This window comes from Rhododendron vialii, chromosome 11a, assembly GCF_030253575.1.
Source record: "Rhododendron vialii isolate Sample 1 chromosome 11a, ASM3025357v1".
Lineage (NCBI taxonomy): Eukaryota > Viridiplantae > Streptophyta > Magnoliopsida > Ericales > Ericaceae > Rhododendron > Rhododendron vialii.
Window position 1 is genome coordinate 35555544 of NC_080567.1, and position 142547 is coordinate 35698090.

The following is a 142547-nucleotide window of genomic DNA, read 5'->3' on the forward strand; positions in this document are numbered from 1 at the left end:
TTGAAGACATTAAAAAGGTCGTATTCCTTAATGGAGATCGAAACGTCAGAACTGGATATCCGAACCCAAATCTGTCCTGGTGACCTTGCGAGCGACTCAAATATGTTATCCAAGATGTTTCAAAAGATATCGACTTCACTTTTGTGGCAGAAGTCTTGTATTAGTGGTGATACTCTTCTCTATAGCCCTGAAATTTGCAAGTCCTTGTTGGATTACTGTAAACGCGGGGCCGATGCATCACTGGCAATGGGGTACATTGTAATCAATTGATATACGAAACTCATTGCTTCTGAATTTGTTTGATGAGAGTGAGTCTTTCGTTGTGGGAAAACATGATTGTATCGCTGTGCACAAACTGTCTAATAGGTGCAAGGAAAGTTCATGTTGTAGAAAGATGACAGAATCATTACCAATAGCTTGTACTTTTGTTGCATTAATCATTACCAAATTGATCATTACCAACTTGTCTAATAAGTGCAAGGAAAGTTCCCGTCTTTCTCAATTCTGAATAACCGATAGCTAGTACTTTTGTTGCATTAATCATTACCAAATTGAATCCAGGGTCTGCCAAGGGGTGTCAAGCTTTTGATCTAGACTAGAATTCGTACGTGTAAAAGACGTGGATTGGTAGAACGGATTGTGTAAGTGCTCCATGGGATTGCGGTTGAGGGCCTTGAAAAGCAAAAGGACAAGGCAAGACAAATGGTTAGACTTGTGCACTTGACAGAAGAAATTGGGTTGTGTCATTGTGATAAAACCCGAAATCCCCAGATGTATTGCTAAACCATAGCTTCTAATGATGCATTTGGCAGAAACCCTTGCACTGTTGTTTTTATCAAAGGAGGTTTGGCCATTCTGTTTGGTAGAAGGGAGGTTAGCTTGTAATGCCAGAATTTACCATTAACCAATCTATAGAACAATTCCGAACAGCGTGGATCCTACAAAAATACATACATGTGAAAATGACCGAGAGTGTTTTGATCCAACGATTATGTTTGTAGCATCTAGGTACTGGTTATTGCCGGTTCAAAGTACATGGTAGTTCACTAAATGTTGTTCCTATTAGGTGCTATTAAGTTCACCATTTCAAAATTAATGTTTGAGCAAAGCTACCAACACAACTTTAAAACATGACTCCGGAACAGATACAGTTAGGTCCGGAGCCGTTCGATGCACATGGGTCCACATGCATCAAACGGTTCTGGACGCGATTGTGCCTGAAGTCGTGTTTATACACTTTTTGTTACTAATGTTTAGAGGGACTACATGTAGTTGCTTAGTCACTATCATCCTTGTGCATGTTCCTTACTAATTTAGGTGGATATTTTTGTTTCATGTATTTGGCTCTTTTATGTGCCCTGCATGCTAAGATTTGGCTCTTTTACAAACTACTATATCAATATGTAATGTGTCCAAACTTGCTGTACCTTATCAAATACTGTCTCAGACCTATCAAACGAGTTGGCAGCTGAAACCATCTTTATTATTGTAGTGGTACAAATGTAAATTTGTTGTACCGTTTGATATATATCGAAATGCATTAATCTTCAGATAATCGTGGCAAATGGGCTGCAATTCAATGTTGCACACTTTTTTTTGTACAAGCTTAATATCAAACCGTATCCAATCAATGTGTCTTTCGACGGTCGATTTTCTTGGTGAGCTCTAAAAATGAATGATTCTGATAATTGTGTGGGCCCAAAAAGGCCTACAAATAGCTCAAATTGGACAAGGGAAGGAGACTGGGCAGGAGCTCCATCCTGTTACCAAACACCCCTTTCCTATTAAGTCTACAATCCATATCATAGAGTAGGTTTGCTCACTCTAATCTGTCACGTAAAACATGCCACGTGGTACTCCAGGAGTATTGAATAATTTTCCCAAAAGGAAACTTCTCTGTCAAAAGATACCCAAATCTTTGTCTGAGGAAGCAGACATGCTAGACAGGATGGCAACCAAGTTTTTCGGATGAGGGACACACATAGCTGACCCATCTAAATGGGGCTCTTGTGGCCTTAGGCAACCCCATTTAGTAGCCACAAGTTTTCACTCTTGGGTGAAAATTTTAGGCTAATGTTTTTTTGCACTTTCTTCTCATCTATTTTTACTTCTTCTTTTTTCAACATTATTGATGTAAAATAACAAAATTCACCTTCTGATTGTGAAAAAGAAGTTCTGAATAAGTAGAAAAAGCCAGTTTGAAATATCACATGAATAAGAACAAAAAAGAAGAAGAGTAAAAGCGAATAAAAGAGAAGGCAAAATAAATCACCTCGTGGGTGTATGCAAGTATGATGGTTACTATATTATATTATTATGTTAGACGTGATGGTTACTCTTGAATAACGTTGTGATAACACGTGACACTGATAACAAGTTATGATCTATTGTAATGCGTTTTTACTCGAAGAAAAAAAACACCCAGATAGATTGAATGTTATGAGCCCCATTCACCAACCACCTCATGCACCCATGGCAATGCTCTTACCATTATTTCCGTGTTCAATGTCTTTCTTACCCTTCTTCAACATGCATCCCTTTTGATATAGGAAAATAACATGAATGGAAAGGTATACAATTTTGGGTACATTAAATATATTTTATGTGCTCAAAGCTTGCCCATGGGTGGTCCAGATTGGACACACAAAGGCTGTAGCTTAGACCCATCCCAACAATAATTTTTGCAGAAGGTTGGAATTTGAGGAACTTTACGCACCCATTGAGGCCAAACATTTGGGGTGCATGGCTGGCTTGCTTTAACATTGCAATACTTGGTGGAAAATTATTTCACATCCTTATAACCAAGGCCCAAAAGTTCAAACAACTGGTATAAATGCCTTTTGCTGAAAAGTTGTACTACCATTTACCACTTCTACATATATACATACCTATGCATGCGCGCATGTATCTCTTCAAATCACTTCAAATAAGCTAGTAAGTAAATTCATACACAACTCTTATCGATCAAGATGAATCAATGCGGTACTTCTTTCGTTAGCTAGTTTCACGGTCTCGCAATATGACAATTTTAATTAAATTGATGAAAATAGTGAGTTTGTCGGCGCATGCTATCGTTTGATTGGAAAAAAACACGTACTGGAAAAAAACATTGTACGTGCATGTAGCTGTAACTTTGGCAAATCGATGCGGCAATATGATTGAAAATCTTGGCAATATTTGCAGGAGACAGCTGACAACAAATTGAATATGCGTCCAATATTTCCAAAACAAACTTAGGATACTCATTGAGTGGGTATGTATGGAGAAGAAGTAAGTGACACACAAAGGCATGATGAGACTATGGGGGTACAATACAATTATTTGACTCACGCGGAGAGTGTGCAATGCAATGCAAGGCCAAGGACAGGTATCTGAGAGTATTATATATATATAGAGTTAGGTTCCGGTGAGGGATCCCTCATTTTATAAAATGCTGGACTCTCCTTTCCAATTGAATTTCGATGATCCGAGCCGCTCAAAGTGATCAGAACGTGATTTTAAGGGTCCCTGTGAGAAATGAGCAAAAAAAAATGACCGGGAAGGGCTTTATCTGAGTAGTTTTCATTGAACGGTTCAAAAAAAAACTGCTCGGATGACGCTCTTCCCGGTCATTTTTTTTGCTGATTTCTCACGGGGACTCTTAAAATTACGTTCTGCACACATTGAACGGTTCGGATTTTCAAAATTTGATCGGGAAATGAAAGTCCCTCATTTTAACAAAATAAGGGATCCCTCACTTGAAAATTTCTATATATATATATATATATTCTTATACATTCTTGTTTATACTTGTACTCCGTCCCAAAAATAAGTGTTCGGTCCGCGAAACGAGAACTGAGTAGTCACATGTTGGCGGGTTTTGCAGACGGAGGGAGTAATGTATATGTATACATGTAATGAGTACGGGGGCCACTGTTGTGATCAGTTTGAGGGCCATTGTCTCAGAGAAGGGTGGTGGTACTGCTAATTTAGTGGATCCCCTTGGGGCCATTTGGGATTCTGGGTATGGTCATTCGACCTGTACGAGCTAGCCAAGAAAATTATATGATCAGCTTTACTTTAATAAAAGGTTAGTTATGATCTAGTAGTCACATATTGCAAAGCGAAGACTATTGTTCTTAATTAGCACCAGATAGCAATCTGCAGAAGAGTGCCCTACCGTCGAGGTTGAAGTAAAGGTCTCTACCGCATGCTACGGGCACGTAAGAATATGTTTAGTTCAACCAAATAACTATTGAGACTTGAACCCAAGTATTGAGCGAGAAATTGATTATCCAGTGAAATGACCCCCTGTCGGTCAATGAGCATATATATGTTAGAATATGGGGATGTTTGGTTATCTCCTTGTTACATTTATTTTGCGTTTTGCATTTTCACATTTTAGCTATTTGGATGGTAAATGCAGAATTCTTTCTGTAGAATGCATTTCCAAAATTGAAGGATACAATAATATGAGAATCGCTCCATAGGAGCTTTTTGGATTCTCATTTTGTATTTTCTAACCACCTTTAACTCAAAAGACTAATTTAGCCCCTTATATATATATTATTTGTTAAAATGCGGGACTCTCATTTTCCCAACATAGTCAAAATGCATCATTCTTTGTTATGAGAATCGCCACTGTTGTGATCACTAATTTAGCAACATAGTCAAACAACACATCATAATCTATTCTTCGGATTAAACTCCAAACACTTTCCCAAATTTATTACTATTTATTCTGCATATATTATTCAAACACTATTATAAATGCATCATCTAATTACAATTCAAACTATAATTTATTTGAAAAGCAGCTCGTTAAAAATAGCTGATGCTATTGTTCCGTTAACTATTGAGCCAACACACATGTCACATTGTTCAAATACAAACCCCTTGCAATATTAACAAAATGAATCCAGGTTCTGTGCAATCTATTTTTTACCGGGCAACCGGTGTAATCGGATTCGTCCAAAAATGTTGTTCATTATCCAATTTTTTCCTAAAGATTTCTTATATATATAAAAATAGTATTAACCATCTTATCGATAAAATTATTTCACAAATCTAAGCTACTCCATTTAGATATCGAGATGAGCAGTGCAGATGCAATTGCTTTATGTAATTGAAATCCAAACGACAAAAAATTAGGAGAAGTTTTTGGGTGCAAATAGGGTATAATCCACGTGGTATTTGAGTGCGCATCTGAGTCGTCCAAACGTGTTTTGAATGCACGCTAGGTACCGCCACGTGGTACCCAATTTGCACCCAAAATTACATGCACTAAAGCCAAATAGAAGACATGGCTAATCAGGCTACCGAAGTAGTGACAAAGGTATTGAATGGATGGATGTTTTTACTTCCCATCTAGAATCCCCTGGCTCTGGCTCTGGGGGTGCAGGTCCACTGAGTTTTTTTTTTTTTTTTTTGTATTTGTGAGAGTGTAGGCTTTAACTTTACTTTCTTCACTTTTGCTGTCCATTCCAGCTTTACAGCTGTGAGCAAGAAAATAGAAGGAAGAAAAATAACATCATGCAAGGTGTTTTTTTTTAAATACAAAGTGTTTCGGGTTAGCCTATGAGCACATCGGCTTCGTTTGTACAGATCCTCCTCAGTCCTTGTCCCGTTTACATGTCAGGCGAGGTGATCTTAAGAATTACTTGCAAAAAAAATCAAACGGAATTCTTAAAATAGAGGCAGCCCATAAATCTCTAACCGTCCCAAGCCAAGACTACCAAGCGAATCCCGTATTGATTCATCTATACTTCGAAACTTTGTTTTAATGAATCAATAACAAACACAAGAGAAAGAGAGAGAGAGACACCAGGTCAAAAGGAAAGGAAAGGAAAGTTGAAGATCATTAACCATCATAATATTAGTATTCTACAATTATTGGCGTGGGGTAACACGCTCTGGCTCTGCTGAGGTTTTCATCTCTCTCTCTCTCTCTCTCTCTCTCTCTCTCTCTCATAGGTATGGACTATGGAGAACTATGAATTATGATCACGAGCACTCATCTACTCCTACCATATATAGACATTAATCTGTATATAAATACTACCAGAACCTTAAAGCAAAAGAACAAAAGTAGGACCATGGACATCTTCCACACTACCAAAGATTTTTTGTCTCCCAAATTCAAATACTCCCTCCCACCTTTTTCCTTCCCACCTTTTTATGGATTGATTGTTTGTGGTGGATGGAGGATTGCTTCATCAAACCCCATTCCAACACCTCTCTCTCTCTCTCTCTCTCTCTCTCTCTCTCTCTCTTGTATTCTACTAGTACTACTTGTTTGAAGGGTTTATGGGACAGAATTTGATTTTAATTCCGTTCATTGGAAAGTTCATTTAACATTAAGGAAAATTTATTCAGTGTTCTCAAAACAATGCTAAGGCCTTCCCCACAACATAGTGGTGTGGAATCCATCACAAACTAATATTGCACGCGTACACCAACGTACGGTGAAGAAATGTTGGATTTTGCGAAACTTGATTCGGTCTTGGTTTGCCACTTCTCTGCCATTGTCATGTTTTGACCTAGCTAGTAACAAGAGTCTAGAGAGAGCGCTCCCGAAACTAGATAGTAGTATTACAGTAATTACCGACACAACTTTAGGACATGAACTTATATTGTGTTCTTGCTTGATTTGTTCCCAGTGCGCCTATGTATGTGTGTGTTAGTAGACTCAAGCAACAAGGGGAGAAGAGGTCCCTTCCAGTTTTCCTTGTGTCCAGTCCGGTTGTTTGTACCATATTTCACCGCTTGTCGACAATCGATCGAAAGATAGCAATTATGGAAATGCTTCCTATTTTATTATTTCGTATTAATAATATAACTAGTTTTATTTGTTTGTATTTTAATAAAGTGCAGGACACTTGGCATTCTCCTATACATTTGGAAGTTAAAAAGACACTTGTCATTGTCCTACACACTTTGAGGTTGAAGAGAAGTTATTTGGACAAGTGGCATGCTCCTACACACTTTGGAGTTTGTGGGAAGTTATTTGAACACTTGGAAGATGATGAAGAGTAGTGAGAAGTTAGGAAGTTATTTCCTACACATTGTATTTTCTATAAATAGCCTCTTTTGGCTTCATTGTAAACCCCTTCAACAAATCAACTTTGTTATAAATTTTTGTCTACCAACCCATTCGGGTTATAACTAGGAGTAGGAGCAGAATTAACTTAATTTTCTTACTTTCGATGGGGATCCGTCCTTTTTGATTGTAAATCTACTTTGAAAAAATAACAAAGTCCATTTGTTATTTTTCTTCCACTCCACCCCACTTCACTAAACCATTAATCCACTCCACCCAATCGATGGGTCGATTCCGTTCTTGAAGATTGGCGGGTGACGGTCTTCTTTTACGAGTCAATTCATCACCACCAAAAAATAGCATTTGATTCATTCGCCATTTCTTTTCCGGTGAAATCCTGAAATACGGCAAGGAACCTCAAATCCGTTTGTGGAGACAAGCCGCATTCGCCTTTACTTTTGTTGTTGGCTTTGTTTCCCGAAATCTCCGTCGATTTCGATCGAGGGAAAAATTGGTAAACACCTGTTCGGTTTTTGGGTTATTATTTCTCGTTTTTTTCTTTCACAAATTCGTTTTGTTCGCATAGTTATCAACGTTCGATCAAGTTAATTTTTGACCTTCACGTCTTATTATCTTACTTGACGAGTTCTACAAAAATTTTGAATTCCGATTACTTTTGTGGGACAAGTAGGGGCCCACAACAGTCCAAACTAGACCGGACCGCCTTAGAAGTATGGAACAATGTCTCGGTCTCAACCAGATAAAAAAAAAAAAGTCTTGGTCTAAGGGGGTGGATACAGAATTCAAGATATCTTTTATTTTTTATTTTTTATTATAGATCTCAAGATATCATGGACGGTAGATGATTATTTACATAAATTGGCAGGTGGGCACGCATGCAAATAGTTAATTCCTTGGCTAACCCAACAATAAAAAAAGCATAAGTACTATTAACTTGCGAAAAAAAAGCTAGAAAACTTCCCAAGAGGATATGGCATGCTCTAATTAAGAATCCACTAATATGCTTATCATGAGTTTTTTATTTGGATAAACAGGTGTCCGGATTAGCTTGTGCGCACCTCGACTAATTCTGAAACTTTGAAGGTAACGACCGGGTACAACCCCCTGTGCCCACAAGGTTTGGAATGGTTGACTTCCATAAAATTCGAACATGCGACTTTATGTGCAAGCACTTATTGCATTCTCATGCCCATTTTACGAATCCCTTGGAGTCTTTGCACAGTTGCTAAGGGGAGAAAAAAGCAAGCAAAGGGGCACGAGATCTGAGAGAGATGATTGAAAAAAGTGGACATTGGCAGTTGAAAATAAATACAGTAAAACTCAGAGCCCGTTCCAAAAATCTTCTTATTTTATAAATACTTATTTTGGAGCTTTGTTTCACAAAATCAAAATAAGCAGCTTATTTTTACATTTTTAAACTCAAAAATAATGTAAATAAAAAATAATTTTTCAATTTTTTTTGCACCGTATTAAAGATCTCAGTGAGATCTATCAAACAAGATCTATAGTGATAGAAAAATTATTTGCATAAGCACATGATTTTTGAGCTTGAAATTACCTTTTTAAAAAATAAGTACTTATTCAACCCTTTTGTGGAACACACCTTATTATTAGACAAAAAATAAGTTCTTATTCCGGTTTTGGAACGGGCCCTCAGTCTCTATAATTACTGAGAACTAAATATTAGAGGATGAAGTAATTTTGCGTTATAACCTGACCGTTAACACAAACTTAAGATTGTTTAAGTGATTCATCGAGTTATTTAAGTAATTAAGAAGAAAACTTTTGGAAGGCATTTTGTGGGTTTTTTTTTTTTTGTTTTTGAAGAGTGAGCACTGAGTAGCACTCGTAGTAATAAGTATTATAGGAAGATAATTATCTAAATCGAACCCTAACACCTTCAAGAACTACAAGAACAAAGATAACTTATTGAGTAACACTCTATCCGCTAGAGAAATAAATAGTTATTTTTCAAATAAGTAATTATTTTTTAAATTAAATATAATTTATTGTGAGAGAATGACTTGTCTCGTAAATTAAAAAATAAATATTTAAAAAATAAGAACTTTAACGAAATATCCACTCTTTCGAAAGCAGTAAATAAATTAAATTATCAAAATAGATGAGGAAAAGAAATCCAAAGTGAGGTCAATAACAAGATCCAATGCTCCAAAAAATAAACAATTTAAGTTCATCCAAATGGCTCCGCGGCCTTGATCCGCTGCAGCATGGAGGGAAGCCACTGCAACAGTTCATGCAAGTGGCGCGAAAAAAAGAAAAGAGGACACATTTCTATGTACGAACCACTACATGGGTTGCCAACAAATGTTTCAGAGAGAGAGAGAGAGAGGGGGAGGATTTCGGTCGTCTCACTCTGGAGACTCTGACACCAAAGATAGAGTCACTGGCAATTTGATCCAGACATCTTGATTTTGGAATTTGACAATTTTTTGGAATTAAATTGCAAGATAAATATCTTTAAACAATCTCTAATTCCGGGGTGTGGAAATCTTGTTTTTGACTGAATCAAAAAACATGATAGAATTACGCATAAATTGATCCAAACAATCCTGACATTGCATGGTGGGGGCTCTTGTACCGAAGTCAAAACCCACAAAATCAAACCAAAGGTCTCTCTCCCTCCCTATAGAGAATAGGGAACCACTAATAAAACCCCAATGGCCGACAATCTGTTTCTTCCCTTCACATGCAAACAAATCTCTCTCTCTCTCTCTCTCTCTCTCTCTCGTTATACTGGGTATTAAATTATCAACGACTAGACTATAAGAACATTGGTCCGAACATTGGTCAATACATTTTAATGACCCATGTGTATCTATCTCCATCCAGCCAACTGTCTATTGCTAACCAGCTCAGAGAATTTCGATAAGAAAATCAATAATTCTAACACCACACCCACTCACACACCCATTCACACACCTACACTCACAATAATGGTAGGGCCCACATACACTGAATGTGTAGTGTGTACGGGCTCCACTCTTATTGTGAGTGTAGGTGTGTGATTGGGTGTGTGATTGGGTGTGGTAGTAGAAGGACTCTAAGAAAATATGCATTCAGACAGGGAGAGCAACAAAAATGCATGTCTCGAATTTACGGTAGAGGAGAATAAATATGTCCATAATAAATATTCTAGAAAGTGACTCGAGATGAAGAGACAGACACAGCCATAACATATATAGAGAAAGCAGATGGCAGATATTCTTCATTGCTTCTCTCTCTCTCTCTCTCTCCCTCTCCCTCTGTCTTTACTCTCTTTCCACTTTCTCTCTCCTAAACTGCCAGCCATTCATGCACCCTGCCTTTTCGTCTTCTCATGTTATATTGGAAATGAATAAGAGAGCAGAGATGAATGCCAACTTAATTCTCAACATAATTAACAGGAGTAATAATTATAGAGTTCTGAGAGAGAGAGAGAGAGAGAGAGAGAGAGAGAGAGAGAGAGAGAGAGAGAGAGAGAGAGAGAGAGAGAGAGAGATTAATGAGGGCTGCCGAGGACATCAACAAACACCCTGCTGAGTGATGGCAAACGCATCTGCTGCTCTTGGGCTGATCTGGTCTTCTTCAACAGTGGCTCTGGTGAAGAAGAAACCGAGGACCCCACCACAGCCCAGGAGTCATTTGAGCTATCAGAGCTGAAATATGCATCAATCACTCCACTTGGGCTGCTTGGAATTTGCTCATACTTTCTCTTGCGAGGATTGGTTTGTTGGCCATTGAAGAAGCAAGTAGTGGTTGATAGCTCTGTTATGAGTTGATGGCAATCATTCACATCCTCCTGTATCAGAGCATTATTGGCTTCGTTTTAAACACTAATGCACGATGAAGACGAACAAAGATGACAAAAACAATTATGGGGGTTAATGGCACTTTGCTCCTCGAAATATCTTAAAAGATGCAGTTTACCCCCTTTTAAAGTACAGTTCGCACGCTGCACCCCATATATTTGTAGAAACCGTTTGGAATGTTCCCAAAAATGAGTTTTGGCACTGGGAATTCATAGATAAAGAACATAGAAGAAACAACTTTTGGAGTTCAAGATTAGTTCAATTTTTGCGATGTTCCACAAATTTTTGATTCCTTATGCTCTATATCGAATCACAGCTCGGCTATAGAGGCTGCATTTCGCACCTGCTTATGAGGCTCGCACATGCGAGTAAGATAGTATGTTGTGCGCATGCGGTGGCCAAGATGAGATGCTATCTTTGTTTACTGAACCATAGCGGCACTAGGAATGTAATCTACTCAGGGTAAAGTAAGTTGGTGGGTGAAAAGGGTTTGGTTAAAATTATTTGGCCTAAATTTTACACATAAAATTTTGGTTTTTTTCCAAAACTGACCTGGGCTATAGAGCCCACCCCATTCTTTATATAGTTCCGCCCTGCATAGCCCGAGTAAGAATGCAAACTTGGAATATTGCAACTAGTTGAAAACTTCAGGTTTCAGTGTGTCACTTTCAATTCTGTAGGGGTAAGCTGAAAACTTCACAAGAACTTCAGGGGACAGAGTGCCATTATCCCATAACTAGTACTACTACTAGTAAGAACAAAGAACCCATTAATAAAGGACAAATAACACGCACCCTGCTGAGATTGAGAACGCCCAGAAGCTGGTTTTGGTAATCCATGGCATCCACAGGTTCTATCTGATGTATAACGTGAAGCATTGTTGCAGTGGCCAACACAGATGGCAGATACCGCACAAATCTTGAATCTATACAAATCATGAACAAAACGCATATGTGTAATGATGATTATTATTATAAGTAACAAAAGCTTTTGTTTCTTTGTTGGTTGTTGTTATCGAAAAGATCTGACAAGATTATGGTCAACGGGATTCGAGGAAGAACGAGGTTTATGATAATGGGTTTTGCTCACCGGCGACGGCGGAGAGGAGGAGGCGCTCGGATCGCCGGAGAAACTCCCAGTGGAGATGGTTGTTCAGTCCAAGCCTCCTTATAATGTGGTCGAGAAATGAGATTGGGGTCACCGGATTCATTCTCCATCGGAGTGTTGACAGCACCAATAGCTCCATTCTCTGGATTGTTTTGGCCTCGAAAACAAACTTCGTGTCTTCCACCTAATCAAGAAGCAAAAAACAAAGTACTCCACTGTATTATTTACAACTCAATCCAAATCCAAGAAAAATTGGAAACAAGCAAGAAATTGAAGATCTTATTCAACATCATTATAACCCATCTCAGGATTTTGCAACTCCAAATGCCAACATCAACCGATGGCGTAAATTTACTTAGAATGTGTCAAGACTCTTAAGAGATAAGAGCGGTACGAGTTTTCTGTGGACCCACACATGCGAGATGGCTCCAGCAACTGGTCGAGACACACCGATTATCGTATCATCAATATTCACACGCACGCACCCCAATGCCGCAACTAAAATTAAGATGCAAAATCCGGTAACTAACGAGAAACAAATCGATGCAGAATGTGACCTTCAAAAGAAAAATTAAGGGTTGTGAATTTTTTCCACATACTTGAAGGTCTAAGAGGAGAGGGACTTGGGTTTCTTCAACTTTAGCAGCTAAAGAGAGACAGGTCACAGCAGCAAGCTGGATCATCCATGGCTTCTCTCTCTGGAAATGAAGGCCAGACAGAAACCTATCCAGATAATTAATGGCAAGAATTGCAGTGAGAGCCGTGAATCCGTAGTAGGCATGGACTTTTAGAATCCATTCCACAGACTCTTTTCGGGCCAGACGGAGTGCATAGTACTGATCTGGATCTCTGCTCTCAAGATCAAGATGAACCTTCATCTCTTTCTCTTTGGAGAAGAGAGAGAGAAGCTCTTCATCTTCCCAAAACAGGTCATGTTCCAGTGAAAGCAGAGGAAAAAGAGATGGGTTTGTTGTCCTCCCATTATTGCTAATGCTCTTACTAATCCCATCTCTCTCCTCTTCTCCTACTTCTTCTTCATCCCATTGCTCTTCCTCGCAGTACAGAGCATCTAACAGAGGTGAGTGGTTTTGCTGTATAGCCATCTTCTTCCGGGAAGAAGAGATTTTAGTCTGTTGTTGCTCATTACACAAAAGAGAAAAGGAAAGTGGACCTCATTCTAACACTGGACGGTCCACTCTCTCTCTCCTCTGTCCTCTGGCGTTTAAGAGAGAGAGACAGACTCAGTTCTCAAAAAAAGAAAGAAAAGGAAGAGATTTCATCAGAGTGGGTTTCACGCTTGTCCTTTCTTTATATATCGGGGATGGTATTGATTTTTTTTTGTGGGGTGCGGTTTTTTTCTCTTTCTTTTGGGTTTCTTTTCTTTCTTGGTTTTTGAATTTCTATGCGCCTATCCTATGCTTTCGGTGTCTTTCGTTGGCGGGTAGAAATGTAACGGCACACACACCAATCCGGACCCCCCCATGAAAGCAACCCTTAATGGAAGCAGAATTAAAGAGACACTGTTCTCCAGATACGTATATATCTGTATCAAAAGTGCACTGAATATATAGACCCAAATACAAGGCGCCATCCCAAAGCGTAGCTCATTTGCCAACAGTTCTGAGACGTAAACTCATAAACTCAAACATTCTGAGCTCAAAACTTGACAATCTTTTAGGATTAGATCACATGAGAGAGATTTTTTGTGAATCCTTTAATTTTGGCGTAAATGACCTGCCTTTAATTGGACTGTGGAGGAAAATAGTCGAGGTGTGACCCAAACAGCTATATAAGCACCGTCAATCACTCATATAATCCAAGCTTGCTCAATATTATGATTTAGATTACATCGATCTATTGTCAATTGTTTATATGTTGGATCTTTTCGAAAAATCTCACGTAATATTAAAGTTAGATTTTTGGTAGCCTCATCGCATGTGATCAAATTTCCACCCTAATCAATTCTCTCATCTCCATTTTTTTTCGATAACTCAGGTATTCGAACTAGCTTTCGTTCACCTTGACTAATCCTGACTTAATAAAATGTACCTCAACATACTATTAGACTGCACGTGAAGAAGAGTGTTAGACATTATCTCCTCACATAAAGCCATCCTTGCTTAATACAATGTAGAAGGTACTCCATCAATTACCAATTAGATTTTAAACTGAGAATTAGGGTGACATTTCATGTTGCTATTCTCAACCAATAATAATAAAATATTAAAATCATAATAATTGAGATTACATGTTTTGGGATAATGACAGACCCAGAGCCTATTCATAAATTTTTCCACAACTCTGCCCAACAATAAATGTTTAGACCAAATCAAATTTAAGTATGGCTCGAACTACACTGTATTTAATTCTACACCATTGCACTTTCTAGGCAAAGTTCTAACTAAAATTTACATTTAAAAAAAAAAAAAAACGATGGACACAAATGGAAGGACACAGATGTATCTATATGTGTGGACACCAAGTGCATCGGACGGTTCTGAACATAATGTCCATATATGCGTGTCCCCTATCCATGTATGTAGCAGTGCTCAATATTTCGGGTACTTCAAAAGAGTTTGTTTCTGCTGTTTCGAGATGCATGAAACCGGAAATATATGTTGCATTAGGACTATATGTAAAATATCATTTATATTACCTTAACCTAATGCAGTCCCCTAATTGGTTAGGCAAAATCTGAGTACAAGTTTACTCAGCTAAACAATACACATTAATGAGTTAAGGTGGAATAAATTCCTCTGAATCACGTATGGCCTATTTCGGTGAGGTATTAAGGTTAACACGTGACATAAAGTCTTTTTGATTTGTTCAGAAAGGAAAAGTTCAAAAACTAGGCTGTCTAACCTACAGTTTAAGGCATGACTGAAGAAATAAACCTACAGTTTAGGAGACATGCAATGAAAGCAGAATGTCCAATTAAAATTTATCTGATGGCGAAGTCCTACCTAATTCCTGGATCTACTTGATTCAATGTTTGCTTTGCTCTGTCTGTCTCCCATTAACATTAGTTGTTGGGGATCACAATTTCTTTTGCATTTGTTAAGAAGTGACTTTACATATATCCGTGATAGGTACAAACCGACGACAGATCATAGTGTCTCGGCTCGGTCTAATCCCTCCCGATTGGGCAAGGACTCCTTGCAACCACCTCCTGTCCCTGCGGGACAAGCTTATCTCTGTGGAGATAGTGGCCAACAGTCCAAGACCCACAGGTGTTCCTAATCCTAACGGGGTTAGGAAATCCAAGGCTATTGGGCCGACTGGTGCCATTTAGGCTCCGCTCTAAAAAACTTGTGGTCTTGTTCGTTTTTGGGTTTTGGATTTTGAATTCAAATTATTATCCTATTTTTTTTCAATCATTACTCTTATTTTTCTCTCTATCTTTATCTAATCATGATCCATATTTTCAATTATTACTTTATTTCTATCTACACTCATTACCTACAAATCCAAATCTAAAATCCCAAAATAAGTTTGAAACTTATTTTGGTATTTTTTACTTTTTGCAACTTGTTGTTTAGCTTTTCATAGTAATTTTTGGAGGTAATCGGAAAAGTATAAAATTATGGACCGATGTCAAAAAAATTCGCCTTTAGTAAGTTTTTTTTTTATATCATAATTTTGTAATTTTTAGATTCCTCTCGTCGAGATGGATGATTAATCTAAAAAGTATCACGCGAATCTAACAAAAATTCATAAAAAAAAAAGAAAAAAACGCACAACATGAAGAAAATTAAGTTTACAAGAATGAAGTGCATCCAAGGGTCCCAATCCCAGAGGAATCCTACCTTCTAAACGCCTATAAAATCACTCCCTTGAAGATGCAAGGGTCAGCTACGCAACTCTTGCTATCAAAACATGCCTAAGTTCTCTCCCTTTCTATCACAAATTTATCGTATATAATTGAAATATTCAAGTAAATTAATATAATTCTACAAAATCGAGTGGGGGCCTGTATCCGTCCTTGGCTGCTACGGGAACCAATTCATCAGTTTGTATCACCATAAAACGTGTGGGAGTCTCATATATGTCTGCGCAAAATTTTATATCAATTGATTGTGTGTTAAAATATGAGTAACTTCAAGAGAACAATAAAAGAGTAGATTAAACTTATTTGCAGAAGAGGCAAAATGCAAGTAACCTCCTGCACCACGTTGCTAGTAAGTTTTCTACATATAAGCCAAGCCAATGACCAAATCTAATTTTGCTTGAGTCCAAAGTTTCCACAACTTAATCTATTGGGGAATTAAACAACAATATGCTACTCCCACTTATAATTAACAACAAAAGAGAGAATATGGAAAAAGTGAAGCAAAAAGGTTAGAAAAGACAAGCACACACATACAAACATAATCTATTTGCCAGTTGGACGTAGACAATTTGGAAACATACAAAAATTGAGAAAATGACAAGAACCCCGGGACCCGATGCACTACAGGGTGCAGTGTGTGATTTGAGTTGTTTATCTCTACAATCACTGGTCCAGATTTTAAAAGGTATACCACAGGTACCTTCAGGATACTTTTAACAAATTTGGAGCATTAAAAATACCTCTGGACGGCTTAGATTGTGCAATACACCCCAATCGTACACCCTTGCACTATAGGGTCCCCAAGTTTGAATGGCGAACCACATTACACCAAGAGAGGAAAATTCCAGACGAGCTTATGCATGAACTCCAGAAAATCCTCCCCTGAACTTTAAGATTACTGTGATAAAATTCAGAATTTGCATGAGTTTCTTTGAGAAATTCTTGGGTGCCGGGTGCCGTTCAACACACTTTTGAATGGCCCAGATGGGCTGCTTGGGCACCACGTGGGCACAGCTATGTGGTACCCACCTGGTACCAAAAAATTTCACAGTTTCTTGTATATGCAATTAACTGTTTACCTGCTAATTAATTAGCTCTGATGCTGAGGGAAGCTTCCTTGACTGCTTCCTTTCCTTCCCCTCATTGTACTTGGGCGTAATTTGTTCGTGTAAAAAGCTCAAAAGCCCCTTTCTGTTGCTCTCCTTACTCCACAGCTACATCAAAGTATAAAAAGGGTAGGGTCAAATCACACTAGAGTTTAATCAGAGTCAAAAAAATTCAATCTAATCTTTATACAAAATCAAACTTAAATCCAAAAACAAAGAAACGAGGAAAATACAACGTATTAGATTGCAATCATACATAAAACTCCCCTTTTATGATGTCACGATTTTAACATAAGAGAGTTTGAGCTAGGCTAAAAGCAAAGAAGTAACTGAATCTAAAACCCAAGGGGTTGGCCGTGTGATCTTGGACTGAGACTTAGGTGTTTGTTCCATCCTAAGGTTTTAGGTTCGATTTTCCTTATCAACAACTCTTGGGGCCACCTCACCCCCACGCGTAAGCGTATGAAACAGCTGTGGGAGAAGTTGTAAGGATTAGTCTGAGGTGCGTGCAAGCAAGCTCGGGACACTCTGCATTACAACAAAAAAAAAAAGTAACTGAATCTGACATATTATCACTACTACAACATAAAAGAGTTTCGTCTCCTGTTTTTTTTCCTGTTCTTATTGGCAATAAATTTATTAATAAAAACTTGACAAAATGTACATCAAGTTGGGGGGAAGACAAAGCCCAAAACACCTAGGGGCCAAGCCCGGAACACCTAAATGAGTAGGGCCCATACACAAATGGGCCGAGCCCAACCCAAGAAGCCCCAAAACCTAACCCAAGGGAAGCTGTTCGGCCGCCACAGCCGCCACCCCAAGCGCCGCCCACCTTCAACCTACAAGCAGAAAACCACCACCAAAACGCCACCGTCACCTGGACGGAGCATCCATCAGAATGGAAACAAATGGTTGCCCTCGCCACTGTGAAACCCGCAATTGGCCGGTCCCCATGAATGACCGCCGAGAAATTGCTATTTTGGCCCCCATAAACGGTCTGAGAAACCAACCACGGAGCTTCCAAGCCGCCGAAGTTTTGAACTCAACAGTAGTGACACGAATGTAACATTTCCCGTTTTCTCAATTGCATGGCAGAATTTTACCATCTTCACGACAGGACTACTTCAATTTCGTGATGCAATTGCCTGTAGTGTCTAAACTCCTAGATATAGCTCAGATGCAAGCCCTTCATACAGAGCCTAGAAACCAAAATCAATAGGCATGTTAAGGGAAGGCCCATAGTTCTTTTTCCGAACACTTAAGTTATAAAAAATAGGAATATTCGAAAGATAAGCCCAGGAGTCCAAAGAAATCGGTATATGAATACATCCATGATCAGAGCCAGCCATGAGCTAAAAATTGCGTTGCGGTCGCTTTAGGGCTCCAAAATTATTGGTATTGGAAGAGTCCTTCCTACTTTTTTACCCTTTATAATATTACAATAAAAGAGCCCCATTTTCACTTTTCGATTTAAGTCTTTAGAAAGTCAGGACCAACTCTGTCCACGATGAAAACACAAAAGCAGCTACTGGGAAAATTCGATGACATGGAAAGGGTCTCCATTAATTTGCTGTGGAGGTTGCAAGTGGTGGCCAGCCCATTAAGAGAAGGATTACTAGTTAGTTACCACAGTAATTACACTTTTAAAACCAGCTATTATCTCGTTATAATGGATTCTTAACTCCACACTCGAACACAACGGACAGCTGTTGAACTATTATTGGTCGAAAAAGTCAGAGCAACCCTACTTGCTGTCTCCTGTTACCTTTAAGATTTAGTTGCATTCCATGACTACGACCAAATCCCCTTTTTGTATCGCTAATCATTTCTCCCAATATATATCAAATCATATACAAACTGTTTCATAGATGTTTAATTAAGACCCTTCCACAGGACAATGTAAGTTGGTCCGGACTCCTAAATTATAAGTAAAAAAAAATTATCTTTCCAACGAACAAAAAAAATGACATCTCGATTGGTTCAATGTGCTCGCATATACACACACCCCCAAAAAGCGGCAGATAACAGGAGAGAGGGAGTCAATCGTTGATCAAGACTCGAGCCATAATAGCAATGTGCCAAAGTCCCAAACTAGTTGTGGAAATTAACAAAAAAAAGATCTGGAATCAAGGTTACGAAAGTTCTAACGATTTGTACAGTATGCATCCAGCTTGTTGATCTCAGCAATCAATGGTCCAGATTGACGAACGGTGAGACGATTGAGATTATGCACATCACCGTACAATCGGGACCGTTGATTTCCGAGATCAACGGTCCGGATGTGCATAGCATGGCGCACAACATGCCCCCCGGTACAGTATTTATGACTACTTAAATTACTTTTTTGGCTTAGCCAGGTACTCGAGATTACCAGTTGTTCCAGCGGTTGATGTTAGCAATTTAAATTCCACAAATTCACAGCACTAGTTGACTTCTCAAGAGCACGAGGAAGAGAAAATTTCGGACATCACCAAACCTGAAGATGACTTTTCTTGGATGAAAGAAAATTGGATTCATGTAACAGGAATAAGATTTCCCATTGCTTAACCGGTATAAAGCAGAACTGATACTAGTGCAATATAGAGAGATGCATAGAGGGTAGCGATACTAGCGAACGTGTGGGACCAAGAAATGGGGGTGATGGTGATACATGTGAAACTAACATGCCATTGCGCCATTGCAGGGGAAAAAACAGATCAAACCCTTCAATTTCCATGAATTGAATACCATGTAAAGATCCTAGCAGCACTGAGGGTTGTTCTTGTAGCGGCCAAGGTGTCGGTAAAGCCTCAGTCTAGTCTAGTCACCCATCAATAAGTTTTTCTCTACTCAAGTATCAACAATAGAGCAAAAATAAAGTGAACAGGTTATAAAAGAGCCCTCCAACTTCCCCTACTGCTAATTGTGGCCAGTCCATGATTATCTTCTTTTCACATAAGGCGCACAAAGGTCATCATCCACTAGAGCAAAAACCTTTCAAACTTGCCAATAATAACTCACATGGGTATGACAAAAGGAGCAAAAAAGGGGGTTACCAGGAACCAGCTCCATACAGTGACCAAACAGAGCTTGACCCTTCGTATGCAATATGCATCCACATCTAGACTCAACCACTCACCAGAAAAAGGTGCTAAGGATGGAAGTGGGAAACCTAATTTCCAAAGGTTCCCACCGAAAGTCATCTCAGTTGCTAGCTATTAACCTCAAATGTGATACTACAATGCAATCCATGATGCTATGAATGGTCAAAGAAAGTGGTGGTGGTTGAAAGTTCCACCAATAGGAAAACTCATCATTACAACAAAATCCATTGTGATGTGATGAAACCTTCGCATGCAGTCGTCTTTATGCTAAGAGCATGTTAAATACATATTTATAGAACCACGACACAGTAGATTTCTAGCAGCAATAAACGATTAGCTAAGATATTCCTACAAACACCAACCAACTTAAAATACATACACACCAAGTCAAGATGTTTGTGGAAAACTCATACCAATTGTGATTTTCCACAACGGCTAACTTACGCTAAAGCCGCCGATAAAAAAAAAAAAACTTATGCTAAAGCCTATTAGTTGCCGACAACACCGGATGGGCAGAGAGATCTACTTGCTGCCAAACTACAACCATGGATCATGTGCAAGTCACTGCATCAGACATAAGGCTCATTTGGTTTGGTTTGGTTCGAGTATCATTTGGTTTGGCTAATTACCCAGTAACCCCCATGGCATTCCACAAACCTACAGATGCAAAATCCTTTAGTATTAGACCTGACACCTACAGATGCCTTTGCTAAACAACTTCCTGTTGCATCACGTACCTATCCATTTAATAAGCTTGGGTACGAAGAAATAAGGAAAAAGGCAAGACACAGATAATGCATGCCAATTGTCCAACCAATTACTTTAACTTTGAAATTATGACTATACATCAACCAATTTAAATATCCATCATCATATTATTACGTCGGGAAAAGACTATGCGAAGTGTGCCTGAAGGGAGCTCAGCCAGAGGTACAGTATCTAATTGATATCCAAAGGAGGGCTGCAATATCTCTGTCTTCCACACAAATATCCAACTTATAAGAACCACCGATATAACTTGTTTCCAAACTCTAACTTTAGCAGGTAATGGTTAGACCATAGCGATCAGAAAGGCTGAAATGATACAAGTTCCATGACTTGAATGTTTTGCAACATAAGCAAACATATATAACGCATATGAGTGCCCATCCATAACAAAAAAATGTATCAGCTGGCTACTTACCAGATTTTTATGTTGTAGAGGATAACAGAAATTATTGGACTACAGCCTCGATCTGTCCTCATCAGTTTGCACAGCAATAGGAAGCATACTGAATCCGGTATGCCCCTGACAAATGAATTAGTTTACCTTCCTTTTTTGCAATGGATGGAAACAAAATTATAAGAAACAACTTGTTAAGTTTCTTCCAGTAGGAGCCAACAAGAAATCAAATCAAGAAGGCCTAAACATCCCAGGAAAGATCGAGCAGTAATTTACAGATTCTATACGAATTCAGAAATGAAAAGATTGTTTACAGTTGAAGCATATAAACCTTCTTGGAATGCTTTAATCTCATTAACTTAATGTTCTCTCTTCGACAAACTAATGTAAATAGCATTAGGTTATCCAATACTTCCATAACTGTGTGTACATTTGCATTTATCTAAATATTTCTGTTGACAAGACCAAATGGGGTAAGATGAGTACTGTCATAATAGCTTTGATAAGTGGCATCACATTTTTACTGGTGATAAAGAGGCAAGGCAACATCTATGAACTTACTTCAACAGGTTATAGGCTAAGGATTCTCCTGTGATCGCACTAGAATCGCAAGAACAATACAAGCTTTTTACTACCATTACTGCGTCACCTGTGGAACGACAAGGTGACAAGTGAATTTGATCTAAACATATTCCAACCTTTGTTTCTGTACTTCAAATTTGTACAATAACCAAGGTGCAAAAAAATAAACAGGCACTGTACTTGTGTCTTTGTAGTTTACCCTGAAAAGTCAATATTACGGTAAAAGAAAATTTCCGGATAAGACAGAACCATATAAAGTCTTGAGAGTTTCCATTCTCCTTTCCTGTTGCCCTCTATTTTCTCAACATCCAAACTGAATAATGACAACTGAAATTGGAAACTTCAACCTGAGCTAAATCACGGAATTAGATCCACTTCTTCTTTAAAGGATGCCATAGTTTCAAGCAGAAGCAACAGAACACGTAACAGAAAACGTTTAGGCTCAGAATACACGTTAAGGAGATTAAATTTAATTATCGTTCAGATTTTTTAGCTCTGGAAAATCTTGCTTTTGATCAAGATCAATAGCTGAATCTCCCCATTTTTTTTACATCCTTCCTACCGTCAACCTAATACCCAACATCCGTGTTATAGAGGCACTTATGCAGGAAAAGGAGCAGATGAAGGCAAAGATAAATTCATCATTTGGTTTCCCAATCATTGCTTCTGGACTGGTACTGATTTTCCTTACTTATGTCAAACCATTCTGTAAATTCAGGATCCATTCAACAAAATGTAGAGGGAAAGTCTTCTCTTAAGACACATACACACATAAAATTCAACGATGCTGTAATGTAACCATAAAATCTTAATTTCTAAATCATGAGTCTCCCTGATGTCCAATACTTTAGTTGAACCACAAGGTAACATGTCGTTCCACTGTCTGTTTTTTTTCACAATTAGGTAGGAGAGGACAGGGGAAGGGAAGCTTTAGTTCGCAACAGTAAGACTCGAACTAAGGCATCACGCCAAGTAAATGAGCGCCTCAACATTCTAATAGCAACTTTCCTCCGCCACTGAATTACCCTCAATGTGGAGTCGGGACTGTTACACCCAAAAGTAGTTTCATCATCTAATTGCAAGCACAGTGGCACCCATGTCAACTTCAACATACAAGGGTCCGAGAGAATCAAAGGCATGAGTGCACAAATAGTTTTATCACATATTTCCTCAAATAAAATAACAGTGCTTGCTTATTACAATGAGTCCAACACTCAATATTAACACACCTTAAGAGTAAAGTCCACATAGAACGACTTCTGACCAAAGAACAAATAAAACAACCAATGAACAAGCACTCGTGTTAGAAGAACATATTGATATACAACATATCAACAGTTTCATCTAACTAACAGCATAGAAAATTGCCATGAACAGAACTGAAATACTGATGTTAGGGCGGAAGGATGCAATGTCATCATAACAAAACCTACGACAAAAGTCATGTCAATTGCAAATCCTATTTCTTGAATTCGGCCATGTAGAAGCTTTATTGGTCTCAGTATGGTGGTGGACGATAGATGCCAGGGAACGGACCTGATAGAAAAGAAAAACAGAACTTCAGAAAATTATTGATAACTGCTGTTATAAAGCAGAAAGAAGTAGGGAGGAGAAATATGAATCACCTGGACTATTATACGAGGAAGACTCCGGATATGGTGATGGGGGATATGCCGGAGGTGGTGGGTATGGTGGAGGGGGATATGCCGAAGGTGGAGGGTAAGCAGTTGACTGATGGTTAGGGTATGGGGCTGCTGAATTTGGCTGGTGTGAAGGGTACGGCGATGGTGCTGGGTAGCCAGAGCCTGGCAATGGATAAGAGGCTACATGTGGCGGCTGTGGTGTAGAGTACGGAGCGGCTTGGGAAAGATATGGTGGAGCTAAAGGAGCATAGCTTGCTGCTGGTTTCTGCAAGAATACGACAACAATCTTATAGGCTAGCCACCATAGATACTTAAATGAAGTAAAAAAAAGAAAAGAAAACATTACAGTGAAACATAATGAATTACTCGTAACTCAGGGCATTTCTTACATTTCTTCTAAGCAATAAAGCACAGAACATGGAGCTTACCTTGGCATTAGCGTAATGCAGTATGAGTCTAATTTCTCCGGAAGACCTGTAAGAAGAAAACAAAAAGGTGCATTAGAAGTTTTGATAAGGTCATGTTTTCAGAATACTTATGAACTAGCCAAGTAATTTAATAATTAACAACATGCAACAAAAGCAGGAAACCAATTTAAAGGAAATCGAGTTAACATCATCGAATGTTTGGTTCGATTATTTTAATTCAAGTCAGTTGCCATGGCATACAGTTCATTGTAGACCAATCTTGAATTAGAGTAAGATTACAATCGAATCATATGCCCAATACTCCACCAATACTCATCTGAAGTTTGCCAACCAAATCATACACACAATGTGCTGAACCAACTACAAATGCAATATATTACTAGTTTGGAATTGCACAAGTCAAAATCCAACCCCTAAATGTGCTGCGAAAGGCTATTTCATGCGGAAGCATAGTTGTCAAGGGCGAAAGGCGCACCGAGGCGCAAAGTTCTATTGGACCTGAGGCAAGAGGCGTAAGGCGAGGCGCGCACCTTTTTGAAGAGAGGCACATCTATGTGAAAAAATAATTATTTCTGAAAATAATTGTGTTATGTGCACTTTTTTTTTTTAAAAAGCTTGCTTTTTTGTGCATTTTCTTGAAAAAAACGCGTTTTTTTGAAAGAAAGCACGTTTTTTTGATCGATTTGAAAGAAGCGCACTTTTTTGCGCCTGGTCGCTTTTCTCGCCTTGTCAGCAAGGCACTGGGGGTGCGCCTCGCCTAGACTTGGGTCTAGGCGTGCCTTTGACAAGTATGTGTGGAAGCATGTGGTGTTCACACAAAAATTGGAAAACGCATATCTACACTACTCTTATTGTTGATACCGACAAGTTTACATTGCACCAATGACAATTGGGCAATTATTTCAGCATTTTATGTAGTTATGCATTTTGTGTAGTTGCAGTCTATTGTGCCCTGAGTGGATCAAACCAAAGCCAAAATACACACAGACACGTATACAGAGAATTACGTGGTTCTCCAAACTCGGGTACTCCACGGAGGAAATGGAGCTATTTTCAGATAGGTAGAGCTTTACAAATGAGGCCTCTCACTTCACCACACTCTGCTACATAGCTAACCTCACAGGTCTCACTCAAGAGAGATACAATTATAGAGGCCAAAGGGCTTCTATTATAGACTAAGCTTGGAGCCCTATTCCTTCATCACGCCAAACATGGCATTCACTCCTTGGCTGGCTGAGAAGGACTGAGAATAGAGAAGTGGCCACACCAGTCTTCTCTGGTGTGCTAGCAAAAGTGAGGATGGGAGCCACCCAAAGTCAACATCGTGCAACCCTTAGATTGATGCAATCCGTACTATTGAAGAATCAATTTCCCAGAACCAGCTTCTCTTTTACTCTCCATCATAGCTCAGATTACCCTATCTATATTGTTAGCCCACCCTGATTTGCAATACAAACAAATAACCCAAACCTTTTCCAAGTGTAGATGGTTAAAAAACCCTGAGTATTCACATTACATTCAGGTTACAGCTCAGAATCATTAAGGCAATTACGTACAATAACGGAGAATAAAAACTTTACCTTCCGGATTTACTCTGAAGTGGCCAAGAGCTGTCGTCGTACCCCTCGGAAAGAACCTTCTGCAACCGAACACTACGTATAATAACGCCACCAGAAGAAAATGAGACAATCTGATATTGAAACTAAGCAAAAACAGCAATACCTCGTTCCTTCAATAAAAAGTAGTAGTCCAAAGAAATATAAGAAAGAAAGAAAGAGTGACTCTTACTTCCCGGTGCCGATGAAGTCGTCAAAATTGATGGTGTTGCTGTTCCAAACCACGATCTTCAGTTCCCGTAGCCCTTCAATCAGCGAGATCGTGAACTTCTCTTGGAACGTAGGGTTTTTGCCCCCGTCTGTGTTTCAGAAACCAATTCAAATTTTCACTTTTTTTTTTATACCAAATTATTAAAAAGAAAAAGATGAATCTGACAATTACCATACAGTATATAGTTAAATACTAAACATTTAAATATATACATATTATATACACCGTACCTGTGCATGTACGGGTACGGAACTTGGTGCTGCCGTACTCGAGGCAAACGTAGGGATCTTGCCTTGAAATCCATTCGGTGTTCTTCAATTTCGTACCACTAACCACTGTATTACATAGTATTTTTTACCAGTTACTACTACTACTACTACTACAAAATCCACTACTGAAAACACGAAAAAAAGAAGATATTCTGATTCTAATATAGAGACGGGGTAAAGATTAATATGTATGTAACCCATGGAAAGGAAAGGAACATAAAAGAGAGGAAGATGAGAGAAAAATGGGAGGTCCAATTTATTATCAGAGCATCTCCAGTTTTGACCCATTTTAATACTCAAATTTAAAAATGAGGCAAAAATAACAAAATTTCTTTTCACTCTTTGACCTAAACCCTTCCCATTTTGGGTTTTACCCAAATTTGAGACAACTTTTGCCTTTTTCTCCGACGGCTGGTTAGAGAGAGAAAGAGGAAAATGTGTAAAATTTGGGTTTGATGGTTGGTGATGTGTCTACCAAAATGGATTTTTACCCAAAATTTGACTCAAATTTAAAAAAAAATACGGTGAAGGCTGGAGATGCTATTAACCATCCTTGAAATTCTAATTTTCTTTTGCTCTTTCTCTTCCAACAAAACAATCGTTTTCCTTTCCTTTCCATGAGTTCTAAACAGAGCATAAAGAAGGTAGGGGCGTACGTACCTGTGACTTCAAGAAGCTGGCCCTGAATACCACTAATCGACGACGTTGAAGGATAAGCAACTGCCGGTGGAGCTGACGAATGGTACATCCTCTCTCTCTCTCTCTCTCTCTCTGTGAAAAGTAGAGTAGCTTCCAAATTGCCTTTGCGTTTCCTAAACCGTTCGCGATGAGTAACAGTTTTTTCTGATTCAACTCCTCTTTGGGAAAACACTGCGCAACTGTTCTCCTTCTTTCTTCTTCTTCTCTGTATATAATATACTACTCCGTACACGGAAGGAAGAGCTGAGTCGCGGTTGAGAGGCGGTTCAATTTAATATCCGCGTGCCACGTGCGTTTTCTTTTGAGAAAAGATCTCCTCAGCCCGTTGAAAAGTTCCGCAAATAGGAAAATTCAAACATATCCAGATATCCTCGTCATTCACTTTTTTAGTATTTTATTTATTTTTTTACAAAAGTGAAAGGTATTGTATTGATAAAATTCAACGGACACTTACACAACGAAATTCATTACAAATAATTTGGACAAATTCAAACTAATCATCTAACTGATACATAACAAGAAGGGGAAATTTCTAGCCGGCCCTACTTTTTTTATGGATTTCATGCAAACCCTATTTTGTAAGTGTTATTTCATTCAGACCCTTTTTAAATATGTTTTTACTATTTTGCCTTTTTCACTTTTCAACACCCACAAAATTCACACCACTTTGAAGAATTTACACCCCAAAAATTCACACCCTAAAGAATTCACACCTCTCAGAAGAATTCACACCCCTTTACAGAAATTCACAACCCCCGAATTTACATCCCTTTGCAGAATTTACACCCTCCAAATTCACACCCCTTTGCAAGAATTCACACCTTCAAATTCACATCTTTTTGCAGAATTTATACCCCCTTTACAAGATTTCACACACCAAAAATTCACACTCTTGTCATTATTCACACCATCAGAATTCATATTTTTGAAAAAAGACACAATTTGCACGCAAATGAGGAATTCACACTTTCAAAAAAAACACAATTCACATCCAAATGAAGAATTCACACTTCAAAAAAAGACTTAATTCATATTATCAAATTAAGAATTCACACTCCCAAATTAACAATTCACAGCTCCTTAAAATCCACCTATTGTACGTCGTAGTTTTAAAGGGATAGATTGTAAAAAATCAGTATTCACATTCCAATTACACTTTTCACACCCAATTTTTTTTTTTGCTTTCAGTAGTCAACATTAAGATAACCTCAAATCACCTTTTTGTTGCAATTGAGCACAAAACACCTGGGTTAGGGTTTTGTTTTGCACATCTGGAAGGAACGACGTTGGAGTGTGATATCATGCTTGATTGGTTCTGCCATGGGTATTAAGGTTTTGGTTTGATGGAGGTAGGTTTGTGAACAAGGGGGAGGTAGGTGGGTGAGAAAGGGTGGCAATAGCTTTAATGTTTTAGTAGGTTCAAAGTTCTACAAAATACAAAATTTGTAAACGACAACACTGCACTCGTTTCATTAGAAAAATTTCCTGTAATGTTATTATTATTATTATTTTATATAAAGTACTGCACAAAACTTGTATTCGATCGATTGGTGGATTTTATGCAAAACTAATACAATGAAGCTAACATAATAAAGTCCATTTAGTGGTCCAACTGTTTTTGTTTGTTTCAAAGTGTACCCTCTTAATTATAGTACAAGTAGTTGATTACATATATAGGATCATACTAATATTTAGCTATATAAGTAACCTCGCATAAGTAGGTAACGTATAACATAAAAGTCAAGCAAGTAAGACCTATGTTTTCTCACAATATGCTCTTGAAGTCTAAGTTGGACAACGGTTAAATAGTACGTATAGTTTAGATTTAAAATAAGTAATAACCACAGTTAGTAACTTAGATTTACGCTCTCGGAAAGTGATCTACCCAATCTATCTAAGGCCGAGAGTTGATCCTATGCTCTGATACTATGTTGTAACGCCCTGATTTTTCAAATAATTTCGGGCGCATTACTCTTAAAATATGCTGAATTTTACAAACTTCTAGGCCCCCATTTATCCTTATACAAAAATTACAATTTCAAAATAATACAAAAATCTATGTACATTTATTTAACAAAAGCAACTCCAGAGCAACTCTAGTTTTGACATGAATTCCAAGCAACGTTGACCTAGACTTCGTTCCAGGGGTCCCACCTTTATCAACTGCTCTACGGTGGAATCCTGCACGCTCTGACAAATTGAACGCCGAAGCAAACGATTTGTCATGATACAAACGTATCCGAAGTGATAATTCACCAAGTAGAAATCCTAAAACCCAATACCACAATATGCATGCAGATCAACAATATAATAACTCATAATACATGGAAGGTACAGAATAATAACACATCGTCTTTTCTTTACTATCCATCATCTTACATGTAATCTAAGAATCCTCTCCACGAGATCCTTTCCTCCCACATCTACTAATTACAACCGTCTCATAGGTCCACCATTCCTCTTGCTTATCCTGTACCAGGGTCTCAGGTGAGCGCAACTAAATTATGTATCTAGTATGTTCTCACTTAAGACCATAACAGGAGGATCGAGTCATCCCATGACGCATCGTACATTAGGGTCGGACTTCCACTACCCCATGCTAACTATAACCGTCTCATGTGACTCATTCTCTTTCCCAAGAGAAACTTTCCATGACGTATCATACATTAACGTCATGACATTTCTCAACACTGGGCCCCATTGATTACCCATTTCAACACAGGGCCCCATTGGTTGCCCTTGCCATCGCCATGGCTCAAAACACAATTCACAACTCACACTTTTAACATTTTACCATTTTCCATTTATTTATCATCGTCTACATGATTCACTACTCGTAACCACCCCGTGAACCTATTTGTCCAATCTACAACCACAATAAAATATCACATAGTTTAATATTTCAACGAAAGTACTAACATGCATGCTAACAACACATAACCATGCGATAAAATTTATTATGCGATAAAATTAATCCTGTCATAGAATTAATCATGCGAGTAACAAAATAAATATTCAGTCAAACAATTAATTACTACACTTAAAATTAAGTCTATTTCTCTCATTTTAGAAATTTTATAAAACATTTCTATTATTTAAACATTATCTTTAACTCTCATATTATTCATAGATTTTGCAAACTAATTTTATATTAGAAAATACTTATTGCTAAATTTAGTATTTACTAACTATATTAAATATTAATATGAGATTTTCATAACAACAAAATTATGCGAGGCTATTTTAGTCAATATTTATTAGGGTTAAAGATTAACTAATATATAATCTAAAATATTTCTTGTTTACAATCTAAATAAATTTTTACTAGTAAAATATTCTTGTTAATATTTCATAAACATTTATCTACCCCAATAATTTATTAAGCACGTAAACGTTCACTCAAATACAAATCAACAATGCATCATCAATAGTAATTTCACAATCAAACACTTGTTAAACGATCATAAATTTTCATAGGGTATAACACTAATCATTCCAGCACAACCGGACTGAATTTTAATATAAACAAGACTAAAAATAAATTGACAATTTAACAGTAGGTTATCATCTTCAATAAACTTTAAATCTAAGTCCTAACTCCATTAAAATGGAGATTAAGGTTTCGGGTTTCCAAAAAACTACCTCAAATGCGATTCTAAATCTGGATAAGTATTGTACGGTGTTCGTAGATCGCCGTGGTGGTTTCGAAATCTCGAGGCGGCGTCCGGCAATACTTCGTCGGGGCCCGCGGTGCGGCGTACATAGGAAACAATTTGAGTGTGCACTGTGCACACACCCACCGCTGAAAATGGCGGGTCACGGAAGGCGGGGTGGTGGTGGGTGCGGGCCGGAGGGGGTGGAGGAGTCCGATGGTGGGGAGAGGAGGTGGCTGCCAGAGTGGGTTAACCAAATGATGGTGGGGGCCGAGAGGTGGCTCGGTGGTGACGGGCCGGAAGAGTTGTCCGAAAGAGGAGGTGCTGCGGGGCTGGCTGTCCTCTCTCTCTTTTTTTTTTCCTACTAATTTACAGTGGTGACGTTGTTAAATTTTTTGTGAATCTTCGGAGTGAGGGAGGGTTTTATAGGAGAGAGGGGAGAGATGGAATGTGGACGTGGGTGCAAGAATGGAGGGAGGTGATGAATGATTGCTGCTGAAATTAAGGAGTAGAGAGGTAGAGGTGGTTCGGCATTGGGAACAAGGAGGGAGAGAGAGAGAGAGAGAGAGAGAGAGAGAGAGAGAGAGAGAGAGTCGGCAGAGAGATGAGGGAGTGAGGGAACATGGTTCCTAAAATTTTGGGATGGGTACGTAGTGCTAGGTTTGGGTAGGGAAAAAAATTATTTATATGTATGTGTATGTATATATGTTGAATAAAAAGTAGTTACTGATTTTTATGAAATTTAAATAAATAATGAAACTAATTATAGAATAAATAATCGAGTAAACTTGTTAGTTTAATTAATTAATAATATTTTTTTTATTAAAAAAAATTAGGGCCAAAATTATGGTCGTCACAATTTTGGTGAATTCTTAGTGTGTGAATTCAACCCAGGTACACCTCTAATAGGTGTGAATTCTGAATTCTAAATTCACAATTCACACTCCCAAATTATACAATTTACATCTAAATTCAGAATTCACACCACAATTCACGCCCCTCATCGTTCTGAAATTTTTGGTGATTTGATCACACGCAACTGAGAATCTTTTAGGTTCTTGTGTTTTGTTTCTGTTACAACAACATAAATACACACATTCTTCATATCTATATCAGTATATATACATACAAATCTTTTTATCCCAAATGTAAATTAGTTTCATCAACCCACGACTCGGCATGCATTAGTGCAATGTCTTTCAAAACATTACAGTGCAACTCATAAGAGAGCCAGACAAAAAATCAAACCATTCGTTCCTTTCAAAAATCAGTAGAGCTTACTGATTCTTCGAAGCATTTAGATCTGCCACCTGTTTGAGCAAACTCTCGTCGTCGTCGTCTTCGAGAGCCATCTGGAAGGGCGACGATTCGAGCCCCTACACGATCGCGAGCATGATCTTCCTCATCTCTAACCAGAATTCCTCCAGATCTACCAACTCGCTCCCGTTGTAGTCGGACTTCCTGAAGATGTAGAGTCGGAGAGCCGTGCCAACTCCTTCGGCGCCGTCGCCACGTTGTTGCCGAAGTGCATTTCGAGGAGCCAGAACGACTCGAACGCCTTGCGTAGCTCATATCGAGACAGGACGCCGTCATGGTTGAGGTCAAGTTGTTGCTGCTTACTCTCGTCCATGGCTGATTTGGAGGAGAGAGAGAGGGGTTATCTCGGTCTGGCATGTAATAAAGGTGGAGAGAGAGGTTTTTGGCAAATAGTAGTAAAGGAGAGGTATTTTGGATAGTTCACTAAAAACGGGACTCATGTGAATAGGTTTTGACATGGGGTGGACCTAGACAGCTAAAAGGAAACAAAACTGGGCCGGCCAGTAAGAACCCAGAATGAGGCGATTGATGTCTTTCATCCCCAGCCCAGACATCGCCTGACACACCTTCTGCTGAGCGAAAAATTCTTATATCCTATAGCAGTCTAAAAAAGAGATACATTGCTAGCCAAGAAAAAAGAAGAGCCCAGACGATCAAATGAACTTCGGCCAGAAATGAACACACTAATGAATTTCTAGCAAACCACTAATAGATACATATTAATCTACTCGAGCCCGAACATTAAACAAAACGTCCAAAGGCGAACTTTATTACTCTTACAAGGAGAGACAAAACTCCCACAGTAAGAGATAAAACTTCCAGATCTTGCTCTAAATCCAGCCACCCAAAAACCGCTGAATGGATCACAATCCTCACTGCCTCCACCACTACTGTCACAAGGGCTACGGCGACGGATTACATATGGACAAACGACTCTGGTGACAGCGAAGCCTACGGAACCAAGAGGGTCAAATGTAAGGGAGGAGAAAACGAAAAGTTGTGATTTTTAAATTTTAAGTTGATCGTGATTCCGTGATCAAAGCCAATGGACTCTAGCCCAAATGACAATTCCTTGACACTACCAATTGGGAGCCTTGGGTTCAAAGCCTCACTATAGGCGAGGTGGTGGTTTTTACTCCACGTTTCTTTCCCATTTTCTCTAGATATAGAGTAGTGTAAGTTCTCTCAACATCACGGGGAAAAATCGATCCAAAATTTTTAGTATTATATTTTCAAAATTGAAGTTGTTGTTCATTTTTTCAAAAAAGAAGTAATTCGTGTAATAGATTCCTGGCGTCCAATCAATTTTAGTTTTTTTCCCAAATTTCTGCACGTTGAGGTCTAACAAGTGATCTAACGAGGTCACTTGCGAGCTCAAGACGAGAACCGTATAGAAGGCACGACAAGCCCTCGTGTTCATGAATAGAACCCCACAAACTCTGTTGTGGAGCTCCCAATTCATGTTATCTCTTGAATCGGTCATTGTTGTCATCTTCAACTATCATGTTACAATTTACTGCATCTTGAAGCTAAATCTGAAAGTGTCAACTCACTCGGTACAGCTGAGTGCGGAGTAACGTTCGAAGGGTTCTCTACATGTATGAAGAGTTCTCCTCAAACAGTGAATCATCTCTTGTGCTGTAAACTGTGACATTACAGCTACCACACGTCAGTATAGTGTCGTAGCATCCCTGTATTAAGTAGTGGGAGAGTATGGGAAAGAAAGAATAGCACGATATTGAGCATGAATGACATCCGTAAACGTAATTCATCGCAATGTACTAACCATTAGAGATGGGAAAAAAAGACATTAGAGATGAATGACCACATCACAGTGCTTGCTTGGCTTTTATTCATAAACATTGAATATCCTCCATTGTCAATGCAAAATACTCCGTAATTAAAAACAAAAACAAATTGGCAATTTCTGGCGAACAATGCAAGAGTGGTAGCTCCAGTACTAGTAGCCAAGACAACCAAGAAGATAACAGGTTTTAAGCCAATCCACATTTGATAAAAGACAAATACAGTTGAACAATCATCACAACAATTGTTTGTGCAAGTAAGTAATTCTCAACCAGGCTTGGGAACTTTTACAATGAAATGAATGAAATCATCTGTTCTGGGAAAGGGGGCACTTTCAAACTGCTTATTGACTATTTATGTACAGATCTCATTCCTACACCACATATGCAACAGCCCCATGTTGGTTCACTCACTTTCGTAATCTTCATCATCTCCAAATGTGAAAACAGATGCATCAGCAGCCATTGCCTTGAAATCACTTACCTCTCCTACCGGAGTAGGAACCTCAGGACCGGATGCGGTTCCTCCGATGGGCACATTTCTTGGTTCAATAGTTGAGCTTGTTTTACCCAGAGAGATTTGTTGGGTCTCATTGGTTAAACTTGCTATTTGGGTTGAATTACTAGTTTCAGAAGTGGGGGATTTTGTATTGGCGGTCCCACCAGCTTCAGAAGTTGCTTTAGATTGCCTGCTTTTTGAAGAGGGTTCCTCGGCCTCACTGTCTGAGAATACATCATCTTTATTGTTGCTTTCTGGGTCTTTATTTAGATTTGTAGTGTCGGAATTTCCATCATCCGGGATAGGAGTGGCACCTGAACTTTCAACCGATTTATCAGTGGGAGTTCCAGTTTGAGGACTTGTTGGAACTGTCCCATTATAGTCCACAAGTACAACCTCAATCTGAAATCCAGGAGATGGGAGTTTCCTCTGCATAAAATCCAGAGCAGAAAATATAGAATCAGAAACATGCCTCAAAGCATGGAAGAATAAAAATCATAAGATTGACAAAAGCAAGGGAGCTGCTGTTTTATTTTGGTAGTCTTTTTTAAGGGAAGAAAATACTTAATTCCATAGAATTGGATAAGCAACTTCTAAAGTTACTTCCCAGGCGAACAATCTACATCATCATATTCATGGAATGAAAAGAAGAAGGTGATGTTACCTTGTCAAATCCATCAAGATCACTAGTGTTTAGGATTTTTCTGTTCTCGATCATTGTGGTGTTTAACCAACTGTAAGCGCATCAAGAGAAGACATACATTATACACCCAAGAAAGAGAAATGGAAATGTTTACGAGGGTAGTGCTTTCATTTCGTTTTGTTTGTGTTTAGGGCAAGGGGAAAGAGAGGTTCTAGTCAGCCTACCAGTAAAAATCTCCTTGGCGATCGTGGAAATGAATTTTGAAATCACCAGCCAATTCTGTCAGACCAGGCTCTCCAGGCAGAGCAAAAACCATGATCCCTTTCTTTGGGGCACTAAACCAAAAATCTTCAGGCTGCATAAATATGGAAGTGTGAAACAACTAAACTAAAACTACGGAATAGAAGAACAAAGTCGTCATTCCGAACCCAGACTTGGATAACACCAAAAAATAAAAATAAAAAAGAAGCAAAAAAAAAACCTACCGACAGATCCTTGGTTCTTGGATGCTTCTTTGTGGAGAAGAGAACACCTGGAAGTCAAGAAAGAAAGGGAAGGATCACCACTAGAGAGGCTTAATGTATAGACTATATGTGGTTTCACGTCCAAGGACCTTGGATTCACTTCTCCAAACAAAACAAAAAAAATTGTCCAAGGACCTTGACTGATACATGGTCATTGGATGCTGTCAAAGCTAGGAATGTAATTAAGAGGAATATGACCAAGCATAGTCGAAAGAAAAAGGATTCATAACCAAACTCAAGAATAGAATGGAGTATCATCAGATGCAAAGAAGAAACTGTCAGAAAGAGGCTTACCATTGTGATCGGAGACCATAATGGAGGGCCTAATCCAATATGGGCACCGGTGAAGCCGAAACCCCCTAAGCATGCATCTGCCCAAGTTTGATGTGGTACAAGTCAACAAATATAGGTGGATTTCATAATTAAGCTCTATTTATGACCTGATGCTCTGATAGAAGAGAACCTCCAAGAATGATACTTTAATATTGTTAAGGGTTCATAACGATAGGGAAAACTTACGTGTGTCACACTGAAAAGAAAAAAATGACATTCAATACACGCAGGACCAGAAATATACCTTCTCCCAGGCTGGTTTTCTCCATTGAAGTAGGTTAGGACTCGCTCAAAATATTTTACATACCTCTACAAGCACGCAAGAAAGAATGCCACCTCGTCAGATGAGATTTTAGGAAGGTAGCTAGAAAAATGCAACACTACTTTTGCAGAAAATCATATAGAAAGAGACTGACAATCTGACTTGGAAGCACAAGCCCCTTTCCATCAATACATCTTTTTTGGTTGTAGTAATCAATTGACTCCTCAGCTGTGGGAAAGAACTGCACAATGATGCAAATGTAGTGATGCAATTAGCAAATCAGAAAGCGGACAAACCTCACAAGATACAAGAGAACTATACATTTCCGACACACCCACAGAACACGTCGCATAAAACATACTATACAACAACCCACCTTCAAATATAGGAGGAGGCTAGATATCATTAGCCCTGTCCTTGCCATTCCAGCCTTACAATGCACAACCACGACATTTTCTATATCCTCCTTCAGCCATGAGTAAGCACTTTGACAAAATGACTTGATTAGATGAATTGGGGGGCAGTTGTGATCATCAAATGGAAAACTAGCCACCTGCAGATACAGTAAGATATATCACATTAGAAAAACGTCATCAAACTCTTTTACATGTATGATGAGAGCAGCCTTCTTAAAACAAAGCACTCATAGTAATGAATACCTACGAGTAATAACTGAATAAAAGTGATCTATGCGAATATTCCATGACCATCATTCATGTGCAGGGCAATCAAATTTGGTGCAGCAGAATCACTCAAAGGTACAACTCAAAAAACAACATGAAATAGCACACCTTTCCTTCAAACAATGATGCATCATAGAGCCTCTCAGAACAAAGGTTGTATACTTTGTATTTATCCTGCATACAGTAACAGGAATCAGACAAATGTGAACACCAACAATAGGGTTAGAAAATTATACAATCTATTTTCCCCTTTATCTCTTTTTGAAAAGGTTAGCTTCTATTGAAAAGTATCAACAATAAGAAATGGGCCTTTTATTAGACAGACTTTAACCCAATCAACATTAATGTTAACAACAAAATGCAGATACGCATATTTATAGTAACTTCAGCGCAGAATCCACGTGGGCCCCATTGGTTTTCTGCTGGCATGGACAGAGATTTGCCAGTCAATGTCAAAAGTTCAGGTTTATCGCTCTGAAGATATCTTCAAGCTTGGGACTTTGGAAATTAAGTGCTCAATATTTCCAGTACTGGATTTCTAGTGCCTAAAAATGATCTATTGACAGCAAATTAACAACAACAGACATGATCTAACCTAAACAAAACAGCAGAAACAACCCACATAAATCAGGAAAGACAACATAGCGGAGTTCTATTGGACAAACAAGTTAGGCAACAGAAATGATAGTCTGTTACTATCTTTCTCGAAACAGAAGGCCCCCCTACTTTCAAGAGAGTAATATCCCTATAAAGACCATCACTCAAAAGAAAATATTATAGCAGCTCAAGAGGCTTGCAGATAAATGCTGATCTGGCCATCCTCTCTTACCAACCAGAACTTGAATTATTCATGATAACACAAAGTGGCCATGAAATTACAAATCCACTACACTAGTGACTACACAAGTACATCTAATCCACCACAACTTTGTAGACATAAGAAGAAAAAGAAAGGCCCAGCACCAGCAAGCAAACTAGAAAATGTTGCATAGTGCCATTCTAAAAGAGCCTTGAAAAGCCAGTGCCTACAATATTTCACACCAGAAGTAAGTTTTTAGCACTGATATCATGCATTTTCAGATAATTATCTCCACAAATTTGAAGGCGCAATATTTTTGTAATAATGCTACACAGCTTTACAGTATTGAGCATCATAATTGAATGTCCTTACCTTGTGATGAGTTTCAAAGAACTTGATCACTTCTTCCATGTGGTTCCGGTAAAAACCCTGCAACACATTTTCAAAAAGTCCAGATGTCAATAACATAAGTGAGCCATGGTAAATAATTGGTTCCTGCAGAGAACTTTCTAGTTTACTTACCTCAACATACCCAAAAAAGCCAGAGCTCATATCACCAGCGGGAAACCCCATAGCAATAATATTTTCTGTGATGTACGTCATATCTAAATCGAACCCTCCTTCCTAAGAAACAAGAAGAGTCACTTTGACACAGCAACATATAATGGTACTCTTATTAGACATAAACATGACATAAAAAACCAAGCAAGATAGACAATATCTTCATATAAAGTATCACATAGCCATGCGTTCTTTGCAGTCATGCATCAAGAATTCTATATCACTAACGGACGGGGCCTTACTATCTTATTTAGTTCGGATCATCGTGCCATTCAAAAGAAGATGTCCAATATGTTGGCAATCTAGGTGAGAAACATATAATGAGCTTCTTACGAATCTTATCTATGATGTTCATCACAGGTGGGGAAAAATTAAAGCACACAAAGACCAAAAACATTACTCCTGTCTCCCGCAATCCAAGCAAAAAGCTTGGGGAAGGGTTGGTAGGGCAGTCCAATACCTGGACACATACCCACACCAGATACTCAATTACTCATGCCATAGACCATGAGAAATAGTGTGGGGTTTGAGGAATGCCCAATGTTGTTAAGCTAGCAATAGATAATCCTCGATACCAGTTGCAAGGCAACGATTTAATAAGTTAAAGGGGGGCTCAAAATATCATGCTAAAATACACAAAATGAAAAGAAAATCACAGCAGACAGCAGTAATGATATTAGTAATCTACCTGGTATCTTCGTTTGTTCTGAGAGACAACATGTCGAGCTTTGACCTGCACAGCCTTCACGGCACTCTTAGACGAGTCAACTAACCCTTTAGTAAGGGTTCCAAATAAACCAGGTTGTGCTGTTGTTGAAGCTACATCAGAATTCTCATCTGGTTGAGAAGCTTTGGGAGACAAGCGAGATGCCAACCCACCAGTGAAACGAGCAAATGTCGATTTTCCAGCATTTCCTGATGGTGATTCATCCTGAGAGCCCATCAATGGCTGAGGAATTTTTAAACTTTTGGCCCATGTGGATATGCCAGAAGCAGAGAGCTTAGATGGAGCATCACGCGGAGAATTTTCTGGTCCAGAATCTGAAGCAGTAGGAGCTTGTACATCTGGAGGTTTAACAGGTTGTGGAGTTGATAAATCAGCAGAACCCAAATCCATACTGCCACCCCAAGAGACCTCAACAGAAGGAGTTAACTCAGCATGTAACGTGTTTCTAGTTTACTCCATAACCACAGCTGCACCATAACAAAATAGCCAAAAAAAGAGAGGAAAAAAAGACATGAGAACGTAGGTATAAGGGGGGAAAAGGTACATATTTAAAGTTAGTAAAAGAAGCATTAAACAATATAATAGAAAGACAACTGTTCGATTTGTCCAAAAATAAGCATGATATCGCTTGAGAAGTAGGACGTATGGGCAGGCTAATACTTTTGCAACTAGAGCCCTGCTTTTCCACGGCAGTTCAATCTATATATACACATGTTGAAGAAGGTAATCATGTAAATGAACTGAAAGTGTTATTTTTGGAAAATGTCCTTTGCTTCAGACCATATATGTTATTAGTATGACAATTGACATAAATTAGAGATAACAGGTAAGTTCCTTTAGCCTTTAGCCAAATTTTTACATAACAAAAAATGGTAGCCAAGAAGCTAGAACATGGTAGCTAACCTTATCTCATATAACAATCAAATCAAAATACAGTTCAAGATTATTATTATCTTCGGTGTTGTAGCAATACTTTCCATCTGCGCCGTTCAAAAAAAAAATACTTTCCTTCTGCCAGGAAGGGACCTCCTTATTCCTAGTCCCATTATCTTCAGTTAAAGTTCATCATCATTTTAAACTGATTACTTAAAATGTAAAAAACCATTTTAGTTACCAACTATCTTAGCGAGCAAAAAACCAAACAAACCTCCACGCAACGCATGACGACTCTGGTTGCACTCGAGTTACCACGGCATAAAACACGATAAATCACTTTGCTTAGTTACCTAATTGGCTATTTTCTAACCCGTGGTTTAAACTTGGAAAAATTCCTCATTCTCTTTCATCATCTACAGCATAGACACAGAGGCGGAAGAATCGCACATCATACAAACACAATATTGACAAATTTCGAAAAAAGTCAAAGACGGAAAGATCGTTGTTTCCATCTAACTGCAACAAAAAAAACGCCTCAAGAAATAAATGAAAGGAAAAATAGAGAGAATTTATTTTCATCGAGTAATAGTTGCCAGTACAGACTAAAGACTTGTCAATTGGCCGAACTGGATAAATAGGAGCCTCAATTCATGAACTCAAAGCGATGAATCCGCTTTATTTCACTCATTCCTTTTCCGATCTCCAATCCGTCGAGTTTTCTCAACGAACGAGCACGCGTCTTTACTAACAAGCGAATACCTGTGTACGTATATGCTGGTAGCGTGATAGTATGTAGCAAGGAGATAGAAAGAGAGAGGAGAGCTAGAAGTCACCGGAAAGGAGGAAACGACGGAGGCGGTGATTGCGGAGGTTTTGGTCCGTCCTTGTCGTCGTCGCGGTGGTTTTCGTTCTTCTTCGTCCCTATCCGTGTGCCATGGAGATGAAGTGACAGATTAAAGAAACAAACCCTTGATCCGGTTTTTACTGCATTTGTCCCACTCTTCTTTTCTTATTCTCAATTGGACCTCTCGAGTCCTGATGGATTTTATGGCCTGGGGGGCCTAATGAAATAAACCAAACCAACAGTCATAACAGCTTACACGAGTTTCGACTAATTTTGAGAGACCTAGAGCGAATGCATAATTAATGTCACGGCGAAGCCTCTTACAGACTACACGTAAAAGAGTTGCTAGAACATAGGAGGCGAACCTTACACATGTCTAATAGTAGCATTTGATACTAATTTTGGTGTGTACCAATTATGGACGTTAACAGATTTTTCATATAACATACAGTAGTTACGAACTACTGTGTATGTGTTGGCTCGATACCACGAAGATGCGAATGAGTTTTTTCAAAAAAAAAAAAAATTATATGAACCAAATAAACACGCTATAGATCACTAAGGTCCTGTTCTGCTAAGGTTATCATTTTTTAAATATTTATTTCACGCTGTGCGAGACATGTCATTCTTTCACAATATATCACATTTTATTCTAATAAATAAGTATTTCCCTCAAGGAATGGGGCCAAAAAAAGCACTTAAATTTTCAAATCCCTTGCTATTACTATTTGAGATTCTAGTGGTCGGTGCACTACAGCATTCCGGATCCAATAGGTTGTGCAACCCCATATATAAAAAATTAGCTTACAAAATTAGAAGTTAGGCCCCGTTTCAGAAACCTTCTTAAAAAATAAACAAACTTATTTTACATTTTCAAACAAAAAAATAATGTAAATAAAAAATAATTTTTCAAAATTTTTTGCACCGTATTAAATATCTCAATGAGATCTATCAAACAAGATCCATAGTGATAGAAAAATTATTTACATAAGCACATGATTTTTGAGCTTGAAATTGCTTTATTAAAAAATAAGTACCTATTTATCGTTCCTAAGCAGTAGTAATGAAGTTTCAAAAATCAAACCCTTGATCCGGATTTTACTGCATTTGTCCCACTTTTCTTTTCTTAATTCTTGTTCTCACGTGGGCCTCTCGTGTCCTCATAATTATGGGGGCCTTATAAAATTTATACTCCATTTCTTTATTAAACCAAGCAATCGGCCATGTTTTTTTCCCCCTTTTTTTCCATCACTCATGTATCCAGATCATTTTCTGTGAATTTCGACTAATTTTAAGATATCAATCTCACTGGCCACCAACTAATACCCAATTTAAGTTGAGACAAAGCTTCGTATGAATTGGGCGTAAAAGAGTTGATGGCACCTTGGAGGTTTCGGATCCTAATCATGTTTGATAGCATTTGATACTAATTTGGGTGTTTACTTGATTACCAATTGTGCGCGTTAACAAAAATTCCAGATAACCTATGGAGTAGTTATGAACTAGAAGATAAAGAGTGTGTTTTTTTTTTTTGGGTAAAGAGAAGATAAAGAGTGTTAGTTCGTATTCTTTGTCAAGATTCCATTCAATTATTATAATCTTTCAATGTTCGCGCAGTTATTCTATAATAGTAGTCATATTTGAGATTAAAAAAAAAAGTTGTGTAAGCTTGTGTAGATCTTTAGTTAATTTTTTTAATATGTAAACAAACTTTTTCATTTTTGAATAAAGGTACGCAATATATATCCAAAAAATTAAAAAATTTGATAAAGACAAAAAAATACGAATGATCAAACAATAAATTTTTTAAAGATAATTTATTAAGAGGAGAAAAGAGCAAAGCAAGTAATTTGGCATTTCGAGTTAATGTGTACTTGTCGGCTCGATACTAAGGAGATACGAATGATTTTCTTTAAAAAAAAATGTGAAGTATTTTTCAAACCACACTTTAGAAAGAAAAAGAAACCGCGGTTAAATTTTATCACTGGCCATTTTTGGAGATACTAGTTGCAGCAGTGCGCCCCACATATGAAAATTCGCTTGAAAATTAAGTTACTGCTAGTAATGAAGTTTCAAAAATCACCAAAATGAATGCCACATTATTGATGGGTATAATTGTCCAAACAAGGTGATCGAATTTCAAAAGAATGATAATTTGTTGCCACTCACAAAAAGGTTTATTTTATAGCTTCAAAACCCATGAAACTCGGAATAGAGAACAGAAAGTCTACACCCACCGGTGAGATTGAGCACTATGGTGGGGGAAGCGGCGAAACGGAGCAGTGGGCGTAGCACCGCGAGTGTATAGCTTTCAAAGCTAACCAAACAGATGAGCATTCAACTCAACTAGCTTGATTGACAAAGCAACATGTCATCAACCTGCAAGTACTCTGCAATAACAAATGGTTCTTCCTTTCTCATAATTCACAGATATAATCGTTTGTACACAAACCACATTTTTCCTCTTCCTGTTCTTCTGTTTGAGAAAATTCAAAAAAGTAACTTAGGAAAAATGAAGTTATCTACAGAAGGCTCTAACTTGGGGAAAAAAGTTAAAGAAATAGGATGGGGAGAGGGGTGTGCACTGCAATCAACCGATGTCTTGACAAAACAAAGCATTTTTCCCCACAACAAGAACCACTTCTTCAAAGAAAACCCTTGCTTTTTTCTCCCTCTCTGCAAACCCCAGGGTGAACTGCGGATACTCAATAACTGTCAACTTGTCTGTTACCCCGGGTTCGTATGGCAGGACCCCGCCTCAACGCTTTCACTCCCACTGGATTGTCCTTGCTCTGTTGCATGAAATAAAATCATCAGTGATCTTTTCCTTTACTTCTGTTCAAATTAAACTGAGGAAGAAGAGATATATTATAGGTTATAGGCTTAGTTCCCAGGTTTGGGTCACAAACATTAGTACTTTCCAGATTGGGCTCATAAAACCTTTTAACGAAAAACTCACCAAAGACGAAAATAGGCCAAAAAGCGAGATTTTTTCCCTTCCTAATTTGGTTCAAAATGTTCTACTTTCCTGATTGATCTCGACCAATAAAGAAAGTAGAGTACCCTAACGGGCGTTTGTAAGTTAAAAGTATATACAAGCCGATTCTGGAAATTAGATTTCAAAAGCATCAAAAGTGATACTTCGGTGCTTACTCCTTTCGCCTATTGAAGTTCTGTTCAAAATCTGTTTTTAGCACAGAAGTTGGAGCAAAAGCAAATGCCATAATCTAAGCTCATTAAGCTAGAAGCTAAGTTGAGAAATGATTACCATTAGGCAGGTTCCAGCATTTAGGTCGCATACAGGATAATCGGGTGGGCAGCAGCTAGAGTGGTCATCGCAGCAGGTAGCAGAGGGAAGGGGGCAGCATCCCCAGCCAAAGCAGTAGTCACCATACTGGAAGACACAACAGCATGTGGTTCCCTCGGGGCAACTGTAGTATTCATCACAAACTGCTTGGGGTTTTACAGGGGTTGGAGGGGATGGACCGGGGTTAGGTGGGTTTGAACCAGACTTGATAGGGTACGAAGCCATTTGTGCAATCCCACACTTGCCACTAGAGGTGTTGACATTGCGCTCTAACCTGATGTACCCGCTCTCTCCCCATGTTGGTCCCCATGAGTTCCTCACTACCCAGTAATCTACGCCGTTTTCTGTACCGTATCCAACGGCAACAACACCGTGGTCGAGGTTGGTTCCACATTGTCCAGTGAATACACCCTGGAAAGGATTAAAAAAGCCCAGTGATCAGAATCAGAATAATGTCGTAATTGTTTGTTTAGCTCGTTGAAGAAGTAAGCATCTGCCCGATTCCCATCAATTACACAAAAAAATAGAAAAAGACTTGGGAATAGTTTGCAGGCTGCCAAACCACAAAGTTTAGAAGGGCATTGTTAGTGGCCTTGGCATTGAATGCTAATTGTCTTTATTTTGGGAATATGAACTTATTGAATCTGAGTGAACATAAAGCCCTTGATGGCGCAGAACAATGCTTCCGAACTATAAGCATAAGGATAGTGTTTCTTGAAGGTTGAGATGAATTTCAAACCGTTTCTTGCTGTGAGAATTACTATAGAAACCAAAATTTCCAAGAGGGTCATTACCGATTCATAAAGTTGGAAAGCCCTGCCCCCAGCTTCAATGGCAACACTAACTGGTTGATGGGCCACAGCCTTCTGCAACGACTTCTCATCATTTTCTGGAACATCTTCATATCCATCAATGGTAACAACTCGTGCATTTTTCTGAAGTGCAAAAAGGATTAAAGCATTAACATACACAATGCTAATTCAATTAAGGGAAAATTTCAGTTTGACCCCTTATGGTTTGGGCCGGGTGCAGACACACCCCTCCTGCTTTGAATATCACCACATAACACCCTGTGGTTTGTGGACTAATGTGCACAGTTAGAGTTTCTGTCCAATTTAACGGGAGGTGTGCTTCACTCGCCAATGTGCTTCACTCGCCGGTGAAAGGGTGGGGATGGCAGTGACAAGCAGGGTAAAGAGGGCATTGGCGCTGAAGATGTTACGACGGTCGCAGTGGCGGACGAGCTCGTTGGTGTTGGGCAGCCATGGTGGAATTGACTGAGGCTGCCGATTCGAATTTAGGGGCTACCGGAATTTATTTTGTGTGGTGGGGTGCAACGGTTATGGCCGGGTGGTGGCGGGTATGTGTATGGTGGTGGTGGTGGTGGTGTGAAATTTAGGGTTTTGATAGGAGTTTTGGGGAAGAAGACCTGGTGTTAAATTTCACAAGGGCATTAGAGTCATTTCGCAAGTTCTGTTAACAGAGTTGGATGTGCACATTAGTCCACAAACCACAGGGTGTTATGTGGTGATATTCAAAGCAGGAGGGGTGTGTCTGCACCCGGCCCAAACCATAAGGGGTCAAACTGAAATTTGCCCTTCAATTAATATACAAAAGGCTAGTATTTTTCTCTTCTTTCCATGAGTATGATTTGAGACAAACCCGGTTCTGGTCGCATGTGCCATCAACAGCTCGGTAAGGATAATCTTCCTCAGTATCAATGCCACCATTGTCAATGATGAACTGAAAGCCATAGTCCATGAGACCTCCATTGCAACCCTGATTGTAAGCTTTGTCACAATCCACCAACTCCTGCTCTGATAAAGACACTAACTGTCCTGTGACAATCTGGTTTATCCCTTCCACAGCACCAATTGTTGAAAACGCCCAGCAACTCCCTTCAATTTCGAAATTAATGAGTTAATCTCCAAAAAAAATAATAAAGACGAGAATAAGAAGTCATTTCGTGCAATTAAATATGGGACGCTTTCATTGAAACAAATCTTATCTCATCACCTTACCCCAAAAACTGGCCTTATGAAAACTGAAAACATTCATAACAAAAAGGTCCATGTAACTATGTAAGCCAAAAATCAAGTCAAACCGCCCGAACTTACTCCTAAATTGCTTGCATCATGATCTACAACCATTACACGGGTATTTCTTCAAGAAGGAAACCCAATCATGCCGGAAAGGTACATAACATAACACACATAATGGTCCAGTTTCAGAGCTGTTTTGTGTGTTTTTTTATGGAAATTACTTTACGAATAGCATAGGGAATACCCAAAAACTTTACAAAAAAGCCCAATGATGGATTACTCATTTTTTTGGAGTGGTTTTGGTTTTCATTAGAAGCCACCCCGTCCTCGTCGTTGTCATCATCATCATCATCATCATCAAAAACATTAAAAAAAAAAGATGTGTTTTTCAAGCACAATAACAGGCAAAATACACAAAAATTACCTCAAACTGACAAACCATAGAAGACAATTTAAATCTATTCACAATAAATCTTCCTTTTCCAACTCTCTTCCAACAAAGGACAATTATCCATCAGAAAAAACAAACCACTCTCATGGGACCGGTCTTGGGAATCCAAACAGATTTGAGTCTCCCCTCCCGTCAATGAAAACCCTCATATTCTACTTAAAATTCATAAAGTAAACATGAAAACTAAAGTCTAAATATTGCTATGAATTTATTAATAGGACTCATTGATATTACAAGTCAAATAATCCTCAAGTAGAACCTTCGCTACAAAATTTTAGTTTGACACTTTCATTTATACCTCCACTCATATACGCGCATTATGTGACTTAGGTCCCAATCCATCCCCATAAACAACCACAGCAACAACAAAGAACATTTGGGAGTCGTTCTTCCTACATTATTATGCTGGTATTTTGTTTGCTATGATTCGGCTCAATAAGAAGAATCAGAGAAATATAAAAAAGAACCGAATTCCAAAAAAATAGGTAGGAGGACATTAAAAACAAAAAAAGCCAGTTGTTTTAAACTTCTTTTTTTTTTTTTTTTTTGTTTTTGTTGCTTTCGATCGCAATTTTTATCTCGTCAGGACTAATAATGATTTTAATCCAACAAAATGAACATGAATTTCAAAAAAATTCCAAAAAAAAAAAAAAAATAGGAAGAAGGAGCCAAAACTAAAATTCCACATGCATCATACAATCAAAGCCAAATAAATTACCGCATTGTCCTTGATCCTTGACGGAAGCAACAGCCCCTTCCCCCCTCCAATCCACCGCCTCCGCCACCTCATCCCCAACCCTAAACTTGTACCTATAGCTCTCCGCCATCCCGGCCCTCCCCTTCATCTCCGCCTTCCCGCCCAAAAACCTCGATCGGAACTCCTCGTTGGTCAGGTCCGCAAACCGGTTCAGCCCCACCTTATAACTCCGGGCCGCGGCATTCTCCGCCTCGACGAACCTCATGTTGTCCTTGAATATCTCGAACCGCCTCTCCTTCTCGCCCACCCCGTTGTACGCCTTCCCGTGCCTGGCCAGCCACCTCTCGTACACCGCCTCGACCTCGGCCTCCGTCCGCGCGTTGGGACGGTCGAAGACGTGGGTTTTGTCGTAGTTGACTATGGACATGTCGAGGGCGGATGCGGAAGCGAAGAGGAGGAAGAGGAGGAAGGCCATGGGGGAAGATTTGGAGGTCGCCATTGTTGTGTGTTTTTTCTGGTTTGGTTTGATGATGATGATGGGGAGGAGGAGGAGGATATATAGGGGGAAGAGGAGGAGTCCGAAAAGGGCGGGGGAATATATATAGTATATAGATAGGGGAGGAGTTTTGATGGGTGAAGGAAAGGAATAAGGGGGGACTGAAGGTTGAAAAGGAATGGGATTGGTCCAATGGAATGGAGAGAGAAGCTTAGCCCCGAGGAAACAGGAGGTTTGCGCAGGGGAGGTTACGTTTTGAACTGTTCGGATTTAGAGTGGAAAAAAAAGAGAAAAAAAGGAAAGAGATTGTGGAGGTAATATAAGATAAAGTGTTTTAATTTAAATAGTTCAAAGCACTTTTAGATGATTAAGATGTATCTGTTCGAGGCGGGTGATATGGTACGCACCCGGGAAGGAAAAATTTCTCGCAGGGGAGACGGCCGGTGTGGTGACCCACCTAATTACGGAAAAGTCGGTTACAAAAGTCTCATACCTGTTTCTCTTTAGTTTTTGAGCTTTTTCTTTTTTATTTTTATTAAAAGTCACAAATTTTTATTTTTTTAAATTCGTCTCGAGACGAATCAATAATTTATAAAAGTTTGACCAAAGAATAACAACTGCAAATTTTTTTAATTATAGACAAAATTCAAAAATCCCAAATAGATCAAAACAACTAAGGAGAACAACTCAACATTTTTATTTTTTTAATTTAATTTTCTTTTTTCGTTTTGAAAATCAAGATGTTTAATTCATCTTAATCAATAGAATAAATAACAACAAATTTATGAAAAGAAACGCAAATTATAATAAACTATTTTTGTCTTTTCTGATTTTTTCTAGAACCTATTTTACTTTTTGGGAACTTTTTTGATGTATCTCATAAAAAAAATAAAAATAAAAAGATGCAACCCGGGGACATACTTTGTAATCTTAACCGTCTAAAAGTGCTTTGGATGGTTCAGATTTAAAAAAAATTCCAATAAAAAACTCTTCACTGGAAAAGTTTTTTTAAAAATTTGAACCCTAATTACCGAGAGGGACGGTCTGAATGGTACACAGGATGCCCCGGTTCCAGTTGTCAGTATTGTTCTTATTGGATTCTCGGTTACTTTTTCAAAACTTTACCTTCAATATCTTAAATTCCTCGTTTATCTTGACAAAGAAAAATTAAAAATAAAAAACAAATCCGTTCGTTTAAGGTTTTGATTTTGGATTCTAATTATTAGTGGAGTATTCTATTTATTTCCAATGAGTACTTTTATTTATTTATTTTTATCTCTTTCCGATCATCAATCATATTTTCAATTATTAATTTATTTTTCTTTGTACTCATTATCCACAAATTCAAATCCAAAATCTCAAAACTGGGCTGTATCTCGAAAAATTCTCGAAAACGTATTTTTCTTGAAAAAATCATTTTCAATGTCTTTATGGTTCGTATTGTCCAGAGTCCAAACTCGGTTGCTCAGTAGGAGATGGACGCTTCACGCTTCATACACAGACACAGTGAACCAACCACTAGTGCAATTTTGTTCAGCTACGGAGCTCACACCGATTACCAGTTCGATGATCGAGCTATTTAGCCAATCCTGTACAATCTCAGATGGGTGAGTATTTGATAACACTTGTTTTGGTTTAGAAATTCAGACTGAGAATTGAATGCTAGGATTAAGCGCATACCCATCTTATTCAATTGAGTTGATTTTTTGTTCTCTATGGATTCTAATGTCTACTCGAATTTTAGGTGGTGAACAAAATTGCTCTCCGCGCCAGTTGCACAAATTTGCATGATTAGTTAGCAATATTCTTTTTCCATGCAACTTGCATGGGTTGCCAATCATCATATAAGATGTAGTTATTGCGACGTGGCATCATATCTCTGACATTTTTGGAAGCTAGAGCTGTTAGATGCGCATGAACTGATTTGATAGTGGTATGGTGCTTATAAGTTGTTTGTTGAAATTCCAATGTGATTTCGCTAGCCATCATAGCTATTGCCTGTTTGTGTTAGACATATTCTGTGTGATAAAAGCAGTCTGCTATGGGTTTCTTTAAAGCTGTAATTTATCTCAGCAATTGCTCATGTTTTATGCTCAATCAGCCTCTAACAATGTGTACTTGATTTAATTCTTTGGTTTCTCTCACACGCATCCTGCGTTTATTTTTCTTTTATTAATTTTTTTTTTTGAAGAAGTGGTATATTAACCACCCGAAAAAGAGAACAAGAGATCAAGGGAATGAATAGCCTTGAAATCCTAAGAACAAACACAGAAAACTAAGAGGCAAGTTCCAATTCTCACATAGCTAACAGCCTCAATCGTCGGTAACTGCCTTCCAGAAACACAAACAGGCCCTAACATCCTCAGCAACTCTGCGAACCAGTATATCTTCTGAAGAAGAACCCTTTAGATTGGAAGATACGCCAATTCCTTTCTCTCCACAGATGATAAATGGTAGTAGCAGCTAAGCCCGGTCTAAGGACAACAGCAGACAAGGGAGCTTTAACCCCAAAAGCTGAAACCACCCCACCCCCCACCCACAAACATACACACACACGACCAAAAAATCTGACTCCTATGAAGCACAGACACCTCTAGAGGTCGAGGTATCGCAGTGTCAGACACGGGGACACCACGGGGACACGTATGGGACACGCCACGTGGCGTGTCCCATACTTTAATTTGAATTTTTCAGGGGGACACGGATGGGGACACGGCAGGGGCCAAACTGCAATTTTTTTTAAAAATTTGGGAGCCAAACTGTAATTTTTGAAAAAATTAGAGGCCAAACTGTAATTTTTTTTAAAAAAATTGGGGCCAAATTATAATATTTTTTAAATTTTTGGCTACCAAACTATAATTAATTAATTATTTATATATATAAATAAATAAATATACACTTGGCGTGTCCCCCGTCGTGTCCGTGTCCCCATTTTTTTAAAATTCTCGTGTCTCGGTGTCGATTTCGGTGTCCGTGTCCGTGTCGGTGCATTATAGTCCGAGTCCAAACTGCAGTGGAAAAAGGCAGCCAAAGAAAAGATGCAAGTGAGATTCCTTACCCCATGACAAAGCAAACAATTATCATCCACAAGAAGGCCCCACTGCATGAGTCTATCTTTTGTGCTTAGCCTACCATGCCATACCAACCATTCAATAAAGGCCCACTTAGGGATATGGTCTTTAAACCAGACAACTTTATGCTAATCAACCAAAGCGAGATCTTGCTTTATTGCCAGCCAAACAGATGAGTGCTGTTAATCACTCCCGTGTCAGGGGGGTCTGACACCGGACGTGGGGAATTTCCCATTTTATCCCATCTACTTGCACTCTCTCTCTCACCTATTTTTCTATCTCACTTATTTTATTTTTTATAAAATTGTAAATATTAATAACTTTTTTTTCACTTATTTTTTTTAATAAATTTTATATTTTTGAAATATACTAAACGAAACCTATCAAACGAGCCTAATATTGACGGTGAAATAATGTAAAACGGAAAAAAAATATTTTTATGATAGTTTAAACTGTCTAAAAAAGTTGAAAAATTAAGTATTGTAAATTTCAATCCGTTTGAACCGGTGAAAAAATTTTAGTTTTCTGATCATTTTATATTAGATGGTCATAATTAAATTTTGACTATAGTGCTCTCGTTGATTAATTTTAAGAAAGTCGTAGAATTAAATATCTCTTAGGGTTAATCAACGAGAGTTCTAGAGTCAAAATTTAATTATGACTATTTAGGATAAAATGATCAGAAAAATAAAATCTTTCCATCAGTTCAAACGGATTGAAATTTGAAACACTTAATTTTTTAACCATACTTTTTAATATATAAACTGTTCGAAGATGTTGAAATCACGTATTTTTTTAAATAAATTTTATATATTTAAAATCTATTCAACGAAACCTATCAAACAAGTCTAATATTGAATATGAAATAATGTGTTTAAATTAAATGATTTTTTGGGCCCAGTATAATATCTCTTTATTTTTATTTTTTGTCCTTTATTTTTTTTCGTCCCGACGGTTCTATCCGCATTACTTCATACCACAATTGGAGGCGTGCTTCATAAGGATGAGTCCATCCGTGTGCTTCATTTGATGCATTTCGCCTCCATCATATGAAAATGGGTGGTACAAGAGGATAATAAGGATATAGGAAAACTTGCACGAAGTGATTTCCATTAACATGGCCAATAGCTATATGTTTGCGCGCTGCGAATGAAACTGGATGGGAGCTCAACGGCAAGTGAGTGAGACAACTCGAAGCCAATCATATTGAATGTATGTAGTACAACGTTGTACCTTGATGCGGACAAGTCCCAACGTTATAAAATCCATTCAATGATCCTCTGGTGCCGATGGTTAGAAGCAAATTTTTTATTTTATTTTAATGTCCTTATTCAAATTTTTTTCGCATTTGTTAGTTTTTGGTCAATTTTTTGGGGATTATTGCTTTTTCATAACAAGAGGAATCTAAAAAGTAAAAAACTACAATCAAAATCCATTTTTTTAAAATAAAGACGAAAAAATTGGCTTATTAACTTATTTTTGTCTTTATTCAAAAAAATTAGGTTTGGATCTTAATTTTTTACTTTTTAGATTCCTCTCATCATGACGAAGCAATAATTCTCAAAAAATTGACTATAAACTAACAAATGCAAAAAAAAATTTGAATAAATACATAAAAATAAGCCAAGTGACTTAATTAGCCGACCGCCCCCTTAATATTAAACTATCACAAAAATATAATTTTTTCGTTTTACATTATTACACTATCAATATTAGGCTCGTTTGATAGGTTTCGTTGAGTAGATTTCAAAAATATATAATTTATTAAAAAAATACGTGAAAAAAAATTATTAGTATTTAATATTTTACAAAAAAAAGAGAGAAAGAGAGAGAGGGGGTGCAGTGAGAGAGAGAGAGAGGGGTAGGGGTAAAAGAGGAAAAGGGGAGCCGTGTCAGGAGGGGGGCCTGACACGGAGGGGGCGATTAGTAATCTCCCAAACACAAGATTTAGTAGAGAAAGTACCTCAGAGAGTAGCAGACCATATATCTCTATCCTCTCTCTCCTGATGGGCACAAGAGAGGCAGGGGTAGCATGCATGATTTATTGAGTAGCAGAACTTCTAACTCTAGGTCTTCTCCCGCCTTCGGAGTCAATTATAGAACTCACCTTAGACTGGAAATTTCTAATTTTCTACCCGTGTTAACTCAATTCTATCACCAAACACCACATGATTTCTTGCATTTTGTTTGTTTATGGAACCAAACTTTCAGTTATTTTTAGATGGCTTAATATGCTTTTTCTTTTGGTCTGTTTTTTACTGGTGTTCGTTTTCCATTCCAACTAGTCTCTGACAAATAGGACTATCCATAAAAGAATTAAGTTCCTCTACCGGATAAGTGTATCTATAACTCTTTATTCATATCCTCCATTTTGCTTTTGGTTGAGTTTGATGTCCTTAGAATTGAGAAAGTATAAGATGTTAGCTTATGAAGATGCTCATAGTTTTGCAATCTATAATATCTCGCAAAGTATGATTCCTTTCAAACATTCCATGATCCCTTTGTAGTTTGTGTCTGTGTAATTTTTTAAGATGGGAATGTGTTGTTTAGATTGTCCATTTTGCGTTTCCTTAACTGCTGTAGGTGTTCAATTTGATCATTTTCCTGGTGGCGCTTCTCTGAATTATTGTTAGAACATAAAATTTCTTGAGCCTTGCCTCAAGTGGTAAAGGAGTCAGTGATAGGTAGGTGGTGTGTCCAATTTTTGAAAAGCATATGACAATCACGATAACTCATAATTTCGTAGAGAACAAAGGATACAGTACTTAAAAAACTCTTAGTGTAAACATAAGTGAAATATACAAAGTTTATTTAAGGGCCAAAGAAACATAGGTAACTTGTGTCAGTTGGTATTGAGCTCTAGTTCTTCAAGTAAAGCACTCAGGTAATTGTAAGAGGATCCACCCTTTTCAACAGCCTTCTTTGCTGCCTCTCCCAGTGCCCTTGCTCTGCTCCTAATTCCCTCAGCTTCTTCACAAACCATTAGTTGAACCACTGCCTTCTCTATATCTTCCCTCTTGACATAAATCTTGCCCTCCTCCGGCCATCTACACCATTCCTGAGCCCCTACTCCGATTCCAACCCTCAGAATGTCAGTCACTAGCTTTTCATTATAAAACTGCTCAGCAAACAACGGCCACGCAATCAAGGGAACTCCAGCAGTCACTCCCTCCAGCAATGAGTTCCATCCACAGTGAGTCATAAACCCTCCAACTGCTTTGTGATCGAGTATAAGCACTTGTGGGGCCCACCCCCTTATTATGAAGCCCTTCCCCTCTAACCTCTTCTCAAACCCATCTGGTAACCACTCTTCCCTATCTTCTTCTTCCTTCTTTTTCTCCTTCCGCACAACCCATATGAATTCCTGTCCAGAATTTTCCAGACCCATTGCTATCTCAAGTAGCTGAACATTCGAAAAGTAGGACAAGCTTCCAAAGCACACATATAGAACTGAGTTTGGTTCCTTTGAGTCAAGCCAAGTCAAGCACTCCTGCTCGTTGATAGAGATTTTGCTTCCTCTACGAATTTTATCGTCGTTGTCTCTGTTGCAGAGTGAGACGGGACCCACATGCCACACCCTTTTTCCAATTACCTTACTGTAGAGTTCTGAGTAAGTCGGTTCCAGCTCATGGAAGCTGTTTATTACAACACCATAGCTTGTCACCTCCGATTCCATAACTTTCTCCATCAACTTGGTAACCTGGTTTTCAGTTCCATCTCTTATGAAATCAGGGAGTTGACGTCTTGTCATCATAATTTTGTTTGGAAGGCCAGGCACAACGAAAACTTCTGAGTCTGATTTGATGTTCTTGTAAGGTTCTTGTTGGGTTAATACATGATGAACACAAAGAGCGTATGCACTAGATCCGTGGAAAGCCAACCTTGGAATCCCATGCTTAGTTGCAACATCACTAGCCCATGGAAAGAACACATCAGCGACTAGGCAATCTGGGGAGTCCTCTTCTAAGAGGTTTTCAAATGGCTGTTGAAGAAGCTCCGCGGCGTTGCGGATCTTTTGGGACATTTCTCGGGCAGTGATGGAACTGTGGCTCTCAATGCCTTCAGGCAGTCCAACTTCTGCTGAAGGGAAGTTAATAAGACGAATAGTGGTTTCCAAGCCAAGTTCTCTGTCTCTGTCAATTGTTTTGGAGACGAGAGTGGCATTGAGGGGTGTTAGAATTAAGGTTGCTTTGACGCCGCGCCTGGCAAATATTCTGGCCATTTCTACCATTGGGATCATGTGGCCATGAGACATCATTGGAAGGAAGTAGATATGAAGCTTATAATGAGGTTTTGAATCCATGGAGCCTTCTAGGAGGAATGAGAGTTCTAATTCTAAAAAAGACGACGAAAGTGGCTGAAAAGAGACCTTAAGGCAATGTGCTCAAGTTGAAACTGTATAAGGGATGGATCTTTTTCTAGTTTCTTATAAAATTTGCATGTTGACATTTAAACCCAATGAAGTGTGGAGGTTAAGCATCGACATGACCTTTCTTTTCTTTTTGAAAGGGAAATGACCTTTTTTTCAACTTAGCACATAAAGACTTCTGGTGTAATTAATTTTTTAGTCAAAAAAAACTTCCTAAATTTTCCAACTGACAATGGACTGCAGCCGACTTGGGTGACTTTGGGCTAATCAAACAAAGTGAGGAAGCAAGGAAGAAGATGCTTCCAAAGCATGGTATGCGTTTGTCTCTCTCTCTCTCTCTCTCTCTCTCTCTCTCATATATATATACATACACACACACATACGGAGCGGTTCCGGGACACTTAAAAAACCCTTTAAAAAACCCCCCCAAGTTTCCGATCGAATTTTGATGATTCGAGCCGCTCAATGTAATTAGAACGTGATTTTAAGGGTGCCCTTAAGAAATCAGCAAAAAAAATAATCGGGAAGAGCTTCATCCAAACAGTTTTTTATTGAACTTTATTGAACGGTTCAATAAAAAACTGCTCAAATCAAGCCCTTCCCGGTTAGTTTTTTTGCCGGTTTTCTAGCAAGTACTTTTAAAATCACGTTTTGAACACATTGAGCGGCTCAGATCATCAAAATTTGATCGAAAACTATGAGATTAAGATTTGGAGGGTTTTTTTAAGTGTTCCCGGAACCGCCCCGATATATATAATTTTATTGGTCTAGGTTATTTTTTTCTATGAACGTGATTTTTAATACTTTGGTTTCTCACACATATCTTGTGTTTTGTATTTTTGTGGAACCAAACTTCGGTTATTTTTAGTTGGCTTTATGATATGCTTTCCTAGTTAATTTGTTTTTGCCTTTTGTCTGTTTTCTTTTATTGGTGTTCTTTTTCCATCCCAGCTATGAAAGACTATTTTCCTGTCTCTGACATACAGGACTATCCATAATGAATTAAGTTTCTGGATAAGCGTTTCTATGACTCTTAATTAATATCCTCCTTTTTGCCTTTGTTTCATTTTAATGTCCTTAAAAAGTTAAACAACAAGTTTAGGTACACTATATTTAACCACTACATCATCCACTACATATTTTGTAGGGCTCACCCTATGTCCCAAAAAAATACAGAAAAATATTCATAAATTTTAAAATAATATATTATGGGGCCTTGTAAAAAATCAGCTCCAACAAATATCGGTAAATATTATTTCTTGATTTGTAGGGGCGAAACGGTGCAGTTAAACAGTTTCATCCCTACAAATCAAGAACTAATACTCACCGATATTCTTTGGAGCTGATTTTTTACAGGGTCCCATAAAATATTATTCTAAAATTTATGGACATTTTCTGTATTTTTTTGAGAGCCGGGGTGAGCCGTATAAAAAATGTAGTGGATGAATAATAGTGTATGTAGCATCTCTCAAAGTTAAACGAGAGAAAGACAAGAGATGATAGCGTCCGAAGATTCTCACATTTTATTGCAATCTATAATCAGAGTGTGATCCCTTTCAAACATCCCCGGATCCCTTTGTTGTTTGTGTTGGTTTTAATTGTTTTAAGCTAGGAATATGGTGTTTAGATTGTCCATTTTGCACTTCTTTAACTGCTTGAGGTGTTCAATTTGATCATTTTCTTGGAGGCACTTCTCTAAATCATTTTTAATACTTAACTTTCTTGCGCCTTGCCTCAAGTGATAAAGGAGTTGGCGATAGATCGGTGGTATGTCCAAATTCACATGACAATCACGATTACCCATAATTTCATAGAGAAGAAGGATACTATACTTGAACAAACTCTTATTGAAAACATAAGTGAAAGATACAAAGTTTATTTAATGGCCAAAGAAACACAGGTAACTTGTGTCAGTTGGTATTGAGCTCTAGTTCTTCAAGTAAAGCACTCAGGTCATTGTAAGAGGATCCACCCTTTCCAACAGCCTTCTTTGCCATCTCTCCCAGTGCCCTTGCTCTGCTCCTAATTCCCTCAGCTTCTTCACCAACCATTAGATGAACTACTGCCTTCTCTATATCTTCCCTCTTTACATAAACCTTACTCTCCTCCGGCCATCTACACCAATCCTGAGCTCCTACGCCGACTCCAACCCTTAAAATATCAGTCACTAGCTTTTCATTATAAAACTGCTCAGCAAACAACGGCCAGGCAACCAATGGCACTCCAGCAGTCGCTCCCTCCAGCATCGAGTTCCATCCACAGTGAGTCATAAACCCTCCAACCGCTTCGTGATCGAGTATAAGCACTTGAGGGGCCCACCCCCTTATTATGAAGCCCTTCCCCTCTAACCTCTTCTCAAACCCTTCCGGCAACCACTCTACCCTATCTTCTTCTTCCTTGGTCTTTTTCTCCTTCCTCACTACCCATATGAATTCCTGTCCGGAATTTTCCAGACCCATTGCTATCTCAAGTAGCTGAACATTTGAAAAGTAGGACAAGCTTCCGAAGCACACATATAGAACCGAGTTTGGTTCCTTTGAGTCAAGCCAAGTCAAGCACTCATGCTCATTGATAGAGATTGTGCTTCCTCTTTGAGTTTTATCTTCGTTGTCTCTGTTGCAGAGTGAGACGGGACCCACATGCCACACCTTTCTTCCAATTGCCTTACTATAGTGTTCGGAGTAAGCCGGTTCCAGCTCATGGAAGCTGTTTATTACAACTCCATAGCTTGTTACCTCTGCTTCCATGACTTTCTCGATCAACTTGGTTAAGTGGCTTTCAGTTCCATCTCTTATGTGATCAGGGAGTTGTCGTCTCGTCATTGTAATTTTGTTTGGAAGGCCAGGCACAACGAAGACTTCTGAGTCTGATTCGATGTTCTTGTAAGGTTTATGCTGGGATAGTTCGCGATAAACAGAAAGAGCATATGCACCAGTTCCATGGAAAATCAACCTTGGTATCCCACGCTTAGTTGCAACTTCACTAGCCCATGGAAAAAACACGGCAGCGACTAGGCAATCTGGGGAGTCTTCTTCTAAGAGGTTTTCAAATGGCTGTTGAAGAAGCTCTGTGGCCTTTAACATCTTTTGGGACATTTCCGGGGAAGTGATGGAACTTTGGTTCTCAATGCCTTCAGGCAACCCAACTTCTGCTGAAGGGAAATTAATAAGACGAATAGTGGTTTCAAAGCCAAGTTCTCTGTCTCTGTCAATTGTTTTGGAGACGAGAGTTGCATTGACGGGTGTTAGGATTAAGGTTGCTTTGACGCCGCGCCTGGCAAATAGTCTGGCCATGTCTACCATTGGGAGCATGTGCCCCTGAGCCATCATTGGAAGGAAGTAGATGTGAAGCTTATTGTGAGGTCTTGAATCCATGTAGCCTTTTAGGAGGAATGAGAATTGTGAAGTAGATGATGAAAGAGGCTGAAGAGCGACCGTAAGGCAATATGCTCAAGTAGAAACTGTACAAGGGACTAAGTTTGGATCTTTTCTATTTTCTTGTACAATTCCCATGTTGATTGTTCTTCTCTTACTCTCATATTTAAACACCAATGAAACTTGGAGCTGAAGCATGGAAATCATCTCTCTTTTTTCACTGCAATAGCGTTTTGGTATAAATCATATTTTAGTCCAAACTTGCAGCCGACTTGGCTGACTGACTTTGGGCGCTAATCAAACAAAATGACGAAGCAAGCAAGAAGATTCTCTCTCTCTCTCTCTCACACACACACACACACACACACACACACACACACACACACACCCCTATATTGGTCTAGTTTATTGTTTTCTATGAACTTGGAGTGCAAGAAATGCCTTGGTAATCACATTGCTATATTGATTGTTATCAGGTCAATGAGAGACTTATGCAATGCTTCTTTCATTTAGCTTCTTCCGATGAATTATAATTAATTAAACTGAGCTGGTTTTGTCCCTTTTAAAATCCATCATTGGTTGCGTTTCCAAAATAAGAAAATCTCCTTCTCTTTCAAAGACTAGGATACCTTACTTGTTGAGGTTATATTTGTTTTGAGAAGTTTAAATTAGTGGGCCGAATCACCTTCACTTGTCTTAACTTGGCTCCGCCTATATGGCTCCCCCTAAGGTTTTGGTACTTTGTCGTGGCGGCAGCTCATGTGCTCGTTGTTCATTCCTTGACGAGGCCCATGTCCCATGGTGTTCATTGGCCTATTACACTATAAGATCGTAGCATTATTGCGTCGATCTGTTTGGCCCTTGACTCCTGACCCTTCCCGGCCTAAACTCTCCATACTCTCCATCGCCAGTGCGCTGACCCTCAATTATTTACAATTAGGCTGATCAGGATCGTATTATATTCTCATACTATATCTAGTTACCATAACAAATTACACGAGGAGGCCTTGAAATTCTTGGGGCTCTGTCAAAGCTATAAAGTGCAGGCTAGGATCTTTACCGTATAATCCAAGGTTTAGGGGCCCCGAGCAATAACTTGGTGGGTTTATGCCTAGAGCCAAGCCTATGCGACTCTCGATCTGTTTAATGGCGGTTAAAAAATTACAATATCTTTTCTTGTTTCGTCTTCAACAAGGCCGTGCCTTCTGTTGATATCTTCCATCGCTTTGTTTTTGTAAGAGATGGGTTCGCTCTGTAACTTGGATGCTATTTTACTTGGGGTCTTGGGGGTAGGTAGTTGGGTTTGTTAGTCATGATATTTGTTTTCGTTTGCTGTCGTTCCATAGCAAAGGGGGTGCTCTTTAATGGTCTAACGGAGTGCTCTTGAATGGACGTGCTTGAACCAAAACGACGTCGTTCTGGAGGGACAACATAAATATTGTCCCTAAAGGGCAACAATTGATATCCCCGCTTCCCTTAAAATAGGATAGCAGTTTAAACATAAATATTTTCGTGGACTTGTATGGGACCAAACCAATTTCTCTTTCATATTTATGGTAATAAAACAAATTTACATAAAATAGCAAATAGAAAAAATTGAAGGACAAAAACACAAAAAGCAATCAACTCAACTCAAATCAAATCTTCATCAACCATTATCTCAATTAGGCTTCGGCATCTCAAGTTCGATAAGAACTCAGTTCACGTATCAGATCATTCAAATCAGCGTAGGATGATCCACCTTTCTCAACCGCCTTGTTAGCAATCTCCTTAAACCCTCTCGCCTTATTCCTCATCACCTTTGCCTCTTCCCCCACCATAACTTGTCGCACCGCCTTCCCAATCTCCTCTCTCCTTACCCCATTATTCACCTTCATGCTCCACTTTTTATTCCCAACGCTAACCCCAATTCTCAAAATCTCTGTCACCAACTTCTCATTGTAAAATTGTTCCGCAAACACCGGCCACGTCACCATCGGAACTCCGGCGCTGACCCCTTCCAATGTCGAATTCCACCCGCAGTGAGTCACAAAACCACCCACTGCTTCGTGATCGAGAATCAACACTTGGGGTGCCCACCCTCTGATAATTAAACCCTTGTCTTTCATCCTCTCTTCAAACCCCTCTGGTAGCCACTTCTCGTTATCCTCTTCGCTTTTCCCTCTCCGAACAACCCATACGAATTGTTGCCCAGAAGATTCTAGACCCATTGCGATCTCGTACAGCTGAGAATCGTCAAATTTCGCCACGCTTCCGAAACAAATATAAAGCACTGAATTGGGTTCCTTCGAATCCAGCCATTTTAAGCACTCGTGTTCGTCAATCGCTGCTTCTTTACCCCTGTGTGCTTTGTCCTCGACTGCTCGATTGCATAACGAAACGGGTCCAATATGCCAAGACCTTCTTTTCAAGACAGTCCTGTAATAATCAGCGTACTTTGTTTCAAGCTCGTAAAAGCTATTGGCTATAACTCCATAGCTTGATAGCTCGGATTCTTTCATTTTTATCCGCAGCTTTGTGAAATCTGATTCGGACCCATCCCGTTCGTCCTCTGACAGTTGCATCTTTGTGAGCCTAATTTGATGAGGAAGGTCAGGCACCAAAAAGGGTTCATCATTGGACGAAACTTCTCTCTGGGGCTTGTATAACCTCATATTCTCCGTAGCACAGAGAGCAAAAAAGCTAGTCCCGTGGAAAACCAGCCTCGGAATGTTGAATTTCGCGGCGACTTCGGTGGCCCATGGGAAGAACGAGTCCGCGACGAGGCAATCGGGTCGGACCTCATCGAGGATCCGCTCGAGCGGGTGTTGGAGCATAAACATGGCTTTGAAGAACTTGGGCACCATGTCGTCGGTGGTGATTCCATCGGCACTTTCGCACCCTTCTGGCAAGCCAGCAGCGGCCGCCGGGAATTCGAGGGTGAGGATTCCCATTTCAAAGCCCAGCTGATTGGTTCTTTCAACTGATTTCTGGAAGAAATGGACGTTGAGGGGAGTGGTGATTATGGTGGATTTGACGCCGCGGGCAGCGAAGAGTTTGGCGATGTCAAGAGTTGGGATCATGTGGCCGTGAGCCATCACGGGGAAGAAGAAGACATGGAGTTGACCCATTTTGGGATGTAATTAAAATCGAACTTTGGAGACTTGGAAATGGATAAAAAGACTAGTTTGACTATGAGAAGTTAGTACAGTATCATCATGGCTATATATATGCAGAGGCAAAGCAGAGTATTGAACTAATACAGTTTTATTCCAGGAAACCTTCATAAGGTGGAGTACTTCGGCAAACGTTATTGCATTCGTCATCTGGTTCTTGGAGAGAGAAACCAGACCACTTGCATTTATTTTTTTACTAATACAGTACAGTTTTGGGCGGTATTTAAATACTCCTAAACGAGTAATTTATTTGGAGGGGTATTTAGGGTTAGAGGTGCGCATCTTGCTACAGCATCATCGTGTCATGTCTCTTGAAATTTTGCGTCATTTACGATACTTATTAACTAGTAAAACGTATTATTATTTTTTGCTATTGATGTGATATGCGTAACACGACCGCGTCCATGTCAAATAATACGCAATCTCAACTTTGTAACTCGTGACATTGTTATATTTTCAAATGATAATAATAGGCCAAGGGTTTTCTGTTTTTTCTTTGGGTACAAGTAATGTTCATGTATTGACGCAAATACTTGCGTCATGCATTTTGAGTTCTTTAATTTTGGTGTGTGGCCCAAGTCTTTTTTCGTTTGAATTGACCTGAATAAAGAAAAGACACTCCAATCACAGAGTAGTAGTATCAAATTAAGAAAGAAGAAAAAATCAGAGGGAAGTAGGAGTAATATTACGTGGAAACAATAGGGTAGAGAAAGGAGTGTAAATTCCTCCTATCCTTTTGCAAAGGGAAAGGAGATGAATGAGAAATGAAGTGGGACAATAGCTTTCACCTCTCTCTTCTTCTTTTTTTGACCAAGGGAATAACCTAATTAAGAAATAAGAATGAGTTTTGAAGAGAGATTATTTAATGCTCGTATGGCCGCCCCAGGCTCCTTCACCAAACATTGATGGGGAGCCCATGAATAGAGTCTTCCAGATACTTGTAAACCTTTTCCTATAATTTGTTCATATCTATCTTGTTGGGTTGCGCTAGCTCATTAGGCCATCCACAGTGGTATAATAAAAAGTCAATACCATTGTTTTTAAAGTTAACAATGTTAGTGCAAAAGATGGCTCACAATGGTATAATCAAACTTTGTAACATCCTTAGAAATAATCAAATTTTGGATTTTGAATAACCAAAACTACCAACATTTTTCAATATAATCAAAATTTGTGGACTCCACACCACATAAGTTAACTAGTTTTAAAATTTGTATACACGCGTGTTTCAATTGGTATTTTTTTGTTCTCTTCTTCGCCTACTCTATATCTTCTTCACTTCATCCACAAACTATCTCTTTCTTTCCCTCAAAAAGTGAAGCTCATATCTCTCGATCATCTACAATTCAACCCGTCATTGCCGGATTAAGGTATTTCACTATTCTTTCCCATTTTTTATTCCCCCCCCCCCCCACCAAAAAAAAAAAAAAATCATAATATGAGGGAAGAAAGTCACCGATTTTCCCCCAAAATTAAGAGAGGGAATCGATATATTTTTGCCAAAAAAAATGTAAATTAAGGGAAGTGAATGGCAGGAAACAGAGGGGGAGAGAGAGTGAAATTGTAGTGGACCCTTATTTTGGTTATGGACTAGAAGTGACTATTGTGAAGCTCAACATTGTTAAGCTTAGAAACTTTATAAGTGAATAATCAAAAGTTGATATGTCAACTTTTGGTTATCATTTTTTGATTATATCACTGTGGATGACCTTATATACCCTTTAACAATAGCACCAAGGCCATCACCCTAAGAATTTGTCCTAGTGAGTTTGGCCCACCTCTCCCCTTATTATCAATTGGTTTTGAGGTGAATGTTTTAACATGTGTTAGCCCCAAGGTTCTTGATCTTGATGATAACAAACACGACCTATTTAGAATTGCATTAGTCAATTGGGCTTCATTGGTGAGATATATTCTTATTGGGCTAATTATGTTATTCATTCGTTTTGAAGGGACTTATGAGCAATCCCTTTTTGTATAAGTTGTACGAGCTGTGAGATTGATACAGTGAATAACTTTCTCGACCTGGGCTTCTACGATAAAAATATGAACGGCAATGGAAACTATCAAAGGGAAGAGATTTTCGGCTGGTGGAGAATCAAAGGGTTTTTGGGATCAATCAAGGATTCAAATTGAAGGGATATTCTTCATCAAATTGCTATCTTCAATAGACAAGTAAATTGAAGAAGGAGAGAGATTAGGGAAAATCTCCTTCTAATTTTTAACGGTTGGAAAAAATTTGTAAGGAAAGAAGAAATCTGTTGGTGATACAGAGATTGAATGAAGAAGCAAATAAGGTAAGATTGTGGCTGATTTCTTGCAATGGCTAGGAGAAGAAATTCTAATGTTCAATTGGGTCTTCATGGTTAAAAAGAGAAGACGGAGGAAACAACTGATCTCCAACTATTGAAGAAAAATCCAGTGAGCTCTCACTTGCAAATTTGTCTACTGATCATTCAATTCTAGGCTTACATCTTGAATATCTACACTAGTTTGAGTGTTGTTCTTTGAACCATATTGTAAAAGGGATTTCACACCCTTGTCTGAGATTGAAATCGTTTTTGTGAGTGGTTTTTGGGTAGAAAAATCATTTGGGATTTAGGTGTGACTAGCGTTGGAATCTTAGATAGTTGGGAGTGAATTCGGAGTAATCACTCGTTGTAAGGTTCTCTAGCACCCGCAAAGCTAGAAGTTTGTAACAACTATTGGAGATAGTGCAACAATTCCCGAGTAGGACACTTGGGCAGTGGAGTAGGTCGTGAAGTTGCGGACCGAACCACTATAAAATCCTCGTGTTTGATTTCTCTTTCCCTTACTCTTTTACTTTACGTTTTGCATACTATATTACTTGAGTTAACTGATATATCTTTGAATCTAACTTGGAATAAATTAGCTTGCTTAATTAGTTGATTACGACCATATATTGAAGTCTAAGAATCAGTTGAACTATTCTTTGCATCTGCTGTGCTTTTTGGTTTCTAAGCTTGCTCCATCTGTTAAGGTTACTGTGCTGCTGTCTGTTTTGAGTAGACTCAATTTTGCTGTTGTTTTGATTTATTTTTATCGTGCACTTAGTCTTTTAAATTGTCAAAAGTCAGTGTGATACCCAATTCACTACCCTCTTGGGTTACTTTTGGACCAATAACATGGTATCAGAATTATGTTTTCAAATGCTTTTTCCCTTTTATTTGTGCTATAGTTGCGCTTTGTTTTATTGTTATCCGTATGTTCTAGATCCTTTGTTCTAAATCATTTTTATACTTAACTTTCTTGCGCCTTGCCTCAAGTGATAAAGGAGTCGGCAATAGATAGGTGGTATGTCCAAATTCACATGACAATCACGATAACCCATAATTTCGTAGAGAAGAAGGATACGATACTTAAACAAACTCTTATTGAAAACATAAGTGAAAGATACAAAGTTTATTTAAGGGCCAAAGAAACATAGGTAACTTGTGTCAGTTGGTATTGAGCTCTAGTTCTTCAAGTAAAGCACTCAGGTCATTGTAAGAGGATCCACCCTTTCCAATAGCCTTCTTTGCCATCTCTCCCAGTGCCCTTGCTCTGCTCCTAATTCCCTCAGCTTCTTCACCAACCATTAGATGAACTACTGCCTTCTCTATATCTTCCCTCTTTACATAAACCTTACTCTCCTCCGGCCATCTACACCATTCCTGAGCTCCTACTCCGACTCCAACCCTCAAAACATCAGTAACTAGCTTTTCATTATAAAACTGCTCAGCAAACAACGGCCACGCAACCAATGGCACTCCAGCAGTCATTCCCTCCAGCATCGAGTTCCATCCACAGTGAGTCATAAACCCTCCAACTGCTTCATGATCGAGTATAAGCACTTGTGGGGCCCACCCCCTTATTATGAAGCCCTTCCCCTCTAACCTCTTCTCAAACCCTTCCGGCAACCACTCTTCCCTATCTTCTTCTTCCTTGGTCTTTTTCTCCTTCCTCACTACCCATATGAATTCCTGTCCGGAATTTTCCAGACCCATTGCTATCTCAAGTAGCTGAACATTTGAAAAGTAGGACAAGCTTCCGAAGCACACATATAGAACCGAGTTTGGTTCCTTTGAGTCAAGCCAAGTCAAGCACTCATGCTCATTGATTGAGATTGTGCTTCCTCTATGAGTTTTATCTTCGTTGTCTCTGTTGCAAAGTGAGACGGGACCCACATGCCACACCTTTCTTCCAGTTGCCTTACTATAGTGTTCAGAGTAAGCCGGTTCCAGCTCATGGAAGCTGTTTATTACAACTCCATAGCTTGTCACCTCTGCTTCCATGACTTTCTCGATCAACTTGGTTAAGTGGCTTTCAGTTCCATCTCTTATGTGATCAGGGAGTTGTCGTCTTGTCAATGTAATTTTGTTTGGAAGGCCAGGCACAACGAAGACTTCTGAGTCTGATTTGACGTTCTTGTAAGGTTTATGTTGGGATAATTCGCGATAAATAGAAAGAGCATAAGCACCAGTTCCATGGAAAATCAACCTTGGTATCCCACGCTTAGTTGCAACTTCACTAGCCCATGGAAAAAACACAGCAGCGACTAGGCAATCTGGGGAGTCTTCTTCTAAGAGGTTTTCAAATGGCTGTTGAAGAAGCTCTGTGGCCTTTAACATCTTTTGGGACATTTCTGGGGAAGTGATGGAACTTTGGTTCTCAATGCCTTCAGGCAACCCAACTTCTGCTGAAGGGAAATTAATAAGACGAATAGTGGTTTCAAAGCCAAATTCTCTGTCTCTGTCAATTGTTTTGGAGACGAGAGTTGCATTGACGGGTGTTAGGATTAAGGTTGCTTTGACGCCGCGCCTTACAAATAGTCTGGCCATGTCTACCATTGGGAGCATGTGCCCCTGAGCCATCATTGGAAGGAAGTAGATGTGAAGCTTATTGTGAGGTCTTGAATCCATGTAGCCTTTTAGGAGGAATGAGAATTATGAAGTAGATGATGAGAGAGGCTGAAGTGGAAACTGTACAAGGGACTAATATTTTCTACTGGATCTTTTCTATTTTCTTGTACAATTCCCATGTTGATTCTTCTTCTCTTACTCTCATATTTAAACACCAATGAAACTTGGAGCTGAAGCATGGAAATCATCTCTCTTTTTTCACTCCAGTAGCGTTCTGGTATAATTCATATTTTAGTCCAAATTTGCCTAAATTTCTCTTACTGACAATGGGTTGCAGCCGACTTGGCTGACTGACTTTGGGCGCTAATCAAACAAAATGACGAAGCAAGCAAGAAGATTCTCTCTCTCTCTCTCTCTCTCTCTCTCTCTCTCTCTCTCTCACACACACACACACACACACACACACACCCCTTTATTGGTCTAGTTTATTGTTTTCTATGAACTTGGAGTGCAAGAAATTCCTTGGTAATCACATTGCTATATTGATTGTTATCAGGTCAATGAGAGACTTATGCAATGCTTCTTTCATTTTGCTTCTTCCGAGGAATTATAATTAATTACAATGAGCTGGTTTTGTCCCTTTTAAAGTCCATCATGGGTTGCATTTCCAAAATAAGAAAATCTCCTCCTCTTTCAAAGACTAGGATACCTTACTTGTTGAGGTTATATTTGTTTTGAGAAGTTTAATTAGTAGGCCGAATCGCCTTCACTTGTCTCAACTTGCTTCCGCCTATATGGCTCCTCCTAAACGAGTACTTTATTTGGAGGGGTATTTAGGGTTAGAGGTGTGCATCTTGCTGTAGCATCATCGTGTCATGTCTCTTGAAATTTTGCGTCACTTACGATACTTGTCGAAATAAGTACTTATTAACTTGTAAAACGTATTATTATTTCTTGCTATTGACGTGATATGCGTAACACGAGCGCGACCATGTCAAATGATACGCAATCCCAACTTTGTAACTCGTGACATTGTTATATTTTCAAATGATAATAATAGGCCATGGGTTTTCTGTTTTTTCTTTGGGTACAAGTAATGTTCATGTATTGATGCGAATACGTGCGTCATGCATTTTGAGTTCTTTAATTTTGGTGTGTGGTCCAAGTCTTTTTTTCGTTTGAATTGACCTGAATAACGAAAAGACACTCCAATCACTGAGTAGTAGTATCAAATTAAGAAAGAAGAAAAACATCAGAGGGAAGTCGGAGTAATATTACGTTGAAACAATGGGGTAGAGAAAGGAATGTAAATTCCTCCTATCCTTTTGCAAAGGGAAAAAAGGAAGTGGTAGCTTTCACCTCTCTTTTTTTTTTTTTTGGACTAAGGGAATAACCTAAGAGCATCCGCAATGGGAATAATTAAAATAAATAATCAAAATGTGCCACGTTAGCATTTGATTATACATTTAGTTCATAATTAAACTTAACATACTTTACCTCCACATTGGTTATTTTTGCATCCCTATAAAAAAAACCCCTATAATACGCAATGCACCTATGTCCAATTACAAACGAGTTCTAATCACGCACCCGACCACACCAAATTATTCTTCTCGATGAGACGATTTTAATGTGGGGTGTTTTTTAGTTTTTTAGTTTTGAAATTGGTTGTTGGGTTTGATTATTGAGTTTTGGTTATTGGTAAAAGTTATTAAGTTTGGTTATGAAATGGGTGGAATTTGGTTATTTGCTAAAAGATTTGTAACTTTGCTTATTACAATGTGAGGTGTTTTTTTAGCATCGTTGTTAAATTTGCTTATCTATACCAATTTGCTTATTACAATGTGGATGCTCTAATTAAGAAATAAGAATGAGTTTGAAGTGAGATTATTTAATGCTCCTACAGCCGCTCCAGGCTCCTTCACCACTCTAAGGGCTTGTTTGGATGGGGGCTACCGAAGGGGTATTAATACCCCCTCCTAAGACCGTGGGCCCATGGTTAAGCCATCGTTTGGGAACACATTTTGCCGGGAGTATTAGCTAAGCCCTGGATTCTCTTGTACCCCCTAATACCACAGTGGGGGGATTATTTATGGGAATGTTTTGGGGTGTTATTACATAATACCCCCAGATAATGCCATTTCCTTCTTTTATTTCAACTACAAAACAACATTATCCCTCTATTATCTCTTATCTAAATCAAGTACTATTTAATCAGTCAGTCATATCAATGTGGGCCTACTCTTCTTATATAATACCCCATATTATTTTATTCCCTATTTATAACTAATACCATCAATCCTTATCTCGCATCCAAATGGGCCCTAAGCTTCTTCACCACACATTGATGTGGTCCTGTGAAGCCCATGAATAGAGACTTCCAGATACTTGAACCTTTTCCTATAATTTGTTCATATCTATCTTGTTTGGTTGCGCTAGCTCCTTATATACCATTTAACAATAGCACCAAGGCCATCACCCTAAGAATTTGTCCTAGTGAGTTTGGCCCGCCTCTCCCCTTATTATCAATTGGTTTTGAGGTGAATGTTTTAACATGATATCAGAATTAGGCTTTCAAACGCTTTTTCCCTTTTATTTTTGCTATAGTTGCGCTTTATTTTGTTGTTTTCCGTATGCTCCAGATCCTTTGTTGACCTCTTCATGTGCAAGTTGGGGGTTGGCATGCGGGGGAGTGTTGGAATTTGTCATACATCGGTTAATTATCACCTTGAAAACTAGTATATGAGCCTGAGCGGCCTTTCCCCTCATTGCGAATTGATTTTGAGGTTAGTACTTTAATATGGTATCAGAACTAGAATTTCAGAGGCTTTTTTCATTTTGTTTGTGTCATAATTGCACTTTGTTTCATTGTGATCGGTAAGTTCCGAATCCTTTGTTGATCTCTTCACATACAAGTCGGGGGTTGCACGTGTAGGGGGGAATTGGAATTGTCCCACATCAATTAATTGTCAACTCGAAAACTAGTACTCCTCATTACCAAATGGTTTTGGGTTTTGTAGTAGGCCGAACTTAGCAACTCAGCCCCATGTCCAACAAGCATGGACTGAGGTTAATGTCGAGGGAGTCAACTACACTCAAGTTCGGCGATGATCGGAACCTGGAGAAAGATCATGCCACACTTACTCAACGCCTTGGCTAAAAGGAAAAAATCTTCAGTTTTGGCCACCGTCAGGACCACCTTCTCCTTCGGTGTCATCTCTCTTTCGAGTCATCTGTCCTCAGGCGTGGTCGAGGGTGGGGGCTCGACCAACCGCGACACCACATGTTACCCCATGCGCTGAAGCCGTTATGCCAAAAGATAATGATGGGCGCACATGGGGGTGCCAGCTCACACAAAAAAACGGTTACCAAATCCTATCAAGTGATGTCATGATGACGTCAGCTGACCCGTACAACGCACATGCCCGTACTTGGAGAGCAAGTCAAGCGGACTCTATAAATACTAGGCGAAGCAGCCTTAGAGAGGTAGATGCTACTTAATCCCTAAAACCCTAGTCTCTTACTTTGCTCTCTGTACATTCTCATCCTCTCGCTGGAGGGCCTTGCCCGGTAACCCCGGCCAGGTCTTAATTGTGTGTTCACTGTGCAGGTTTGGACAAGACGGCTAGAAAACACTCGAACCAATCGAAGAGGAGCTCAGACCAAGGATCAACGGGCCACACAAGTTTGATGCTTTGACAATCAGCTCCAGTGAAGGATCCGACTCTGACTCACTCAGATTAACGGAGAATTGACTATCCGATTCAATCATCACATATTCACATGGTTCAACTCCATAGCCATGGCCGTCCCACAAGCCAACATACGTGTAGCCTTGAAGAGGAGACGAAATACTTGGAGACCCGACAAAATCTCAAATGTGCCATATCCAAAAACAAAAAAAAAATAGCATACAGGTAAAATAGGATAACAGTTTTTACATAAATATTTTTGTGGACTTGTATGAGACCAATCTCTCTTCATATTTATGGTATTGAAACAAATTTACATAAAATAGCATACAGGTAAAATTGAAGGACAAAAACACAAAAGCGATCAACTCAACTCAAATCAAATCTTCATCCACCATTATCTCAATATGACTTCGGCATATTAAGCTCGATAAGAACTCAATTCACGTATCAAACCATTCAAATCAGCGTACGATGATCCACCTTCCTCAACCACCTTCTTTGCCATCTCCTTAAACCCTCGCGCCTTATTCCTCATCTCCTCTGCCTCTTCCCCCACCATAACCTGTCGCACCGCCTTCCCAATCTCCTCTCTCGTTACCCCATTATTCACCTTCATGCTCCACTTTTTATTCCCAACACTAACCCCAATCCTCAAAATCTCTGTCATCAACTTCTCATTGTAAAATTGTTCAGCAAACACCGGCCACGTCACCATCGGTACTCCGGCGCTGACCCCTTCCAATGTCAAATTCCACCCGCAGTGAGTCACAAAACCACCCACCACTTCGTGATCGAGAATCAACACTTGGGGTGCCCACCCTCTGATAATTAAACCCTTGTCTTTCATCCTCTCTTCAAACCCCTCTGGTAGCCACTTCTCGTTTTCCTCTTCGCTTTTCCCTCTCCTAACAACCCATAGGAATTGCTGTCCGAAAGATTCCTGACCCATTGCGATCTCGTACAACTGAGAATCGTCGAATTTCACCATGCTTCCGAAACAAATATAAAACACTGAATTGGGTTCCTTTGAATCCAGCCATTTTAAGCACTCGTGCTTGTCAATCGCTGCTTCTTTACCCCTGTGTGCTTTGTCTTCGACTTCTCGATTGCATAACGAAACGGGTCCACTATGCCAAACCCTTCTTTTCAAGACATTCCTGTAATAATCAGCGTACTCTGTTTCAAGCTCGTAAAAGCTATTGGCTATAACTCCATAGCTTGATAGCTCCGATTCTTTAATTTTTATATGCATTCTTTGGAAATCTGATTCGGACCCGTTCCGTTCGTCCTCCGACAGTTGCATCTTCGTGAGCCTAATTTGATGAGGAAGGTCAGGCACCAAAAAGGGTTCATCATCGGACGAAACTTCTCTCTGAGGCTTGTATAACCTCATATTCTCCATAGCACAGAGAGCGAAAAAGCTAGTCCCGTAGAAAACCAACCTCGGAATGTTGAATTTCGCGGCGACTTCGGTATCCCACGGGAAGAATGAGTCGGCGACGAGGCAGTCGGGTCGGACCTCGTCGAGGATCCTCTCGAGCGGGTATTGGAGCATAAACAGGGCTTTGAAGAACCTGGGGAACATGTCCTCGGAAGTGAGTTGATCGGCATTTTCGCATCCTTCCGGCAAGCCAGCGGCCGGGAATTTGAGGGTTAGGATTCTGTTTGTCTATTTTTTACTTGTAGTCGACTAATCGACTAAGAGTTGTTGAGCGTGCTGGAATGTGGGTGTTTATGGTGATGGAGTTTGGTTCTTTGCCGTATTTCAGGACTTCTCTGGAAGCAAACTTAATGAAGTGAATGGAGATGAAAGAAGGACAACAAAATGGACTTTATTATTCTTCGAGGTAGAAGTTGATCGACGGTGAGAACACAATCGAACGGACAGTTACGTTACAAGCTACTCCTAGAATAAGAAATGTAAAGTACAGATAAAAGTAGAAGCCTTTGGGCGATTGATTGGGACTCTAAATGTCTTCAATTCTTGTATTTATAGGCTGTCTTTGACTTGAAATTCAAATCAGATGGAATTCCCTTCTTTGATTTGAATTCGACGGTTACTGCCTTTGTACTTCCTCAACTTGCTCCACGATCTACATGGCAGTTATTTCTCTCATGATGTGCTTGTTTTTCAACTACCCATCATCACGTCTGTAGATGTGTTTGTTTCACTTGTGCCTCGTCCAATTGCCACGGGTCCCCGACTATGATGCACATTCTTGACTAGTCATCAGTCCATTTGGCACTTTGTTGTTATCGAGCGGTAATCAAGCTAATTCATTAACTGTTGCCGCGTGTCATTATTTAGCCTAGTCGATTAGTAATGACCATCTTGCTAAAATATGGTGAAAAAAATGCCCTCCTATTTACCTGAGTTAAGAATTAACTTTGGTAAATATAACACCTAGAACTCATCGCCTATAAAAAGCGTGGTAATTTATAACTAATGCTCTAATAAAAAGTACATGATATTTATCAATCACCCCTCTGTCGATATCGACGGGTGGTAATTTTATGGTGGAAGCATTGCCCCCTAACTCCCTAAGAATGAGTAATCTTGAATTCTTGAGGAGTTTGGGCAAAAGGTACGTTACACCCAATCTCTACAGATTTTATTTTCAAAAGTTTCTTTGGCCTTATAACCATAATTCCATGGAGGATAAATGCCAGTAAACACTCCTTTGGCACGCTTGAAGATCAAACGCTATATATTGACGATGGTATTGCCAAAGATGCAATATTGCCTCAGTCGATAATCGTCCTTGAACAAGGAAACATTGAAATGGGTCTGTCGATCAAAGGTCTATACGTACATATGCCATGAGCCTTGCCCACAATAATGAATCTTTAAAGGTTTAAATAACAGCCAATTGACCACCTTAATAGGCATTTATCTTGCTTCTAAAAATGAATTTTTGCCCCCCAAAATTTATTTGGCTAAATTAAATAATACAGGGCAACTATTGAATATATATTCGACTGCAATAAAGCCTTTCTGGCTTTTAACCGCTGTCGAAAGTAATCATGGTGACATTTCAAGGCTTAAATGCCACTGTCGAATGGTGGCATGCTTCTGTCGATTAGTTCCTTTGAAGGAAACTTTGGCCAAATAGCTCACTAATGCCCACAACTGTACAAAAACAGAGAGCATTGTCTATAATTTTTATCAATTGTGGATTACAACTATAAATCCACGCTGGGCATATTAATTTCAAACACAGCCAATACAAGAGGCCTTGAACATATGAACAACGTCGATCAAAAATTCGTATCGAACATATGGTTGTTCATGAGTCGCAGCCATGATTGACTTGAACTCATACTTCATGGGTAAGTTTTTACTATTCTTAATCCGTATAGATAGAGTGGAGGGATCATTTTTTATTTCGACCATTCATGGTCTAAATTAAAAACTCTAGTCGAATTATAATTTTCATGATTCGACTTGCTTTGAGTTTCGAACTTTTGAACCAAAATTGGCTCTTCTAAAGATGAGTTTGCCCCCCATGCAAATTCGATATCAAAAGAGGGTTATTTCTCATTTCTATCATCCTTACAAAAATCTGGATGAAGGAGACAAAGATGCCAACACGACCTTTCAAAATTTTTCAGTCGCCAATGATGAACCATGGCCTCTTTTTTAAAACAGTTGAAATTCATAAACTATGAAGGCCTTTAGGAACACAGGTGGCGTCCAAAATTATAAGTCTCCGCATGTCCATTATCGACTGCAAAATGTTCAAAATCGACTGGACCAAACAACCAATCCAATCGTTGCCATATATCCAAAGATGAATTTCTGCCTCCCAAATTCATCATCGACATCGAAAGGAGGAACAATCGCCTAAAAACAAAAACGGCGGCATGGACATGTTCAAATTCATCCAACTTACGAACCTCCTTTACAGTGGCCTGTTTTGAATATTCAAGCCTCCATGGCTCCATGCGCCACTGTAGGGTTCTAATTCACGGCCATTTGGCTATACTTCATAGCCACTTGTCTAATTTATGGCCATATGTTTAATGGGTCAATTTCAAATTATTCAAGCCTTTCGTGCAAGGCAGAATTCTGTCATTTCTCAATATTACACTTGCTTCTTCCAAATATCATCCATTTATGCAAACAGATTCAAGAATTGGCCATTATCTATCAAGCCATTATCCACTTCTGTTGGTTCTTTTCTTTATCCATAACGATTTCAAGAGTTGGCCAATAAATGGCCGTTATTCCATCTCCGCAAAATGGTCAAGCCTTTCACGCAAGGCTTTCATTTCCACATTTGATTTTTGCCATCACTTCCAATTTAGTGATGGTGCGGACAAAACTGTGGCCAATTTGGCCACCTATATTTGCCCAAAATTGTAGAAAAGCAATGAACACTATCTACACATCTTAACCAAATTGGGCATATTTCAACCAAAACCAATACGGATACCAATACAGATGGCTTTTGAAAAATCTATACTTCTTACGAATACTTTTGATCAACAATTGAACAAATGGTTTTGGGGCCCTTGTGGTTGCTGTGTAGTGTACCATAGGAGACACATATTGACTTTGATTAGTACCAAATTCAGGCGATAATTTGAAACCAATGGGAATATTTCCATTTTGGCCATTACCATATTTACTTCCGATTCCATTACTTCCACTAGTATTTGGAACTGGTTGATAAAAATTTGTTCGCCTTGTTGGGCTAGGCCTAAGTTGACTGGACCCTAATGGAATTCGATTCGCTCCATTTAGAGGTTCAAAAGTAGGATTAGTATATACCTGTTGAGGATGCCCCCAGGCATATCTGAAGTTTCTGGAGTTCTCCTGTCGTTAAGCAAACCATTGGAAGAAGGAATTTCTCCTTGTCCTGGTGCAATCAACCTTCGTAATAGAGTCGAAAATTCTTGGGCTAAGCCATCTTGTGGATTTGCCACAACGTAAGTCAAAACTTGAACCAATTTCCTGACTTCGTGTGCCATTACTTCCAAATTAGTAAGATGTCCTCCTCCTAGCGTCAAAATTGTTTGTCTATTTTTTACTTGTAGTCGACTAATCGACTAAGAGTTGTTGAGCGTGCTGGAATGTGGGTGTTTATGGTGGTGGAGTTTGGTTCCTTGCCGTATTTCAGGACTTCTCTGGAAGCAAACTTAATGAAGTGAATGGAGATAAAAGAAGAACAACAAAATGGACTTTATTATTCTTCGAGGTAGAAGTCGATCGACGGTGAGAACACAATCGAACGGACAGTTACGTTACAAGCTACTCCTAGAGCAAGAAATGTAAAGTACAGATAAAAGTAGAAGCCTTTGGGCGATTGATTGGGGGCCCTAAATGTCTTCTATTCTTGTATTTATAGGCTGTCTTTAACTTGAAATTCAAATCAGATGGAATTCCCTTCTTTGATTTGAATTCGACGGTTACTGCCTTTGTACTTCCTCAACTTGCTCCACGATCTACATGGCAGTTATTTCTCTCATGATGTGCTTGTTTTTCAACTACCCATCATCACGTCTGTAGATGTGTTTGTTTCACTTGTGCCTTGTCCAATTGCCACGGGTCCCCGACTATGATGCACATTCTTGACTAGTCATCAGTCCATTTGGCACTTTGTTGTTATCGAACGGTAATCAATCTAATTCATTAACTGTTGCCGCGTGTCATTATTTAGCCTAGTCGATTAGTAATGACCATCTTGCTAAAATATGGTGTAAACAGATTCCCATTTCGAAGCCCAGCTGATTGACTGTTTCTACTAATTTCTTGAAGAAATGGACGTTCATGGGAGTGGTGATTATGGTGGATTTAACGCCGCGGGCAGCGAAGAGTTTAGCGATGTCAAGAGTTGGGATCATGTGGCCGTGAGACATTATGGGGAAGAAGAAGACGTGGAGTTGACCCATTTTGGGGCTCTTCTCTTGGATCCAAAATCAAACTTTGGAGAATTAGAAATGGATAAAAAGACTTAATTAAGTTTGACGATCTGGAGTTAATGCAGTATCATGGCTATATATATATATATGCAGAGGCAAAGCAGAGTATTGAACTAATAATACAGTTTTATTGCAGGAAACCTTCATAAGGTGGAGTACTTCGGCAAACGTTATTGCACTCGTCATCTCGTTCTTGGAGAAAGAAACCAGACCCATTTGCATTGTCATTACTATAATACAGTTTTTAGGCGGAAGTTAAATACTTCAAGAATGAGTAATTTATTTGCAGGTGTATTTAGGGTTAGATGTGAGCATCGTGCAGTGAGCACGGTGTCACGTCCCTTGAAATTTTGTGCCATTTTCGAATCCTGTCGAAATGCTCCATGCCATTACTCTAAGAATGAGTGGTTTATTTGGAGTAATTATTAAATAAAGCGTTTTTATACTTCTTGCCACTGACGTGATATGTGTAACACGAGCGCATCCATGTCAAATCTAGTACTCAATCCTAACTTTCTAATTCCTTCTCGTGCTATATTTTCGACTGAGAATAATAGGCAATGGATTTTCTGTTTTTTTTTTTTCTTTGGGTATAATACAATTAATGTTCATGTATTGACGCAAATACGTGCGTCACACATTCTGAATCCTGTTTTTTTTTCTTTTTTGGTGTGTGGTCCAAGTCTTCTTTTGTTTGGGTTGACTAGAATAATTAAAAGACACTCCAATCACAGAGAAGTAGTATCAGATAAAAAAGAAAAAAAAAATCAGAAGGACGTAGACAATATCAAATACTTTTACGTTGAAACAATAGGGTAGACCGGCAGAGAAAGGAATTTAAATTCCTCCTATCGGTTTGCAAAGGGAAATGAAGGAGAAATGAAGTGAGACAAGCTTTCACCTTTTTTCTTTTTCTTTTTTACTAAGGGAATAACCTAATTAAGAAATAAGAATGAGTTTGAAGAGGGATTATTTGATGCTCCTCCGCCTGCTCCAAGCTCCTTCACTATACATTGATGTGGAGTTCATGAACAGAGATCTCTAGATACTTGTGAACCTTTTACGGTATACAGCTATGAAAGAAAACTCTCCTATTTTGCTATAGTTTGTTCATATCTATCTTGTTGGGTTGCGTTAAGATTCATTTTTCTTTCTCTCTCTCCCTTGCTCCTTACCCTCTACAGATAGGACCAAGGCCATCACCGTTGGATTTTGTCCCAACAGTGAGTTTGGGTGGCCTCTCCCCTTATCATCAATTGGTTTTGAGGTAGATAGTTTAACAATCAGCTGCCGTGGAGGATTCGATCCCGACACACTCAGCTTAACAGCCAGTCGACTATCCGATTCAATCATCACATGGTTCAACTTCATGGCCATGGCCATCACAGTTCAATTTGAAATTACCCCGATCCAAACCCTTCACTGAGACATAGAGATCTCAATTTTTGGGTTATCCACGTGGACCTGGTTACATCCACAACATCTGAATATTCGACCGAGGCCGCAATAGCCCTCCTCGTTGTTGCTTCTTGGTTAATGGACACCGAATTGAAGATGAACTCGTTTATGGACTTCCAAATAAATCAGGCGATGGTCGTAAGTCTACCCGATAAATGACAAGCCTCCTTCGTACCTTGAGCTTCCAATATTCGTGAAGGCCATTGAATAACCTGTAGAATGTTAACCACACCTCATATTCAGACTCACAATCAAACAAAAGATGCTCAATTGATTCATCAAACTGAAGGCAAATGGGACACACCTTAGAATAGCCACATACCCTTCTAACTAAATTCTCCTTTGACGCTAGACCGTTACGGCCGGCTCTCTGTAAAAACTTCCGAATCTTCTGAAGCTAGTAGGCCACAGCTTTTTGTTTGGAACAAAGAGGTAAGGAGGTTTCTGGGCCTGTGTGGAGCGATGGGCTTGATAAGGAACTCGTGGATGTGGAGGCGGCACGCACTACTACGCAGGATGCTTATAAGTGTGCACTTCCAGGGAAATCTATTAGTACAACACTTTGCAAGAAAAACATACACAATAGGACCTTGGGACAAGTTGCAGTTATTGATCATGTCCATTCGTTTCGGTAATTAATGATCCAAATTTTAAAAAAAAATTTTGGGGAAACGTTAAGCTTTTTTCAAGTTAACCTTTTTCCTGGAAATTTTTTTTCTAAATTCTGGACCGTCCAAAACACTTTTGGACAGTGAGATGCAACACTGCAAAGTGCAATGCTTTTGAGGCACTGCACCAACTCACCTTCCTACCCAATATGCTTATGTGGCTCAGTACAATTGGGTAATGTAAAATAACATCTCATCTATTGCCCAATAAAATAATAAGGTGAAGCATTATGCTCTTTCACTGAAAATGACATAATAAAGTAGTATAGCATGAGCTTTTAGATAAGTACTAAAGATATGTTGTGTTTATCAATTAATTAATCTCTAATGTGCCAAAGCAAAAAAAAAAAAACCTTAATGTGTAGTCAATCGCAATATCTACATAATAAGGAAAAAGGGTTTTTGAATCTTATCTCTCTATAAATCATAATCATTGGTTTACTCCATAAATCCTACGGCTCTCTCTCTCTCTCAAACAATAGTAATTAATTAAATCGCACGTTCAAAATTCATATCTCACTCTCTCCTCCTCCTCCTCCTCCTCTCTCTCTCTCTCTCTCTCTCTCTCTCTCTCTCTCTCACACACACACACACACACACACCTTCTTCTAGCTCTCCGCTTCTAAAGGCGATGCTCCCCCGGCCCTATGATTTTCTTGGAGACCAAACACCCTTTGAGAATAAACACCCCTCTAGATTAGTTTTGGTCACGAATTCAATCAATGACTCTTCCTCCTATCTCTCTATCATTTCAATTATTTTATAATTCATTTTAGTTGTATTTAAAATGTGTTACATCGTGCCTTCAGGCATGGACAAACTCTAGTTCAACAATAAAAGAGATTCCTGCTTAAGTAGCTAGGATAGCAGTTTTCACATAAATATTTTCGTGGGCTTGCATGGGACCAATTTTTCTTCATATTTATGGTAATAAAACAAATTTCCATAAAACAACATACAGATAAAATTGAAGGACAAAACACAAAAGCAAAGAATACAACTCCACTCCACTCCACTCAAATCAAATCTTCATCCATCATTATCTCAATTTGGCTTCGGCATCTCAAGCTCGATAGGAACTCAATTCACGTATCAGATCATTCAAATCAACGTTCGATGATCCACCTTCCTCAACCGCCTTCTTAGCCATCTCCTTAAACCCTCTCGCCTTTTTCCTCATCTCCTCCGCCTCTTCCCCCATCATAACCTGTCGCACCGCCTTCCCAATCTCCTCTCTCCTTACCCCATTATTCACCTTCATGCTCCACTTTTTATTCCCAACACTAACCCCAATCCTCAAAATCTCTGTCACCAACTTCTCATTGTAAAATTGTTCCGCAAACACCGGCCACGTCACCATCGGAACTCCAGCGCTGACCCCTTCCAATGTCGAATTCCACCCGCAGTGAGTCACAAAACCACCCACCGCTTCGTGATCGAGAATCAACACTTGGGGTGCCCACCCTCTGATAATTAAGCCCTTGTCTTTGATACTCTCTTCAAACCCCTCTGGTAGCCACTTCTCGTTTTCCTCTTCGCTTTTCCCTCTCCGAACAACCCAAACGAATTGTTGCCCAGAAGATTCCAGACCCATTGCGATCTCGTACAGCTGAGAATCGTCAAATCTCGCCACGCTTCCGAAACAAATATAAAGCACTGAATTGGGTTCCTTCGAATCCAGCCATTTTAAGCACTCATGCTTGTCAATCGCTGCTTCTTTACCCCTGTGTGCTTTGTCTTCAACTTCTCGATTGCATAACGAAACGGGACCAATATGCCAAGCCCTTCTTTTCAAGACATTCCTGTAATAATCAGCATACTCCGTTTCAAGCTCGTAAAAGCTATTGGCTATAACTCCATAGCTTGATAGCTCTGATTCTTTCGATTTTATCCGCATTCTTTGGAAATCTGATTCGGACCCGTTCCGTTCGTCCTCTGACAGTTGCATCTTGGTGAGCCTAATTTGATGAGGAAGGTCAGGCACCAAAAAGGGTTCATCATCGGACGAAACTTCTCTTTGAGGCTTGTATAACCTCATATTCTCCGTAGCACATAGAGCGAAAAAGCTAGTCCCGTGGAAAACCAGCCTCGGAATGTTGAATTTCGCGGCGACTTCGGTGGCCCACGGGAAGAGCATGTCGGCGACGAGGCAGTCTGGTCGGACCTCATCGAGGATCCGCTCGAGCGGGTATTGGAGCATGGTCACGGCTTTGATGAACTTGGGGAACATGTCCTCGGAAGTGAGTTGATCGGCACTTTCGCACCCTTCCGGCAAGCCAGCGGCGGCCGCCGGGAATTCGATGGTGAGGATTCCCATTTCGAAGCCCAGCTGATTGGTTCTTTCAACTGATTTCTGGAAGAACTGGACGTTCATGGGAGTGGTGATTATGGTGGATTTGACGCCGCGGGCAGCGAAGAGTTTGGCGATGTCAAGAGTTGGGATCATGTGGCCGTGGGCCATCAAGGGGAAGAAGAAGACATGGAGTTGACCCATTTTGGTGCTCTTCTGTTGGATGCAAAATCAAACTTAGGAGACTTGTAAATGGATAAAAAAGACTAGTTTGAGGATGAGGAGTACATACAGTATCATGGCTCTATATATATACAGAAGCAAAGCAATATTGAACTAGTAATAAGGTACTTTGGCAAACGTTATTGCACTCGTCATCTCGTTCTTGGCGAGAGAAACCTGACCATTTTGCAGCATGGTGTAACTGTGGTGTTTCTTGAAATTTTGTTCCATTTTCGAAATGCTGTAATTAATTACTACTCATTCTGTCCCAATTTATTTGTTTCATTTTTGACTTATGCATATCTTAAATTAATTGTCCAATTTCAAAATCAATAGATCAAATTATATAAACTTTCAAATCAATGAATAATAAGATTTGATTTTCTTAATAAGTTAAAAATTTGAGATTGGACAAATAAATCGGAATAGAGAAAATATCTAAGATGTTATTATATTTCCTGCCACTGATGTGATGTGTAACACCAGCGCATCCATATCAAATCTAGTACTTATTAATCCTAACTTTCTGACTCTTATATTTTCAAATGATTATAATAGGCAAAGGGTTTTCTGTTTTTTTCTTATATTTTTGACCAACTATTTTTTTCCTTGGGTACAAGTAATGTTCATGTATTGAACGTAGTCACTTGCGTCATGCATTGTGAATTCTTTAATTTTGGTATGTGGTCCAAGTCTTTTTTCGTTTGGGTTGACCAGAATATCGAAAAGACACTCAAATCGCAGAGAAGTAATCAGAGTCAGCTCTGAGCTAAAACTTATGTTGCGGACGCTTTGCACACTATTATCCTAGATGCAAGAAAATAGCCTTCAGCGGTTCTTCCAAGATTCCTTAGCATTTCTCGTGCACGAACTACTTTCTTTTCGTTTTAGCTTTGACCCCGATCTGCTCATCCACAATTGGTAGACTTCCATCTGACGGGAGCTGTGTATTAGAAGCTGAGCAGCACTACAGTTACCACATGAATTTCGAGGTGACCGTCCACCGCATGTTTATTTATAGGCCCCAAAAAAGTATAGAAAAATATACATAAATTTCAAAATAATATTTCGTGGGACCTTGTAAAAAATCATTTCCAACGGATATCGATAGATATGTTTTTTGAATTTGTAGGGATGAAACTGCAAAACTAAACAGTTTTGTCCCTACGAATTCCGAAAAACATACCTACCGATATCCATTGAAGATGATTTTTTACAGGATCCCATGAAATATTATTTTAAAATTTATGAATATTTTTCTGTATTTTTTTGGAGCCCGGAGTAGGCCCCAATAGATGTGCGGTGAACGGTCACCGTATTTTCATGCGGTGTACCTAGACTTTCTGATTCGAAGCTTGAACCATTTGGTAGATCGAGATCTTCCAATCCTTGATCTAGTACCCAATTTAGGGTTTGATGAGATGGACTCGTAATGTACAACCGTACTGGAGAATGAAGTTCGTAACGGAATCAAAGCAAATGATTCGATCTGTTCATTAATTTGAAAATTTTTTTTTTGAGGAACCATGTAAAAAATCAATTCAATATGATACATGTAAGTGAATTTTTCTATGGTACACAAATCACTTTTTGATGTATGATACCTAAAAAGTCACTTTAGTGGTAATATTCCACATTGAGTTGTAAGTATTTCATAAGGAGTCGTAAGTATTCCATATTGACTGCTAAGTATTCCAAATGTATAATATTTATCACTCAATGTGAAATATTTACCACTTCATATGAAATAATTTCACACTGAGTAGTAAGTATTTCATACGGAGTGGTAAGTATTCCACATTGAGTGACAAGTATTTCTATACTTACTACTTTATGTGAAATACTTATCACTTCTTATGAAATATAAACCCACTCAATGTGGAATACTTACTACTAAAGTGATTTTTTGGGTACCATACACAATTTTTTGTGTGTACCATAAATGGACTCTAAGTGAGTCATTTATCCAATCTTACAACTTTTCATTCAAAATTCCGAATAAACCAGGCGATTGTCGTAAGTCTAAGCCTCCTTCGTAGCTTGAGCTTCCAATATTCGTGAAGCCCACTGAATAACCTGAAGAATGTTAACCACACCTCATATTCAGACTCACATGACACCCAAGCCGAACCGCACAAGTCCAATGACAATCAAACAAAAGATCGATGCTCAATCGATTCGTCAAACTGAAAGGCAAATGGGACACACCTTAGAATAGCCACATAATATCTTCTAACTAAGTTCTCCTTTGATGCTAGATTGTTATGGCCGGTTCTCCATAAAAATTTCCGAATCCTTATTAGGCAATTTTAGCTTCCAAATAGTAGGCCAACTCTTTTGTTTGGAACAAAGGAGGAAGAAGGTGTCTGGGCGCCTGTGTGGAGAGCTGGGCTTGATAAGCCGAATATGATACCCAAATTTAACCAAATACACTCCTAGCTAACTCCTTTAGCCTAACAAATTAAGTTTTCTAACTTGGTTTACGTATACTATTACTACTAGAGTTGGACGCTTTTAAATTGAACAAAATTGCAACTTGACTAAGTATAAACTTTCATTTCATTAACGTAATGAAAATGCTAAATATAAACTTTTTACAATCGGTCAAGATCAGTTGCGTACATATGTGTTTTAAAACCTAAAATGGAGTAATGGAATATCTTCGATTTCTTACATACAACATATCGCCTGAAAATTGTGTGACAATTCAATCAATTCGTGTCACTTGGCTCTCTCATAATAATTCTTACAAAAAATCATCCTTCAATGTTAGATCGTATAGGTTGAGTTTTTTTAAATAAAGTATGCGATAAGATATGATTCGTTGAGATTTATACTTAATTGACCTCAAATGTGCTCTATAGTCTATCCGGGGAAAAAAGAGAGAGAGAAAAGAATCACAAATGTGAAGTCAAACACAATTACTACTCAACAACTTAATAAATCCGTGCTTCAAATCGGGTAATATTGTCATACCAAATGCTATCATTTTTCATTTGATGCTACGGTGTCTCCGGTCATTGTGGGGACACCGTAACTTTTAGCATAACTGATCATTAAAAGCATAACAAAAATCAGTGATGTGCATAACCAAAACCTTACAGAGGCATAACCCTCAAAATCCCCAAAAATTTAGGAAATTTTGGAGGTTATGCCTTTGTAAGATTTTGATTACACATATCACTGATTTTTTTTATGTTTTTAATGGTCGGTTATATCAAAAGTTACGGTGTCCCCAAACGGCGGGTGGACACCGTAGCATTGCCCTTTTCATTTTCCTTGTGCGAATGCAACAAATTTACATTAAATCAGAAACACTTAAAATTGAAGGAAAAAACAAAAGCAACCAACTCGAATCCCATATTCATCCACCAATATCCTAATTCAGCTTCAATAAACTCAACTCGCGAATCAAAAAATTCAAATCAGCCTGTGATGATCCACCTTCCTCAATCACCTTCGCCGCCATCTCTTTAAACCCCCTTGCCTTATCCCTCATCTTCTCCGCCTCTTCCCCCACCATAACCCGTTGCACCGCCTTCCCAATCTCCTCTCTCCTCACCCCACCAATCACCAACCTCCACTTCAAAGCCCCAATACTAACCCCGATCTTCAAAATCTCAGTCACCAATTTCTCATTGTAAAACTGCTCACCAAACACCGGCCAAGTCACCATCGGAACTCCGGCGCTAAGCCCTTCCAACGTCGAATTCCACCCACAGTGAGTCAAGAAACCACCCACGGCTTCGTGATCAAGAATCAACACTTGGGGAGCCCATCCTCTGATAATTAAGCCCGTGTCTTTCATTCTCTCTTCAAACCCATCCGCTAGCCACCCCTCGTTTTTCTCTTTGTTTTTCTCTCTCCTAATAACCCAGATGAATTGTTGGCCAGAAGATTCCAAACCCATTGCGATTTCGTATAACTGAGAATCGCCATATTTCGCCATGCTTCCGAAACAAACATAAATCACCGAATTTCGTTTCTTGGAATCAAGCCATTTTAAACACTCGTGTTCGTCAATCGATGCTTCTTTGCCCCTCTGTGTTTTGTCTTCAATTTCCCGATTGCATAATGAAACGGGTCCAATGTGCCAAGCCCTTCTTTTCAAAACATTCTTGTAATAATCAGCATACTCTGTTTCAAGCTTGTAAAAGCTGTTGACTATAACTCCATAACTTGATAGCTCCGATTCTTTCATTCTTATCCGCAGTTTAGCAATATCTGATCCGGACTCGTCCTGTTCTTCCGGTGACAGTTGCATTTTCGTGAGACTAATTTGATGAGGAAGATCGGGCACCAAAAAGGGTTCGTCATCGGACGAAACTTCTCTATGAGGATTGTATAACCTCACATTCTCCGAAGCACAGAGGGCGAAAAAACTAGTCCCGTGGAAGACCAACCGTGGAATGCCGAATTTTGCGGCAACGTCGGTGGCCCACGGGAAGAACACGTCGGCAACGAGGCAATCGGCTCGGACCTCGTCAAGGAGCCTCTCCAGTGGGCCTTGGAGCATGGTGGTGGCTTTGATGAAATTGGGGATCAAGTCGTCCGAAGTGATGTGATCGACATTTTCGCACCCTTCAGGCAAGCCAGCAGCGGCAGCCGGGAAATCTATCGTGAGGATTCCCATCTGGAAACCCAGCTCATTGGTTCTTTCTACTGATTTTGTGAAGTAATGGACGTTCAGGGGAGTGGTGATTATAGTGGATTTGACGCCACGGGCGGCAAAGAGTTTGGCGATGTCAAGAGTTGGGATCATGTGGCCGTGAGACATCATGGGGAAGAAAAGGACATGGAGCTGAGCCATTTTGGGCTTTTTGATGTATAATCGAAACTTTTGGAACTTGGAAATGGAGACAGACTAGTTTGACGATTAATACAGCATCATGGCTATAGCAACATTCACCTGGTTGCTGCCGATCAAAAAAAAAAAAAAAAACATTCACCTGGTTGCAGGAAGCTTCATAAGAAGGTGCTAAACTGGTTAGTTGTTTACTTTAAACTCAGGGTGCATATCCAAGGTTGTTTATGCTCGATTCATTTTTTAAGGATAACAATCCACCAACGGATGACAATTTAAGGTCGGAGCAAAGTTCTATGTGAACTGACTATGTAAAAACTGGTGTTGCTGAGATGTTTCGAACCGAAAACTTATGTACGAGAGATCCAACTCCCAAGTAGTAGGGCTTACCTACTCGGCCAATCGTTGGGTTAACTTGCTTAGTTCTTTGCGTAGTTCTACAAGTTTAGTACTGCAGGTGCATTTTGGTATTACATACTCCTTTTCAGTGTAAAATTCGAACACAACTATCAAAGTAATTGTGTTGTTTGAAAGGGTATTTTTTGGAAATTTGTACACTTTTCAACCCTAAGCCTTTGAGTCAATAAAATAAGAGAATTTCTTTAATGAGTAAATAAATTAGGATGGAGGGAGTATTAGATAATTAAATATATTAGGATTAATTTAGTTGGAGAGGTAGTCAGGGGTCATTATTCTATAAGCTAAGACAGGTGTATTGTTCAATCTATTGTTAGATCTTGTTTTTGGTTGTTAGATCGTGTTTTTGGTTGTGTGATCCAAGCCTTCATACGTTTAGGTTGTCCAGAATCAAGAAAAGATGAGTTATGTACATATGAGATTTAAATCTGTTTACGAGCAATCGAATATCTTCAACTCATTGAGTAATATGTATTGGTTGAAAATTGGACTCACAAATCTACCTATTACCTCAATTCACCTTCAGGATCCCGATAAGAACTCAATTCACGTATCAAAGAATTCAAATCGGAGTATGACGATCCACCTCCCTCAACCGCCTTCTTTGTCATCTCCTGAAATTCCCTCGCCTTATTCCTCATCTCCTCTGCCTCTTCCCCATAACCCGCCTGACCGCCTTCCAAATCTCCTCTCTCTTCACCCCACACATCGCCCTATTGCTCCACTTCAAATTCTCAACGCTAACCCCAATCCTCAAAATCTCTGTTACCAATTTCTCATTGTAAAACTGTTCCGCAAACACTGGCCACGTCACAATCGGGACTCCGGCACTAACTCTTTCCAAAACCAAGTTCCATCCACAGTGAGTCACGAAACCACCCACCGCATCGTGATCAAGAATCAACACTTGGGGAGCCCATCCTCTGATAATTATAACCCTGTCTTTCATCCTCTCCTCAAACCCCAGTGGCAGCCACCCTTCATTTTCCTCATTCTTTTCCTCTCTCCTAACAACCCATATGAACTGCTGGCCAGAAAATTCCAAACCCATTGCGATCTTGTATAACTGAGAATCATCATATTTCGCCACGCTACCGAAACAAATATAAATCACCGAATTTGGTTCATTCGAATCAAGCCATTTTAAACACTCATGTTCGTCAATCGATGCTTCTTTACCCCTCTGTGCTTTGTCATCGATTTCCCGATCGCATAGAGAAACGGGTCCGATATGCCAAGCCCTCCTTTTCAAGATGTTCGTGTAATAATCAGCATACTCTCTTTCAAGCTCGTAAAAGCTGTTTACAATGACTCCATAGCTTGATAGCTCCGACTCTTTCATTTTCGTGTGAAACCTGGCGTAGTCTGTTCTGGGCTCGGTCCGTTCATGCTCTGCCAATTGCATTTTCATGAACTTGATTTGATGGGGAAGATCAGGCACCAGAAAGGGTTCATCATCAGATGAAACTTGTCTCTGAGGCTTGTATAGTCTAACATGTTAGAGATTTTCAAAATAAAATGGATTTTGGTTTGGAATTTTTTGAAAATGCATTGAGAGAGGTTTTTTTGTGAAAAGTTGACGATACCTTTTCACATGAGTTGTGACTTTTTGTGAATGGTTATAACATTCATTAGTTTGGGATGTTTTTATTAGAAAGGAATGTGTTTGTTGGAAAAAGATGTGAAACATGGAATGCCTCCAAGAAGCATAACCCTTCTAATTAAATGTTTCAGGAAAGGGCCCACCTACCAAGAGGCATGTTTCCTTCTAATTAATATCTTCAATAGGCATGACATTTCTTAACAAGTGTCTTTAAAACACATAACCATTCCTAATGTGTATTATTTCTAAAGATACAACATTTTACATAAAGGTGTCTATAAGTATATAAATAGGCCATTGGTTGATTCATTTGACACTCCAAAAAATTTGATATTGGATTGCTCTCTCTCTACACACTCTCTTCCTAAAATTTTACGTATACCGGTATTCTGTTATTCTACAGAAATAGAATATTGGTTCTTGGTTCTTTTACAGTTGTTTAGTGGATATTCTGTCTATCTTCGTTTGTGTAAACGTAAACAGAAAAAACCTAGAGTTCTGATTCGATTTATCTTGAAGACGGATTTGTTGTAACCCAGTGCACACCTTTTGGTGGGGGCAAATACTGTCTTTAGGAAAGTATTCTCCTAACGTGACTCAAATTGCTTCTACCATTCCAACTTTGAAGAGACGGCGCCATCACATTCATCTTTTTGAAGACCGAATTTCCAACTTAACATTCTCCAAAGCACACAGAGAAAAAAGGGCCAGTCCCGTGGAAAACCAACCTCGGGATGCTGAACTTCCCGGCAACGTCGGTGGCCCACAGGAAAAACACACCGGCAATGAGGCAATTGGGTCGGACCTCATCGAGGATCCACTCGAGTGGGTGTTGGAGCATGGTGTAGGAAAGGTTAATAGGCGCGACCGTTGACCATTTGACTAGCCAATGAGCGTGCGACACCTATACTCGTCCTCGTGGGGTAGACGATTTGACTAACAAACCCTAGCTTGCCACGTGGCGCCTTAGTTGCGCAACACGTGGCCCCGCGCGTGGGAGCCACGCTCTACCCATAGTTATGCCATACCCATGTGAAGATCGCGAGCCCAGATTCCTCCTTTAAGGAGAGAGTTTCATTTATTCAGGTGGATGCTTGGGGCGGTCCCAATCTAATGGAGATGATAACGCGGTCTAACCAAGATGCGCAAAGAACTTGCCCAGACTTTTAATTTATCTTGAAGACGGATTTACTGTAACCTAGTGCACACCTTTTGGTGGGGACAAATACTGTCTTTAGGAAAGTATTCTCCTAACGTGACTCAAATTGCTTCTACCATTCCAACTTTGAAGAGACGGCGCCATCACATTCATCTTTTTGAAGACCGAATTTCCAACTTAACATTCTCCAAAGCAAAGAGAGAAAAAAGGGCCAGTCCTATGGAAAACCAACCTCGGGATGCTGAACTTCGCGGCAACGTCGGTGGTCCACAGGAAAAACACACCGGCAATGAGGCAATTGGGTCAGACCTCATCGAGGATCCACTCGAGTGGGTGTTGGAGCATGGTGTAGGAAAGGTCAATAGGCGCGACCGTTGACCGTTTGACTAGCCAATGAGCATGCGACACCTATACTCATCCTCGCGGGGTTGACGATTTGACTAACAAACCCTAGCTTGTCACGTGCCGCCTCAGTCGCGCAACCCGTGGCCCCGCACGTGGGAGCCACGCGCTACCCATAGTTATGCTACACCCATGTGAAGATCGCGAGCCCAGATTCCTCCTTTAAGGAGAGAGTTTCATTTATTCAGGTGGATGCTTGGGGCGGTCCCAATCTAATGGAGACGATAACGCGGTCTAACCAAGATGCACAAAGAACTTGCCCAGACTTTTATGTCTGCTCCGGCCTTTAGGCAGGACCCGAGGGGCCCCTTGAGGCTTGGCAGCGGTATTGGCGCGACCGATTAGGTCACGACCTTGACCTACGGGAATGAAGGGGATCTAGTGGCTTGGTGGCTGTAAAAGAAGAAGAGGATCTCCGCAAATAAGAGGATACGCTTACCACTATACTTGCGGTCATCGCGAGGGTAGCGACACCTTGGCGGTCAGGGGGAACAGAAGGGACACGTGTCATTTTATCAGCGCGCCACTTGGTGCCCAAGCATTAGCTCGTGTGGACTATAAATATGAACGTCTTTTCACTGAGTCCGACAGAAAGAGCACATTGTGAACATTCCCTAGAGAGAGAAAGTTGGTGAGCACTAATTTTAAAAGAGGTCTTATCCTCTTTTAGGAGCTCTATTGTCTTTTCTCTTGGGGATCTCTGGGTTTAGGTCTCCACTGCCTATCCTCTCTGTTCACCCCTGCTCTCTTCTTCACCCTTCTAGATCACTCCTCGCATTCCTTTCCATAGACTATTCTAACCTCTCCAGCACATCTATTCTTAAGGGATATTTGTCCACTCAGAAATCGGACCTATCCTACACATGGTGATGGCTTTGAAGAACTTGGGGATCATGTCGTCGGAAGTGAGTTGGTCGGCACTTTCGCACCCGTCCCGCAAGCCGGCGGCGGCCGCCGGGAAATCGACCGTGAGGATTCCCATTTCGAAGCCCAGTTGATTGGTTTTTTCCACAGATTTTGAGAAAAAATGGACGTTGAGGGGAGTGGTGATTATGGTGAATTTGACGCCGCGGGCAGCGAAGAGTTTGACGATGTCAAGAGTTGGATCATGTGGCCGTGAGCCAACATGGGGAAGAAAAAGACATGGAGTTTACCCATTTTTTTGGGCTCTTGGATAGTTGGATGTATAATCGAAATTTGGAGCACTTGCAAATGGGACACACTAGTTTGATTATGATCAGTTAAATATTGGCTAGTTTTTTTGCTTCAAACTCAGAGGGACTGTTAGACTGATGGTTGAGCATGTGGCTCCCATGCATCCTCGTAATTCCAATGAGATCCATGAATAAGTTTTTACGATCGTGAATCGCGCGTGTTTGTTTCGGTTTTAGACGGTCCGGATTTAAATAAAAATTTTTCAGGGAAGAGTTTGAGATTGACTTATTCACCGAGTAGTCGTGATTCCCTTATTCACGGAGCGCTTCCCCGAAAAAGTTTCATTTAAATCCTGATCATCCGATGGTCAAGATCGCACGACTCCGTGAATAAGAGAATCACGGCCGGCCACTCTGTGAATAAGTCAACCTCAATTCCAATTCAGCCCGCAGCTGTTTGGTTCTCATCACCGGACATGTTGCATCCTCGTACGGAGTAAACGGGGCATTGTTGTTGTTTTTAGGGGTGAGCATGGTTCGGATTGGTTCGGTTTGTAGTAAACCAAGAACCAAACTAATACCTACGGATTATAAATTTTGAGAACCAAACTAATTCATAAAATTCATAAAACCTAACCAATTCAAACCTTTAAGATACAGATCGATTTCGGTTTTGAACCATGATTTGGTTGAAGTTAAAATATCAATTTTATACACGATTTAAAGTACTCAAAATGGCATAGCTAAATAAAACCAAAACTTATATTTAAACTTAAATTCTATTGAAATCACCAAAACTCGTGAACTAATAGAAATTTAGGGCAATTACTATTCGCAGTAAAGGAATGTAGCGGTGAAGTGGAGTACTAAATTAAGAAGTTAATTCACCATGGCATAGCCTATGTTTATTGGTGTATATCTATATTAAATTAAAAATATACATAATTTCATATATACGGTCCGGATCAGTTTGGAACCACAATCGTTAATGTAAATTCACAAACTAAACCATATAACTCAGTTTTGAATTTTATAAAACTAAGACCAAACCACAGTACTTAAAAACCAAACAAAATAATTTAGTTTGGATTAATTTGGACTGAATTCACGATTTAACTGATTATTTGCTCACCCCTAATTGTTTCAACCACAAGGATTGATGGTGGATCTCCTCCTTTTATTTGTCAAGTCGCAATTATTCAACATGAAGGAAGATATTACTCAAATCAGGTAGCATTTTCATACAACGCATAATTTTTATTCTTGACCTTGATGTTGAGTAATATCTTCCTTGATGTTGATAATTGCGGCTTGACAAATAAAAGGAGGAGACCCACCTGTATTGAACCAATTTTATATCATTTTCTCGATGTTGAAATAAATTCATACTAACACAAGAAACAAAACTTTTTTTACAAACCAAAAACAAAAACAAAATCAACTGGCATGGTTTTTAGCATTCATTTGTAATTACCAAATTCAACTTCAGCATCTCAAAGCCCGATAAGAACTCAATTCATGTATAAGATCACTCAAACTAGTGTGCGATGATCCACATTCTTCAACTGCCTTCTTTGCTATTTCCTTGAATTCCTTCGCTCTATTCCTCATCTCCTCCGCATCTTTACCTACCATGACACGCCGCACCGCCTTCCTAATCTGCTCTCTCATCAACCCACTACTTTCCGAAAAAGTATTCCACTTAAGAGCCCCAACGCTAACTCCGATCCTCAATATCTCCGTCACCAACTTCTCATTATAAAATTGCTCTGCGAACACTGGCCATGTCACCATTGAAAGTCCGGCGCTAACACCTTCCAATATCGAATTCCACCCGCAGTGAGTCATGAAACCACCCACCGCATCGTGATCAAGAATCAACACTTGGGGGGCCCACCCTCTGATAATTAAACCCTTGTCTTTCATCCTTTCTTCAAACCCCTCTGGTAACCACTCTTCACTTTCGTTTTCATTCTCCCCTCTCCTCACAACCCAGATGAATTGTTGCCCTGAATATTCAAGACCCATTGCGATCTCGTACAACTGAGAAACATCGAATTTCACCACGCTTCCAAAACAGATATATATCACCGAATTGGGTTTCTTTGAATCAAGCCATTTTAAACATGACTCGTGTTCGTCGATCGATGCTTCTTTACCCCTCTGTGCTTTATCTTCTATTTCTCGATTGCATAACGAAACGGGTCCAATATGCCAAGCTCTTCTTTTCAAAACGTCCCGGTAATAATCAGCATACTCTGTTTCAAGCTCGCAAAAGCTATTGGCTATAATTCCAAAGCTTAATAACTCCGACTCTTCCATGCTTGCAGCTATTCTGCCGAAGTCTGTTTCGGACTCGCTTCGTTCGTGCTCTGGCAATTGCATTTTCGTGAGCTTAATTGGATGAGGAAGATCAGGCACAAAAAAGGGTTCATCATCGGACGAAACTTCTCTCTGAGGCTTGTATAACCTCATATTCTCCGTAGCACAGAGGGCGAAGAAGCTAGTCCCGTGGAAAACCAGCCTCGGAATGCCGAATTTCGCTGCGGCTTCCGTGGCCCACGGGAAGAACATGTCCGCGACGAGGCAGTCGGGTCGGACCTCGTCGAGAATCCTCTCCAGCGGGTCTTGGAGCAAGGTGGTGGCCTTGGCGAAGTTGGGGCTCATGTCGTCGGAAGTTATTTGATCAACATTTTCGCATCCTTCGGGTAAGCCGGCGGCAACTGCCGGGAAATCGACCGTGAGGATTCCCATTTGGAAACCCAGTTGGTTGGTTCTTTGTACTGATTTTGTGAAGTAACGAGCGTTGAGAGGAGTGGTGATTATGGTGGATTTGACGCCACGGGTGGCGAAGAGTTTGGCAACGTCAAGAGTTGGGATCATGTGGCCGGGAGCCATCAACGGGAAGAAGACGACATGCAGTTGAGCCATTAATTGGAAGAGTAGTCGATGTTGGAGGCTTGGAAACGAAAGCTAGCTAGAGAGAGAACGATTGTGCTGAATAAATAAAGGGCACTGCTATTCGCAGCCCTCTATTTACTCCCATAGCCCGTTAAAAATTTTCAATTATACTCGACAGTTAGTTACCGAAATTGAGATATATTTTCAGCGTCCAATTACCGAAATATAATATTTTTTTCAACAGATGTTTACCGAAAGTGCATGTTCGGCAGTTGTTTACCTAAAGTTAAACATATTTTCGACATGTAGTTACCGAAATATAATCTTGTTTTCAACAGCAATTTACCGAAATGTTATTTATGATTTTCAACAATCATTTACCGAAATTTAGTGGGTTACGGGAGTAAATAGAGGGCTGCGAATAGCGGCGCCCTAAATAAAACCGGAACTAGTTTGACGATGTTTTTTTTTAGGGATAATGCTGGGCCGGTCCCATTTTTTGAATTTATTGCCGGAGAGATCCTACCCATATAACCTTTGGATAATGCTGGGTCGGTCCCATTTTTTGAAGTTATTGCTGGAGAGACCCCACCCATAAAACCTTCATGTCTCATCAGGTCCTTTTAATAGAATGAGTCAATCTAGGACCACACCCAAATATACACCCACACATTTAAGTGTGTAGGCTTCATACACACTAGTGTGCAGTGTGTGTGGGTGTATATTTAGGTGTGTAAAATGGGGGTGATTGTAAAATTATTGTAATAGAATAGAATTACACACGCGCAAGCATTTATTATCCTAGGATTCCTAGCTTTCCTCTTTCCTGTCTTTTCTGTTACTTTATGCTCTCTCCCACATCTCTCTCTCACACACACACACTCTCTCTCTTCTTCTTGTTCACTCTCTTCTCTCGGCTTCGTATCCCCTATCCCAACCCCTCTGTCCGACCTCCCTGTCCCAGTCCTCATCAAGCGACACGTGTCACTTTACCAAAACCCAAAAGGTAACACCACATCCAATCCCTCCTCTTCACCTAACGAAATTAAAATCGGAATTGGAAAGCAGAAATACATATTTGCACATGTACTGTTGGATATGTGTATATAGTTCTATACATATTTTGTGTGTGTGTGTGGAGAGAGAGAGAGAGAGAGAGAGAGATGTATCAAAGGGGGAAAGGGTTCAGATCTTAAAAGAAACGATATGTCGCTCGGAGGTGCGTTTACAGTTCAGAGTGGCGAGGTTGGATTTTGTAGGGTCGGAGGAGTCTTCGACGTCGCCGCCGTCGGGGGGGTGAGAGTAGAAGGCGCCGATTCTGGAAACGTCGTCGTCGAGTGCATGAAGTCATGGTAGTAGATGGAGAAGACAAGGGTGAAGGGAGAGAGATTGGGTGTGGTGTGACCTTTTGGGTTTTGGTAGGAGGACACGTGTCGCTTGATGAGAACTGGGACTGGGAGGTCGGACCGAGGGATTGGGACAGGGATCTGAAGCCTTCTCTCTCTCTCTCTCCTCTTTCTTTTTTTTATTTTAAATATTTAATGACTATAATTTTTATTGTACATATCCAATTTTAATAATATACACATATTTGAAACCTAATTTTTATTTTAAATATTTCATAGAGCCCTAGGGTTCAAGTTTAGACACTTTTATAGAAGTTTTATGATGCACTTTTCTATCATAGGGTTTTAACGATTTAAGCACTTTTATAGGGTACCCTAGAGTTTAGGCATTTTCAAAGGATACCCTAGCGTTTAGGCATTTTCATGATTTAGGTTAATTGGAGGTGGCCTGATAAAAATTACTTTTTATTTTCTATACCTAGCGGTAAAAAGCCCAATTTTTTACTCTCTTTGAAAATTTTAATTTTATATTAAATATTGATTTCATTCAATCATTCAACTGTAGTCATCATTAGCCGGAGTAATTGCACGTTGGCGGTAGCAAGGAGTCCAGCGCGTAGGGAGAGGACTTGGTGGGAAAATAATTGTGTGTAATTGTGCACCAGGACTTGAAGGGGCAAATTCAAGTCAGGTAGGACCGGCCTAAAAATTCCCCATGTTTTTAAGAGTATCGAGATGCTGCGAAGGGAATTCATTTTGTTTTTTTGATCCCCGATTCCTTTTTGTTCACTCTTCAAACTTACTTTGTTGATTATGCGGTCCTTCTTGCACGTGGAATTCATGAATAGACTTGTGGTGGCCGGGGTCGGAGAAGTGACTCAGGAGACGGCCACGTCTTTCTAATAAATAGTCAAACTCAAGATCTTAAGGGTTCATTGACAGCGCGCAGTCCGCTGATTATATCTCCGCCGAACTCGTATCACCGAGCTGAATTCGCTTGGTGCCGGACTAAGTTCGTCCAACCAAAGCAAGAACCAGAGACCAGAGCTTTAGTGTGTCTGTTGAGCTCGGTGACACCTTTCTCCCTGGCGAGGTCCCAACGAACCAAAAGTTACTTGATAGAACATCCCGAACAGAGCCGAGCGTTGCCGGTCGGCAGAACAGTCTACCACTGGGCCACCTCTGCCCCCAGACTTGGGAGGAAGTCAGGTAGAGTTGGGTAGGAGGGGCAGGTGGCATGACAACGATGAGCTAACAGGTGGTTGGAAGGTGGCGTGACACCACCCCACTTGTCGAACGAACGGAGGCAGAGCTCGTGACAGGCTTTTTGACTGCAGGACTATCTGAGTATATCAAGTAGGCACCAATCAACGAGCGTGTGGTGTTCACGCGTAAATTGGACTCCAAGTTATCTTTGCCTATAAAAGAAGTGCTCCACCTTCAGAATAAAGTAATGCTCTTCTCTCTTCAAAAACCCTTCATACACATTCAAAGCTTTCCTTCCCTCTTTCTGACTTGATTGTCAGAGTGCCTATCTCAAACTCTCAACGATTCGGGTTTAACACTAACACAAGTGCTAAGTGTGCAGGATCTGTCTCCACTTTACAAGAAGATTCAACCGGAAAAAGTGCAACCCACAAGACTTTTCTTAAGAATTGTCTGATTTTGAACATGGAAGAGATCCATATAGGAGTAGTATAGTATGGTGGAATCGTGTGACACTAGACGACATGAACGGTGACTCAACCCCTTACTTTGAAATCCGAAGATCGCGGGAAATCCGTATCGATCGGAGGAAGGTTCATAATAAGGTGGTAGAGGATTAGAGAAAGGCTCGAAATTGGATTAGTTCTTTGGCCACACGTTAGTCAAGTCAAGGTTCTCAAAGTGTTGAGAGAGAGAATATTCTGTCAATAAAATCTTTTTAATGTGAAGTCATGAATTGTTGTTTACGGAAACAATTGTGATCGTTCAAAAGTGTATTAGACGGTCGCAATTGGTTAATACTATAAAAAAACTTTTTTCACAACTGAGCCGCACGAATAAGTTTCTCTCATTCTGTCAAAGCTGCCCTTACATTTGAAGAACACTTATCCAAGCCAAAAATGCTACACACACAACATCTCCCACACAATAACTCACACAACCGCTGACATCATGCTGACGTCAGTGTAAAACGACGTCGTTTTGATTATTAAAAAAAAAAGAGGGTCTCGGACTGAACCTTTCCCCTTTCCCCTTCTCATTCCCTCCATTTTAGACGCTCAAAAGATTCAGAATTTCAAAGGGGCTCCCACCACCACCACTGACGACCACGGACCACGGTACTCTTCCCACGATCACCAGCGACCACCACAACCCAACCCCAGAGCTCCCCCACCTCCGGCGACCACCACTACCACCGATTTCTGAGAACTCCACCATTGTTACACCCACCACGAAGGTTTCTCTCTCCCCCCTCTCTCTCCTTATTTCAATTAGTACCCTAAATTTAGTTGCTAATGCACAAAAAAAGGGCGTACTAGTGAACCAAGATGGAAATAGCCATCTAGCCTAGTGATAAAAAGGGCGTACTGGTGAACCAAAAAAATGGCGTACTGGTGTCTCAATTTGTTCTTCGAAATAGCCATCTAGCCTAGTGATAAGGCCTTCCACTGCTGGTTGTTCACAGAAAGGGTTAATTGCTTGTTTTTTTTTTTTTTTTGGTTGGGGGGGGGGGGGGGAACTAATGAGATTAAAATGGAAATCCTTTTTTTTTTTGGGGGAACAGGGGAGTTGGATGCTCAGTTTCTGTAGAGGAGGATAAAAGGGTGTGATTTGCTTGAACCCTGGTTTTGTTTAATGAAATACTGAACCTTACGTGGTTTCTTTCTGTTACAGATTTATTTTAGTATCTTTGGGATTTCTTTAGGCTTGATTGTTTTGATGTTAGTATAAGTGGTTTCGGTTTAGGATATTGATAAGCACCCAATAATGCATATTCTTGGTGCTTAAGTCCTCTAGTATGTTGTGTTTGTACATATATGTTGTCGTTTTTATGCGATATTGCACGTAAGGTGTGTTTTTGTGTTTTTCAGGTAATTCGTATAAATAAGATGCGTTTGAACGCCAAGGAGTGCTCCGGATGCAACCAAGTACTCAAGGCCAAGTGCCACCCCGTTGTGGTGCTCAAGAGATGGTTTGGAGGTTGCTCGGGTCGCCCAAGGGTCAAGGGAATTGAAGGACATGTGAGAATTTTACCAAAGCAATTCATCTTCCGACTAGCTGAGGGTAGAACCGTCATAACTTTTGGTGTACAAACTACTTTTGATCCAAACCACTTGGGTTAGAAAGTAGACTCGACGAGCTTTCCAACGGTTCAAAGAACACCCAAATCCGAGTTCGGGAGTGTCCGGAGCGCGTCCGCGAAGTTGCCTAAAAAAGCTGTCAAGCTTGTACCGGTATTGAGAATTTCCCAGTACCGGTACATGAAGTCCAGAGATCAGTTTTTCCAGTATTTTTGAAGACCTTGTACCGGTACTGGGCAACCCCCAGTACCGGTTCATCTTTCAAAATACCTCCTTTTTCAACTTTCCTTTTATAGCATACTTGCCACTTTTGGCATGTTTTTGGATATTTTTGGAGAGAGAAAGGTGTATTAGTACAAATATCCCTCTCCTTCCTTTAAGTTGTAGGTAGTCTTTTATCATTTTAAGTCTTTTTCATTTCCTAGGAACTCCATTAAAGCTTCAAGCTTTCTTAGTTATTTCTTTCAAGAACGCTAGTAAGCCTTTCTCGTTTGTTAATTTCTCGTTTATTAAAGTTGCTTGTACGGACTAGATCTTTACTAATATCAAGTTTATTTCCGTTTTTATCGGTTAATCATGTTTCCTTTCTTAAGCATGTTTTCTAGTCTTTTTATTATGTGTGAGTAGTTTTTCGGATAAGTCTTGGGCTAATCTTTTCCAATGACTTAGGCGGTTATTTGGTTCTCGAAACTTCGGGCTTAAAATCATGGTTTTCAGAATTGGATTAACCTAGCCATTTTGGTCTAAGCGAGGGGTGTTAACTCCTTGGTATGAAGTTTAGTCAAGCGGTCTTGGCAAGCGACGTACCGAGGGCTCGTGGCCTCCTACGTGTTAGATACATTAGCAAAAATAGGTTTGTTTAATTCCGTTTAATCACATCTTTTGATAAACGTAGTCATTAAAGTTAAATCTTCCGGGCGTGAGCACGCGATCGTGACTTTCGCTTGAGTTATAATCGAGAACCGGTAGGGGCCTTTGTCAAGGGATGGACGATCCCTAGACTTGCCTCTTTTAAGTTAATTAAGGTCATTTCTAGTCTTTTCCTTAGTTTTCACTTTTAAAGTAAAATCAAGTTGATTGTCTTGAATGCCGCACTCTACCATATAAACCTACAATCCAAACTTGTTATATTTCGATTCTCTGTGGGTACGATCCCGGACTTCCGGATATTATGCTATCGACGACCTAGCCCTACGCTTGGGATGTTTCAACCTTATTGGAAGGCGAGGTTCGGAGGCTAAGCATTTTTGGCACCGTTGCCGGAGAATTCTTAATATAGCTTATTTGGAGGTTCAACAAACCACTATAAGTATTCCGTTTATTATTATTATTATTATTATTATTATTATTATTATTATTATTTTCTTTGTGTAATTTGAACTCGATTTAGCGGATACCTCTAACGGAGCCACCAATTTGACTTGAGGTGTAACGAAGCTAGATTGAGCATCAATTGCCTTTTCACTGCATTTTATCTATATAACGTGGCGGTGGCATAATCCCACGGAACTATTTTGAGAAAAGAGGTGGCGGCATAGCCCCTCTAGCCTGTTTACTTTATGTCTTATTTATCTACTAGAATGGCGGCAGCAAATTGGGAAACACCCCACAAGACTTTGCGGGATTACCTTTGTCCTAATCAAATCATCACACCGCACAAGACTTTGCGGGATTATCTTTATCCCAATCAAATTTTCACACCTTCTTGCATAGCCCCTCATGACGCCAATGTTTTTAAAAGTTATATGACCATTACCAATTGGTTTGATCTCAAGAACCAAATTCAAACTTTTGCCAAGAGAGTGCCTAAGTCCTTTTATGCATGTTGGGGAAGATACAAAGATTTGCTCATTGCGGTCCGGAATCATAGCTTTGAAAACTTGCAAATTGCTAACTATTTTTATGATGGACTTTCTCCAAAAAGTCAACGGTTCTTAGACATGATGTGCGATGGAAAACTTTTTGAAAAAGAACCCGCTTAAGTTTTAGATTTCTTTGATCATTTGGCTACAATTTTGCAATCTAGGGTTTTTGTTAAACATTGTCAAGAGTCCAATTCAAATGCTATGGAAGAGGACATTGACCCGCTTATCTCTGTTGAGGATGTTAGTTTAGATTGTGACAGTTCCTCAGAGTCTGAATGGATTGATGTGCCAGATGTTGAGCCTGATGTCCAGTGTTCTCCCCCTGTGGACCCCTCTCTGTGTGATCCAGGGGAGAGATTTCTCATTGTTGAGAAAACGAATGTTGAGGTAGACTTTTTGTATGCTCTACTGAATGAGTAGGATGGAAAGAATGTGTCTAGATCTGAGCGTTTGTCTCCTTCCTTTGAGGAGATACCTTCCATTGAAATTTTGAACCATCCAATACTCTCGGCTCTAGATGATGCCACCATTCGTACCGAGTCTCCACCAGTGCAAGAGCTTTTAAAAGTCGAATTGATTGATTTTGTTGGTGTTGATGAATTTGATTTAGTTTATCATCCTTGCATTGTGGATTTTGTCAACTCGTTGAAAATCAATCTAGTTTGGAATGCGCACTTGGTTGAACTTAAATGTCTTAAACGAATTCGGTAAATGTGCTACTCAAAGTATCTATTTTTGTGGCATGGTTAGATTCAATTTTTCAAGCAGAGTGTGGAGCGGAGTACTATGTTCATTTTATTAGCTCTCATTGGCATAATAAATGTTAGGAGCCCGCGTTTGGCTGCACATACATAAACTCTTTCTTTTTCTTTTTCTTTTTCTTTTTCTCTTTTGACGGTCTAGTATAGCCACCCGTGTCTTACCTCTTCGGTGCGACATGGGAAGAAAAGTATGACTCGTAAGATTGCGTGAAGATCGGGTGGTGTTTTTAATGTTTCCTTCGTATATATGTTTGTTTGGCGCCCGAATAACATGAGTTGGGCGGTACTAATGTCATTTGCTTTTTAGTAGGCAGTTGGTTCTTAAGTCTTTTGCAGGGTAAGCATGCTACCACACCAGCCTTAGTGGTTTAGGTCTGAAAGCTAGGGTGAGTGAGGCATTCAAGAGCCCTAAGCATGGGTGCGATTACGTGTCGCAGTTGTAAAACCAAGAAAGCCCCGGCGATGACCTTGTGTGACTAGCTATGGTTCCGATGAAGGAGCCGAAAGAGTGAGCCTTGAAAGCGATTCCAATGATGAAGGGAAGTAATGACAAGAAAGCCTCAAACTTGATCGAGGTATAAGGGGGTTGACATTCCCCCCGGAGGTACAATTTTTGTTCTCCCCTCTCTAATACTTTTGTCTTCATGCTATGAGGACATAGTATCGTTTAAGTTGGGGGGAGGGTTATATATATGCCATATATATGTTATGAGACTTGTCTTATTTTTCTGCTTTTGATAAATTTTCAAAATTTTTGTGCAATCTTCCCTTGTTGGAAGTGATTTCGTATGTTAGATACTTTAATTATGCTCAATTGTGTCAATATGGAAAAGTCGTGTATCCCGTCGAATTTGCTTATGTGTTTGAATCCATGTCACATGCATATACATGAATATTGATGAACAAGTTGAGCCTAAAAGTAAAGTCAAGTTGTGTGCATCGTTAGAGTACAGATTCGTTTCTTAAGCATCCCATGCCTTTTGTTCTCATTTCTGCACTTGCGTAAATAATATCTTTTGTTCATACTTGAGTAGTGTATATATCTTTTATGCATCTTATTGGAGTTGTTAGCGTACTTAGGAAATGATTCAAGGCATTTTTGTTTGATTAAACCACATAAGAGTAACATTGTCCTTGTTTTGAACCGTAGTCCGAGTCTCTTCCGTTGTTTAAACCTAGGTAACTGGATGTTTGGAGGGTTGTGTGTCAATAGTTTTCAAAGATTTCAGGAGGTTTGGGGGTGGTGCATGTGAATGTGATAGAAGTGGTTGGAATGTAAAAATGCGAAGAATTGGTACATGATTCCCTATCTCTCCTTTCCCACTACAAAAGCTAAGGCCCCAAATTTTCATCTCCCTTTCCAAAGTCCTCAAAATTGGCCCCTCAATCTCTCTTACTTCAAATTTTATTTCGAATGACCCTATTCCTCAAAGAAAAATCAAAGAAATGTTATGAAAGAGCAAATCATATTCAAAAGAGGGTTGAATACTTTGATGAGAGGATTGGTGTGACTACCGGGCTAGCTTACATGCCGGATGAGAAAGAGTTCGATAGAAAGGGGGAGCTCAATGCTCAATACCGTGAGGAGCCGGATGAGGATGAAGATTATGTGTGGTGGAGTCGGTGGTAGTAGTTTTTCTTTATTTCTTTTTTTGTAACTTTGTTTGGTGTTTGGCCGATATGAGGCCATGCCTTGGTAGTTTAGGGTCGGTAGTGGCCAAGGGTAGATGAACCATGCAAGTATATGGCCACTACATTTTTGTAGTCCCTTTCTCTTTGTATCCAAGGTCGTTATAAGCTAATAAAGTCCTCCGTTGATCTTTTATACGCTAATTAACTCCAATTTATGCATGATCGATATCTATTATTACTTAAGTTGTGATTGCCCTAGTCGTTCCACACTTGTCAATAATTAGCTTTCCTTTTGTTCTAAGCGCCCTTTTGATAGCATGCGTAGCTTTTTGTCTCTGGCTATCGCATTTACTTGCTAGCGCTTGTCATGGGATGTATCTTGTATCTCACTGTGTGAAAAGTCGAATAAGAGCGTATCCTTGTGAGTTTTCGAGTCAAAACTCGTTGTGGTGCACACATACTTGACTACTCTAATATGGCATAATTTGTTCATCCTAGTTCATGGCATGTTTGTGCGTGGATTGCACGTGATCGGATTTGAAGGAATGTTTTTGGACCCTTGCCTAATTGAAATAGTTGAGCATAATTTTTGTGTCTTGAATTTCAAGGAGATTGTTTAGCTTAGTTTAATACATTTTGATTTAGTCTGCTAGGGACTAGCAATGTTCAAGTTGGGGTGTGTGATAAGCACCCAATAATGCATATTCTTGGTACTTAAGTCCTCTAGTATGTTGTGTTTGTACATATATGTTGTCGTTTTTATGCGATATTGCACGTAAGGTGTGTTTTTGTGTTTTTCAGGTAATTCGTATAAATAAGATGCGTTTGAACGCCAAGGAATGCTCCAGATGCAACCAAGTACTCAAGGCCAAGTGCCACCCCATTGTGGTGCTCAAGAGATGGCTTGGAGGTTGCTCGGGTCGCCCAAGGGTCAAGGGAATTGAAGGACATGTGAGAATTTTACCAAAGCAATTCATCTTCCAACTAGCTGAGGGTAGAATCATCATAACTTTTGGTGTACAAACTACTTTTGATCCAAACCACTTGGGTTAGAAAGTAGACTCGACGAGCTTTCCAACAGTCCAAAGAACACCCAAATCCGAGTTCGGGAGTGTCCAGAGCGCGTCCGCGAAGTTGCCTAAAAAAGCTGTCAAGCTTGTACCGGTACTGGCAATTTCCCAGTACCGGTACATGAAGTCCAGAGATCAATTTTTCCAGTATTTTTGAAGACCTTGTACCGGTACTGGGGGTTGCCCAGTACCGGTTCATCCTGGAGAAATATCTACGTTTTTACCTCCTTTTTCAACTTTCCTTTTATAGCATACTTGCCACTTTTGGCATGTTTTTGGATATTTTTGGAGAGAGAAAGGCGTATTAGTACAAATATCCCTCTCCTTCCTTTAAGTTGTAGGTAGTCTTTTATCATTTTAAGTCTTTTTCATTTCCTAGGAACTCCATTAAAGCTTCAAGCTTTCTTAGTTATGTCTTTCAAGAACGCTAGTAAGCCTTTCTCGTTTGTTAATTTCTCGTTTATTAAAGTTGCTTGTACGGACTAGATCTTTACTAATATCAAGTTTATTTCCATTTTTATCGGTTAATCATGTTTCCTTTCTTAAGCATGTTTTCTAGTCTTTTTATTATGTGTGAGTAGTTTTTCGGTTAAGTCTTGGGCTAATCTTTTCCAATGACTTAGGCGGTTATTTGGTTCTCGAAACTTCAGGCTTAAAATCATGGTTTTCGGAATTGGATTAATCTAGCCATTTTGGTCTAAGCGAGGGGTGTTAACTCCTTGGTATGAAGTTTATTCAAGCGGTTTTGGCAAGCGACGTACCGAGGGCTCGTGGCCTCCTACGTGTTAGATACATTAGCAAAAATAGGTTTGTTTAATTCCGTTTAATCACATCTTTTGATTAACGTAGTCATTAAAGTTAAATCTTCCGGGCGTGAGCACGCGGTCGTGACTCTCCCTTGAGTTATAATCGAGAACCGGTAGCGGCCTTTGTCAAGGGATGGACGATCCCTAGACTTGCCTCTTTTAAGTTAATTAATCTCATTTCTAGTCTTTTCCTTAGTTTTCACTTTTAAAGCAAAATCAAGTTGGCTGTCTTGAACGCCGCACTCTACCATATAAACCTACAATCCATACTAGCTATATTTCGATTCTATGTGGGTACGATCCCGGACTTCCGGATATTATGCTATCGACGACCTAGCCCTACGCTTGGGGTGTTTCAACCTTATTGGAAGGCGAGGTTCGGAGGCTAAACAGATATTGAAAGGACCGTTTAAAGTAAAAGTATGTGTATGGGCACGACATATATCTTCCGCAAATAACAGCGTTGTGTACATTTAATGCATGGGACAAAAAAAATACTTTTATGTATTTTTTTGCCCCGCATCGAACGGAAGCAACGCTAGTTGATTAAAAAAATATAATTTAAATTTTTCGACTACATGCATTTTCAAATTGATTTGCAATTGCGAATAATGTTATATTGTAAACAAAATTTCGGCATAGTCTTCTTGTATCTTATATTGTTGTTCACTCTATTCATTGCATTGTAAGTTGATTATATCTCTATATAATTATTTCATTTTTTTAACCAACAGATGATGTCGCCGGATTCTGTTCCATCAGCAATGCCTCCAAACAACGAGTGTGTAGAAGAAGAAGAGGTATGAAGTGGAGACCGTGAAGACGAACAAGAGGTATGCAGTAGTCCTTCAAACAAAAAGTGTGGTGAAATAGATACTAGCCCAATTGGGAAGGAGACAACAGAAAATTGGGAAGATGCAGTTGAAGAACTGAAAGAGGGAATGACCTTTGACACATCAGAGGAAGCTTATTCATACTACTCAAGCTTTGCTAAACAAAAAGGGTTTGCTGGAGCAAAAAGAACATCGAGAAAGGAAAAATATGGAAGGTTGAAGGATGTAACTATAGCATGCAGTCGTGCTGGAAAGGCAATAGCAAGTATGCGGAGGACAACAAAGTTATACGCAAATGATGAATGCACCGGACAATGTAGAAGAGTAGTTCACTTGCTTGTATTGTGTCCTTTGTGTCCCATGTCCCCTTTTGTGTCTTGTAATGACCTTTCATGATGTAGATGGTGTGGAGATTTTTGTTTATTGTTGACTTCTTTAATGAGACGCATTCTACTTTTGTTCGTAAAATTGTGCCACTTTAGTTGTTCACGATGGGTTATCTTGTTTAATGTTGAGATGATGATATTATTGAACATAAGATTCTATTCAGCATTATCATACCACTGTTTTTGGTTCTTGAAAAATTTCGGCATGGTCTTATCTGTTTTTTGAAAAATTTCGGCATGATCTTCCCTGTTTTTTGGTTCTAGCCCGACGTCTCGCGTCTCAATCAATATAGTAATAACAACAATAGAAACAACATGAGGTTGGTTATGCACAAACCCACCCTGGACATTTCTTATTCTAAATCACCATTCACAAGCTATATTCATTGCGAAAATTCATTGCCAAATTATTCATTCCCAACAAAAATCATAAAACAATATAGTCACACAAATAGGCTACAATCGAAGTTATATTTCACAAAACTAAAACTTCATACAACAACTTGATATTTCAACAAATTACAACTTCATATTTCAAATTACAACAATTGGTCATTTTCTTGGCCTTTGATTCACTTGAATAGCTTCAATCTCTTTCAACGGCATGTGGCATCTTGAAGTTGTTGAACTGGCAAGTTTCTTTGTTGGCTGTAAGCACTAGCTGTTCTTTCTCGTCGAGCTCTTTCAGTGTCCAAGTTTCCTATCTTCTTTTTCTAATCATTGTAGAAAGTTCGATATAATGGCAGCATAGAAGAACCCCGAGAAGGAAGCACATCCGAATATGAGGTAAAACCAGCCCTGAAATTCTGTCCTTGGAGGCAACATATTGAGAGATGCCTAATTGCCAGAACCAATGTCGTTGCACCAATGCATCTCAATTCTCCGCGACCAAGCATGGGCTTCAAGAGATTGCCAGCATACATTGCACCATTTGTAGCACCTGAAACATAAGTGAAGAGCACATTTGCTTTCATCTCATAAATCATGATGCAAACCTCAACCCAAATATTGAAAATCAAAAGAAAATTCTTAAACCAAATTATATGTAATTACCAACAGGAATAGACAATAGAGATACACTACTTGTCCAAGCTGTTAATCACTTGAAAGAATGGAGATACTAAACCGTATGTGGACAAAAGTATGATTTATATTGACATATTTTTGCCCCCCAATACTTGGCAGCCAATACAAAGCATCAAAAGTCAAATATCCATTACTGAGCGACCTTAGCAGATCAAATTTTACAGTTGCAAGTCCAGAAAGAGATACCAAGAACAATTCGTCAATTCCTATCCGAAAGCACTTAGTCATTCCCAGAATTTGATGCTAGTTGAATTTCCAACTTCTACATCCTAAAATTGCATGAATGAAGCTAACCAATGCCCACTCTTATGTGAAATTCACCATAACAAAAAGAACTCCTACATTATGTCTCATTCTTTTTCCACAATCAAAACTTATATTTTTTTTAACGATAACCTATTTCACTTACATTAGATCTTCTTGATTGTAATTAGGTAGTTTACTTGTATTATGGTTATTTGAATTGCAATGTTATATAAATAAATAAATAACCCTCGTAGTTAATCAAGGAACAAAATGAAGTTGTTTTATGGTTAGAATACAATATAGCTCCAAATGAGACGCCTCCATCCAAAGTATCACATCGTTATTTATTGTCTGCACGTATGTGCGCAGATAGATTGAAAAAGTAGTTGACGAATTCTTTTCAAATTTAGCCGACGTACACATTTGGGGTGAACCTAAGTTCAGTACCATCATTAAGGTCAGATTTGAACTGTCTACTATCATCCTCTATCTTTCTTATGTTCATTGAACTCAGTTTTAGCATCTGAGGATCTAATTCCAGCAATTAGGGCCAATTTCCAGCACTTAGAGAGCATAGTTTCAGCAAATCAAAGTCAATTTCCAACATATAACCATCAAAATAGTGCATTTAAGTACAGTTTCAGCATGAAACACATATTTCCTGCATGTAAGCTACACTTTTCAATGCTTAGTTCTTAGGTTCAACAGGTAACAGCACTTGAACACTCAATTACAGTGAAAAGCCCTAGTTAGGGTGCTTGAACACTCAATTTTCTGCACCTAATCTGCACTCTATTGCTTCTAATCACAAATTTCAGTTCCAATAGGAAAAAACAACAAAGAAAAGCCATAATTAGGGTGTTTAAACCCAACTGATTGCAAAACCCCAAAATAATTCAATTCATGAAAGTATGAATTCCCAACTGAAAAAAAGGCAGGAGATTGTTCATGTATGTATATGAACAAAGGCATCATAATCATCTATAAATAGCTACACACAAAATGACAGAAATTTCCTCCATCATCAAAGCCCATGATTAGCAAAAAATCAAAACCCTAATTTTCGAATTAGGGGTTTTTTTCCTTCAAGAAACTCAATTTATGGTGGAGCAACTCAGCAATCAGTTCATGGAGAGAGAGAGAGAGAGAGAGAGAGAGAGAGAGAGAGAGAGAGAGAGAGAGAGAGAGAGAGAGAGAGACCTTCGTAGGTAACGTCGGACTTCCCAGAAGCCGGTGGTGGTAGCGGTAGCAGTTGCCGACTGTGGGGAGCGCTGGGGTTGGATTCTGGTGGTGGAGGTGGGAAGCGTAGTCACCGGTGGAGGTGGGAAGCGGTGTCGTCGTTGTCGTCGGTGGGTGGTGGTGGTGGTGGCAGTCGTCGTGCCCTCCCTCTCTTCTCTGAAAATTTTGAGCGTCCATGGGAGGGCACGAGAAGGGGAAAGGGGAAAAGGGGAAAGGTTCAGTCCGAGACCCTCTTTTTTTTTTTTTTAATTATCAAAACGACGTCGTTTTACGCTGATGTCAGCATAACGTTAGCAGTTGTGTGAGTTGTTGTGTGTGTAGCATTTTTGTATCCAAGTATCTCTTGAAATAGTTATTGAACACAAATTTCGAGTCTGCGAAAAAGACGGAAACAATGTTGAACAAGAGTCAATTTTATTGATGTATGATATTAGGGTTTACAATCTCTGATCTATTTTCTAATCAAAGGAAATAAAGTCTTCTGATTCTTCTCTTCGATTGTTGAAACGAGGGCTTTGTGCTTGATCTCGAATCAAACGGCGGAATCTTCTCCGTGATTTGCGAAGAAGTTGATAACTTGGGTTGAATGTTCTTCGAGGCTTTGAGGCTTCGATTCGAAGAACCTTCTTGTTGGATGCACACTTGAAGAATTCTGAAGGACTTGAAGGCTTCGATCTTCAGAGCTCTGGAGCTTTTTGCTTCAATGTGCAGATAGAAAAAATATGAGAGGAAACACCTCTATTTATAAGGGTTTGGGTGGAGACTCCAACCCTAACCTTCCATATTGATCTCTTTAATTATTTCCTTTATTGAAAAAGGAATAATAATAATTTGATAATTATCTTTCCTTTCTTTTTATTTTAGAAAAGGTAATTATATATAAAGAGATATATTATTATTTACCAATTAGCTTAATTTGATTGGCTGGACTTGATAAAATAATAACTGTGTCATTTTGACACGTGGCACCATTTGATTGGTCAATTTACATGTCTCTGACTTTTGACCACGGACACTTGACATCACTTGATTGGCCCGTCCATGAAACTTTGACTTTGACTTATAGGCACTTAGCGACATTTAATTGGCCAATTTGTATGCCCTAACAACACGTGGCGATTTGTGATAGGCTAGAAATTTCACATGCCTACAATAGTGATTTAATATGGATCTTTCAACGTCACTTAAATGTTCTAGTATCACTTTTTCAAACATTGTCGAGAAAAAGTACTTGTATCACTTATTTAAATGTCGTTAGCAACTGTTCGCTTAACTTTTTTTTAAAAGTTATTGGTTCAGTTCTAAAATATTTGTCCGGTCTGCAAAACGAAAATATAAAAATAATATAATTTTTGCGAGAAAAATTTAATTTTTTTCAACAATTCACTAGATATCGATGAGTTCTTTTAATTTATAAAAAAAGTTTGAATTTTTTCTCGAAAGAAATGCATTATTTTTTAGTCCTCGTTTTGCAGACCGGACAAACATTTTGGGATGGAGGTAGTAACATTTTGTTCTTATTTAAATTTTTTACGCCCTTGTTGGTTTTGTGCCAATTTTTTTTTTTTACTTTCCAATTCGTCTCGACGAGACGAATCAAAAAGTCAAAAAAAAAAATTGACGCATAACTAAAAATTTAGAAAAAAAATTCAAACATGGACAAAATAAGAACAAACTCAAAAAACCCAGAGAAACTTTTATTCAAACTTATCCAACAACTTGAAGAGTATCACTTTATGTTTAATATGGATCCTTAAACATCATTTTCTTTTATTACTAAAGTAAAAGAAATAATTACGTCTTCATATATAATTAAACCTTCATGAATTTTTTTTTTATCGAGATAGCATATGTACTACTTATTCAAACGTGGTTGAGCAAAAGTATATACGTTTTAGTCCACTTCAACTTTGCAAAGGTCATTTACCTTTTGTGCTGTAATAAACTTGGGTTTTGAATTAATAGGCGAAAAAATGAGCCCTCTTTTTTTTCTTTTTTTTAAAGTTTTTTTTTTATACCTATTATGATATGCTATGCTACAACTTATAAATTCAACTATTAGCTTCACTTTTTTACCCTACTGTTCCTACATAATCAACACAAATTGATTAGCGACTCAAACTAATCTCATTAATCCAAGGCATCGGCCAAGTGACGAGACTTTCTCCCGGCTTTAGTCGGACTTTTGGAGGTATTTATCTTCTTTACCGACTTGGTCCACTCTCAATTCCCATCTAATCTCTTTCTCTCACAAGCACACACAATTGGCCCACCACCAATAATCAAGATTTTTTTTTTACCAACCAGAAAATGCAAATATTATGTATAAGAAAATAGTACAATAAAAGCGGACACTATCGGTCCGAAAATATAGAACAACAAATAAAAACAACAAAATGAAAAAGGATTATATTCACAATTGTCAACAACCCCCCTTAATCTTAATTATCTCTTCGCAGACTTATTCCTAAGCACCACTCTTCTCCACTCAAGCTGATTTTATAAGCAATGCATGTGGCCTTTGGACGGGTTTGAGCTAAGTCGAATGAGGCCGCCGATTTAAGCTCCCGAACTTTGGTTCAAAATTAGGATCTCAGATAGGTATAGTAAGGTATATAATATATATTATATAGCACTTTTGGGTCACCGAAGTATTTTTTTCGTCTCCAATAAAAACATTGGAGACATTTGATCTCCAGCATTTTAATTTTGTACCAATCAAGTCCCAAAATCTAACCGGTTTGTCAAACCGTTTAAATGACGGGGATCCAAGTCATTTCCTACCCAAACCCTTTGGATTCCTAGATCTGAGAGGAGGTTCATTGTTACGGAGAGAGAAGGTGCTATGGCAGAGAGAGAAGAGGCATGGGTGAGTGAGAGAGACTCACAGGGTGGCTGTGGGGGCGTCACGATGGTGGCCCAGTGGTGGTGGTAAGAAAAGGTGGTGGTGCGGGTGGTTGGGTGAGTGAGTGAGAGAGAGATAGAGTGTGCAGAGAGAAAATAGGGGAGGTGAAGGAGAGAGATAAGCTATCACAGCAACTCCGGCAGCAGCTGGTTCGCGCCTCCGCGGTAATCTTTTCCGAGAAGAAAAAGAGAGAGAAAGAAAAGGGGGGAACAGAGGAGGGGAAATGGAGAGAAGAGAAGAGGAAGAGGAAGGTAGACGTGAGGAAGAGACTGGAGAGATGGGCAGTGGGCGGCCGACTGGTGTTTTTGGGTGGCTTCTAGTTGACTGTGGCTTGTGAGCAAGACAATGGTGGTGGTGGGGTTCAAGTTGGAGAAAGAAGATTAATGGAAGATGAAGTTCGAAAGGGTAAATCGTTCTCTTATGGCACCTCATGGTTGCTGTTGAGGCGGATTTCACAGCCCCGACGGAATTTCGATCGGTTTTAATGGTAGAAATGGTTTCGGGTGGTGGGTCTTGGTCTTTTTTAATCGTGGATCTTGGTGTTACTTGTGGCTGCTCTTGATCGGCTTTATGGTGAGTCTTTGTTGTCGGTGACTTGGTGCCCATGGCGGTTTCAGCCATGGCCGCGCAAGCTTTCATTCTTTTCTTTTTCTTCTTTTGTCATTTTTCTTTGACAAGAATTTGGGAGCGACAAAATAACGAAGATGCCCCTCGTTTTCACGGTTTGTACTCATGGTGTTAGACTTGGGACTTAATTGGTACATAATTAAAACGTTGGGCACCAATTGTCTTCAATATTTTTATTGGGGCCGAAAAAGAAACGAAAATAATAATTTGGAGACTAAAAAGGTTAATATAACATAAGAACAGTCCGGTTCAAGTCCAAACCTCTTCCAGTACGCACCGTACGCACTTCCTCTTTTTTGATCGAATTTCGATGATCCGATCCACTCAATGTGATCAGAACGTGATTTTAAGAGTACACGCGAGAAATTAGCAAAAAAAAAAATGATCGGGAAGGGATTCATCCGAACAGTTTTTGTTTGTATTTTATTAAACGGTTCAATAAAAAACTGCTCAAATCAAGCCCTTCACGGTTTTTTTTTTTTTTTTGCCGATTTCTCGCCAGTACCCTTAAAATCACATCCTGAACATATTGAGCGGCTCAAATCATTGAAATTAGATCGGAAAAGGAGAGGTACGGACGGGAAAATGTGTGGATAGGAACCGGACTAAACATAAGAAACCATACAATTTTTACCGACAAAAAACACAGACAAAAGCAACTAGTAGTTTTTGCTATTCATTTGTCATTACCAAATTTAACTTCAGCATCTCAAGCCTGATGAGAACTCAATTCATGTATAAGATTATTCAAATTAGTGTGCGACGATCCACCTTCTTCAGCCGCCTTCTTCGTCACTTCCTTGAATTCCTTCACTCTATTCCTCATCTCCTCCGCGTCTTTACCCACCATGACATGCTGCACAGCCTTCCCAATCTGCTCTCTCATCACCCCACTACTTACCGTAAAAGTATTCCGCTTAAGAGCCCCAACGCTAACCCCGATCCTCAATATCTCCGTCACCAACTTCTCATTATAAAATTGCTCTGCGAACACCGGCCATGTCACCATCGGAACTCCAGCACTAATCCCTTCCAATGTCGAATTCCACCCGCAATGAGTCACGAAACCACCCACCGCGTCGTGATCGAGAATCAACACTTGGGGGGCCCACCCTCTGATAATTAAACCCTTGTCTTTCATCCTTTCTTCAAACCCCTCCGGTAACAATTCTTCACTTGCGTTTTCGTTTTCCTCTCTCTTCACAACCCAGACAAACTGTTGCCCTGATGATTCAAGACCCATTGCGATCTCATACAACTGAGAAGCATCGAATTTCGCCACGCTTCCGAAACAGATATATATCACCGAATTGGGTTTCTTAGAATCAAGCCATTTTAAACACTCATGTTCGTCGATCGATGCTTCTTTACCCCTCTGTGCTTTGTCTTCGATTTCCCGATTGCATAACTAAACGGGTCCAATATGCCAAGCCCTTCTTTTCAAAACGTCCCGGTAATAATCAGCATACACTGTTTCAAGCTCGTAAAAGCTGTTGAATATAGCTCCATAGCTTAATAACTCCGACTCTTCCATACTTGCAGCTATTCTAGCGAAGTTTCTAGCTGTTTCGGACTCGCTTCGTTCGTGCTCTGGCAATTGCATTTTCGTGAGCTTAATTTGATGAGGAAGATCAGGCACAAAAAAGTAAAGAAATTCATGAATCAAATCAGAGAAGAGAGAGAACGAGAGGAGAGAAGAGTAGAAAGAGAAATGGATTTCATTTGCTAATTGTGATTCCTCAACTGGATTACAAAGTGGTGATACGTCCACTCCTTATACTTGGAATTACAACTGAATGACAGCTCAGCATTTTGAGCTTAAGTCCGCCGACTTACCTAATGGCCAATTAACAAACTTAACTAACCCACTAACTAATCTGTTACAACTCACAAACTAATCACTAATTTGTTACACTAATGACACTTACTTACAGTCCCCTGCAAACTCATGGGTGTATTTACAACCATGAGTTTGGCTTTTAGTAAAAGAAATCGAGCTACAGATAAAGGTTTAGTAAAAATGTCTGCAACCTGCTCCATGGAACCAATATGATGAACTGCAATCAGCTTTGACAGCACCTTCTCTCTAATAAAATGATAGTCAATTTCCACATGTTTGGTTCTAGCGTGGAAAATTGGATTTGATGCCAAAGCAATGGCAGAAAGATTGTCACACCAAATTGTGTAAGGCAAGACAGAAGGTACTGAAAGTTCCAGAAGCAATTGATGAACCCAAGTCACATCTGCAGCCGTTTGTGCTAAGGACCTGTACTCAGCCTCTGTAGATGACCTTGCAACAGTATTTTGTTTCTTGGCACACCATGACACAAGGTTGGAACCAAGAAACAAACAATATCCAGAGGTTGATCTCCTGTCTAAGGGATTCCCTGCCCAATCAGCATTTGAAAAGGCACTTAACTGTAATGGACTTGGAGTAAAAATCAACCCTTGATGAAGTGTACCTCGAATATACCTAAGAATTCGTTTAACTGCCACAAAGTGACTGTGTTTGGGACTATGCATGTGCTGACAGGCAAGGTTTACAGCAGAAACAATCTCAGGTTTAGTAAGAGTAAGATACTGAAGTGATCCTACCACTGTTCTTAACCAATGAGTGTCAGTAAAATTAGGATCAGGATCAAAGATAGCAGATTTCGATGAAGTAGGAGATGGACTAGATTTACATTCAAGCATTCCTGCCTTAATCAAAAGATCATGTGCATACTTGGTTTGAGACAAAATAATAGATGAACCATGATATAGAACTTCAATCCCAAGAAAATAGCTCAGACATCCAAGATCCTTCATCACAAATTTAGAACTTAAAACTGAGATCAATTCAGAAATATATGCAGCATTACCCCCAGTAATTAAGATATCATCCACATATACCAAAACCAAAGTGATATCAGAATTTGTTTTCTTAATGAACAAAGAGGAATCAACTTTGCTCTGTGTGAATCCTTGTTGAATTAGAAAACCAGAAAAGATAGAAAACCAAGCCTTTGGTGCTTGTCTTAAACCATAAAGAGCCTTGGTTAACTTGCACACATAATTAGGATGAGAAGGGTCCTTGTAGCCAAGAGGTTGGCGCATAAATACCTCCTCATCATTCACACCATGTAAAAAGGCATTGGATACATCCAATTGCTTGATTGGCCATGCATGATGTACAGCAAGGCTCAAAACCACCCTAACAGTGGGTTGTTTGATCACAGGGCTGAAAGTTTCGGTAAAATCCAGACCTTCAATTTGTTGATTTCCATTGGCAACCAAACGAGCTTTATATCTTGCCACACTTCCATCAGAATGGCGTTTGATCTTATATATCCACTGACAGCCTATTATATGAGCTCCTAAAGGAGGAGGAACCAAGGTCCATGTACCTTGGTTAACCAAAGCTTGATATTCCTCATTCATTGCGTGTTGCCATGCAGTACTTTTAATAGCTTCAGAGTAATGGTTAGGTTCCTTTTCTGGCAAAGGAAAAACTGTACCAACAGTATTCATACTAAAAATGATTTTAGGTTTAACAATCCCATGTTTAGATCTTGTGGCCATGGGATGATTATTAACAGAAGGAATCAACTGAGTAGAAGAGGAAGGAATAGAAAGAATATCATTAAGAGGAATAGCAGGAACAACAGACTCATCAGGAACAGTAACAGGTATAGAAGAAGAAGAAGAAGAGAAATCAGGAAATGAAGAATCATTAGCAACAGGAGCAGAAGTGGAAGATTCAGGTGCAGAAGTTGAAGATTCAAAATCAACAGAAATAGAAAGAGTAGGTTCAGAAGCAAGAGTATGAGGCATTTGTGAAAGAGAATAAGTGGGAATGTCAAGAGCAGTAGAAGTAAGGTGTGGTAGGGCAGAAAGAAAAGAAGAACAAGGAACTGAAATAGTAATATCATCAAAAGTAGTTAGAGGAACATTGAAAGATACTGTGGATTTAGTAGAAGAGGTTAGATCAGTCTTCACAAGATCAGAATAAGGAGATTCTGACTCAACAAATTTAACATGCCGAGAGATATAAACCCTATTTATACTAGGATCATAGCACTGGTAGCCCTTTGTATGAGGACAATAACCTAGAAAAATACAAGGATTGGATTTAGGAGCCAATTTATTAGAAACATATGGTTTTAACCAAGGGTAGCAACAACATCCAAATGGTTTGAGCAACTTGTAATCAGGTGATGTGTGGAACAACAAAGTATAAGGAACTTGATATTTAAGACTAGTATGAGGCAATCAATTCGCAAGATAAACAGCTGTATTCAGGGCTTCAAGCCAGAAAGAAGTGGGTAATTGAGACTGCAAAAGAAGAGTTATTGTTGTTTCTATAAGATGCCTGTGATTTCTTTTTGCAAGACCATTCTGTTCTGGAGTGTGTGGACATGAGGTTTGATGTATTATGCCACTAGTGAGAAAGAGATTAAGAAGGAAATGGTTTATGAATTCACTCCATTATCACTTCTAAAATTCTGAACAGTAGTATGAAATTGAGTGGAAACATAGGCTTTGAAATAAGCAATCACGTGCTTAACCTCAGATTTATAATGAAGAGGAAAAAGCCAAGTAAATCTAGAGTAATCATCAATAAGCAACAAATAGTATCTAAACCCTTTATGTGAAGGTATAGGAGATGGTCCCCATACATCCATATGAATCAATTGAAAAGGAGTAGCAGTAGTAGTAGTGGAAAGAGGAAATGGAAGTTTATGGCTTTTGGTTATATTACAACATCTACAGTTAACCAAATGAGGCTTAGAAACAGGTAAGCCATGTTGTTTTATTAAAGCTTGAAATAAAGGAAGATTAGGATGTCCAAGCTTTTGGTGCCAAAGCATTGCGGAAGGAGAATAAGTGCTTACAAAAGCCGAGGTAGAATGACCAAGAGTGTAACGCCCCGATTTTCGGACACGTTAATTAAATCATTTTCAACTGATTTAATAATTCATAAAACTGATTTATAAGAAATGAAATTTTATTAAACAGAGTTTAGCAGTGGAAACCTCAAATACCAAATTCAAACCTACTTAATTGTCTTACAAACCAACAAAATGAAATAGAGTTTGACAAATGTGATAACACTTATGAAAATTTAAATAATAGTACGTCAAATTAACAGAGCTTCTAAGGGTATGGCCTCCAAGACTCAACAAACTCCCCTTCCTTAGCAGGGAGGTCTTCACCCTGGTACGGATCGTCTTGCAGCGGATTCTGCTCTTCGGTCTCTTGATTACCTAGTATGAAACGCCAGCCCAACGACACTATAATGAGTTTTGAAACTCAGTAGATAAATCTTACCCATTAACCCTTACTTTACAAACAATCACATTTATAATAAAAGGAGGTAAGAATCGAAAAGTACAAAACTTCTTTCATTACATAACCATCAACTTAAGTAAATTTCCAGAATCTCAACTTCTATAATCATTCCAACATTTCAGTATTCACCACGTTCCAAACTCAAAATTTCACTGGACATACTTTACAGGTCTTACTAGGCTACTCTCGCAATTCTAGGTCCATCAGGTTGCCCTCAAGGTCCTGCTAGGCTACCCTCAATACCTGAGGTCCCGCCAGGCTACCCCTGAGGTCCTGCTTGGTCACCCCCACAATTCTAGGTCCATCAGGCTGCCCTCAAGGTCCTGCTAGGCTACCCTCAATACCTGAGGTCCTGCCAGGCTACCCCTGAGGTCCTGCTTGGCCACCCTAGCTACACCGGGTCTTTCAGGCTGCCCTCAAGGTCCTACCAGGCTGCCCCAGATCACACGAGGTCCTGTCAGGCCACCCCCGAGGTCCTGCTAAGCCCACGACCTTTCATCTGTTTCCTTTTTCCATTTACCAGAACAACATCTATATACTTTCTCTAAGCCCACAAATCATCCAATATCCATAATGTCATTTCTACGTTCTCGGTTCAATCAACAGAACAATTATTTTAAACGACGAGTAAACATATCATAATATCACCACCTACACAGGATAATTGAACCACCGTACACTCATCTCCAGTGACCTTACTTCCAAACTAACTTCACAACAATCTTGATACGTTTTCATAATAGAGTAATTGCAAGTTGATCGATAATAATAACAATTCATAAGAGTCAATGAAACATAAAATTATTAATAGTTCAAAAGACAAAAGAATTTCACAAAAAGTATTCGGATTTGTCCTTGTGACTTTTGGGTTGCTTTATGATTTAGCACATAGGTTCATTTTAGTAACCTTTAGTATTTTAGGATGGAAAAGTTATTTCGTAAACCTTAGGGGTACTTAGTAATTTTAGTACTCTTAGACTTTTTCAGATAATATTACTGATGTAGTCCATTACGGTCTCACTCGAAAATATAGATCTTATATTAGTTAAAGTAATATTTCCTCTACTTACAAAACCTTTTTATTCATTCAATCATACAAAAATTATATTCATAGTGAAGTAGTATTTCTTTATATATAAAAAAAAATGCTTGTTCTTGTTAAGTGAATGTGACTTCTTTTCCCTCTAATAGATTTTACTAGCCTTTGAGATAAATTGTAGAATTAGATTTTTAGACCAAAGCTTGTACATAAATTTACTCTATATTCTGATTCATACTTCTTATATATAGGTTCTATGCATAATCAATATGTCGAGCTTCATGGTCCCATGCTTTGTACTAAACTAGTAGTATTATACTCTTTAAAGCTTAAATGATATCCAAATTTAGAGTCTAGAAATTCATAAAATTTACTCACCGAGTCATAACTCATTTACTCACCGAGTTAAGACGTCCGTGTGTTTTTGTTTTTATTTTTATATGTACTACTGTATACATCTCAAAGTTAAATCAATCCAATTTATCCTTTACTAATAATTAGATCAGCTTAGTAGTTAGTAAGTATAAATGCCTAAATTAACCAATTTATGCATTGCTTGAATCAACATGACGAAACTGTGATATTGGGATGTACGCTACCCAAACAAAATTCAACAAATCAAAACATGAATTCCTGCAATAAAAAAAAATTACTATATGTCTAAAAATACATGTTGCGGCCACGAGGTTGAATACAATGACCTTAAGGTGCGATGCGGTTTCTAACTCTTTTTCCTAGGATTCGAGTTTCTTTGTATGGGCTCGATTAATGGGGCCCCTATAATACATCAAGACACATCTAATATACCTTAGAGTTAATGGATAAGAAAAATCTACCTTAATCCTTGGAGTTCTAGCTAGGATTTAAAACAAAGTAGAGGTGAGCGGCGGCGGCGGCGATGGACGATCCTTTTCTTTCTTCTTTCTTCCTTCTTCTTTTTCTCCTTTCTTTCCTTCCTTTTCCAATACTCTCTCGGCAAAATAAAATAAAAGAAAACAAGAGAAAAAAGAAGAAGAAGGTATTGGATGCTAATATTCTCTCTCTCTCTCTCTGCCGAGAAAATTAGGGGAGTGGGGGATTTGTTTTGGTAAGGGAATGGGTGGTGGGGTACTGACGTGGGAGTTGGTTTTTGTGTAGAGGAATTGGAGGGAGGTGGGGAACTAATATTGAGGAGTAGTGGAGGAAGGTGAGATGTAAGTTTGGAGATTTAGTTTCAAAAGAATTCTAATTAGCATTTAGATAGGAAGGATAAGGGATGAATGCATATCTCTAGGGTGTAATATATTTCGAATACGATTTTCTAAGTAATATCAATTATACACATAATTATGTATTTAACATTTCAAATTGTATTAAAAAAAAATAGGGCAAAAATCCGGGCCGTTACAACCTATCCCCCTTAAAACAATTTCGTCCTCGAAATTATGGTGTTTGCTCCATTACGCATGAGTAGTTGACATCTGTTGCATTCTGATTGATTCTTTTCCTGATTGATTGGAAAGAGACTTTGTAGCTATCCAACAGCTTGTCGTTACATGTCGAACACCGAGTCGCCGTTGATGATAAGTCCATCTATCCCCCTTAAATTTAGGACACGCTATTGTTTGAAGAGTAAGCTGTCATTATCCTCTGATTGTGTCCTATGACAGCAGAGTGAGCATGCAGTCAATTCTTTCCCAAATTGACATTTGCAATTGACCCCCTTTTTTTTTTTTTGACTCGATGGTCACAGGTCGAACATAGATTGGAGACTTCTATTATGCAAACTTGCCATATAAGACTTTCGGAGATTCTACCCCTTATGCTGAGGTTCCATTCATAGTTGCTAGAGGTTCCGTTTCTAGTCCCAGTGATTTAACACATGCAGCAGATACAAAACCGTGCGATGCTCCAAGTTGTATAATGCTTAAATATGCGCATTGAACAATAGTAAGATTACCTCGGATCGCCATAGGATCATATTCTTCGTGATCTCCTTGAAGTGCGAAGATCCTGCCTCCAGATGACTGATTTGGCTTTGCTTGACCATTTGCTATTCCAAATTTCTTATTTTGGTGAGGTGGTTGCTGTTGCTGATTCCATCTAGTTCGTGGCTGATTCTGACCTCCTTGTTGATTTCCAAAACCGATTGATTTTGCTGGTGCCTGTTGTCCCCCATTTCTAGAACTTCCAGATTCATTCAGTTGAGGACAGGCAAACTTAAAATGGCCTACCTCATTGCAGTGGTAGCATCTGCCTCCCTGGTCATGGTTTTGGCTTTGCCCTTGATTCGGGTTCTTCCAGGGTTGGTTAGATTGTTGTGGGTGAGCATAGGGTTTGGGTGTATTGAACTCCTTAATATTGTTGCGAATTGGTCCTCCAGATATTGGGCCATTCTTCCTTTGCACCCCCCACGTTGACTTTGAATCAGATTTCTCGCGCTCCATCATGAGTGCACAGCTCACCACTTGTGCATATGTGGGGTACTCATGAGAAACCACACTAGTACGAATAGAGTGGGACAGACCCCATTCGAACTTCCTAGCTTTTGCAACATCAGTGGGTACCACGGTAGTAGCATGACGTGCCAGTTCTTCAAAACGAGCAGTATATTGGGTTACTGTCAAGGTACGCTGCTTCAAGTCCATAAATTCCTGGGCCATGGCTTGTTTTGTAGGTGCTGGGAAATATTTTTCTAGGAAAAGGTTTTCGAACATCTGCCAAGTCATAGTTGTCAAATTGTGAGTGGTCTTGATCAAGTCCCACCAATGATCTGCTTCCCCATGCATCTGAAATGTTGCTAAGGCAATGCGATCCCCCGCATTGGTTACGTTAAGTACTTCTAGGTACTTGGAGATTTGTTTGATCCATGCTTCTGCAGCGCTAGGGTCCGCTTCCCCATAAAAGATTGGAGGGTGTCGTTTGCAGAACGCATCTAAAAGTTGATCCCTACTCCTAGTTAGAGGTCCACGTGGTTGTTGCTCGCCGGTTGGCTGTCGTGGCTGTTGAGGGTTGGCGGCAGCAGCAGCAATAAATGCTTGCATCAGTTGAACTAAGTCCTGTTGCGCTCCTTGCCCATTTGGTTGTGGTCCACCATTTTGTCCATTGTTTTGGCCACTATTCTGGCCGCTGGCATCGTTGTTGTTTCCATTAGCGTTAGTGTTCGTTCCATTACGTGTGTTCACCATCTATAACGATCGAGTTCTTAAGTTAGGAGGGGGGTTTCTGCATTTCATACTTTTCAAATTAGGTTCTTTATCTATAGTACAAGTAATTAATCACCTATGTTCCTACCAACACTTAGCCATACAAGTAATGCCACATAAGCAGGTAACATGCCACATATAAGTCAATCATGTAAGACCTATATTTTCTCACAGTATGGTTTCAAGTCTAAGTCAAACGACAGCTATTAAGTAATTAAAAACTAGACTTAAAAGTATCATAGATAATATGTATGATTAACTACTCAGATATACGCTCTCGGAAAGTGATCTACCCCAATCTACCCAAGGCCGAGAGTTTGAACCTAAAGCTCTGATACCAAGTTGTAACGCCCCGATTTTTGGACACGTTAATTAAATCATTTTCAACTGATTTAATAATTCATAAAACTGATTTATAAGAAATGAAATTTTATTAAACAGAGTTTAGCAGTGGAAACCTCAAATACCAAATTCAAACCTACTTAATTGTCTTACAAACCAACAAAATGAAATAGAGTTTGACAAATGTGATAACACTTATGAAAATTTAAATAATAGTACGTCAAATTAACAGAGTGTGGGCATGCGTGCCCGTTTTCGGAATTTCCGGATTCCGAGACGCGAGATGCCCGGGTCGAGGGAGTGCGAGCGGGGAAGCAAGCGCTCGCGAAAGTACAAAGTCGCCACTCGGGTTTTGAAGGTCCGACACCCAAGGAACCGTATTTCGAAGCACTTGCCGCGCTGATTGATTTTGAAAAAGTTAAGGAACCAGTCCGTCATAACCATATCTGGGTTCGGGAGCCAGGTTACGAGAGGGGAAGGGTTTTATGGCACCCCTCTCGCCCAATCCGGAGATCAGTCTCTACTTAGGCATTTGCGAAAAATGTTTGTTTGCGATTCTGTTTGATTAATCAATTTTTAGCCAATTAGGGCGGGGAAACAGTTAATCGGGGATTAAAACTGTAACAGTTTGCAGGATGTGATGGATAGCATGCATGAGCAGTTAGTATAGGATGAGAACAGATTGGTGTGGGAGTTTAAACAAACTGGGAGGCCCCTGTTTTGGAGTGACGTGCGTAGGAAGAAACCAGCATGCACTGAACAAGTCACTGCATGCTGTTCACTCCCGCGCGCACAACTCCAAGACACGCGCGCGCCGGTGAGCTCAAACCCACAGCTCTTATTCTCAAACCATCTGGCCTCTGGAAGGACCAGTGCACACCCAGGACAAACCACGCAGTTCATATAGCAGCATAATATACAGTTTAAAGGCTGTAAAGCCCTATAAATTAATAAAACACCCCATAAACAGTGTGGGGACAAAATAATGACCTAAAACTAAGCTACCCGTGCAAGGCCACTCACTGGTCAGAGGCACTCTGTCGCGCGATGGTTTCAGATTGGCGCGCGAGGATGCGCCCAGGCGCACTGTCGCGGGACGGAGCCAGTCTGGCGCGCGATGGTGCGCCCTGGCGCGGACCAGTGTTTGGTTTACACATTTCTGGGTTCTGGGACAGGTCCAGAATGATCCCAGGGGTACTCCAAAACAGAAGACATGCAAATTGAACTACGGCTAGCAATTTCTAACAAAGGAAAGCAGTAAACTGGTTTTTAACATGCTTAACAGAGTGATCTATACATAAAATAAAGCACAAAACAGTAGGACACCAATTCCCACGCGGTCCATCGCATGCAGCACCAAAGTGTCGCGCGCGAGAGTGGGACCATCGCGCGTTGGTTCCTACCTCGACGGTTTTTGAAACCTTGCTAGCTTTAGGACCAGGACTGGTATTGATTACCAGCCTTGGCCCTGCCAGCCCCCCTCAGAGATCAGAACAGAAAACAGAACAAAGGTAAGCTATACCTTCGGTTTTGAGTTTGAAAGGTGTTTGAACTTTGATGTTTGAAGGCTTGATTGAGGAGTTTGGGTGGTAGAAGCAAAGAACAAGCTTTGTTCTTGGAAGGTTGAGGTGTGAAAATGGAGGATGGTGACCCAAAGTATACTCTTTTGAAATTCTTGAACCCTTTGAAAGAGAAACAAAGGGGGATATATATAGAGAAGGATGGAGGTGAATCTGGTTGGTGAAAGCAGAGGAGTTCAGTCAGTCCACGAGGCCTGCTGAGGTTTGCTTGGTGGCTAAGCATCCCAGCTGATAAAGGTGATGGGGACAGCTTTGACCATCGCGCGATGGTTTGAGTCTGTCGCGCGATGGTGCGCCCTGGCGCACTGTCGCGCGATGGAGTGAGTCGGGCGCGCGATGGTGCGCTCTGGCGCACTGTCGCGCGATGGAGTGAGTTTATCGCGCGAGGGTGCGCCCTGGCACGGGATGGTTGCGCCCTGGCGCGGACCAGTAGGGTTTTTGGTTTTTGAAGTGACTTAGGCTAGGTTAGGTTCAAGGGTTTTGCAAACACTCAAAACTCGAACACGCTATCATTCCCAGGGTGTTCTTGATCCATTTCATCATTGGGGAATCAAAAACCGTAAGTAAACTAATCTGGAAGCCCAGATTGGGGTGTCTACAGTAGCCCCTCTTTGACGGCACTTGAAGCACCATCGACTTGGTACAAGTAACGTCAAAGAATTCTAGACACCCCTCAAGGCAATCCAGAGCAGAACATACTAGCAAAGTAGACAAGCATACTTACAGAACCTTATTGGTTGAATTGACGGACGGACCGTCGCTGGGGATGGAAGTAGAAGTGAACGAATGCATCGCCGCTTGTTGATTGAATTTGGACAGAACAGGCTGTCGTTGCAGATTTGGACGGGACAGGCCGTTGTTGCTGGGGATCAAGCTATCCTCGGCACAAAGTATTCCAACAAACACGGGTAGGTCGTGTCAGGCAGGTTGAATTCCATTTGTAGGGAATCAGAGCCAATCTTCTTATCAAAGACCATCCGAGACAGAGCAATAAGCCTGTTGGAAGATGCACTTGCGGCTAGACTGAGGGTGATTGTCGTTCGGGACAGGCCAAGACGGACTCTCCTGGGGAACAATCAGTTGCGGATGAACGGACCATCGAATGATGTTCTGGTCGTTGTTTGTGGATTTGACAGGACCGGCTGTCGTGAAGGTGGACGGGGAGATCAATGTGCCGAATGATCAAACCGTTGGAGAACTGTGACAGGAAGGATCATCAGTATAAATGATCGAACCGTTGAAGTCTGGATGGGAGGATCATCAGTATAAATGATCGAACCGTTGCCGACAAGATGGAAGGATCATCAGTATAAAGGATCGAACCGTTGAAGTCTGAATGGGAGGATCATCAGTATAAATGATCGAACCGTTGAAGTCTGGATGGGAGGATCATCAGTATAAATGATCAAACCGTTGTAGACATGACAGAAGACGGGCTGATCAGTGTGCAGAATGATCAAGCCGTTGATTTGGTGGAGATAGACGATATGGCTGACCGTCATGGATGATATGGCTGACCATCGTTGAATGACTGATATGGCTGACCGTCATTGATGATATAGCTGACCATCGTTGAATGACTGATATGGCTGACCGTCATGGATGATATGGCTGACCATCGTTGAATGACTGATATGGCTGACCGTCATGGATGATATGGCTGACCATCGTTGAATGACTGATATGGCTGACCGTCATTGCTGACCGTCATGGATGATATGGCTGACCATCGTTGAATGACTGATATGGCTGACCGTCATTGATGATATGGCTGACCATCGTTGAATGACTGATATGGCTGACCGTCATTGATGATATGGCTGACCATCGTTGAATGACTGATATGGCTGACCGTCATGGATGATATGGCTGACCATCGTTGAATGACTGATATGGCTTACCGTCATGGATGATATGGCTGACCATCGTTGAATGACTGATATGGCTGACCGTCATTGATGATATGGCTGACCATCGTTGAATGACTGATATGGCTGACCGTCATTGATGATATGGCTGACCATCGTTGAATTGAGACGGGAAGATCAGTGTGCAGAATGATTAAGCCGTTGGAAATTGGATAAGACTGGCTGTTGTTGATTTGAAAGGGGAAGATCAGTGTGCAGAATGATCAAGCCATTGAAATTTGGACAGGACCGGCTGTCGTTGAATTGAAAGGGCAGATCAGTGTGTAGAATGATCGAGCCGTTGAGAAATGGACAGGACCGGCTGTCGTTGATTTAAGACGGGCAGATCAGTGTGCTGAATGATCGAGCTGTTGAGAAATGGACAGGACCGGCTGTCGTTGATTTGAAAAGGGCGGATCAGTGTGCTGAATGATCGAGCCGTTGAACATTGGACAGGACCGGCTGTCGTTGATTTGAGACGGGAAGATCAGTGTGCTGAATGATCGAGCCGTTGAGAAATGGACAGGACCGGCTGTCGTTGATTTGAAAAGGGCGGATCAGTGTGCTGAATGATCGAGCCGTTGAACATTGGACAGGACCGGCTGTCGTTGATTTGAAAAGGGCGGATCACTATACAAAATGATCGAGCCGTTGAACATTGGACAGGACCGGCTGTCGTTGATTTGAAAAGGGCGGATCATGCTTCAGGATGACCGTGCCGTTGAATTGGATTGAATTCTGATCCCCAAAGTGCATTCTAAGTGCCAACAAAGCAGGACAGTGAGGTTGTGTGCTTGATGGTTATCATGGCAAATGAGACAAGGAAAGTGGCGCGTGGCATTCCCCCATACTTGCGCTAACCCACAGAAGCGATTCCGTCATAGAATTTTCCTGCTTTAAACATTTGATATACAATATGCAAAGATGCATACTAAGAAAATGCACAATTTGAAAATGTAGATGCAAGCTAAGGGCGGCTCCTACGAGGACAACGACGCCTAAGGACTACCACTGAGCCCAAGTACTTTACTGCCTTTTGCCCTGAAGATGCGCACCAAGATAGAGAGACATTGAGCTGGCTGGCGTGCCCAATTGACATGTAGCAACAGTAGTGGGCCTGCGTGCCCTTTCTTTGATGCTTGGGCGGACGAGCCCCATGGATGTGCTTTGCTTGGCCTTGGGCTAACGTGCCCTTGCTGCTTCAAGAGATTCCGCTGCTTTCGGATTACTGATACTAGGGTAGCAATGTAACAATTGCGTTTTCTAGTTTATTGACCCTCTTTTACTAGTGTTGAAGAGAATGCAAAAACTAACCACTAATATCTAATTTGCATTGACAAGTGATTTGAATCGACACACTGACGTGCGCACATAAACAGACTTGCCTAGCTCGAATGAAAAGGGAAAAAGAGCCCCAAGGTATAATGCAAACCCTTAGACACACGAAACATAATGAAATTTTTGGGTATTAATAAGCCAAAAACTCTCAACATTCCTTAGACAGGTGAAACTGACACTCGCGAAAGACGCAAAAAGGCACAAAGACCTGTACAAACAAAACCGAGAAAAGCATCTCGAAACAACAGTTGATTGAAAAGCTGGAAAAATGTCGCAAAAACGGACATAAGACGCAGATAATGACTCGTATAGGCCCGGACTGAAACCGACACCCCCGTGCAGTCACATTAGGTCTGCATGGTATGACAAGACTTGGCAAAAGCCCCTGGAATGACATTCGAGGGTAGTAGCTAGCTGCTACTGTCTGTTGCAAGAAGCGTGCGCAGGTTTGAGACCAATGCGCATCACTTCGAACAAACGCGCTGCGGTTGCTTATACCAGACTTCGCTGAACTTAGAATAAATTGTGAGCCGGTTAAGGCCTCTAGCATTTCGTTCTGTTTTTGATGCTTCAAATATTTTAAGACTTATGCTCAGCCTGTAAATTGAAAAAGCAGTTTGTAATAAAATTGAAAGACAAAGGTTTTCCCCCTTCTGATTCCTCCAATGCAGCTTGATCTGATCTTCGATCCTCTTCGACCTCTGATGTGTACCAAACGTCAACCATGGATCCAATTGATAGATTGTGACCGAGTCTCAAAAAGAGACTGCCTACGTATCCCAAGCTAGGGAATCAGGTCAGAACGTAGTTCAAGCCAAGGTTCACTCAAGTATTTTACCTCACCTTTTACGCTCTAACTTTTGCCTAGAACCGCCCATTCGGGTTTTCGGTCTAGCGAGCTTTTGAATATTGCCTATTCATTTTTGCCTAAACCACCTTCAAAGGTTTTGGTCTAGCAGGCTACTCTAACTTTTGCTTAGAACTGCCCACCCTTGGGGTTTTCAGCCCAACGAGCTTCTCTCAGGGAAAAGGCTTTTGAATTGATCCATGTTGACCAAGGTATTTGAAATTGATTGCCATCGAGGTCGTCGAGATCGATGATCTCTGGCCACAGCCTCAGATAAAACGGCTTTGATAGCGCAGAGTTCAGTGTGCTTCGGTTGACATGTCTCGTTCCAGGCCAATTTTGAACTTGCTAACTTGTACTTGGTGGAACGCTGTTCCTACAAACTTGAACATGGTATGAGGCGCTGGACCTTTTGGGCTTTGCTTTGCATGGTTTGGCACCCGATAGCAGGGGGTTTGATGTTCCTTTATCTCAGGGTCTACGTTAGGCATGTCATTTGAGAGACCATGCCAAAACATTGATGAACTCTTCGAGCCTGCCTGATCGGGCGCAATGCTCCTCTGGGGACAGTGTTGAACCAGTTTGAACCATTTGGAGGTCTACTTCATCTCTCAAGTTTATTTGAAAACTATTATTTCAATTTATAGGCTGAGCATGCCTTTCGTCTTCCCTTTCGGCGAGAGAACACATTTCCTTGGGGATGATCCCATCGAAATCTATCCCATCGTCATCAGAGTCGACACAGTTTATATAAAAGCCAGCGAAGTACTTAGAAGCAAGATAAAGCATATCATAAAAACCCTCGGGGTTTGCCAAGTACAGCAGACTCAAAACTTGAAACAAAAGCTACGACGTGGAGAGCCAAGAGGCACAACCTCCGACTCAGAGCTAGACTTAGACAACTCAAAAGACTCTGTGTCAGACTCAGACAAAACGCCAATGCAAACTAGACGCGGTTTGAAAATGCAATATTTAAAAAGCTACCCATAACTTCCACAAAAAGAGGTAGGATCCAGCGGGTGTCAGGCCCAAGCAACAGCACTTCGGCTTCCTCAGCTTCTTTGACCAAACCTACTCGGTGCTCTTTTGAACAATGGACCTCAGCCTGTCAGCCTGCTCCTTTGTAAGTTCCTCATTACTGTCAATCCAGTTGTCGGCAGTGAAGACCTCAATTGCCCAACCTACAGCCATCATGTTAATCTCCGGTTCGAACGGGATGGATACGATTGGTTTGGGTTGGCTCTCTGGGACGATATAGTGGCTAGGGTTGAATATGGTGGAGCTCGGGTTGATTTGAGTGGAGGTGATAGATATCTGACCAACCAGAGGGTCAGAGTTGTGTTGAGGCAAGGAGTTGGAAATGACGTTGGGCTTTGGTGGAACTTGAACTGTGCCATTGTCAATGAGATCTTGAATCTCATGTCGAAGACGATAGCATGCGTCAGTGGGATGGTCAGGCATTTGGAGGAAGGCACAGAAATGGTTTGCATTGCAGTTGGCTGGTAAGACTTTGGGTGGGGAAGTCGGGGTCAAAGGCTTGAGATGCCCGGATTGGAAAAGCTTCTCCATTACTGTAGATAGAGGTGCCTCGAAGACAGAGAAACTCCGGTGTTGGGTTCGGGCTCGGAAGCTTTGAGCGTTTTGAACCTGATTGGTATCGGCTGTTGATGGTGGTGGGGTTGTGATGATACCACAATCAACGAGATCTTGAATGGCATGTCGAAGCCGGAAGCAAGCACTGGTAGGATGGCCAGGCATCTGATGGTAGGCACAATAGAGGTTATACTTGAAGTTGGGTGATGGATTTTTGGGTAGAGGAGTTGGATTGAGGGGCTTGATGGAACCAGCATCGAGGAGCTTCTCATAAATTAAGGCCAAAGGTGTAGAGAAGCGTGAGAAAGTCCTTGGTGGGTTTCGGCGAGTGAACTGAGAATCCAAAGCGGAACCCTTGTTTGCTTCGCAGTTGCAACACATTGCATCATCAATAGGATGCATTATTTTGCCTTCGGGGCTGAATTCATCACTAAGTATGTCCTCCCCTTTGGCAATGGCTTCGACAAAGGAATTAACATCCTCCTTCGAGTGAGCCTTAGCCTCATGGAATTCAATCAGGTCATTGAACATGTCTCCTGAGCATAGTTTGATTCCGACCGTTGGAGAGTGGTAGGCTTGAGGAGGTTCTTTGACTAGCCCCATATCTGGCTGCGGGGCTGTGGAGGTAACGAGGCCAACGAGTCCCTGGACCATAATCATCTGTTTGTCCATCTTGTGACCCAATTCTTCTACAGCCTTCTTGAGCTCAGCCAGCTCCATTTGTACTGCCATTCTGAATTGATGAACGAGGTAGGTGATATGACCTTAGAAGCAAAGGTGCAACAGCTCCGGCAGATATTCCCAAGCAGGTTTGGCTCTTCTTTTCAGTACTCTCCGACGATGCAATGGCCTTAAGCTTTGGACAGCAAAGTAAGACAAAAGCTCAGTGGTGTTCCTACAGCAAAATGCAATGTACATGTCGTTGTCGGTGTCAACCCTAGACTCTAGAACTAGAGACAAGTCTGTCTCATGATGTTCGGACGCTGCCAGAATCCTCGGAATTCTTTTTGAGGGTGTATCCTTTGAATAGATCAAACTGATCCTAAGAGATGTCAAAACAGACTAAGTCTTCGACTAGTCCCATTTGAAGATTCGACTTTGAATTAGAAACAACTTGGTATTGACGGCGTGACACCTCAACCGGGGTGGCGTGAGCAACGCTGTGCTTTAGCCGGGGTGGTTGTAAGTGACAAGGCACTTGTGACCTGAATGATATCAATGTCACGACATCAATACTTTGTGGTTCCTTATTGTCGGTTGAATCCTTAATCGGGCATGAGGCAAGGACTTAATAAGGTTTGATTTCTCAAAGTTTCGCTAATCTAAGGACTTTGAAAAAAAAAATTAACAACGTGCACCATCGAGATGCACGACTCTTCATCGGGTCTAGCAGCGTCCTAATAAGCATAAGACAGACTCGAAAGAGAGAGACAACCTAGAAGCCGCCCTAAACATGCTCCTACGCAAAACAGAATGTATGTATGTACAGTTCCAGAGACGAGTTTGCCTCACGAGTTTCAGACGTTGCCGGAATCCTCAGAATTCTTTTCGGCGATGTGTCCTTGAGTAGATCGATAGATCCTAAAAGAAGTCAAAATAGACTAAATCTTCGACTAGTCCCATTTAAAGGTTCAACTTTGAATTTGGAACAACTCGGTAGTGATGACATGGCACCTTAACCTTGAACACGGCGGTGTATAGTGACTTCGCACTTCAACCTGGGTGGCACCAATGACGTGGCATCACTACTTCGTTGTTCCTTATTGTTGGTTGAATCCTTAATCGGGCATGAGCCAAGGATGTAGTAAATTTTGATTTCCCAAAGTCTCATTGAACTAAGGACTTTGCAATTGATAACGAACATTCGACAGAATGAACGACTCCTCATCGGGTCCAACAACGTCTTAGACAGTGCATGACAAACTTGAAAGACAAGACAACCTTAAGCATGCTCCTATGCAAAATAGCGTATGTACAGTACATGCGATAGGAAAAGCAGTAACACGTAAACAGTATATGGGGGTTAGATGCAAGTAATCTTACCCTGTAGGTACCTGTCCTAGTTTGGAGAGTTCTAATGCTTTGTATATGCAAAGGCTGGTTTTGGTTTGTAACGGGTTCCTCGGACTAGAGCCAAGATATACCTCCCGCTACCCGCGTAATCGCAGAGCAACAGTCAAACGGTAGAATGACTCATCATCGTCGAAGGTTGTTGGTCATTCGGGGTCCCCGAGCTCCGGTAAACCGTGCCGGATTGCCAAAACGATCCAACGGGGCTTATCCCACATCGATGCATATGAAAAATGCTAAAGAATTTGATTAATCGAACAGAATCGCAAATTCGCAAATGCCTTTTCAAATTTGGCTCTCTTTATTGATCAATACTTAGAAGAAACTACACAAGAGAACAATCGGAAAAGCCCCAGATTGGATGGCCGGACACGAGGTCCTGTTAAATCACCAATCCTTTCTTTAGCAGCGCGAAGCTCACTATTTTGACAGACTTTTGTGGGATTGTTCTCGAGCGTATTAAAATCTAAGCATAGACCAATATTGATTCGATCCCCAGCAGAGTCGCCACTGTGGGCATGCGTGCCCGTTTTCGGAATTTCCGGATTCCGAGACGCGAGATCCCGGGTCGAGGGAGCGCGAGCGGGGAAGCAAGCGCTCGCGAAAGTACAGAGTCGCCACTCGGGTTTTGAAGGTCCGACACCCAAGGAACCGTATTTCGAAGCACTTGCCGCGCGGATTGATTTTGAAAAAGTTAAGGAACCAGTCCGTCATAACCATATCTGGGTTCGGGAGCCAGGTTACGAGAGGGGAAGGGTTTTATGGCACCCCTCTCGCCCAATCCGGAGATCGGTCTCTACTTAGGCATTTGCGAAAAATGTTTGTTTGCGATTCTGTTTGATTAATCAATTTTTAGCCAATTAGGGCGGGGAAACAGTTAATCGGGGATTAAAACTGTAACAGTTTGCAGGATGTGATGGATAGCATGCATGAGCAGTTAGTATAGGATGAGAACAGATTGGTGTGGGAGTTTAAACAAACTGGGAGGCCCCTGTTTTGGAGTGACGTGCGTAGGAAGAAACCAGCATGCACTGAACAAGTCACTGCATGCTGTTCACTCCCGCGCGCACAACTCCAAGACACGCGCGCGCCGGTGAGCTCAAACCCACAGCTCTTATTCTCAAACCATCTGGCCTCTGGAAGGACCAGTGCACACCCAGGACAAACCACGCAGTTCATATAGCAGCATAATATACAGTTTAAAGGCTGTAAAGCCCTATAAATTAATAAAACACCCCATAAACAGTGTGGGGACAAAATAATGACCTAAAACTAAGCTACCCGTGCAAGGCCACTCACTGGTCAGAGGCACTCTGTCGCGCGATGGTTTCAGATTGGCGCGCGAGGATGCGCCCAGGCGCACTGTCGCGCGATGGTGCGAGTCCGGCGCGCGATGGTGCGCCCTGGCGCACTGTCGCGCGACGGAGCCAGTCTGGCGCGCGATGGTGCGCCCTGGCGCGGACCAGTGTTTGGTTTACACATTTCTGGGTTCTGGGACAGGTCCAGAATGATCCCAGGGGTACTCCAAAACAGAAGACATGCAAATTGAACTACGGCTAGCAATTTTTAACAAAGGAAAGCAGTAAACTGGTTTTTAACATGCTTAACAGAGTGATCTATACATAAAATAAAGCACAAAACAGTAGGACACCAATCCCCACGCGGTCCATCGCATGCAGCACCGAAGTGTCGCGCGCGAGAGTGGGACCATCGCGCGTTGGTTCCTACCTCGACGGTTTTTGAAACCTTGCTAGCTTTAGGACCAGGACTGGTATTGATTACCAGCCTTGGCCCTGCCAGCCCCCCTCAGAGATCAGAACAGAAAACAGAACAAAGGTAAGCTATACCTTCGGTTTTGAGTTTGAAAGGTGTTTGAACTTTGATGTTTGAAGGCTTGATTGAGGAGTTTGGGTGGTAGAAGCAAAGAACAAGCTTTGTTCTTGGAAGGTTGAGGTGTGAAAATGGAGGATGGTGACCCAAAGTATACTCTTTTGAAATTCTTGAACCCTTTGAAAGAGAAACAAAGGGGGATATATATAGAGAAGGATGGAGGTGAATCTTGTTGGTGAAAGCAGAGGAGTTCAGTCAGTCCACGAGGCCTGCTGAGGTTTGCTTGGTGGCTAAGCATCCCAGCTGATAAAGGTGATGGGGACAGCTTTGACCATCGCGCGATGGTTTGAGTCTGTCGCGCGATGGTGCGCCCTGGCGCACTGTCGCGCGATGGAGTGAGTCGGGCGCGCGATGGTGCGCTCTGGCGCACTGTCGCGCAATGGAGTGAGTTTATCGCACGAGGGTGCGCCCTGGCACGGGATGGTTGTGCCCTGGCGCGGACCAGTAGGGTTTTTGGTTTTTGAAGTGACTTAGGCTAGGTTAGGTTCAAGGGTTTTGCAAACACTCAAAGCTCGAACACGCTATCATTCCCAGGGTGTTCTTGATCCATTTCATCATTGGGGAATCAAAAACCGTAAGTAAACTAATCTGGAAGCCCAGATTGGGGTGTCTACACAGAGCTTCTAAGGGTATGGCCTCCAAGACTCAACAAACTCCCCTTCCTTAGCAGGGAGGTCTTCACCCTGGTACGGATCGTCTTGCAGCGGATTCTGCTCTTCGGTCTCTTGATTACCTGGCATGAAACGCCAGCCCAACGACACTATAATGAGTTTTGAAACTCAGTAGATAAATCTTACCCATTAACCCTTACTTTACAAACAATCACATTTATAATAAAAGGAGGTAAGAATCGAAAAGTACAAAACTTCTTTCATTACATAACCATCAACTTAAGTAAATTTCCAGAATCTCAACTTCTATAATCATTCCAACATTTCAGTATTCACCACGTTCCAAACTCAAAATTTCACTGGACATACTTTACAGGTCTTACTAGGCTACTCTCGCAATTCTAGGTCCATCAGGTTGCCCTCAAGGTCCTGCTAGGCTACCCTCAATACCTGAGGTCCCGCCAGGCTACCCCTGAGGTCCTGCTTGGTCACCCCCACAATTCTAGGTCCATCAGGCTGCCCTCAAGGTCCTGCTAGGCTACCCTCAATACCTGAGGTCCTGCCAGGCTACCCCTGAGGTCCTGCTTGGCCACCCTAGCTACACCGGGTCTTTCAGGCTGCCCTCAAGGTCCTACCAGGCTGCCCCAGATCACACGAGGTCCTGTCAGGCCACCCCCGAGGTCCTGCTAAGCCCACGACCTTTCATCTGTTTCCTTTTTCCATTTACCAGAACAACATCTATATACTTTCTCTAAGCCCACAAATCATCCAATATCCATAATGTCATTTCTACGTTCTCGGTTCAATCAACAGAACAATTATTTTAAACGACGAGTAAACATATCATAATATCACCAGCTACACAGGATAATTGAACCACCGTACACTCATCTCCAGTGACCTTACTTCCAAACTAACTTCACAACAATCTTGATACGTTTTCATAATAGAGTAATTGCAAGTTGATCGATAATAATAACAATTCATAAGAGTCAATGAAACATAAAATTATTAATAGTTCAAAAGACAAAAGAATTTCACAAAAAGTATTCGGATTTGTCCTTGTGACTTTTGGGTTGCTTTATGATTCAGCACATAGGTTCATTTTAGTAACCTTTAGTATTTTAGGATGGAAAAGTTATTTCGTAAACCTTAGGGGTACTTAGTAATTTTAGTACTCTTAGACTTTTTCAGATAATATTACTGATGTAGTCCATTACGGTCTCACTCGAAAATATAGATCTTATATTAGTTAAAGTAATATTTCCTCTACTTACAAAACCTTTTTATTCATTCAATCATACAAAAATTATATTCATAGTGAAGTAGTATTTCTTTATATATAAAAAAAAATGCTTGTTCTTGTTAAGTGAATGTGACTTCTTTTCCCTCTAATAGATTTTACTAGCCTTTGAGATAAATTGTAGAATTAGATTTTTAGACCAAAGCTTGTACATAAATTTACTCTATATTCTGATTCATACTTCTTATATATAGGTTCTATGCATAATCAATATGTCGAGCTTCATGGTCCCATGCTTTGTACTAAACTAGTAGTATTATACTCTTTAAAGCTTAAATGATATCCAAATTTAGAGTCTAGAAATTCATAAAATTTACTCACCGAGTCATAACTCATTTACTCACCGAGTTAAGACGTCCGTGTGTTTTTGTTTTTATTTTTATATGTACTACTGTATACATCTCAAAGTTAAATCAATCCAATTTATCCTTTACTAATAATTAGATCAGCTTAGTAGTTAGTAAGTATAAATGCCTAAATTAACCAATTTATGCATTGCTTGAATCAACATGACGAAACTGTGATATTGGGATGTACGCTACCCAAACAAAATTCAACAAATCAAAACATGAATTCCTGCAATAAAAAAAAATTACTATATGTCTAAAAATACATGTTGCGGCCACGAGGTTGAATACAATGACCTTAAGGTGCGATGCGGTTTCTAACTCTTTTTCCTAGGATTCGAGTTTCTTTGTATGGGCTCGATTAATGGGGCCCCTATAATACATCAAGACACATCTAATATACCTTAGAGTTAATGGATAAGAAAAATCTACCTTAATCCTTGGAGTTCTAGCTAGGATTTAAAACAAAGTAGAGGTGAGCGGCGGCGGCGGCGATGGACGATCCTTTTCTTTCTTCTTTCTTCCTTCTTCTTTTTCTCCTTTCTTTCCTTCCTTTTCCAATACTCTCTCGGCAAAATAAAATAAAAGAAAACAAGAGAAAAAAGAAGAAGAAGGTATTGGATGCTAATATTCTCTCTCTCTCTCTCTCTGCCGAGAAAATTAGGGGAGTGGGGGATTTGTTTTGGTAAGGGAATGGGTGGTGGGGTACTGACGTGGGAGTTGGTTTTTGTGTAGAGGAATTGGAGGGAGGTGGGGAACTAATATTGAGGAGTAGTGGAGGAAGGTGAGATGTAAGTTTGGAGATTTAGTTTCAAAAGAATTCTAATTAGCATTTAGATAGGAAGGATAAGGGATGAATGCATATCTCTAGGGTGTAATATATTTCGAATACGATTTTCTAAGTAATATCAATTATACACATAATTATGTATTTAACATTTCAAATTGTATTAAAAAAAAAAATAGGGCAAAAATCCGGGCCGTTACAAAGAGAGTGCTCAGAGGAGGTCAGAATGGGATATAGGCCCTTGTGACAAGGTCCCTTGTACAAGATTCTGTGAGAATTCTTGTCCTGGATTTCGAGACCAGAAGAATCAAAAGTTAGAGAATACTGATTATCTCTAGCAAACTGATGAACGGAAATAAGATTGTGAGTAATATGTGGTGTATGAAGAATATGAGACAATTGAAAATGACCTGAAGGTGTTGGAAGTAAACCTTTGCAAGTATGAGACACCTGAAGTTGAGAACCATTGCCCACTATAATGCCATCTTGTGTGTTTGCAGGTTGAGGATTAGTCAAATTTTGTAGATTGTTGATAATGTGGTTGGTAGCACCACTATCAAAGTACCATGGTTGACCAATAGAAGTAGAAGCACCAACCATTGAGGAAGAAGGTAACTGAGATCCAGGAGTAAACTGTGTTTCAGTAAAGTTTGTTCCTGTGTAATAACATCTGGGACCTCTCTACTCATTGCTAATTGACTTTGAGATGGATATAAAGTTTCCACATGGTATCAGAGCGGGGCCCGTTTCACCCCACATTTTAAAAATTAACAATCCGCACCCCACGATGACAGACCAGCAAAAAGGCTGCACGATGATAGGACCCAAAAATGGCCACACGTGACAGACCTCAAATGCGGCTGCACGTGAGGGGGGACGTTAAGGAAATGGAATCCCACATTGCTTGGGAGTGGAATGGGTGATCACTTAATAACATTTGAAATCTTTCCATTCATTGCCAATTGATTTTGAGATGGATATAAAGTTTCTACGAAAAGGGTTCATCATCGGACGAAACTTCTCTATGAGGCTTGTATAACCTCATATTCTCCGAAGCACAGAGGGCGAAGAAGCTAGTCCCGTGGAAAACCAGCCTCGGAATGCCGAATTTCGCTGCGGTATCCGTGGCCCACCGGAAGAACATGTCCGCGACAAGGCAGTCGGGGCGGACCTCGTCGAGAATCCTCTCCAGCGGGCCGGTCTTGGAGCAATGCGGTGGCCTTGGCGAAGTTGGGGATCATGTCGTCGGAAGTTATTTGATCGAGACTTTCGCATCCTTCGGGTAAGCCCGCGGCAGCTGCCGGGAAATCGACCGTGAGGATTCCCATTTGGAAACCCAGTTGATTGGTTCTTTCTACCGATTTTGTGAAGTAATGAGCGTTGTGAGGAGTGGTGATTATGGTGGATTTGACGCCATGGGTGGCGAAGAGTTTGGCAACGTCAAGAGTTGGGATCATGTGGCCGGGAGCCATCAGCGGGAGGAAGAAGACGTGCAGTTGAGCCATTATTTTTTGCTTTGGAGGTGTGTAGTCGATTTTGGAGGCTTGGAAACGAAAGCTAGAGAGAGAAAGATTGTGTTGAATAATAAAACAGGGACTAGTTTGACGGTGTTCTTAAGAGTATCGTGGATATATCATATCATAGATGTAGGCAGAACAAACATCCAATCGAGATGCTTCACACTTGCGTTTGTTGACTATGCCGTCCTTTTTTTTGCCCGTGGAATTCATGAATAGACTTTTCTTGAGAATTGTCTAATTTGGAACAACTGTATCGTGGAATCGTCTGACACTTAGACGACATGAACGGTGACTCAACTCCTTACTTTGGAATCCGAAGACCGCGGGAAATCCGTATTGGAGGAAGGTTCAGAATAATGATGGTAGAGTATTAGAGAGAGGCTCGAAATTGGATTAGTTCTTTGATTATTCAATAGTTCAGGAGACTGGAGTACCGCAACCACCGCCTGGTGCTCCGGAGTCCGGATCAATTTACAACTACATGTTATTGTGAGATTTATATACTTAATAGCAGACCCCACAGAAACATCTAATTATAATGTCTGAAGCAACACGTATATGAGAGAAGAGTGATGGGTAAGAGTGTACGTAGCATTGTTCATCAGTGAAAGCTGCCCTTACATTTGAAGAAAAACTATCCAAGTAATAAAATCTCTTGAAATAGTGATTTATTACAAGAACTTAATTAAGAGTATCACTTATCAATACACTTGTAATAAAAGAAGATAGGATGGTAAGCAAGGCATGCCGTGAAAATACGAAATTATCCCTCATAGGATTACCCTTGTAGTTTAAGTTGAAGGATATGGTTGTCATTTCGCCTTGTTTGAAAGATCTAAAAGAATGTAGGATGGCTAGCCAAGCCACACTTTGAAATTACCAATTTGTCCTTGTAGTTTGTCAATGGTGGAGTTAAGATATGAAGGTATTTTAGGCATTTCAGTATTAAGTCTTTTGCTTAGTCAAAAAGAAAGGGAGGTACACAAAAAATCTTTATTTTGCCTAATTTAAGGGATATTGTTTTTTATAGGTACCAAAAAAAAAAAATTCTTTATTTCCCTAATTTAAGGCAAGCCAAGTTACCATGTTAAAAGACAAAATTACCCTTGTAGATTTCGTCTTTCAAATATTTTTTGGATGTCTTGAGTTTAGATTATTTTAGGTCCTACTTTGCTTAGTCAAGAAGAAAAGACTTTTCGATGGTATTTTAGATATTTTGGGTCCTCCTTTGCTTAGTAAAAAATAAAAGACTTTTTGGAGATATTTTAGGTCCTACTTTGCTTAGTCAATAAGAAAAGGCTTTTTCGAGGGTATTTTAGGTATTTAAGGTCCTCATTTGCTTAGTTAAGAAGAAAAGGCTTTTCGAGAGTATTTTAGGTTCCCTTTTGCTTAGTCAAGAAGAAAAGACATTTAATGGTATTTTAGGTCCCTCTTTGCTTTGTTAAAAAGAAAAAGCTTTATACATTTTCTCAATCTAATCATTAGAAAGAAAGAAATCTCTCTCTCTCTCTCTCTCTCTCTCTCTCTCTCTCTCTCTCTCTCTCTCTCTCTCTCTCTCTCTCTCTCTCTCTCTCTCTCTGATCCTTCTATAATTCATATGAAGATAGGCCCATCAATTTCTCTCTCTCTCTCTCTCTCTCTCTCTCTCTCTCTCTCTCTCTCTCTCATCCTTCTATAATTCATATGAAGATAGGCCCATCAATTTCTCAATCATAGATTCTTACACACGAAGAAAGAAACAACTACGTGGTCGATTCTCTTAGATTTCATAACCCTAGACTATGATTTTATCAGAACATCTTCAAATCATAGGTATTTTAAGTGGTCTCTTCTTTTGGGGGTTTTCTAATTGTTTTACTTTTATGGTTCTATTTTTTTCAATATCAATGCTTGATAGTTTGTTGTGTGCTCTCAGCAAACCAAACTCTAATTTTGTTCTATACTTTTGGAGAAAAGCTATCTTGCGGCAAGGTTTTATAATTATTTTTCAAAATACACGGACGAAAAAGCCTCATTATTTGTACAGTTTTAGAATCTAATCCATGACATTATCTTGATTATTGTTGCTATTGTTTGAGAAGGAATTCATATTTTAATCCAAAGACTTATTTCTTTGATCTATGTTTATGCAATGTTTAATTTGTCCTGATGGAATCAGAAATACTATTCCTTATAATCATTTTTTTTAACAAAGTTGAGCTATTTGCGACTCTCTTCAGTTTTAGTTCATATGTTGGATTAAATTACTTACATGATCTATGAAATTACAATAGTCTTAATTAATTATTTGAGTCTACAAAATTAAAAATATTTTGGTACTCCAAAATATTGTTCTATATGTTATTTTTTCCGTACAAGAACTCCTTTTGTATTGCTTATAAAAATACTATATTCTTTTTTCTTTTCTTTTCTTTTCTTTTCTTTTTTGTAAAAATGACATTTCATTCAATTACTTACTCTTACGATTTCTTTATTTCCATAATAATATCTTAAATTTGAACCATCTTACATACCTGAACAGTTAGTAGTTACACCAATGAGCACACAGGAATTACACTTGTATGTTTAATAAAAACGGATCCTTAAACATCACTTTCTTTTATTTTTAAAGTAAAAGAAATAATTACGTCAACATAATTAACTTCCATGAACATATTTTTGTCGATAGCATATGTAACTTATTCAAACGTGCATGCCTGAGCAAAAGTAAATTTTAATCAACTTCAACTTTACGAAGTTCATTTACCTTTTGTGCTATATAATAAACTAATTGGGTTTTGAATTAATCTGAAAAAATGAGCCCTCTTTTTTTAAAAGTTTACTCATAATGGACTTTATATTTTATATCTATTATAACATGCTACAACTTATATATCCAACTATTTGCCTCGCTTTTGTATCCGACTGTTCCTACGTAATCAAGATAAATTGATTAGCGACTCAAACTGATCTCATTAATCCTAGGCATTGGCCAAGTGCTGAGACTTTCTCCCGGCTTTAGTCGGGACTTTTGTTAGGAACGGTGGTATGGATCTTCTCAGAAGATGTCCGTAAATTGATCCGAATACTTGAGTAATTAAAAAAAAAACTAATCTCCGGTGTTGACTCTATGTTTCTTTTGTAATACGAGCACTGATTTGTGGTATTTCCACAAGAAGACGACCCATTTACGAGTGTCACCAAAGAATGATACAGGTGTTTAGTTCAACCGGCAATCCGACGAAGGATGCATGTGGGTACTAGGAGAGATTACTCAAGGCCCTTCACCCCGTCATGGGGTGTGGTGTCCCTGTCCCTTTTTTACCAGGATGGGACCTACATGTTTGTATTGGGCCCCACACGAAATGTGTGATAAAAAAAGAGCTTATGGTACCACGTGACGGTGCTCGGAGGAATTAATAAATTTTGGGGTAAAAAATGTTCTTGTATTGATGTAATCGCTTTCGTCATTCACTTTGAATCCGGTCTTAGTTTTGGTGTAGGGTCCATTCCCTTTCAGTTTTGGGTTACTCATGCCACAGCTACGGCCATCTCCATTCTTTGACTCTGGAAATTTTTCCGTACCGAGTGGGTATATCTCATATGGTGCCCACGCGACACATTCAGGCCATTCAATACATTTTTAAACGATTCAAATTGAAACCCTCTTTTTCCACTCATCCCATCGCTCTCTCTTCTCATTTTCTTTCTCCAATTCAGAGCAGTCCAAAATCGCAATGGACGACCTGAATATGCCTAGCGAGCACCACGTGGTTCTCACCCGGCACTGAAAAATTCTTCACTCTACTTAAACCAAAAATTTAGCTCAGAAATTTGTGTAGTAGACCAGCTTTTTCTTTTACTTGTGTCCAATAGTGTTGCTAAGTGTTGTTAAGTTGTAGGAGTATTATGATGGGAGAGTTTAGTTTGCCCGCAAGTTAACTGTGTAGTGCATAGAAACTGTAATTTAGTGGGACCCATGAGAGAATGAGAAAGAAATTAACAAACAAATGGGTCTCACTTTTTCGTAGAAAATCATAATTTTCATTCGTGTGCTTGTATTCAACCAATTTTTCTTCTTGGTATTGAAACAAATTTATAAAGAACACAAGAAACAATACAATTTCACAAAACAAAAACAAAAGCAACTAGCTTTCAAGCATTCATCAGTCATAACCAAATTTAGCTTTAGCAACTCAAGTCCGATAAGAACTCAATTCATGTAAAGATCATTTAAATTAGCATGCGACGACCCAACTTCTTCAACAGCCTTTTTTGCCATTTTTTTAAATTCCTTGGCTCTATTCCTCATCTCCTCCGCCTCTTTCCCCACCATGACACGCCGCACCGCCTTAAACAGTCACTCTTCTTGCGTATCAATGTCTGCCCATGCAGTAGCCAACAGCCACTTACCTCACCACCACCGTCCACCACCGTCGATCCGTTTCCTCCGGTGTCGCCCATCTCCACGGCTTCATCCCCACCTTCGCCGCCCAAAACCGTCACCGATTCATCCGACCTGCGTCTCCAAAATATAGTAAGAATGGTTTCTCTCTCTCTCCTCGTTCTTGGTTTACGAAAAATCCATGCAAATGGTAAGAAAACGTAAGACATTGTTTAAGGCATAATATTCCATTGTTTAAGACATTGTCTAGTACTCCAGTTTTAAACAATCACACTGTTTAATACTCCCTATGCATAATATTACATTCACCATTTTATAAAGGTAAGCTTTAATTACTGTTTCTTATTAACCTTAATGTTCACAACATTATTTTAGAATGGACGGTGGTGGACTTGAAGAGCCTATGAGAGAAATTGATTGGTACAAAACGCCTTGGAATGGAGTTTGACACAGAGAATGCTGCGTATGATTTTTACAATGATCTCGGACGGGTCAAGAGATTTTTTCATTCAGAGCTAGAGGTTGTTTTACGAGAAGCAAGAAAGATGGTATTTTGTTAAATAGAAAGTTTGTTTGTAATAAACAAGGTTGAAGGGGAATAGATAAACGGAGCCCAGTAGTAGAACAACCTCGAAAAGAGACGAGAACCAATTGCGACGCGTTCATGTATATATGGGCATTTAGTCGAAACAAGTCAAAATGGAGCGTGACAAAATTAATTCAAAGAGAAGCACAACCGTACCACCTTCTGCATATTCCTGAGAAAAAGCATAAATTTTGCGGAGTTGGTGCGTCTTTGAATAAGCGTATGACTGCTGGTGCATATTTGATAAAGAATCAAGTGACAATCAATTGTTCTCTAGCTCAAACACCTGCAATTGTTCTCTAGCGTATAACTAGCAGGGGCATTTCCCAACAGTACGTTTCAGAGGAATACCGGGTGACCTCCCTTACCACAGGCTCCCCGATGAGTCCCTTATTTGTCCGTTTACCGCTTGCTCAAGCCGAGCAGTACACTTACTCGTTTTGTCAAGCTCATAAAGCACTACGTTGCATGGGTCGGTTTATACGTACTATAATTGAATATTTAAAATACCTTATAATACTATATGATTAGTTCTAATTATCACCTAATTAACTTCTTAAAATGTGAAGTCAATCGTAATTATCAACATCAAGAAAGATATTATTCAAATCAAGTAGCATTTCGTACTACGCATAATTTCAAAAAACCATGAGAAACAATACAAGTTTTACGGACCAAAAACAAAAACAAAAGCAACTAGTTTTTAGCATTCATTTGTCATTACCAAATCCAACTTCAGCATCTCAAACCCGATAAGAACTCAATTCATGTATAAGATCATTCAAATTAGTGTGCGATCCGCCTTCCTCAACCGCCTTCTTTGCCATTTCCTTGAATTCCTGGGCTCTATTCCTCATCTCCTCAGCGTCTTCACCCACCATGACACGCCGAACCGCCTTCCCAATCTGCTCCCTCATCACCACACCACTTACCGTAAAAAAATTCCACTTAAGAGCCCCAATACTAACCCCGATCCTTAATACCTCTGTCACTAACTTCTCATTATAAAATTGCTCCGCGAACATCGGCCATGTCACCATCGGAACTCCGGCGCTTATCCCTTCCAATGTTGAATTCCATCCACAGTGAGTCAAGAAACCGCCCACCGCGTCGTGATCAAGAATCAACACTTGGGGGGCCCACCCTCTAATAATTAAACCCTTGTCT

General features: G+C 39.9%; 14 protein-coding genes, 2 long non-coding RNA genes and 1 pseudogene across 19 annotated transcripts in view; 1 reads left to right on the forward strand and 16 right to left on the reverse strand.

Moving 5' to 3' along the window:
- Positions 1-10210: 10210 nt before the first annotated feature.
- Positions 10211-13318, reverse strand: LOC131308541 (cyclin-D3-1). Its single transcript, XM_058335479.1, has 4 exons — positions 12555-13318; positions 11938-12139; positions 11643-11773; positions 10211-10838 (listed from the first exon to the last, which is right to left on the reverse strand). The coding sequence occupies exons 1-4, from the start codon at positions 13056-13058 to the stop codon at positions 10539-10541; spliced, it is 1137 nt and encodes a 378-aa protein (XP_058191462.1). The 5' UTR covers positions 13059-13318; the 3' UTR covers positions 10211-10538.
- A 2426-nt stretch (positions 13319-15744) lies between these two features.
- On the reverse strand, positions 15745-22507 carry LOC131308545 (uncharacterized). Of its 2 annotated transcripts, none has more exons than XR_009194468.1 (3): positions 21157-22507; positions 16864-16998; positions 15745-16004 (listed from the first exon to the last, which is right to left on the reverse strand). It is a non-coding gene; the product is annotated as an uncharacterized LOC131308545 (long non-coding RNA). The 2 variants fall into 2 exon arrangements; XR_009194469.1 differs by lacking the exon at positions 15745-16004 and adding an exon at positions 16053-16671.
- Positions 22508-22855: 348 nt separating this feature from the next.
- LOC131308542 (protein SRC2-like) lies at positions 22856-26823 on the reverse strand. Of its 2 annotated transcripts, XM_058335482.1 has the most exons (7): positions 26545-26823; positions 25846-25950; positions 25577-25703; positions 25369-25440; positions 23789-23834; positions 23343-23625; positions 22856-23253 (listed from the first exon to the last, which is right to left on the reverse strand). In XM_058335482.1, the coding sequence occupies exons 1-7, from the start codon at positions 26630-26632 to the stop codon at positions 23216-23218; spliced, it is 759 nt and encodes a 252-aa protein (XP_058191465.1). In that variant the 5' UTR covers positions 26633-26823; the 3' UTR covers positions 22856-23215. The 2 variants fall into 2 exon arrangements, with proteins under 2 accessions (XP_058191465.1, XP_058191463.1); XM_058335480.1 differs by having other exon boundaries at positions 22856-23625.
- A 6722-nt stretch (positions 26824-33545) lies between these two features.
- LOC131308535 (phosphatidylinositol 3,4,5-trisphosphate 3-phosphatase and protein-tyrosine-phosphatase PTEN2A) lies at positions 33546-40300 on the reverse strand. Of its 2 annotated transcripts, XM_058335473.1 has the most exons (14): positions 40099-40290; positions 38984-39088; positions 38351-38856; positions 37624-37725; positions 37474-37530; positions 36411-36476; positions 35996-36172; positions 35774-35860; positions 35602-35666; positions 35319-35395; positions 34986-35032; positions 34725-34855; positions 34522-34591; positions 33546-34286 (listed from the first exon to the last, which is right to left on the reverse strand). In XM_058335473.1, exons 3-14 carry the CDS (start codon positions 38777-38779, stop codon positions 33765-33767), a joined length of 1830 nt encoding a protein of 609 aa, XP_058191456.1. In that variant the 5' UTR covers positions 38780-38856; positions 38984-39088; positions 40099-40290; the 3' UTR covers positions 33546-33764. The 2 variants fall into 2 exon arrangements, with proteins under 2 accessions (XP_058191456.1, XP_058191455.1); XM_058335472.1 differs by lacking the exon at positions 38984-39088 and having other exon boundaries at positions 40099-40300.
- Positions 40301-42495: 2195 nt separating this feature from the next.
- On the reverse strand, positions 42496-47339 carry LOC131308540 (cysteine proteinase RD21A-like). Its single transcript, XM_058335478.1, has 5 exons — positions 46628-47339; positions 45079-45314; positions 44211-44351; positions 43378-43827; positions 42496-42901 (listed from the first exon to the last, which is right to left on the reverse strand). Exons 1-5 carry the CDS (start codon positions 47103-47105, stop codon positions 42815-42817), a joined length of 1392 nt encoding a protein of 463 aa, XP_058191461.1. The 5' UTR covers positions 47106-47339; the 3' UTR covers positions 42496-42814.
- A 4777-nt stretch (positions 47340-52116) lies between these two features.
- On the forward strand, positions 52117-55632 carry LOC131308544 (uncharacterized). The gene is made up of 3 exons (XR_009194467.1): positions 52117-52243; positions 54786-54854; positions 55494-55632. It is a non-coding gene; the product is annotated as an uncharacterized LOC131308544 (long non-coding RNA).
- LOC131308538 (scopoletin glucosyltransferase-like) lies at positions 52891-54779 on the reverse strand. The gene has a single exon (XM_058335476.1). It carries the CDS (start codon positions 54474-54476, stop codon positions 53016-53018), a length of 1461 nt encoding a protein of 486 aa, XP_058191459.1. The 5' UTR covers positions 54477-54779; the 3' UTR covers positions 52891-53015.
- A 739-nt stretch (positions 55633-56371) lies between the features above and the next one.
- Positions 56372-58155, reverse strand: LOC131308536 (scopoletin glucosyltransferase-like). The gene has a single exon (XM_058335474.1). The coding sequence runs from the start codon at positions 57914-57916 to the stop codon at positions 56453-56455; it is 1464 nt and encodes a 487-aa protein (XP_058191457.1). The 5' UTR covers positions 57917-58155; the 3' UTR covers positions 56372-56452.
- Positions 58156-59439: 1284 nt separating this feature from the next.
- LOC131308539 (scopoletin glucosyltransferase-like) lies at positions 59440-61127 on the reverse strand. Its single transcript, XM_058335477.1, has one exon. The coding sequence runs from the start codon at positions 61024-61026 to the stop codon at positions 59596-59598; it is 1431 nt and encodes a 476-aa protein (XP_058191460.1). The 5' UTR covers positions 61027-61127; the 3' UTR covers positions 59440-59595.
- Positions 61128-64446: 3319 nt separating this feature from the next.
- LOC131308537 (scopoletin glucosyltransferase-like) lies at positions 64447-66172 on the reverse strand. Its single transcript, XM_058335475.1, has one exon. The coding sequence runs from the start codon at positions 65991-65993 to the stop codon at positions 64530-64532; it is 1464 nt and encodes a 487-aa protein (XP_058191458.1). The 5' UTR covers positions 65994-66172; the 3' UTR covers positions 64447-64529.
- A 3728-nt stretch (positions 66173-69900) lies between these two features.
- Positions 69901-75760, reverse strand: LOC131308543 (scopoletin glucosyltransferase-like). Its single transcript, XM_058335483.1, has 2 exons — positions 75335-75760; positions 69901-71282 (listed from the first exon to the last, which is right to left on the reverse strand). Exons 1-2 carry the CDS (start codon positions 75521-75523, stop codon positions 70047-70049), a joined length of 1425 nt encoding a protein of 474 aa, XP_058191466.1. The 5' UTR covers positions 75524-75760; the 3' UTR covers positions 69901-70046.
- A 2821-nt stretch (positions 75761-78581) lies between these two features.
- On the reverse strand, positions 78582-80255 carry LOC131308547 (scopoletin glucosyltransferase-like). Its single transcript, XM_058335484.1, has one exon. The coding sequence runs from the start codon at positions 80171-80173 to the stop codon at positions 78743-78745; it is 1431 nt and encodes a 476-aa protein (XP_058191467.1). The 5' UTR covers positions 80174-80255; the 3' UTR covers positions 78582-78742.
- A 3315-nt stretch (positions 80256-83570) lies between these two features.
- LOC131308079 (scopoletin glucosyltransferase-like) lies at positions 83571-85622 on the reverse strand. Its single transcript, XM_058334897.1, has 2 exons — positions 85141-85622; positions 83571-85100 (listed from the first exon to the last, which is right to left on the reverse strand). The coding sequence occupies exon 2, from the start codon at positions 84999-85001 to the stop codon at positions 83571-83573; it is 1431 nt and encodes a 476-aa protein (XP_058190880.1). The 5' UTR covers positions 85002-85100; positions 85141-85622.
- A 245-nt stretch (positions 85623-85867) lies between these two features.
- On the reverse strand, positions 85868-89734 carry LOC131308250 (scopoletin glucosyltransferase-like; annotated as a pseudogene).
- Positions 89735-91100: 1366 nt separating this feature from the next.
- Positions 91101-92703, reverse strand: LOC131307664 (scopoletin glucosyltransferase-like). The gene has a single exon (XM_058334294.1). The coding sequence runs from the start codon at positions 92659-92661 to the stop codon at positions 91216-91218; it is 1446 nt and encodes a 481-aa protein (XP_058190277.1). The 5' UTR covers positions 92662-92703; the 3' UTR covers positions 91101-91215.
- An 18691-nt stretch (positions 92704-111394) lies between these two features.
- Positions 111395-112360, reverse strand: LOC131308342 (scopoletin glucosyltransferase-like). The gene has a single exon (XM_058335261.1). The coding sequence runs from the start codon at positions 111961-111963 to the stop codon at positions 111430-111432; it is 534 nt and encodes a 177-aa protein (XP_058191244.1). The 5' UTR covers positions 111964-112360; the 3' UTR covers positions 111395-111429.
- Positions 112361-142046: 29686 nt separating this feature from the next.
- Positions 142047-142547, reverse strand: part of LOC131308341 (scopoletin glucosyltransferase-like) — a 1614-nt gene continuing 1113 nt past the window's right edge. The window contains exon 1 of the mRNA XM_058335260.1: positions 142047-142547. This exon is cut by the window's right edge and continues 1113 nt beyond it. Within this exon, the coding sequence (XP_058191243.1) occupies positions 142124-142547 (424 nt within the window). The 3' untranslated portion in view covers positions 142047-142123.

Coding starts and splice junctions, on each gene's coding strand:
- LOC131308542 (XM_058335480.1), bottom strand. CDS start 26,632: ATGTACCATTCGTCAGCTCCACCGGCAGTTGCTTATCCTTCAACGTCG. Junction 25,704..25,845: donor CCGTACCCGTACATGCACAG/GTACGGTGTATA, acceptor TCTGAAACACAG/ACGGGGGCAAAAACCCTACG. Junction 25,441..25,576: donor GACTTCATCGGCACCGGGAA/GTAAGAGTCACT, acceptor TATTATACGTAG/TGTTCGGTTGCAGAAGGTTC.
- LOC131308543 (XM_058335483.1), bottom strand. CDS start 75,523: ATGGGTCAACTCCACGTCTTCTTCTTCCCCATAATGTCTCACGGCCAC. Junction 71,283..75,334: donor GCTTCGAAATGGGAATCTGT/TTACACCATATT, acceptor AACAGAATCCTA/ACCCTCAAATTCCCGGCCGC.
- LOC131308535 (XM_058335472.1), bottom strand. CDS start 38,779: ATGGATTTGGGTTCTGCTGATTTATCAACTCCACAACCTGTTAAACCT. Junction 35,667..35,773: donor TTGTGCTTCCAAGTCAGATT/GTCAGTCTCTTT, acceptor GCGTGCTTGTAG/AGGTATGTAAAATATTTTGA. Junction 34,287..34,521: donor ATCTTGATGGATTTGACAAG/GTAACATCACCT, acceptor GATTTTATGCAG/AGGAAACTCCCATCTCCTGG.
- LOC131308539 (XM_058335477.1), bottom strand. CDS start 61,026: ATGGGTCAACTCCATGTCTTCTTCTTCCCCGTGATGGCTCACGGCCAC.
- LOC131308342 (XM_058335261.1), bottom strand. CDS start 111,963: ATGGGTCTTGAATCATCAGGGCAACAGTTTGTCTGGGTTGTGAAGAGA.
- LOC131307664 (XM_058334294.1), bottom strand. CDS start 92,661: ATGGCTCAACTGCATGTCGTCTTCTTCCCGTTGATGGCTCCCGGCCAC.
- LOC131308537 (XM_058335475.1), bottom strand. CDS start 65,993: ATGGATTCAAGACCTCACAATAAGCTTCACATCTACTTCCTTCCAATG.
- LOC131308540 (XM_058335478.1), bottom strand. CDS start 47,105: ATGGCGACCTCCAAATCTTCCCCCATGGCCTTCCTCCTCTTCCTCCTC. Junction 45,315..46,627: donor CAAGGATCAAGGACAATGCG/GTAATTTATTTG, acceptor TCGAAATTGAAG/GGAGTTGCTGGGCGTTTTCA. Junction 43,828..44,210: donor CTTTCCAACTTTATGAATCG/GTAATGACCCTC, acceptor AATCCTTTCCAG/GGTGTATTCACTGGACAATG.
- LOC131308538 (XM_058335476.1), bottom strand. CDS start 54,476: ATGGATTCAAAACCTCATTATAAGCTTCATATCTACTTCCTTCCAATG.
- LOC131308541 (XM_058335479.1), bottom strand. CDS start 13,058: ATGGCTATACAGCAAAACCACTCACCTCTGTTAGATGCTCTGTACTGC. Junction 11,774..11,937: donor CCTCCTCTCCGCCGTCGCCG/GTGAGCAAAACC, acceptor TGATTTGTATAG/ATTCAAGATTTGTGCGGTAT. Junction 10,839..11,642: donor GCGTTCTCAATCTCAGCAGG/GTGCGTGTTATT, acceptor GCTCTGATACAG/GAGGATGTGAATGATTGCCA.
- LOC131308536 (XM_058335474.1), bottom strand. CDS start 57,916: ATGGATTCAAGACCTCACAATAAGCTTCACATCTACTTCCTTCCAATG.
- LOC131308547 (XM_058335484.1), bottom strand. CDS start 80,173: ATGGGTCAACTCCATGTCTTCTTCTTCCCCTTGATGGCCCACGGCCAC.
- LOC131308079 (XM_058334897.1), bottom strand. CDS start 85,001: ATGGCTCAGCTCCATGTCCTTTTCTTCCCCATGATGTCTCACGGCCAC.